This window comes from Lissotriton vulgaris, chromosome 5, assembly GCF_964263255.1.
Source record: "Lissotriton vulgaris chromosome 5, aLisVul1.2, whole genome shotgun sequence".
Classification (NCBI taxonomy): domain Eukaryota; kingdom Metazoa; phylum Chordata; class Amphibia; order Caudata; family Salamandridae; genus Lissotriton; species Lissotriton vulgaris.
Genome location: NC_141693.1, coordinates 1,043,759,815 through 1,043,872,661, shown reverse-complemented (window position 1 = coordinate 1,043,872,661; position 112,847 = coordinate 1,043,759,815). Strand labels below are relative to the sequence as shown.

At 44.0% G+C, this 112,847-nt stretch overlaps 1 protein-coding gene across 1 annotated transcript; it reads right to left on the bottom strand.

The window, feature by feature from the left end:
- Positions 1-51,499: 51,499 nt before the first annotated feature.
- On the bottom strand, positions 51,500-103,284 carry LOC147711964 (proton channel OTOP2-like). Its single transcript, XM_086920268.1, has 6 exons — positions 102,858-103,284; positions 96,945-97,081; positions 76,998-77,056; positions 76,779-76,906; positions 70,336-71,291; positions 51,500-52,258 (listed from the first exon to the last, which is right to left on the bottom strand). The coding sequence occupies exons 1-6, from the start codon at positions 103,282-103,284 to the stop codon at positions 52,085-52,087; spliced, it is 1,881 nt and encodes a 626-aa protein (XP_086776394.1). The 3' UTR covers positions 51,500-52,084.
- Positions 103,285-112,847: the final 9,563 nt, after the last annotated feature.

Here is a 112,847-nt window from a genome sequence, read left to right as displayed (position 1 = left end):
AGAAAGCTAAACAAAAGTGGCTCTTGTTAACAATTGTGGGCATTTTTAAACCTTTAAAGAGGTTTGCAATGTATGGGAGGTTGCATGGATTTTAGCTTGCTGCAGGCAAGGTTTGTTTTAATATAAGGAAATCAACAGTAAAAATCGGTACAACAAACCATAAAACAGTCTCACAAACAGTAAAAAAAAAAAACAGTCAACTCACTGACCTGTTAGACCAGCCCTTCTGGCACTACCCATTGCCATATAGGAAAGTCTGACCATGAATCTGGGATCGGAATTTAAAAGGTGCAATCATTATCGCCTATTACAAGTTGTGGCCATGTATGTATCTGTAGAACCAAACTCTGGGACCAAAAGCTACACTGGCAAAAACGCTAAAACCAGCAAGCTTCCTTAGTTTCCATGTGCAAGCTCTCTCTTTCCAACCATCCATTCTCTCTGTTCTCCTCCTTTCCTCCTTCTCGTCTCCCTCTCTTATCACGTTTTCTCTTCCTTCCCCCTTTTTCTCTCTGGAAGCCTCGCCCTGCCTACTACAAGTAACCTTGGGGAGATGGGAAGAGTGACAGAGGCACCAGGAGCACCCTGGGCATTCAAAACTGGCCCACAAAGGCACGAGCCCACTGGGGAAATGCCCAGAGGAATACAAATCCTGCCTTGACCTTTGTATTGTATTTACCGGACATTTCCCTCAGTTAATTTGAGCAGGTTTCAACTCCTGAAATTCACCTATAGACAATTCCCATGAGGTGTTAATTACTGTAAGACTTGTGATTACAATCTCTGTACAAACATTAGAAAAAAAGTCAATTCACAATGAGAGGAGGGAAGTTTATGATCAGAGGCCAGTTGAATGTAAAGGCAGGGCAGGCCAGTGGAGCAGTGTTTCGTCTATGAGAGGCTGAGTGAATGTCAGAATGACCAGCTTTTGACGTGTACATGTCAGTCTGTTATCTATCTATCTATCTATCTATCTATCTATCTATCTATCTATCTATCTATCTATCTATCTATCTATCTATCTATCTATCTATCTATCTATCTATCTATCTATCTATCTATCTATCTATCTATCTATCTATCTCTCTATCTATCTCTCTATCTATCTATCTAAGAGCACATTCAAAAAACACAAAACTCCCATCCCCAAGAAGGCCTTTTTCCACTAAAGAACAAGGTCCACAAATTGCTCCAGATGTAGGGATTATTCATCTTTTGTGTGAATTAGAGAAAGTCAGTCTCTTCCATTACAGAGATTAGAAGGAACAGCTTTCCCATTTTGGATGCCTTACTTTAGACATGCAAAAGACACCCAGATGATCAGGCCACAAGGCATTTCCCCGGTGGGCCGCCAGGGTCGGGCCGGTTTTGGGCCCCTTGGGGGCTGTTTTTGTTATAGGGCCCTTTTTGCAGCATAGCTGCAATATCGGCTCCTGTAACAAAATCAGCAAAAACAAGCACTGGTAAACAGCTCGTCCACATCCCCAACCCCCCGGGGGGCCGGCCGAGAACATTGCCAAGGCCGGTTTTGGTTGCCAGTTCCTGCAGATGATGGATGGAATGCAGAGCAAATCAAACATTCACCCCCAGTCAATGGATCTGGGTTAAATCCATTGTTCCTTTGCTCGCCATGCCAGCCCAGTTTAGACCCAGCCATATGCAAATCAGTTTTGACCTTGTGCCTCATGGGAACAGTCCAGCCCGAACTGCCAAGAACGATGGACCTAACTCAGATCTATTGACTGGGGGTGAATGTTTGATTTGCTCTGTATTCTGTCCATCACCTTGGTGCCTTTTGCTTTCTCACTCTAAGTGCGCCAGGTATGCCCAGACTTGAGTCCTGGGCTCACTGTGTTACTGGATTCAAGCAAGCCTGGCTGATGAGGGGTGATGCCCCAAAACTGGTCCCAGGATGATTGGCAGTTCAGTCTGGACTGTTCCCATGAGGCACAGGGTCAAGACTGATTTGCATAAGGCTGGGTCTAAACTGGGGGGGGGGGGGCATGGTGAGCAAAAGAACAATGGTTTCAACCCAGATCTATGGACTGGGGGACTTCTGCTTTCTCGCCTTAAGTGCACCAGGTATGCCCAGGCGTTGGTCCTGGGCTCACTGTGCTACTGGATTCAAGCTAGCCTGGCTGATGAGGGGTGATGCCTGAAACCAGTCCCAGGATGCTTGTTTCCAGTCCAGGGTGGACCTGGCTTGGCAGTTCGGTCTGGACTTTTCCAGTGAAGCACAGGGTCAAGTCTCATTTGCTTATGGCAGGTCTAAACTGGGGTGGCATAGTGAGCAAAAAAACGATGGATTTAAACCAGATCAATTGGCTGGGGGTGAATGTTTGATTTTCTCTGCATTCCGTCCATCATCTGTGTGTCTTTTGCTCTCTCACCCTAAGTGCCCCATGTATGCCCAGACGTGGGTCCCGTGCTCACTGTGCCACTGGATTCAAGATAGCCTGGCTGATGAGGGGTGATGCCTCTAAACTGGTCCCAGTAGGCTTGTTTCCAGTCCAGGGCGGACCTGGCTTGCCAGCTCGGACTGGACTTTTCCCATGAGGCACAGGGTCACCACTCATTTGCATATGGCTGGGTCTAAACTGGGGTGGCATGGTGAGCAAAAGAATTATGGATTTAACCCAGATCTATCGACACTGAAGAACCGGGTTTTAGTACCCAGCGGCGCCAGGGAAAACGCCTGAAGTCTTCGAGTTCTCCTGTCTTGGCAAACAGAGACACGGGACACTTCTAGGTGACGTCAAAGACCAAGTTTATTGGCTGCAACCAGGAACAGAGGTCTACGAAGCACAACAAGGGTGGCTCGCTAGAGACTGCACAAATTCATAGAGCGAGACATCGTCTTTTATGCTAAAAATCACATTCCTGGCTAGCATCAATTACTTACAAACTGTCCAATCACACAGTGACATTTCAAAGGTATCGCATAACGACAAGCCCACTTTCAGTTGTCCAGCCCACCAGAAATGACAAGGCAAAATCCAACATTCCTGCTCGGACAGGCCGGACAAACCCATAATAAAAGGACCTCAACCCAAACCATAAATAAGCCATAAAGGAAGGAACAGAAACAGATGAGAAGCAAGATAGAAGGGTGTGTGCGTGTACCATAAACTCAGCAATGTCCTGCTCTTTGATCTCTATTTGACCACCTGCCTAACAAGGAACTGGCTCAACAAGGTTAGCCTCGGGCAAGGGAGTCAATTCGTCCAGGTCACACAAAAGTCAGCTAAAGGTGTACGTGTCCCAAGGACTCGTTCGGCCGCAGTCATCGGCCTATGTGAGGGCAACCACAAAATGGCTGCCGTACACAAAATGGAACCCAAAGGTTCGAACGAAATCCCTGAATACATAGTGTTTCAATAGATCGTTTATGACGAAAACACTCGTACATGCCGCACTCGTCATTTGCGGTCTGCTGATACCAAAATCGTCTCAATACGACAACCTTTATTGACTGGGTTCAGAATCATAGAACCTCAACTGGGGGTGAAATAGCATGGAGAGAATAGTTCATAAATTTTTCAGCCAAAAATAATGGAAAAACAGTGTGGAAAATGTAATGCTTGGAGTGGGGTACTTTCAAGAGACCCTCTTATGCACAGGGAGCCAGTGGAGCTCTCTAACCTTGAATGACACTTTGTTGATTTTTTTCAGGCTGAAAAGGATTCTTGCAAAATCATTTACAAAATATAGCCCAACTTGAGGGGAGAGTAAAATATTAGTCAAATAAAAGCTCAAGATTTTTGTTCACTGTGACACAGGAGGCACATTGTCTCATCAAGAAAGCTACAGACTCAAGGCTCACTGGTTTAGGGGGTTTCTTGTTAGGAAATACTCAAAGTTTGGGGGTTCAGTTATAGCCATCCTACATTAAACCCACAAGGGAATCAACTGACTCATCACTGTCTCCTACGTAGATGACACCCAGCTAGTTTTTTCCCTCTCAGACGACACCATCACCACCAACAAAACTTCAAACAATACATGACGAGCGTGGCCAATTGGATGTAAGAAAGCTGGCTCAAGTTCACACCACTAAAACTGATTTGCTGATCTTTGAGAATAAGAGTTAACCTTGGAATTCCACCTGGTGGCCCGCCAAACTCGGACCCACACTCACCCCAACTAACCACACTAGGAACCTAGGCCTCATCCTGGACACAAAACTCACAATGAAGTCCTACGTCTATGCCGTCAAGTTCTCATGCTTTCACATTCCCTGCATGTTGCATAAAACCCTCAATGGCTACCACTGAACACCTGACGTACCATTACACAGGCCCTAATCAAAAGTAGATTGGATTACAGCAATACACTCTACACCGCCATCCCAACCCATCTTCTTCAAAGACTTCAAACCATCCAAAATGTCCTTGGCCTCCTGCACTAAAGTCACACCACACCAATTATCCAAGAGCTACACGATCTCCCGACCCAGAAGAGCTGCCAATTCAAACTTCTCATGCACACATTCAAGCCACTGCACAACACAGGACCCACATACCTTAATCACTGGCTTCATTTCCACCAGTAAAGTCTTATCTCCCCATGGGAAGTCATCCTGCCACATACATGTACTACACACACCATCATCATAAAATTTTATTCAAATATTTTTCGATTCATAAAAGTACAAACGATTAAAAACTTACTTTCAATATTATATAATACATGATATCACATTTAAAACTTCATGATATTACATTTAAATCTTCATCTGTACACATTATCTTGTTATCCCAATTAATATTTTCACTTGTTCTGGCCAGGGGTGATCCTTTATTCAGTTTCATAAACTAATTGGTCTAGAAGTATAAGGGATTTCCTTCTTTGTATGGCCTGGCTTATAAAACGAGCAACAGCACAACAGGCTAATTAGTTATAAAAGGTACAGATCAATTTCATAGCATCTTTATAAAAAAATAATTTCTGTACAATAAAAATTGGCCGTAAAATGTTTTTCTAATATCTTGGTTAAACTTACAAAACAGCATAAAATGCATCGTGGTATGGTTTGCTTTCCTATCACATGGGTCCCCTATGTGCTATTTTCTGCAATTTCCTAAGTTTTGGGAAAGCCACCAGTTCATGAACTGTGCCCAGGTGCAGTCTTGTCAAATACAATCTATCTTGAGTATTCATAACTTTTACCAGATAATTTGGTGGACCAGTCGACTCGATGCTAGCCATATATCTTGATACGTTTATTTTTTCTTCCTCTCTCCTCGCTCTTCCTTGGCTTAGTTTCTCCTTATACAGTTTTGTAATATAATTTTTGCCAAATTGCAAAATAGCTCTGGGTTTTTTTACTGATAGGTCTTTATCGATATTCTTTAATCGGCTATCCATGTATGCTAACCAGGGGATTTTGTTAGTGTGTTCCAAAGCGAAACACCCCTTAATAATATCCCTGGTAAACTTTCGTCCCTCCTTGCACCAAAAGTTGTGCCATGAGCACAACGCTCTTTTTTTAAATTTTTTTTTTTAACCTCATATTGCGAAAAGGAAGTGGATAATAAGGTATTCGAGGGAATTGACGGTCTGTCCGTATTGTATACCTTCACTGCCCTGGATTCCTGTTGAAAATCCTAGGGGGAGTTTCCCAGCTGTTACTTGGAACCTGTCAGTATTCTCCTCTTTACCTTTATCCAACACAATAATTCCAACGTTCTGGGATGAGCTAGCTCTAGAGCTACTCGGCAGATATCCAATCCTGCCAGGAAATTATTGTCTCCGCTTTAATCATTGGTAAACAAAAAGAAAAAAGAAAAAAAGAAAAAAAAGACAAAAACAAAAGGAAAAGAAGAAAAAGGTCAGACACAAACCTAGTTGTCACTCAGGAGTAAAGAAGTTTACCCATATCTCCCAATACTGCATTCTTTTTATACTATTCCCTTTCCTATCCAACCTACACATTTTAATAACAGAATTTAACCAGTCCTCATATGACGGAGGTACCGGTTTTATCCAATTTATACAGATCTCTCTTCATGCTAATAATATCAGCACAAACATTAAGTTTTCCTGAAGTTTACTTAATCTGATGGTATCTGAATTAATCCCAAAAATAATTAAAGGTGTACTTACAATTATTGGGATTCTCATTAGTGCCGATAGTGTCTTACCAATCTCTTGCCAGAAATGCGCAAGTGCCTGGCAATAATGAAACATATGGATGTCATCTACCTTTTCTTCGCCACATTTACTGCAAGTTTTTATCGATGTGCCTTTAAAGCTTGATAGCCTCTTTGGAGTCCAGTACGCTCTATGTATTGAGAACAGATGATTTCTTTTTAGGGCTGCAGGTTTTACACACGCCCAACATACTTCCGATGATTTTTTCCAGATCGTATTTAAATCAATATCTTCGTTAGTAAGCTCTCTTCTCCATATTTTTTCAGGTAATGATTGGTCTTCTTCTCCAGCTTCAATTAACGCCCAATACCATTTTGATATCTCTTTTATTATTGTAGATTCCTTTGTCATTTCTTCTTCGAAATTTCCTATATCTGTTATTCCTTTTGGTATGGTATTAGCCCAGCTCTTTAATTGATAATATTTGAACTTCGACACTTTCCCTTCCGTAATTGTATGTAGGTGTTCCCATGTTATTAAATCATTTTCACATAGAAGTTGTCCCCACTTTTCAAAACCTAATTGTCTAAGTACACTAGATAATGCATCTTTGAGGCATTCTGGTGTTCCAGGTGAATCCCAAATTGGGGACATATTACTATAATATGGGATCTTCAAGATGCTTCTAATCTGGGCCCATAGTTTGACCGCATTATTTAGCAGCTTCAATTTTACTTTCTTAAAAAATTTGGGGTGGCCAAATTTGAAAAGGAAATAGTCTTCTTCATTTGTAAGATGCTGCAGAAAATGTGGGAATTTACCATGCTTCATTAGCAGCGTTCTAAAATTTTTGAACTGAAAAGCTCTACAATATTCAATAATATCAGGGCTTGCAATGCCCCCTTGTTCCTTCCTTCTCCTGAGTTTATTCCACGCAATTCTTGTGCTTTTCCCCGACCAAATAAAGCTGGATATCTCTCCTTGTATCTTCTTAAGGGCTGCTTTATTAAACTCCAACGAAATCGTATTAAAAAGATACGTGAATTTGGGGATGATGGTCATTTTGACTGCGTTTGATTTGCCCAAAAAGTTTAGTGGTAGACCGGACCATGTTTTAAGAAGTCTTCTCATTTCTTTTACTACTATATTTAAGTTTAGTTGTGGAATTTTATTCAGATCTTCAGTTAGGGTGATCCCTAAGTATCTTATTTTTTCCTTGGAGAAAGCTGGTTTGGTGATACTATTCCAACTCAATGCCTCTGTCTTGCTGACATTAATTAAATAGCCTGAAACCTTACCAAAGTTATTCATTGTTTCTTTAATTGCTAATTCTGAGTTATTGTAATTGTCCGTGAACACCATAAGGTCATCTGCATATAATGCCACTTTCTTTGCCCAATTTTGATATTTGAAAGGTGTTATTTGGGTATGATTTCTGATCAAGCAAGCCAAAGGTTCAATATATAAATTGAAAAGCAATGGAGACAAGGGGCAACCTTGCCTCGTGCCCCTCTGAATAGTGATATTGCTTGTCAAGCTCCCATTCACTATTATTTTTGCTCTAGGGTTTGTGTAAATTTCCTTCACCATATGACCGAAATTACTTCCCAGGTTATTTTTCTCTATGATGTTATTTAAAAACGGCCAATTCACGCGGTCAAAGGCTTTCGCCGCGTCATAGGTGATAATCGTGAGGGGTAACTGTTCTGATATGGCGACATCGATTATCGCTATTAATTCATGCGTTATTTCTTGAATTTGTCTGCCCTTTATGAATTCCTTGTGATCCTGATCAATCAAATTCGGCATTAACTTTGATAATCTTTTTGCTATTATGTTCATAAACAATTTGTAGTCGCAATTAAGTAATGATATTGGTCTGTAGGACTCACAAGACTTTGGATTTTTCCCCGGTTTTAATATAAGACTTATTGTGGCGTCGTTCCACGAGTCAGGGATCTTTTCATGCTCCACATAAATCTTGTTCATGACCTTTGTCAAATGACCGATTAATGTCTCTTTTAAGGCTATGAAGAATTCATTGGGCAGGGCGTCAGGACCTGCCGCTTTCCCCTTCTTTAAGCTACCTATGGCAGCTCTAACTTCCTCAAATGTTATATCGCTATTTAGGAAAACAACTTCCTCTTCCGTTAATTTTGGCATTGTTATTCCCTCTAGATATTCCATTATGTTCTCATTGGTTGGGTTTGTATCTTCTTTATATATTGCTGAGAAGAAGTCTGCAAATTCTTGTCTTATTGAAGCGTCATCTTCGCATAAGGCTGATTGATCTTTGGTATATACAGATAGTATAGTATTCCTTGTCTGGTCTGTTTTCAACTTCCAAGCTAGCATTTTCCCACAGCCTTCCCCATATTCGTGTTTAGCCAATTTACTGTTCTCCCATTTCTCTTGAACTATATTCTCCAAGTAATCTGTTAAAGCCTCTTTTAACTTACAAACCCTCTCAGTTAGTCTTTCTTTAGAAACCGATGATGGGCTGGCTCCCAGTTATGTTTCTGCTTCCTTAATTTCTGCTTCCAGTTTTTTTATATCAGTTTTCCTTCGATTATTTTTATGTGCTCCCAAACTGAGTAAATGTCCTCTTATAACTGCTTTATATGTGTCCCATATAATTCTTTCGGAGGATTCCTCACTATTTTCTGCAAAATAAACAGTTGTGGTTTTTAGCAGTTGGTTCACACTTTCTGCCGTTGTTAGGATTGATCGATCCAATGTCCATCTAGGCGGTGTTAAGCATTGTGTTAATGACAGTTTTAGTTGGACTGCCGAGTGGTCCGATAGGTGAGCTGGTTGATGTTCAATACTTTTAACCTTATCTCGAAGTGAATTGCTTATTATTATTATGGAATGTAAACGGATGTTTTTTCACCTTTTTGCGTCCACATATCAACTAAGTTCAGATCTTTTTTGTATATCCCCAGCCATTCCCTCATCTTTGGTGAATTCCTTTGTTTAGAAGGAGGTTGCCTGTCTACGGTCGGGTCTAATATAATATTATAATCTCCTCCTACAATTATTGGAGCTGTGGATGTTAGTAATTCTGAATATAATTTCTTGAGACCATAATATCCTGCTATCATAAATGTGGAACCCTCGATCCTAATTTTAGCCATTGCCCATCTTCCCTTTCTGTCTACCTCTTCCGATTCCAATTTAGCATTCAGAGATTTTTTTATGATAATTGCCACCCCTTTTATATTACACTCTTGTGATGTATGAATGCTTGAGCCAATCTAATGTAAGTTTTTCACAATTTGAGACCACTCTGATTTTATCAAATGAGTTTCCTGAAGAATAATTATCTCGCTTTCTACCTCTTTCAGATACTCCAGGATTCTTCTTCTTCTCTTGGGAGTTCTAAGTCCATTAACATTCCATGAGAGTATTTTTATCATCTTTCCTCTCGCCATTCCGTTTTAAAAGGAAAGTGTTGATTGAAAATAAAATTGAGAAGGACCATCTCGTCCCCATCAAAAACCTTTGTTTACCAAATTTGAGGTTATTTTTTTATTTTTTTCCCTATTTTGCTCCCCACCCACTTGCAATTATATCTTACATGATTACTGTACAATGCAGGCCTAACGTCCCACCCTGAGGAAGCCTCCCTTCTTCTTTTTTCAAGTGGTATTTTCACCCTTTTCGTGCTCCGTATCACCAGCTATTTCGTTACACATTAAATATTTGTTATGCCTGTACTTTCCCCTTTCATTTATATTTTTTAGGCTTTTTAGTTTATTTTCAGGTTAAAATTCTTCTTTCTTCTTTTTTGCAACCAAAGAGTTATTCAGTGACCTACTCTAATTTCTCCTACTTTCTCATTAACCTTTATTAATCTTGTCAATTTCGATTTGATCTTTTATTTGCTGGATGAGGTTCTCTACCTCTTTCGGCTCCCTTAGATTGTGCATTTTATTTCTCCACATTATTCGTAAGGCCGCGGGGAATTTCAATTGGACATTTGCACCCAGACTTTTTAATTCTTGCATGTATTGCCCCAATTCCCACTGTCTATCTTGAGTAGGGTCACATATATCCGACCTGACGCGAAATGACAAACTGTCTTTGTTGAAAGATCCACTTTTTAGTCCTTCATTAAGAAATCTTTCCTTCAGGGAGTAGGTCCTGAAATTTATTAGTATCTTCCTCGGGGATTTTCGATCTTTACTTTTTCTGAAAGGATCCCTGTGGACTCGCTGAATATCTGTTGATAACTCACTATCCTTCGACCAGGGGAAGAACTCCTCTAACAAGGATATGACATACGATTTTATATCTGGCCCTTCCATATTTTCAGGGATATTCAATAATCTAAGATTATTGCGTCTTCCCTGATTCTCCAGGGATTCAAGTTTTTCCTTGAATGCCTTCTCACTGTCTTTTATCTGCCGTATCTCCCTTTGGTTTACATCGACTTTTTTAATTAAAGAGCCAAGTTCATTTTCCACAGCCGTTACTCTTACTCCTAACTCATTTAATTTCTGGTCAAGGTTTTCGACTACTTCTTGGATTTTATATTGATTCCCTTCCGATATTGAGAATTTCTCTCTCATTTCCCCCAAAATCTTGTCCATCATTTTATCCAAGCACGTCCCCATTATTTCTTCCATTTTGCTTACACCCGTCTGATCCGTGTCCTGCTCCCCTGGCAACAAGTCATGTAGGTCTACGTCCTTTTCCTTTTCAACTTGCTGCCCCGCCGCTCCCCCTTGTTGCTCTTGTGGGGTTATATCTACTTCAGCTTCAGCTTCAGCCTCTTTCTCTGTGAGTTGTGTCATCGAGTTACTGATTATTGTTTTTAGCAAGTATCTCTTCTTCGTCCTCACCAGTAGGTTCTTCACCCTCGCCTCCACCTTCACCTGGGGTTGAGGTAAATGTAGATGTAGATGTTGAAGTACTCTCAGTTGAAGCATCCGCCGCGGGCTGTCCTCCCCGTATCTGCAATACTTGTTGCACTTTAAAATATGATCTTAGGGATGGTGTTATTTTAACTTTTTGCCCCCTAATTTTTGTTTTTGAAACTCTGCCCTTGATACTCTCTGATAATATGTCCAGTTGCGGTAGATTTCTTTTCTTTGTACTTCTTGGGGTCACACACTTTTTCTTCTGGTTTGACAGTATGTTTTGCTTGGGTAAATTCCGGCTTCTTCAGCAATGGACTGATCTACCAGTTTCCTCCTCTTTTTTGTCTAGTATATCTGAAGGTACTGCTTTCTCTGCCAATATTTTTTTTGACCTAGTAGTATAGGTGAACACAGGGGTGTACTCTTCTCTAGTGTTTTTAGCCTCCAGCCCTTGTGTAGTAACAGCACCGTACTCTCCAGCTGGGGTAAGTTCTTTGGAGTTTAGGTAATGCTCTTTTTTTTCTCCTCTCGTAAAGCAGTGTATGGTAGTTTAATTTGAGTTAATTTTTTGTCTTCAGGAACAACCACATTGCTTCTTTTATTCATCCAGTACCAGTCATTTAAAGTTTGAGAGTCTTTATAACACTCCTGGTTTTTATTTATTTTCACACTTAAGATGTCTGTATAATTAGCTTTATTATATTTATTTTTATTTGTTGTGCCACTTTGTAAACTCCGGGTATTCTTGTCATTGCCTGTTTCTTTGCAGCTGCTGCTCACCTCTTTGCAGTCTCTGAGATTGATGCCGCTGTCTCTGCTCCCTCTCCCCCGGAAGAGGAAAGTGATTCCACCAAGCGCCCTTCTACAGCAGCGGGTGGCGTCTCTTGCTCTCGCCCAGAGCTCCACCACCACCGTTGCATGGACGCCGCGCTCTCTCTGCTCCGGCATGCGATTTCGTGCTGGTCGTGACTGTTACACTCCTTGGCTGCCGCCGAGATCCCGACAGGCGTGGCTCCGGTAATACCGCAACAATGCCGCTGGCCCGCTGCATCCACCGCGTCTCCGACTCTCGTCTCGGTGAGTGTCTCTCCTTAGGCTCCTTATGGCAGCGACCTTCCGAGAGCCTTTTTTTTTTTTTTTTTTTAGTTAAGCGCTACGGGGGTATTGCTTCTGGTGGGTATTTCGGGTTGATTAATTACATATTTACATGGTTTATCGGATATCGCAGCAGCCCTACCTTGACCAGCTCATTAGTAACTGGAAACACGGCTGGGATCGCCCATTAGCTTCCTCCGGGGAAGCACTGGCATCGGCTTGCTTGCTGGCGTTTCAGGAGCTCACGACCGAGAGTCTTAGCCGGCCGCCATCTTCCTCCTCCGATTTAGTATCAACAACGCTCTTACTTGAATTAGGTCGGTGACATATGATACATCTAACTCTTTATGCAAGAGAAATGTTGATGTAGATCTTGGTATGGCCAGCATACGACAAAGAAAATAGTTTTCACAGAATTACAATGCATTAAGATTGGCATTGCCCCACACTACAGAGCCATAGGTTGCTACGGATAGGCATTTGCTGCCATACATTTTAAGCATATCACAGATAGGATTACTACCTATCTTGTTACAAAATCTAAAAATCGCCTTTATGGTTTTGATGGATTTAAGACTAGACTGGTCTAGATGAGAAGCCCAATTACTGTTAAAAGAAAAAAAGATACCTAGGTAGGAAAAGTTCTTGACGTCTTTTAGCTTGTAATCCCTTACATAATTGTACTTTTTCTTAACCCTACCTTGGCCACAGATCATCACAAACGTTTTGGAAAGGTTTAACTTTAGGTCTCTCTGCTCAATGTATGAGACTAAGGCTTCAATCAGTTCTTGTAGTACGTTTGCAGTTCTCGAAATTATAACTGCATCATTGCATACAGGAGCAGCGGGGTTGGTCTTGCACCTATTTTCGGGGCATCTGTGTTTAGATTCTGAAGAGTTTTATCAATCCTGTTTATATATAATGAAAATACCAGTGGTACGATGACGCAACCCTGTCTTATTCCCCTGGACACCTTGAAGTTTGGGGTGCACTCACCTCTCCTTCCGTACCCTACTCTAGATGTCAGTCTTGAGTATAATTGTTATAGGAATTAAATAATATCATCATTGGTGCCCACATCCATCATGGCTTCCCACAATTTGGCATGGTTTACACTGTCAAAAGCAGAGCTTAGATCTGCAAAGCAAAGATGGATGTGTTCTTCCTTAGCCATCGTATATTTATCGATAATTAAATGTAGGTTTAAACACTGGTCTACCGTACCCATCTCTCACCTAAAGCCATATTGGGTTTCAGTCAAGATATTGTTATTGTTGACCCAGTTCTCCAGTCTTTCAAGAACGATTCACCTCATGATCTTGACAGATGTCTAGGAGGGATATGGGGTGGTAGCATCTCGCGTCTCCCTGACTCCCCTTTCTAAAAATTGGGACGATAATACTATCTGTACAAGTCTTGAGGACGCAACCTTTAGCAGCTGCATTGCAGACCTGGGTTAAAATGGGTGTCGATACCTGTGTATATTTTTTATATGCATTAGCTGGGACCCTGTTGGGTCCTGCAGCCTTGCCCTGTTTCATCTTATTTATTGCTATGGTTACCTCCTTCAGCCTAATTTGTTGGAGAGGGTTCATAGCTATAGAAGGGGGCTGTTCTATGTTAATAATAATTGCATTAAAAATTCCACTAAAATGGGTAAGCCAATCATTTGGGGCAATAACTGTTTCATGATGGGGTCTTGATCATCTTACCACATTGGTGAATTTCTCACTTTCCAGAAAAGGATGGAATCCCTAGTTTCTGCGGCTTGATTCAGTTTTGACCAGGCCTCCTCGTTTACCTTCCTCTTCCTATTTTTTTAAAGCCCGCTTATATAGTAATCTAAGTTGCTTGGTTTCTGTCCTATCTCTAAGTATTGTATGTAGGGCCTTATTTAAGTTCTGTTTTGTCCGCATGCAATCGTGATTAAACCAGCCGTTAACCTGTCTCTTTTTCGTTGTACTTTCTTTTCTTAAATTGCTAGATATTGCCGCGGTGATTCTCTCATAAGCGGTCGTAATCATTTCAGGGGAGAAATTATTATCAGTACATATGGAGAAACTTTCCTTATTGTCATTAACAACCTTATGCAGCATAGTGTCTTCATAAACATATGTCCATTTTACGCTAACAGTACTCTTTCCGGACGCCACTATTTTAAGCAACATTTATTTGTCCTCAGGCCCATTTGATATAATATCTATGGGCAGAGTCATCGAAGCGTGGTCGCTAAATCTAGTGAATTCACTGTCTGGTAAGCCACACTATGCACGGCCAGTAGTGGACACTATGATGTGGTTGATGCATGTTGGATTTCCACTGCCTTGCAAGGTTAGATATGTATTTTCTCCATCTTCTCCTTTTGATACTAATATTTCTGGGCTATGCTTACATCGGAGTTCATTTAGCGCTTCTCCATTGGTATCCTGTGAAAAATATTGTAAGTTAGTCCCTGTTATATCTGAGAATCCACAGACATTCATTCCTGAGAAGCTACATTTACTGGTATTAAAATCCCCCACCCAGATACATATGTATGAGGGGTCCACTCCCTTTATAAAGGTAGCCAGTAATCTCTCCAACTCGTTCACAACCTTATAACGGCTAGCAATAAATATATTGTTATAAAAGGTTTGTTTTTCCACATTATTAGTAGGACTAATTGAAGATAAGGGGAGCCATTTTACATCTTTCTGAGTTCTATTGGCGATGTGGTAGAAATAAAAATTGCCAGAACTCCCTTTGCCCGCCCAGAGCCTGATGGTATAGCTGGGGTTGAGACAGTGACAAAGCCATCAATATATGGCTCTTGGGTATGCCAAGTCTCCTGGAGGCATAGTAATTGGAGTGGTTTAATGCTATCTAGCCATTCTTTGTCTTTTAGATTAGTTTTAATCCGGGCTATATTCCATGACCTAATCTTAATTTGTGTTGTTATTTCGATGACTATTATTGGATGTTCATCGTTAGTATGCTTCTGTGGGGTTATGCCCCTAGGGTTTGTTACTGTCTCCCCTTGGTCATTTTGTCAATCCTGTTCAGCTAAACTGGAAAGGAGAACATAGCGGTTAAAGCAGGATACTGTAGGTCTCATACTGAATGTGTGTACCGGGTTTGGGCTTTTATAAATAAATGGATTATCAGTAAGCATGGGCGAATTTTGCGAATCTGGCGTCGCAAATTTTGTGAATTTGCAAACTCGCAATCCGCAAAATCCGCGAATTCTCGCGAATTTGCGGATATTTTTTTGTGTGTTTGCAAGGGTTTCTGCCAGTTCGCGAGGGTTTGGTACTAGTTCGCAATCGCAACCTTACTTGTCGGCTCGCAACGGTCGCGACTATGTTGTTTCTACGTCTGGTTCATCATCACAGGTTCCCAGCACCCTCGGTTTCACCACTGCCACCCTCTGTTTCACCCATGCCACCCTCTGTTACATCAATGCCACCCTCTGGTTCATCATCCCTGTAGATTATGGGGGGGAAAAGCAAGCATACCGGCCCTGCTTCAACTGACATGAATTAATTTGGGGTTAGTTTATTAATGTGTCACTGTTTTAAAATTCCAGGTCTGGCACCTGCTTCCTTATCAGTAATTTGCTTTCTGTTGCAGTGCAAATTTTTTTTCCAGGACCTTTGTGGCCTACTTGTAGCTATTCTATGAGCCTGCTGTGAGTGTCAGAGCAGGGTCATACAATTGTTGCAACTAGCAACTGAACTCTGGACGGGCCCCAGTCAGGAAGCACTAGAGGGAATGGTTACTAATGATGAGTTTGAACTCTTGCACCTGCCGAGTGCTTTCAGTTTTGCAAAACTCGTTTTTCTGCAATTTCGCGGGGCGCGAACACGCGCGAGATCGGATTCGGAAGCCGTAAATTCGTGCGAATATGCGATTTCTTTTTTTGCAGCGTGTTAGTTCGCAAGGTTTCGTGCATTTTCGCGAGCCGCTTGTAGCGCCTGGCGCGAAGTTACCCTCGCGGTCGTTCAAGGGCGCGGCCATCTTGTTTGCATGACGTATTTCCGTTTCCGGGCGCGAAGTGTAATCTCGCAAAGTGTGCGGCTCGCCAGTACAATTTCGCGAGTGAATGAATGAATGAATAACTTTATTGTGTGGTTACTTAAAACCATTACATTAAGACCAGAATATAAAATTACAAAAGTTAAAACCAAAAATGTTTCTGCGGGCAAGCATTTATAAAAAGTTCTCAGAGTTCAAAATGGCACACGCAGTCAGGGACCTGTAAGTGCCACCCAGTGTCCCGCAACAATGTTTCTATTCCTGTGCGCCCTTGGCTGCCATCAGCACGGACCGGGTCTGTTGTATAAACTTTCCGAACGCGGCCATCTGTTTTACTATGCTCAAGGAGTATAAATGTTGGATTGCCTCCTTGGCTGTGCGTGTCCCCGCGTCCCTAAGGATGGGCCTGAGGTAGAGGGTGCGGGGTGCACGTAGGGCAGGGCAGCAGAATAGTAAGTGGGCCAATGACTCACGTTTGTAGTTACAGAGTCTGCATTCCTGAGCTCCCGTGCCCGCATTTCCCGGATGGTATAGTTCTTTGAGCGGGAGGGGGTGCAGTCTGTAGGCTAGGATCTTTTGAAGAGCTGGGAGACCCACGGCCTGCATGAGATGGTTTCGGGGGTTGTACGCAGTGTGTGGCAAGCATAGAGACTCATGGAAGGCTCTTTTTGCGAGAGACTCAAGGTCCAAGGCCCGGGAGCAGGCACGCACTTGCTTTTTTATCGCGTGTTTGATGGTCGTGTAGTTGACAAGGTCTGGATTCCATGACTCGATCGCCAGGTTAAGTTGGGTTTTTGCCATTTCAATGGTAGCTGACCAGGGGTTCCCGGGTGCCATGAAGATATGTTTCAAGACGGCCTTCAGTGTGTTGTCACGTGCCGCTGTTGTTAAATAGTAATATTTGCTTAAAGCTGCCATCTCTTCCAGATTTTGTTGTTTGAGTGAAAATTCCAGGCGAATTAGAGTGTTTCTTGTACATTTTGGTAAATGATACAATCTCTTGTATGCCCCGCAGTGAATTTTTTCCAGCTCCTTGTTCAGTTTTCCTGGATACGCCTGTTGTGCGTAATTAAGGGCCGGCATTAACTTGGCCATGAGGACTCTTTGGATGGCAGTTGATGATGGGCTGTGTAAGGAGGTTTCTAATTTGCATAGGGCGAAGGTGATGGTCTTCCCTTTGCCCTGAATTTGCTTTAGGTGGGTGCCACACAACCCCGATTCGTGAAAGGAGACCCCCAGGTATGTATACTTCTGAGTGCTGTCCAAGGTCAGGTGGCCAAGGCTCCATTTTGCTCTTGTTTTTTTGGAGTAGTGTCCGAAGATAACTATTTTTGACTTGGTCGGGTTTGCTACCAACCTGTTTTTGTTATTGTATGTTGCCAGGGCGGTGAGTGCCTTTTGAAGCCCTATTTTTGTGTGATCCAGGATTACGAGGTCATCCGCGTATTGCATAAAGTGAATTTTGGTTGCACCTATCTTTGGTGTTGCTAAGGCGGCCCCCGACAGGGCTGTCTCCATGTCTGCTGTATATAGATTAAACAGCAGGGGTGCCAACACGCACCCTTGTTTTAAGCCCCGGTTCGTTTCAATCTGGTCTGTTGCAGAGTCACTTGAAAGTTTGATTCTTACCCAGGTGTTTTGATATAAGGATTGTATCGCTCTTAACAGAGAAGGGTCGATGTTCCAGTGGACCAGCTTTCTCCATAGGATGATGCGATCTACTCCATCAAACGCAGCTGAGTAATCGATGAAGCAGGCGAATAATGGTAGACTTTTACGCGCCCGCGCTTGATTGGCTAGGTAGGAGAGTGCAATGATATTATCTACGGTCGAGGACCCTGGTCTAAAGCCGGTTTGACAGAATGGCAGGAGATTTTCTTCGCTTGCCCAGTCTGTAAGGTCCTTCAGGATGGCACTGGCGTAGGCTTTGCCCTCGATGTCCAGGAGAGCAATCATACGATAGTTGGTTGGATCCGATTTAGTCCCTTTCTTATGGATTGGGTGCAAGAGCGAGCCTCGCCATGAGTCCGGCACATCCCCCATTAGCCAGCAGTCAGTGTATAGATGGGTCAGATTTTCGGACCAGAATTCAATGTTTGATTTGAACAAGTGGCCTGGGAGGCCATTGGGGCCCGGTGCGCCGTTTGGTCTGATTTTTTTTAGTATTTTGGACACTAGAGATTTTCCGGGAGGGGGCGATGTTTCGATGATTAGAGCCGGGTTCACTCTTAGTGGGGGCATGTCGAGTGGCTGATTGGTTGATCGTTCTTCGTTGTAGAGCGCTTTTACATGGGAGACCCAGGCTGCTGCCGAAACTGAGTTTTCTTTGTGATTTGTGCCTCGACCAAGATGGCTTATGTAACTCCAGAACTCCTGTGATTTCCCGGGGCTCAACAAATCGAAGATTTTCAGCCACTGAGCCTCGCAATGGTTACGCTTTGCAGCCCACACTTTTTTGGAGTGGCTCTTTGCCGCCTCCTGCAGTTGTATTTTGTTTGTGATTGAGCGGTTTTTACTGAGGGCTTTTCTTTTTTTATTTAAATCCTTTGCACTTGTTTTGATTTCTGCATTAAATCCAAAGGCCGTCGGGGGATGCCAGTAGATTGTCGTTTGTTTGTCCCCGCGTCCCCGAAGTATTGCCGCTAAGGTGGCGGTGATTCCATCCCATATTGCTATTGCATCATGGCTGTGTTTGCGCAGTGGCCAACCTGCCCACGAGTTTGCCCAGTTGTTAAAAGATGCGGTGGCTACTTGTCCCCATTTGATTCTTCTGGGCAGCTTTATTCATTCTTGGCCGTCCGTTTCTCCAATGCATACGGGCCTATGTCGTGGATTCACTAATAAATTCATGGTGATTGTTAGAGCTGCATGGTCGCTGTCGTTGCGTTGGTGTACAATGAAGTTTGTCATTTGAGTTTGCAGTTTGTCGCTTAGAATGATGTAGTCGATCGTCGTTTGTTTGTTGTACGTAGGACCGACCAAGGCTCCCGGGGTGTTCTTTAAGAGCACTGTGTGCGCCGTCGCCAGATTGTAGGATTTTAAAATATTCATTGAGTGCTTTGGCGGCCCCGCGCTGTTGTTTATGCTCAGATGAGACCCCAATGTTATGGATATTAAAGTCACCGAGGATAATACAGTCTAATGATGAGTGGTGTAGCAGTAAGGATTCTAATTGTTTTGCAAGTGTGAGCGAATTAGCTGTATTCTCCTGCGTGTTATGATAGATGTTGATTAATAATATTGGAGCAGTGCCGTTGTAGGGGTGCGGGAATTTCAAAATGCCCGCCTGAAGGGTGTCTGGTTGGTTATGGAGTTCCATGAATTCTATGTTCAACGAGTGTTTAATATAGACGCAGGTCCCCCCCGAGGGTCTTCCAAATATGTTATTCATTTTTGCCGCTTTGCCATATTCTGCATATCCTCTTAGCAACAACAGTTGGGTCAGCCAAGTTTCCTGTATGCATATGATGTCTACTTCCTCCAAGAATTTCACCGCGGCTTGATTCAGTAGCAGTTTTTTGAGGCCTGATACGTTCCACGTTAGAATTTTTAAGCTCTCGATAATTCTCTTTTTGTCTAAAGTTTTTACTCGCTCAATGGGAGTGTGTTGGTAGGATCGGGCTAAATTTACCGTGCAAAGTGTGTTAGGAGCTGGAATTTAGTGCTGATGACAACCAGGACCAATCATTGCTTGCGTGGCCCCTGGTTATGCACAGTCGATTTCCTTGGCTGGGATTAGTTGTAATCTTGATTGGGGTTCCATTAATTGCACTAGTGTTTATGCTGCTTTTACATCCCTGGAGGACGGACACAACTTTTGGCCTGTAGTTCGAGGAAGCATTTGCACGTGTGAGTCCTGCCACTCCCTGTTCCTGGTTGTCCAGCTTAGAGTGTGTCATCAAGGTTTTTAAAATTGAGGGATATTTTTGTGCCGGTTTTGCATTTATCTTTATGCCCCAGCTTTCCAGTAGAGAATATTGTCCTCAGTGCCTCCGCCAGGGCTGGGCTGATGAAAGTTAGTTCCGTTGTTTCGTTTTTTTCCTCCGCATCCGGGGGCAGGAAAGAGATGGTTTCGATATCTGTGGTTTTTATGTCTTCGAGTCCCGGGATGTTTGCGCAGAGTGTTAAAAGGTTGCTGCGGTTGAGGATGTCCCATTTTCCTTGCGAGGTGTATTCTGGGTGTAGCAGTATTTTCCGTTCATTCGCGCTTTCTTGACTTGCAAAGCTTACGCTAGCTTCGTTGGGCCGAGTTTTACCCTGATTGCCAGTTGGGAGTAGCGGGGTCGGGCCGGGCTGGTGAGAGTTTATCTGATGTTTTAACCCTGTTGTAAGTTTTGGCGCCTCAGTGGGCATTGAGCAGGGTGGGCTGTTATTCCATAGCCTGTTCACGGCGTGCTCCAATTTAAGGCATGTTGACCCGGGGGGGGCCCTCTGAGGATCTCCAATGGTGACATTGGGGGTTTTTGTGTTGTCAAGTTCTAGTGCTCTATTCGGTATGCACTGATGTTGCCCAGAGTGCTCATAACTTGTATGGTGGGACTCCCGCTCATGTGGCGTGGGTTTGTTTGCTTCATCAAGGTTGTGTGCCTGTGATTCGTGCGCATATTTTCCTCTTGTCGGAACTGTAGCGTGTTGGGGAGCCACTAGGAGGGCTGGCGAGCTTAGTTCCGGTGCTGAAGTAACTATGTGTGGATTTCCCGTGGTTGGTTCGATTACTTCTGCAATGTGCGTACTGGCTCCCTGATTGGGTGATTCAACTGTTATGGTATCACCGGGAGGCTGTTTATTGGGTCGTAACCAATTGTGAATAACGCTGGTGGCATATGCGTTATTTTTCTTCTCCTTGTTGAGTTTTCTTAGTTTTTTCTTATTTTTCCTTGATAGGTTTTGCGACTCTGGGCTGATCGGTTTAAGGGTTTGTTGAAGGACTGGGTTTTTAGCCTTGCTCGGGGGAATTCTTGTTCCATGAGCGGTGGACGTTGTGAGCGAGGCCATGGGAGCAGTCTTTTTCGGAGTGCTTGGGCAGAGGGTTGCTGGGCCATTGTCCATGGAGTGTGCCTGTGTAGAATCCTTTGTGATTAAAGGCAAGCTCGTCTGGCAGTTTTTTTTGTTTGCTTCGCCCTTAAGATCCTCTATTAATGTGGTCATGATGTTTGGGAGTTTTTCTAGTCTGTGCAGGATCGGACTGCAACTACATGACTCTGGCTTGAATTGCGCACTGTCCTGCGCTCTGCGTATCAGAGCGTTCAAGTTGTCCAGTTTTGAGTCTATCCCAGAGATCAGGTTAGCCACTATTTGTAGGATATTGATCTGGACATCAAGCTTGTCCGCGTGCATTATCGCTGCACCTGTCATTGAGAGGAGGGCTTCGCTGATCAGTGATAGATGATTTGTGTTTACGGAGCCGCTATCAGGGAGCGGGGGCGGGACCGTTTTATCATGTTCCGGGGAGCCCGGTCCTGGCGACTTCAGTGGCTGATTTAGGGTCCTGGCGAGGGGTTGTCTGGTTGCTCCTCCCTTTGTAGAGGGTGTTCCGTGGGCCGGTCCTGCGTGCATCGCTATGATAGGGGGAATTGTTCCTTTCTTGTCATCATAGGTGCTGTCTGAGGTGTCAAACTTATTAGCATTGATTAAGGGAGGGATGCTCTGCTGACAATCCTCTGGTGTTGGGAGGATCATGTCCGTTGTGTTTGATCGGGTGGGCCCGAGCACCACCCTATCTGGTGTCGTAGTTTTAGGAGGTATTCCGCTCTTGAGGGTAAGTACTGTTGGTGAGAGGGGAATCCTGGCGGCCCGAGGACTCGCGAGTGTTGGGCTCGGCCCTTCCTCCCTTACTTGCGTGGTAGGTGATCTGTTCAAGGTCCTAGAGCTAGTGGGAGGGGAGGTTGCTTTGGGGCTCAAAAAGCTTCTTATATCTCTGTTTCCCACGGCGCAGTTTGAGCGTTCTTTAGTGCTGAGCTTAGCCTTGTGCGCATTTAACTTCTGGGGGCTATAAGGCTTCCCCGTGCAGTCAGTCGGGGGTTGAGATATGGGGAAGTGAGCCGGCGATTCCACGATGAGGTCGATGTGGGGTCCCGGGAAGGTTGGAGTTGCTCCAGTCGCGCCCGTTGATCCTGAGTGTTCCCCATCCCAGGGCCCTGGGCCTTGGTAAAACCCCCCTAGTTCTAATACTGGGGGATAAAATAGCTTCGCTTTCCGTCTCTTGGCCAAGCTGTGTGGCCGGGTCCTCTCCTGGGATTGGATTAGGGTGGAGTTTCTGGTCCTCATTTTGCAGTTGGTTTTGGGTAGCTTGCCGGGGCCCAACAGCTGCTGCTTGGTTGGTGGAATCCACGTGGTAAAAACGGATCTGTGGGGGCTTCCTGGGGTCTCCTGGAGGCTCCTGCTGGGTTGGAAGGCGCCCTAGCCTCTCCTACTGCTGCAAATCCAGTGCTTGTGCTTATGCTGGTAGGCAAGCGCTTGTTGCCCGGGAGGAGGACCAAGCTGTATGCCAAAGCTGTGGTGGCTCCCTAGCCACGGGGAGAGCGTAGTTCAACTTCGGCTGGGTGATATTCTGCGGCTCTGTGCTCTGGTTATAGTACTGCAGTGGGTCAGCTGGTGCTTTTGCGGGGAGTTGAAGTTGGAGGCTCTGGCCCTGACCTACTGGCCGATGACGGCTGTCCTGCTGCTGGGTACTGTGCCCCCATCGCGCCCGTGACCCCCGTTGATGCGGACAGCGCTAGGCTTGGCCCCCCCTGGCCCCCTGGCCTCCGGACCCTGTGGAGGGTTGTAGGGAATTTTTGACGGTGGCGCCGGTGAAACCCGTTCTGCACGACAACCCTGCCCCCCCCAGGTGCTCTTCCCCTATGCGCAGACCTGTAGTTAAGTCTGCTGGTCCGGCAGCTCCCTTTGGGGGGGGGGGGGGGCAGGGGGAATACAGGCAATGAGGGGGGAAGTGGTAAGTGCCTGTGGGCCAGGGGCGATGATGCCGCTTGCTTAGCGGTTTGTATTCTCCTTTTCTGTGTCTCGTGCCTTGTGCAGTCTTGTGCCGTCCGCCGCCTCACTTGTGTTCTTTTTTTTTTTTTTAGGCTACCGCTCCTTATGGAGCTCACCGCAATTTCCGCCACTGAAACACCCGCTGTAATGCTGTAACGCTGTAACGCCAGCCGCCACTGTGGCGGGTGGGGCCGCGGGTGAAGCCGCGGCTGGTGGATGAAGCCGCGGCTGTAAATGGCAGAGGGCGGAGGTGGCGGCGGCGGGAATGCCTGGAGGCCGGAGCTCGCCTAACGCCTACTGCTTACCGCTTGCCGCTTTCCCGTCGGCTGTGATGGACTGTGGCGGCTGTGGCGGCGGCGGCGGCTCTGGCTCGCAGTTCGGTGATCCAGGCGGTGATCCAGGCGTCCTGCTGCACACTACTGCTGCTACTCTCTGGCTTCTCTCTGGCTCTTTGGCGCTCTCTGGCGGCTCCAGAGTGTTCGCGAGGAAAATCTCGCGCGAACTTACCCGCGCGGTCGTGAACGGGCGCGGCCATCTTGTTTCTCATTCATTGCTATGGTTCTGGGCATGCTTTTTGTATCCTCTCTAAATCTCTGCCATCCTTTGCTTGTTTGAAGTTTGTTTTAATCTATTTTACTTATTATCTATCCCTCTATTTTTCTAGCCCTATATTTTTGTGTTTACTGCTACTTTTGGTTAATTTTAAACTACTTTTTTAAACTCTTTTCTTCTCTTCCCTATTCTATTTTCTTTATTCCTTTCCGCCCAGACCATGGTGAAGGGAGCCGGGAAGCATTCCGAGAATGGGAAGGGTCCCACACCCCGTGCCCGGCTCCCGGGCGGGCGTTTAAGGGGGGAGCAGGTCGTACCCAGGGAGATCTTTAGCCCGGAGGAGGTGGCCGCACTCATTTTTTATGTTCAGCGCCGCCTCCCCAGGACCATCATGGCAGGCGGCAGGATCGGTGTCGGGTACGGGATCCGGGAGCGCCGGAAGCGGTGGGAGAAGGTATGCCGGGCCATGTACCACCACTCTCGGGTCCGGCGCACCTACAACCAGGCCACCCACCGCTGGACGGATGTCCTGACCCGTGAACGAGATCTGCTCGACCTGCTTGGCCTTGAGATCCCTGGGCTTGGTGAGTAGTAGTAGCTATTTCTTTACTACTCTGTTTTCTCCTGCTGTGTTATTATATTGCAAATGTTTGTTTTTTACCAAGAGCAATAATGCTGCTCATTACATTGTAGGTAAATTATATTTCAAAATCTTCTGTGCATTTCAGGTGCACTGCTCTCCTTCTCAGTAGTGTTGCTACTATGCTTATTTGTTTTCATTTCATTGGCCTGTGAAATTATGTATGAGTGTAGTTTAAAGAACTGCGTAATGCTACACACTAAGGTTCAGATTTTTAATTACCGGCGCATCCCTGCAAAGTAGCAGGGATGCGCCAGTAATTGTGCGCCACGCCACCATCACCCATGGTGCGCGGTATTTACAATGCGGCGCACCATGGGCCCAAAACGTCACCAAAGCGTTACGCATCTGTGCTGTAAAGGCGGCGCATTGCTGGAGTTGCGTCGCAACGAGGGCGCAGCTCCATCAATGCTCTGGGGTGCCCTATCTCCCCAATGCTGCGTCAAGCCGTACGTCTGCTTCAAGCAGGCGCAGGGTTTGAGTCACGCATCATTGTCGTTAAAGTGAGTGATTGAAATCTTGTTGCCACTTTTAGGATGCGTTCCTGCGCAGGAACGCCCTCCCTTGCGCCGGAACGCCCCCTGATGGCGCAGGGCTTTACAACGTGATGCATCTCCCATATGCGTCACGTTGTTAATATACGCCGCACCATTGCGCCTCTTTTGTGCTGCCGCTGCGTCACAAAAGTCACGCAACAATGGAGCAAAAGGGCCGCAAGGGGCTTCTAAATCAGCCCCTACAGACTCAAGTCCAGTCCTTCCTTTGTACACATGGCGATAAGAAGAAATAGTGGTGGTGGATTGATAGTTTGAGTATTTTAATGACTGGTTAATGTAGTAGGAAACTTTAGTGTTGTCGCTGATCTGCAATCACGATGGACTTTGGCTGTCACTTCGCGTGCTGCGGACTGCTGCCTGCCAATCCTAGGCAAACCTTTTTAGTACTTTGTTTAGTGAGTTACATAAGAAGTTTCCAATTCGACGGTCCGCAAATCAAGCAATACTAATAACGTAGTAGACCACATGAGATTGGCCAATAATATATCCCGTGGAATAGTTGTCTATTTGCTATTTCGCCAAAGTATTTTGTTAGTTCTTTTGAAATGTTTGATTTGGTTGACAAATATCATCCATGTTTTCTGTTTTTCTTTCTTTCATGTTGTACATCAGCTTCCCCCAGGGGCAAGAGGAGGACACAGGAGGAGGAGGAGGAGGAGGGTGCTGTTCAGGATGCAGGCCAGGATCGGGCAGGCGAGGGCTCCTTTGCTGGCCCCAGTAAGTTTTAATTTTAATATAGAGTACTTATTTTTTCCTAGTGTTCCTCATTCGATTTTTTCTAAATCGTCTTTGATCTTCTTGTAGACTGGATCTAAATTCTTATCCTGCCTCGACTATGACTCCATGTGGTATTACTAGATTATTCTTATTAGTCTGTCTGTGCAGCTAACTAAGATTGCACATTTGGCAATTCCATTGGACTCCCATTCTAGTCAGCAATAGCTCTATGCACTGAGTGCAGTCCTCTGGGATTGTCCATAATGTCTTTTCAAGTCTTCTAAATGTTTATGCTTTGACAATTGCCAACAATAAAAAGGTGAATGACCACCAAGAAAGAATAAGATACTACTTTACTTTTGGTTTGGATAGGAGGACAATCCATTCTACTTCTGTTGCAGGGACAAATCTGCACAAACAGAACTATGGACACTAAATAATGCATTGCTTAGCTTATCAATTATAATAGGTGCTGTTAGACTTTCCACATACCTCAGTGATAACAGACTTTGTAGTTGAACCCCCAATCTCCTTACTGACTAGATAGTGTGGCAGAGTCATTTAGCTCCCAAAGTCACAGATGATTGATCCCCAATGATGTCAGAGGCACGGACTCATGCTTGCAAAAATTGCAAAACCTTTAGCTCATCCACTCTAGTCTGGAGGACCAAAAACCACAGAGTCTATTTAAGTTTAAAAGCTTTATTAAAAGTAAACACATTTATTAAAATCAAGTTTGTCATAAAAGTAAACGTTTAACTGAAAATGGAAAAGTGCTTAGTGCTGACGATTAATTGGACACATTTCTTGTGGTCGAGCCGAGCTCTCACCTGGTTTGAACTTGATCCTGCTCGTGTTCTTAGAAGTCAAGCTTCTGTCTGTTAGGAGAAAAAGTGGTGCGTGTTAAAAATAAAAAGCAAGCATTCATCAGTTGTGCCAAAAAGTGCAGCAAGACAACAGCCTTCCCTGGAAAAAGGGACATTTTTACTTTAGAGTAGACAGTCACAAATTATTAAATTGTATACTGTTTTTTTCACATTTCTTTCTTCCTCCTAGACCAAATATTATATAGTAGTGAGTGGTGTATTCTAACATTATTAAATGTACTTTGTAGGTGGAACATCTGGAGGCGGGGCCAGCGCGGAGGTTGTGGCGACGTTGGACGAGGACAACTCTGGGGAGGAGGCGGTGGAAGTGCCGGACAATTCTGATCCCAATCAGATCTGAGATGAACTTGATGGATGGGATGAACGAAAAGCGAAAGAAGGGTGTAAGTAAGTGTGGAAGGACGAGAAATGTAATGATGACTGGCAAAGAAGAATGATATGTGTTTGCTTGGTCCCCGAGGTGGCTGGGAAGGAAAGAATATGGTATGGTGCATGGCTGGGTGAATGATGAAGCAAGGATGGGTGGAAGGAGAACAGCCTGGGTGGGTGAAACAGAAACTCTATGTGTGCATATACTTTGAATGGATGGATGCCTGGATCATTCATGGTACTATCTGACTCTTAGATAGCATATGTGTATCTAGAGAGAGTAGACGGTCACTGGATGAACTAAGTGTTACTTTGAAGAGCATGTAACACCGCACCCGCACGTCCGTTCCAGTGTAGGAAAGGCAAGGAAAAGAAGTTGTAATTTTGTCCAAATACTACCATGAATAGTATCAGTAGTTTGTATTGCAACTGCAAGCACAGCATATATCCGGTTATTACGGTGGACACTCCCTACCTCTCTTAATAACTTTAGTTTAGTAGTAGTACGTCATTCATGTGTGGGTGTATCACTGTTCACTCAATAATAAGCAAAGCACCGAAAGTCATCCCATATGTCATCAAATACATCCCATGTAAAGTGATAGATAATCAGATTATTTAGCTTCTTCATTTTCCTTTTCTAATACTCATTTGCACTATAGGGTGAAAGCTAAATTAATTAAGCAGTAGCCCTTTTAACAGAGTATTCTCAGTGCCACCCGTAATAGAAAAGTAAGAGCTTCACCACCTGCATGTACTGGACCGGTACAGTAACGCAAGTCTGTCTCACTCACCATGGTGTGCGTCTGTTTTTCTCGGGTGCAAGTTCACTGCGCTGGCATTATGCCGGCTTGCATAAGATAACGTACCAATTTTCCTAAACAAGAGAGAAGAAGAAGAATAAGACTGGTGTACTGTCATAGTCGACTGTAATGGAAGTCCATAGTGCTCGTAGAATTTGTTCCTTAAACTCCCCCTAATGTTAGAGCAAGGATGAAGAAGTCGGAGGTTACATAGATACTGTCCTCAATAGTTATGTACTGTGCTTTCAATTTGCTACTTGTACTGTGACACAACTTTCTGCTCAATCATTTTGTGTTAATCTTAAGGAGCATTGGTTACAGACTATGTCTTTCTTTCTTCATATAGTTGCTCCTTCCAAATCCAAGAGACCATCAAGGAGGAGGGAGGTGGCTCGAATGGCCCGGCAATGGAGGCTGGATGCCACTGTCGCTGAATATTGGTGGCTGGTGGCCCTGGAGGAGGAGGAGACGCAGTCTGGTACTACAACAACATCCACTGGGACAGCTGCATCCTCCTCCGTGCGGGCTGCCAGCCAGCGCAGTGCTCCAGGGCTACGGAGCCGGGCTACCAAAGCCAAACGCCAACGCCGAGCAGCAAAGACAGCAGCTGCCCCCCACAGGATTTGCAAGGCACGCCGGCGCCGCTTATGCCTCAAACTGTCCTACCTGGAGCAGGAGGTCCTAAGCTATAAGAACTTGGTGGAGGGCCTCCGCTTCGAACATGCCACCCTCCGCAAGTAGCATGATGCCCTGGCTGCTAAAGTCAACAGCACCCTGCCGTAGTGTCCCTTGCCCCTTATTTTAGAGACTTTTGGGGGGTGGGAATTGGGAGTTGGGTTTTTTGGGGACTTTTGAAGGACAATCATTGAGGTTAGGGAGTGTCTTGCGGGAGATTATTTTGTTAGGGCTATAAAAATATACTTTTTGAAACTTTATCTGACCATACCTGTTTTTTACTGCTTTTGAGTCTGGTGGGTAGGGGTTTAACAGTAAGTTTGTTTTCCTGAATAGTCCTAGGACTTTAGTAGTACTACCATCAATCTCTCGTCTCTCCTAATACTCCATTATACTACCTCCAACCAAACGCTTATCTTACCTGTAATTTCTGTTTGAAAGTAAGGCTAGGCCCAGGGCTGGCTCCACGGGAAATGGCAATTAAGGTTCCAATCCAGGGCGGATGAAATTTCCTCCTCATTGAGGTGGTACAAGTGGTGTGACACAGTGGCAGTTGCATGGCTATGGAAAAAAAGAAAATGAAACCTGGTTTGTCCTTACTGTAGCATTACACCGGTACGATAGAGAATATAGCAGGTGACAGTACACTAGACTACAACAGTGCCACAATGTAGCCTAACAAATGGTAAAGTATTGATAGTATAACTTGTACTTGTGTAGGATTTCTTTGACATTGGCTACTACTACAAGAAATAGTACTGAAGCTGAGTAAGTCTAGAATATATCCTCGGATTCTTTCACCAGCCTGTTGCTATGACCTTATCCTCCCCAGAAAGTGTGTGGAATTATTGATGTCATTTAGTCACACATCAAGCAAAACCACACAGCCCGGGGGAAGAGGGTTAGGGTTTGTAAAATGGATGGGAATGGGGGTTTCTTTTTTAGGTAGGTTTTGTTGAGAGAAAAAAAAAAGCACAGCATGGACAAACAATAATTGAACATAAAGAAATTTTTGGGTACAAAGCTAACCATAAATCTTTTACATGACATAAAGGAAGTGCATGCACTACTGAATGCATTGTTACTGAAAAGTAAGTAGTACTTTCGACAACAGTGAATGACAGAATGCGACAGTACAGGGCTACATTAAATTAGGTTTAAAAAATAGCCGAAGTAAAACCTATAGAATGGCTGTAGGGATCAATTTAGAAGCAGAGAGAGATCCAAGAAATGCAGTCACACACACTCATAGAAGAAAAGAATGGATACTGTATCTGTATTGTTGTAGTTGTTCTGTTGAATTTGGTAAGTAAGTTGCATGCAGCAAACAATTCCTCTTATTAGCGGCACTCCTCCATTCCAGCTGACGCTTCGTCCATCAATGTTGGTGACCAGAAGACACCCTGTCCACTGCCTGCCTGGCGGATGCTGAATTGCGGCTCGCTAATGTGAAGCCTGACTCCATCCTTTTTTCCCCATTGCACAGACTGAAACCCGGCCTGTAATTATTGAACGAAAAACAGCACTGATAAATAAATATAAGGTATGTACGCTGTGTAGTGCAAAAAGTCACACTTTGATTTTCCTAATAGACAGTACAACATTTTTGAAAGTGAGTACTCTGTCTGAGTCACCTTTTGAAGAATAAATAGGTATGGGCAAATTAATTTAGCGGATCTTTCCCCTCAAGCTAGGTGTACTGTAAACTGTGTTTTAGAACAAAATTAGACCTTCCCAGCAGTGCTCCCACCCAGACCCTTACTAAAGCCAGTTGCAAAAATCTAGAACACCCCGAAACACATGCAATCCTGCTGCTAGGGCTAACCCTAACGAACCCTAAGTTACAAAAAGTGCCAAAAGGCTTTTCCTTATGGATTTTGTCCCAACCACTTCTATCCAGTATTAGACCTTCCCAGGAATGCCCCAAGACCCGCCAACCCACCCGCCAAAAAGCACAACACCCCCAAACAGCCTAAAAGGAAAATCTCATACTTACAATATTTCTCGGCCTTCGGTCCAAACGCGCTGTGCGGCTAGGCCATAACTCCAGTTTTCCACCACGGATTTCCTGAAAAGCAAATGCAATCAAGATTAGAGTGTCCCAGCAGTGCTCCCAGACCCCAAAACTCACCCACAAACACCCGGAACCCCCCCAAAGAGCTCCTCAAAGGTAAGCAAGTCAGCAAAAACACAAAAGAAATTCCACCCTCCGATTTGATCCAAACCACTTTTATCCGGTATTAGAGCTTCCCAGCAATGGCCCCAGAGCCGTCAACCCAGGAGAAAACGAGTAGAAGACCCCCAAACAGCCAAAAAGCAAAAGTACAAAAATGGGGACTTAGTCATTTTTTTGCCAATTTCCCAAATCACTCCGCGCGCGCTCTGCAGCTAGGCCCTAACTCCCCTCTGCCACCATGGATTTGCTTCAAACCTCTTGCAAACTAAAGTATCCATAGCCAGCAGTGCTCCCAGACCCCGAAACCCACCCACAAACACCAGGAAGCCCCCCAAACAGGCCCCCGAAAACGCTACATTGAGCAAAATGTCAGAAATAGCACCCAAAAAAAATCAGCGTGGATTTTGTCCCAACCACTTCTATCCGGTATTAGACCTTCCCAGGAATGCCCCAAGACCCGCCAACCCACCCGCCAAAAAGCACAACACCCCCAAACAGCCCAAAAGGAAAATCTCATACTTACAATATTTCTCGGCCTTCGGTCCAAACGCGCTGTGCAGCTAAGCCATAACTCCAGTTTTCCACCACGGATTTCCTGAAAAGCAAATGCAATCAAGATTAGAGTGTCCCAGCAATGCTCCCAGACCCCAAAACCCACCCACAAACACCCGGAACCCCCCCAAAGAGCTCCTCAAAGGCAAGCAAGTCAGCAAAAACACAAAAGAAATTCCACCCTCGATTTGATCCAAACCACTTTTATCCGGTATTAGAGCTTCCCAGCAATGGCCCCAGAGCCGTCAACCCAGGAGAAAACGAGTAGAAGACCCCCAAACAGCCAAAAAGCAAAAGTACAAAAATGGGGACTAGTCATTTTTTTGCCAATTTCCCAAATCACTCCGCGCGCGCTCTGCAGCTAGGCCCTAAGTCCCCTCTGCCACCATGGATTTGCTTCAAACCTCTTGCAAACGAAAGTATCCATAGCCAGCAGTGCTCCCAGACCCCGAAACCCACCCACAAACACCAGGAAGCCCCCCAAACAGGCCCCCGAAAACGCTACATTGAGCAAAATGTCAGAAATAGCACAAAAAAAAATCAGCGTGGATTTTGTCCCAACCACTTCTATCCGGTATTAGACCTTCCCAGGAATGCCCCAAGACCCGCCAATCCACCCGCCCAAAAGCACAACACCCCCAAACAGCCCATAAGGAAAATCTCATACTTACAATATTTCTCGGCCTTCGGTCCAAACGCGCTGTGCAGGTAGGCCATAACTCCAGTTTCCCACCACGGATTTCCTGAAAAGCAAATGCAATCAAGATTAGAGTGTCCCAGCAGTGCTCCCAGACCCCAAAACTCACCCACAAACACCCAGAACCCCCCAAAGAGCTCCTCAAAGGTAAGCAAGTCAGCAAAAACACAAAAGAAATTCCACCCTCCGATTTGATCCAAACCACTTTTGTACGGTATTAGAGCTTCCCAGCAATGGCCCCAGAGCCGTCAACCCCGGAGAAAACGAGTAGAAGACCCCCAAACAGCCAAAAAGCAAAAGTACAAAAATGGGGACGTAGTCATTTTTTTGCCAATTTCCCAAATCACTCCGCGCGCGCTCTGCAGCTAGGCCCTAACTCCCCTCTGCCACCATGGATTTGCTTCAAACCTCTTGCAAACTAAAGTATCCATAGCCAGCAGTGCTCCCAGACCCCGAAACCCACCCACAAACACCAGGAAGCCCCCCAAACAGGCCCCCGAAAACGCTACATTGAGCAAAATGTCAGAAGTAGCACAAAAAAAAATCAGCGTGGATTTTGTCCCAACCACTTCTATCCGGTATTAGACCTTCCCAGGAATGCCCCAAGACCCGCCAACCCACCCGCCAAAAAGCACAACACCCCCAAACAGCCCAAAAGGAAAATCTCATACTTACAATATTTCTCGGCCTTCGGTCCAAACGCGCTGTGCAGCTAGGCCATAACTCCAGTTTTCCACCACGGATTATCTGAAAAGCAAATGCAATCAAGATTAGAGTGTCCCAGCAGTGCTCCCAGACCCCAAAACTCACCCACAAACACCCGGAACCCCCCCAAAGAGCTCCTCAAAGGCAAGCAAGTCAGCAAAAACACAAAAGAAATTCCACCCTCCGATTTGATCAAAACCACTTTTATCCGGTATTAGAGCTTCCCAGCAATGGCCCCAGAGCCGTCAACCCAGGAGAAAACGAGTAGAAGACCCCAAAACAGCCTAAAAGCAAAAGTACAAAAATGGGGACTTAGTCATTTTTTTGCCAATTTCCCAAATCACTCCGCGCGCGCTCTGCAGCTAGGCCCTAACTCCCCTCTGCCACCATGGATTTGCTTCAAACCTCTTGCAAACTAAAGTATCCGTAGCCAGCAGTGCTCCCAGACCCCGAAACCCACCCACAAACACCAGGAAGCCCCCCAAACAGGCCCCCGAAAACGCTACATTGAGCAAAATGTCAGAAATAGCACCAAAAAAAATCAGCGTGGATTTTGTCCCAACCACTTCTATCCGGTATTAGACCTTCCCAGGAATGCCCCAAGACCCGCCAACCCACCCGCCAAAAAGCACAACACCCCCAAACAGCCCAAAAGGAAAATCTCATACTTACAATATTTCTCGGCCTTCGGTCCAAACGCGCTGTGCAGCTAAGCCATAACTCCAGTTTTCCACCACGGATTTCCTGAAAAGCAAATGCAATCAAGATTAGAGTGTCCCAGCAATGCTCCCAAACCCCAAAACTCACCCACAAACACCCGGAACCCCCCCAAAGAGCTCCTCAAAGGCAAGCAAGTCAGCAAAAACACAAAAGAAATTCCACCCTCGATTTGATCCAAACCACTTTTATCCGGTATTAGAGCTTCCCAGCAATGGCCCCAGAGCCGTCAACCCAGGAGAAAACGAGTAGAAGACCCCCAAACAGCCAAAAAGCAAAAGTACAAAAATGGGGACTAGTCATTTTTTTGCCAATTTCCCAAATCACTCCGCGCGCGCTCTGCAGCTAGGCCCTAACTCCCCTCTGCCACCATGGATTTGCTTCAAACCTCTTGCAAACGAAAGTATCCATAGCCAGCAGTGCTCCCAGACCCCGAAACCCACCCACAAACACCAGGAAGCCCCCCAAACAGGCCCCCGAAAACGCTACATTGAGCAAAATGTCAGAAATAGCACAAAAAAAAATCAGCGTGGATTTTGTCCCAACCACTTCTATCCGGTATTAGACCTTCCCAGGAATGCCCCAAGACCCGCCAATCCACCCGCCCAAAAGCACAACACCCCCAAACAGCCCATAAGGAAAATCTCATACTTACAATATTTCTCGGCCTTCGGTCCAAACGCGCTGTGCAGGTAGGCCATAACTCCAGTTTCCCACCACGGATTTCCTGAAAAGCAAATGCAATCAAGATTAGAGTGTCCCAGCAGTGCTCCCAGACCCCAAAACTCACCCACAAACAACACCCAGAACCCCCCCAAAGAGCTCCTCAAAGGTAAGCAAGTCAGCAAAAACACAAAAGAAATTCCACCCTCCGATTTGATCCAAACCACTTTTGTACGGTATTAGAGCTTCCCAGCAATGGCCCCAGAGCCGTCAACCCTGGAGAAAACGAGTAGAAGACCCCCAAACAGCCAAAAAGCAAAAGTACAAAAATGGGGACGTAGTCATTTTTTTGCCAATTTCCCAAATCACTCCGCGCGCGCTCTGCAGCTAGGCCCTAACTCCCCTCTGCCACCATGGATTTGCTTCAAACCTCTTGCAAACTAAAGTATCCATAGCCAGCAGTGCTCCCAGACCCCGAAACCCACCCACAAACACCAGGAAGCCCCCCAAACAGGCCCCCGAAAACGCTACATTGAGCAAAATGTCAGAAGTAGCACAAAAAAAAATCAGCGTGGATTTTGTCCCAACCACTTCTATCCGGTATTAGACCTTCCCAGGAATGCCCCAAGACCCGCCAACCCACCCGCCAAAAAGCACAACACCCCCAAACAGCCCAAAAGGAAAATCTCATACTTACAATATTTCTCGGCCTTCGGTCCAAACGCGCTGTGCAGCTAGGCCATAACTCCAGTTTTCCACCACGGATTATCTGAAAAGCAAATGCAATCAAGATTAGAGTGTCCCAGCAGTGCTCCCAGACCCCAAAACTCACCCACAAACACCCGGAACCCCCCCAAAGAGCTCCTCAAAGGCAAGCAAGTCAGCAAAAACACAAAAGAAATTCCACCCTCCGATTTGATCAAAACCATTTTTATCCGGTATTAGAGCTTCCCAGCAATGGCCCCAGAGCCGTCAACCCAGGAGAAAACGAGTAGAAGACCCCAAAACAGCCTAAAAGCAAAAGTACAAAAATGGGGACTTAGTCATTTTTTTGCCAATTTCCCAAATCACTCCGCGCGCGCTCTGCAGCTAGGCCCTAACTCCCCTCTGCCACCATGGATTTGCTTCAAACCTCTTGCAAACTAAAGTATCCATAGCCAGCAGTGCTCCCAGACCCCGAATCCCACCCACAAACACCAGGAAGCCCCCCAAACAGGCCCCCGAAAACGCTACATTGAGCAAAATGTCAGAAATAGCACAAAAAAATCAGTGTGGATTTTATCCCAACCACTTCTATCCGGTATTAGAACCTTCCCAGGAATGCCCCAAGACCTGCCAACCCACCCGCCAAAAAGCACAACACCCCCAAAAAGCCCAAAAGGAAAATCTCATACTTACAATATTTCTCGGCCTTCTGTCCAAACGCGCTGTGCAGCTAGGCCATAACTCCAGTTTTCCACCACGGATTTCCTGAAAAGCAAATGCAATCAAGATTAGAGTGTCCCAACAGTGCTCCCAGACCCCAAAACTCACCCACAAACACCCGGAACCCCCCAAAGAGCTCCTCAAAGGCAAGCAAGTCAGCAAAAACACAAAAAGAAATCCGCCTCTGATTTGGTCCAAACCACTTTTATCCGGTATTAGAGCTTCCCAGCAATGGCCCCAGAGCCGTCAACCCAGGAGAAAACGAGTAGAAGACCCCAAACAGCCAAAAAGCAAAAGTACAAAAATGGGGACTCAGTCATTTTTTTGCCAATTTCCCAAATCACTCCGCGCGCGCTCTGCAGCTAGGCCCTAACTCCCCTCTGACACCATGGATTTGCTTCAAACCTCTTGCAAACTAAAGTATCCATAGCCAGCAGTGCTCCCAGAGCCCGAAACCCACCCACAAACACCAGGAAGCCCCCCAAATATGCCCCCGAAAACGCTACATTGAGCAAAATGTCAGACATAGCACAAAAAAATCTGTGTGGATTTTGTCCCAACCACTTCTATCCGGTATTAGACCTTCCCAGGAATGCCCCAATACCCACCAACCCACCAGCCAAAAAGCACAACACCCCCAAACAGCCCAAAAGGAAAATCTCATACTTACAACATTTCTTGGCCTTCGGTCCAAACGCGCTGTGCAGCTAGGCCATAACTCCAGTTTTCCACCACGGATTTCCTGAAAAGCAAATGCAATCAAGATTAGAGTGTCCCAGCAGTGCTCCCAGACCCCAAAACTCACCCACAAACACCCGGAACCCCACCAAAGAGCTCCTCAAAGGCAAGCAAGTTAGCAAAAACACAAAAAAAATTCCGCCACCGATTTGGTCCAAACCACTTTTATCCGGTATTAGAGCTTCCCAGCAATGGCCCCAGAGCCGGCAACCCAGGAGAAAACGAGTAGAAGACCCCCAAACAGCCAAAAAGCAAAAGTACAAAAATGGGGACTTAGTCATTTTTTTGCCAATTTCCCAAATCACTCCGCGCGCACTCTGCAGCTAGGCCCTAATTCCCCTCTGCCACAATGGATTTGCTTCAAACCACTTGCAAACTAAAGTATCCATAGCCAGCAGTGCTCCCAGACCCCGAAACCCACCCACAAACACCAGGAAGCCCCCCAAACAGGGCCCCGAAAACGCTACATTGAGCAAAATGTCAGAAATAGCAAAAAAAAATCAGCGTGGATTTTGTCCCAACCACTTCTATCCGGTATTAGACCTTCCCAGGAATGCCCCAAGACCCGCCAACCCACCCGCCAAAAAGCACAACACCCCCAAACAGCCCAAAAGGAAAATCTCATACTTACAATATTTCTCGGCCTTCGGTCCAAACGCGCTGTGCAGCTAGGCCATAACTCCAGTTTTCCACCACGGATTTCCTGAAAAGCAAATGCAATCAAGATTAGAGTGTCCCAGCAGTGCTCCCAGACCCCAAAACTCACCTACAAACACCAGGAACCCCCCCAAAGAGCTCCTCAAAGGCAAGCAAGTCAGCAAAAACACAAAAAAAATTCCGCCTCCGATTTGGTCCAAACCACTTTTATCCGGTATTAAAGCTTCCCAGCAATGGCCCCAGAGCCGTCAACTCACCCGCAAAGAAGTAGAACACCCCCACAAGTGCTGAGTCTTTCTTCATTGGGTGTAATCCAGCCCTCTGCTTTGATGGAAATAGGAGTCTGGAGGAGGAGGATAGAGGAGCATGTTCTTCTGAACTTGTGAACCTGAGGAATGCAGACTGCGGCACCTTCAAATCAATAAGCAAACAAGTGAAGACAGTTCTGCTGATGGGCTTGATTTTGTGATTAGGTGATTAAAGTTTGAATTATATTAACTGTGCACAACAAAGAAAGACAGACACACAGGAATAAAAGTGAATAAGGACGAAAAAGAAAGTTATTGATTCATTGTCTCATTTTCAGGGCTCGGTGTCAGGGTTCAGGAATAAGAATAAGGCTTCGTCATCATACTCTGCGAATTCAGGCAGGGTGAGCTCAGTGTCACCTGACAGAGAAGAAATTCCCTAATCTACGTTGCTGTCCACCTCGTCTTCATCCGGCGTGCTTTCTCGTACTCTGTAATCTGGTGGTATGAGGTGCTGATTCATCTTGATCATTGTTAACCTCTCCACATTTTTTGGCGAGAGGCGGCTCCGTTTGGGAGTTACAATGCCACCAGCAGCACTGAAAACACGTTCAGAAGACACGCTTGCGAGTGGGCAAGACAAGTAGTTTAAAGCCAGGTTGGAGAGCTGTGGCCACAATTCTTTTTTCCCATGCCAATACGCCAATGGGTCAGCATTAACATAGACCTCTGTTGAGTCATTCAGATAGTCCTTCACCATCGACTCAAGGTCCTCCTCCAAGGATCCTCCACTTTGCTTAGCTGATGCTGTGACCTTTTGAGAACCAAACCCATGCCGAGCTAGCCAATCCTCTTCAGCCTCCAATGTTACTGTTGTGTCTGGTGCAGATGATCCGGTTGCCGGTGTCTTTAACGGCTGAGAGGTCACTTGTGCCACAGCCACAGGTGCAGAAGTGGATTGTTTTGACTGGGGATGGCCTGCTGATGCTGCCTTTTCCTTCAATTTTCTGCCGTTCTCTTTCAAACCTCTTGGCTGACAAGGCTAGCCAACGTTTGTACTTTGTAACAACTTCATCAGCAAAAGGAAAGAATGCTCGACCTGCCAGCGCCTTTTTGTAGCGTGGATCCAGAATAGTAGCACAAATGTAATGCTGGTTTGAGTGGATCATTTTAAGACGTTCAACACCTTGTAGGCGCTCTAATAATTTCTCTGCCAAAACAAAAGGGTCTTGGTTTTTTTCATCTTTTTGAAACACAGAACACACCTCCTTCAGTTGGTGCTCCAGCATGTACAACAATGGGATAGCTTTTCCCAAATTACAGTCCTCCTTGCTGACTGCACGCTTGAAGACCTCAAAAGGATGAAACATGCGTGTCAGGCTTTTAACTATGTCCCATTGCGCCGCACCCATCCTCAGGTCCTTCTGAGCTGTACCATGTTTTAAGAAATAGTGATCGAGTACCGTATACTGCTCATACTGACGCTCAAGCATGTAGAAGGTTGAGTTCCAACGTGTTGCCACCTCCTGGATGAGTGCTTTCACTGGCATTCGACGTTCATGTAGCAGGCTCCTCAGATGCTTCCGGGCCTTAAAAGAATGGCTGAAATGGTTGCACATTTTTTTCGGCAGATCTCCACTACCTCGTACGCTGGACTGTCTTTATCACTCAAGAATTTTTTGACAACCAGGTTTATACAGTGCGCCAAACACGGCACTCTGAAATACTGACCCAGCTCCATGGCCTTAACTACATTGGCACCATTATCCGTGGAAACATAACCAAGTCTGGCGTTTTTTTGGGGACAGCCAGTCAAGGACCTTTGTGTTAAACTCATCCAAAATGTTTTGTGCTGTGTGACGTTTCTCCAAACCAAACATGGCTAGTGTTGCATGTTTCCGAGCAGCTTTAAAAACTTGGTCCGGGTCAACACCTGCGTTTAGCTTTGCTTTAACCCCTGAAAAAGAGACCCAGTGTGCAGTGATGCACATGTAATCAGCGCCTGCGCCACTGGTCCACATGTCGGTTGTCAGATGTATAGTGTGAACAGCACTCTTCTGCAAAGCTGCCCCAATCACCTCCAGCACATCTTCATGTAGTGCTGGAACCGCAACTCTGGCAAAATAGAACCGGCTAGGAACCTTCCATTCAGGGCAGAGCGCTGCCACTAATTCTAGAAAACCAACACCTTCTACAAAAGAAAAAGGGAGAAGGTCCAGAGCTAGCATTTTAGCCAGCTTAGTGTTATACAGACGCGTCAGTGGGTGGTTGCGTTCATATTGCGCTTCTGTAAACAACATCTTTTTAATGTTGCCCTGGACCGAGCATTTACGGGATGATGATGATGAGGATATCTTCACCCAGTTACGCTCGCTGATGAACTTTTTCGCATTGGTGTCTCACTCTCTCCCACACTCTTAGTGTGGCTCACATGGGGTGTGCTGCTGACAGGGGTACTGGGTGTAAGTGAAGTGTTTGACACGTCTTCTTCCTCCTCGTAATCATCAGATGAAAAATCAACGTTTTCATTACGTGCAATTAGGGCTTCCTTGATCGCCTGTAGGTGCGCAAACCATTGGACAGTGTGCTGTCTCTTAAGATGACCTCTCTGGCCTCCGGTACCATAGTTGGTACCAAACTTACCACGACTAACTGCAACCTTACAAATGTTACAAATGGCGAAGTTTTCCCTTTTTGGGCAAACACTAAAGAAGTCCCAAGGTGGGGACTTGAATTGTCTGTGGGGGCCGGAGGAGGCGGCGATACTGGTGGCGGTGGTCTTGCTGCTAATGCCAGATGAAGTGGAGGATGTGGATTGCCGAACTTTAGTACGTTGTGCACTTTCACCACCACTAATTGAGGTCGAGGTGGATGGAGTTCCCTTCTGGCGAGGAAGAAACATGGAAGCGGTACGTGTTGGTGTACTAGTTAACTCCAATGATTGTTGTGTTTCCATTGCCTCCTCGTCGACATCATAATCACGCTCAGCAGCTTCTCGGGCTAAGGTCAAAATGTCTCTTTGCTGCATGTCCGCTGGGGCTGCAGTGACCTTTATGATGACTGGCTCATCGTCGTGAGAGGCTTTATCAGCAGCAGTATCCGCCACTTCTTGTTGAGCCTCATCACACTCCATAACTATGAGTTTTTCGACGACCTTCCTTTTACGCTTAAGTACCTTTGTCAGATCATGGTGTGCCTCACTCTCAGACGGCCGTGGTGGTTCCCAATTTTCATCCAGATCATCAGAAGGAGGTGGGCTTGAAGAAGATGTAGACACCACCCTTGATCTTTTCCTTGCTAGGGATGTGGAAGACAATGAATGATCATCAGGAGGAGTGGCTTCCTCAAATGATACCTCGGCTTGATTGTCGATTTCCTGATGTGCCCCTACTTCGAGAGGAACAACTATTGTGGGCACTTGTGACCCTCCATGCACCTCTGCTTGCGCATCTCCTTGCGCTGCATCTCCTTCCACATGTACTTGGGCTTGTACTTGCACATGTGGTTGTTGTTGCGGCTCTGGTTGTTCCACACTTGTCAGATGAGTTACAACAACCTGTGTTGATTCAGGGACATTGCTGCTACTTTCTTGCGATGAGCCAACATCACTGGTCGATGGTGATTGAAGAAGTACACTGACTACCTCTGCAGCACTCAAGGGCTTGGACTTAAGTTGGCGTGGTGGTGGCGGCACTGAGCCCAATGGAGCGGGGGTGCTGCTCCCAGCTTGGTCCCCAGCAGATCCCGCTGCTGCTGCAGGCGTACTTGTTTTTTTACTCCCAAAAAACGTGGCGGCCGGCACACCAGCCTCCTAGGTAACTTGCTTCTTCTGCTCCTTAGTGGCAAGTTTCTTGCTAGAGGAGCTACGGGGACCTCTTTTTGGAGCCATCTTCTTCAGAGCAGGTCAGAACAGCAGGCCGCAGTTGTACGAGTCGCAGAGTTGTCTGTGGCCAGACGTGACGTCGCGTGACGTTATGCTGCACACACACACCGCTGCAGGACTTCTTCCTGGCACTGGTGGTTCTCTTGAGTCTTGTGCACCTAAAAGCAATGGAAGACAGAGGAACATCAGTTCAGTTATACACCCCAAAAAAATCGAAAAAACACAGAAAAATCAGCACAATCCCATGCCCTCCATGATGTTTAAATTCAAGACACCCCACAGAAAGACTAGACCCATGCAACACTCACTACCCCTGGTGAAAAGGCCACAACAACAGGCCAAAAAAACGAAAATCACAGAAACATCAGCACAATCCCAAACCATCCAGGCCCTCCATGATGTTTAAATACAAGACACCCCACAGAAAGACTAGGCCCATGCAACACTCACTACCCCTGGTGAAAAGGCCACAACAACAGGCCAAAAAAACGAAAATCACAGAAACATCAGCACAATCCCAAGCCATCCAGCCCCTCCATGATGTTTAAATTCAAGACAACCCACAGAAAGACTAGGCCCATGCAACACTCACTACCCCTGGTAAAAAGGCCACAACAACAGGCCAAAAAAACGAAAATCAAAGAAAAATCAGCACAATCCCAAACCATCCAGGCCCTCCATGATGTTTAAATTCAAGGCACCCCACAGAAAGACTAGGCCCATGCAACACTCAGTACCCCTGGGCATAAAGGTTGAAAACTAGGCAAAATGGTTGCAGGCCTAGCAACACTGCCTGCATTCAAAATGGCCACTTGCCTCCCAGCACATGGCCTGCCTGTACCAGCACTCAAAATGGCCCCCACCCACATGGCCTGTCCCCATGAACACCCCAAAAAATCGAAACACACAGAAAAATCAGCACAATCCCAAACCATCCAGGCCCTCCATGATGTTTAAATTCAAGACACCCCACAGAAAGACTAGGCCCATGCTACACTCACTACCCCTGGTGAAAAGGCCACAACAACAGGCCACAAAAACGAAAATCACAGAAAAATCAGCACAATCCCAAACCATCCAGGCCCTCCATGATGTTTAAATTCAGGACACCCCACAGAAAGACTAGGCCCATGCAACACTCACTACCCCTGGTGAAAAGGACACAACAACAGGCCAAAAAACGAAAATCAAAGAATAATCAGCACAATCCCAAACCATCCAGGCCCTCCATGATGTTTAAATTCAAGACACCCCACAGAAAGACTAGGCCCATGCAACACTCACTACCCCTGGTGAAAAGGACACAACAACAGGCCAAAAAACGAAAATCAAAGAATAATCAGCACAATCCCAAACCATCCAGGCCCTCCATGATGTTTAAATTCAAGACACCCCACAGAAAGACTAGGCCCATGCAACACTCACTACCCCTGGGCATAAAGGTTGAAAACTAGGCAAAATGGTTGCAGGCCTAGCAACACTGCCTGCATTCAAAATGGCCACTTGCCTCCCAGCACATGGCCTGCCTGTACCAGCACTCAGAATGGCCCCCACCCACATGGCCTGTCCCCATGAACACCCCAGAAAATCGAAAAACACAGAAAAATCAGCACAATCCCAAACCATCCAGGCCCTCCATGATGTTTAAATTCAAGACACCCCACAGAAAGACTAGGCCCATGCAACACTCACTACCCCTGGTGAAAAGGCCACAACAACAGGCCAAAAAAACGAAAATCACAGAAAAATCAGCACAATCCCAAGCCATCCAGCCCCTCCATGATGTTTAAATTCAAAACACCCCACAGAAAGACTCAGTCCACCCACCACTGAGTACCCCTGGGCAAAAGGCCCCAAAACAGCCCAAAAATCGAAAATTCCAAAATTGTAGTTGCAGCAACTGTAATGGCCCAAACAAACTTACTTGTGAAATTTTTATTCCAAAAGTGATCCAAAGAAAGTCAAAAAGGCCTCAAATCCAAATATCCAGCAGCATCCACAAAAAGTAATCCTTCCAGCTCCAGATCCAAATGAAAAGTGACCAGGAGATGGACAAAGCACTGGGAGGAGCCTGCTGGACAGGAACAGGAAGTTGAAGACTGTGGGGCACTTCCTTCCTCCCACCCCCCCTCCCCAAAATGGACTCCTTGCAAAAAAAGTGCAGGCAAATGTCAACCTGAGGAGTTATTCAGATAAAAATCATCATTTCCAGAAGGTTTATGCAGCTTGCTGGTGGATTTCTTGTGCAGAATTGCAAATTTTGTATTTTCGCGAGTGCGAGATTGTTGCTGCTCGCCGCATCTACAAGGTCGCAATTGCGAAGTCCCGCGATACGTGATCACGGCGTACTCGCGTTGACAAACTCTCGCTGTGCAAGTTGGCAAGCCGCGATGACGTAATCGCGCTCGCCAAATTCCCGCGGGATCCCGCAGCAAGATCCAAAATGGCGCAGCACTCGCAAAATATCGAGAAAAACAACTCGGCAAACGCTGAATGACGGTAAGTAAACGCCGCGCGCCGCAAAATTGTATCACCAAGAAAAAATTTGGGATTGCGAATTTACCGAAAATCCGCAAAATCCACGAGCGTAACGGATTTTCCGCCCATGCTTAATTGTCAGATAGGGGGGCTCATAGAAAATACCTAATGGGACGGCAGTCATTAGTTCATCCTAATTGGTCATGTGCTGTTGTCTAGACTGAAACTTGTTAAGTGTAAAACTTACGACCTCTGGGTGTCGAAAGTTAATGACTATGCAATCCACAGTGCCCGTTTTTCTGGAGATCCCACCCAGTTCACACGTCGCACCATTATGATTTCCTCACAGAGGAGATTGATGTTTAGATTAAAGCTAGCCATCCAGTGTACCACTTTATTTCTTAGTTCTGTCGAGGATTCTTTAGCTTGAGGGGCTAATTTGGGTGCTCCTTTTAAGATAATAATATACAGAGTTGCTTCAGGAAGATGATGTTTATATCTGGGGTATGACTCCATGCTCTAGCTGGTTTGGGGTTTTGGTGCCAAATTGTGGCTGTCTTTTTTTGTGTGGGCTCTATGCTATATGCTAGAGGTGCAAGGGGGTGATTTGATCTAGGGTGTGACATTTCCTCGGTGCGCTGCTTGTCCGAGGGTTGTCTATCAGATGCCATTTCCCCCTTAGCTTTTTTCTCTATTGGTGCCCTCCCTGTGTTTGTAGGGGCACTTTCTAGTGCCATTAATCTGCCCTTAATTTCAGCGAGCTCACCTATAACTCTGTGCTCGACAGTCTCCAGTTTGGCAAACAATTTGTTTAAGAAACCCTATAGGATACCAAAGTTATTTGTTTCTTTTACTCTGGCCACTTTTTTCTTTTTGGATGTTGTTCTTCACCCACAGGTACTAGGACCTATTTTATAATTTAAGGGGAACACCATGCTCGTGTCCTCTGGTTGTTTACTTTTCTTAGTCGGTGGTAGGCTTATATCTTGTGAGGAGGTTAGTTCATCTAGCTCTAACGATTTATTAGAAACACAAGGTTGTTCCGCACGTTGAGGGCATGTCTTCTTTGGTTTCCCTTTTCCAAGAGCATCAGAACAGGCTGCCTCATCAACATGTATAGCTCCTTTGTAAGAAGCTCTACTTACGATCTGTTTGGTGGCCGCCAGCCTTTGCTACACATTACATATTTCATTTTGAATTAATCCCACTGAATTTGTTGAATAATTAGTAATAGCATTTGATTTTTTAGGCTGTGGTTTCCCATGAGGAACTTCCATTTGTTTTCTTTTGCCCATTTCTAATGGGAAGAGCTCTACCCAACTGCTAGTTTCACAAAAGAGTGCAGGCAATGCTTACTGTTATCCTTTGGACATAAAACTATAAAAACAAAAAGTCACTTATATCTCTTATATCAGGTTCCGAGAGTAAAAATGGAGCCAAAAAGCGGTTTGCGATATTCATAAAGGCTATAAATAGCCTTACGCATCTCCTGTACCTAGATATTAGCCCTTTATGCACCAAAACAGCTAATTCTGATTCCCAAAATTACAAACACACATCACCAGACACCCTTCAGGCTAATATCATATACACAGTTTTACCAGCAAATCCAGTACCACAACAATATAATGAAACACAAAGCTTTAAGGGAGAATTCGTGAACACTGTTCACTGTTTCAATTGCAAGTCACGACAATGGATGTATCAATTTTGTAATGGATGTTACAATGATCATATCACCTACATAAAATTAAAAAAACAATAATACAGAAAAAGTGTAAATATTACAGTAAAAACTCCAGAATTCAGCGTAACAATAATACACTATCAAAATTAACTAAACAGAGAGAAATAGAAAAGACAACAAGCAATTGTCTATTTCAATAGTACTGATCCATTCTATCATTATACATAATACATGATGTAGCATAGAAATCACAATCAACTGTATCAAAAAATTATACAGATTCAGTTAATTAATTACTTCAACGCATTTTGGTGGATTTCACAAACTTTTGCCACCTTTTTCAGGGGAAACATATATATTTTCCCACACACAAAAGATAAAATTCATTAAGAACTGCAAACATTTTTTCAAACATTATAGTATTCATATAGCAATTATTTAAATACAAAACTCACAAAGACTTTTTCTTATGTTAAGACAACATAGAAAGCCCCAGTGCATCCCAAACTGTGGTGGTACTGTCTCCAAACAACTATTCTCAAATGCTATGCAACATTATTCATGTTATGCTTGCATATTGATCAGATTTAAGGCCCATTAGTGTTATCAAACTTATTCAACACTTTGTTTAAAGTGATTTACTTGCTGTCAGCTTTTCTTCTCTAATACTGTTTTCACTGAGTTCCTCATACATCAGTCAACTGATTAATTACCAAAAAGAAACACACTCACCAATAGATAGAAATTGAAGTTCCTTCATGCAACTAATATATAAATATTAGTGTCCTAGAAGGGCTTCTTATGCTAGAGGCTCAAAGCAGTTGGAGGTCAAACCATAGTCCAAAAGAGCATTCTAGAAAAGTACAGAGCAAAAATATATATCTCAATGACACTCCATTGCTCACTGTTGCTTAGACAGTATCTCTTCAATCTATGACCAGTTGATGAAGAATATTTCATAGGGGACATTGATTCTCCTTACGGTGTTAGAAGTCGCTACTCAATTTAAATGTAAAGTGTTGAAAATTGGCTGAACTCCTACAATAAATCATAATGAAAATATTTTTTCATCTACACTATTATAAATATCAACTTATGCCCCTATGGTAGATGGCATGTTTAACATCTTTAGGGGGCCCTTCTTTCTCATGATGTAGCATATACTAAAGTGACATCTCATATTGACAACCTTTCTGTTCCATGAATGGTGTTCATATATTCTTTAGTTTAAACTTCGGTGTACAGAAACCCATGTGTCTCTATCTTATTTCATCATATACCTGATGTCTAAATGGAGCTTGTTAATCGAACTGTGTTGGCTTAAAAATCTTTACTCATTAGTGATTAAGGGCCTGATTTAGAGTTCGGCGGCCAGATTTCTCCGTCACAAACGTGACGGATATCCCGCACGCCATATTACAAGGGCATTATATTAAATGGAACTTGGAATACGGCCGACGGGAAATCAGTCACATTTGTTATAGAGTAACCTGTCCACTGAACTATAAATCAGGGATTAAGATCTCAATCCTTTTGCAAATTCCAATGGACACTGTCTCGAAATATTAAGGGAAATTATACCTATTAGGCTCCTCCACATATCTACACTTTTACCTGCATTTTGGGAAACAGTGTTACTGCGCCCCATCTTTATAAGTTATGTCTGTAGCGTTCTTAGTAGTAAAGCACATAACTGTTGCCCAGACCAAACCTTATGATTGCTGCATGCTCACTAGGTCACACCCTTATTATCACTGTGATGCGCCTCCTTTGAAAATGTGCCCATATCATCTAAAGACTTTTACTAGTGAGCCACTCTCCTCCTGCCAATTTTTTTTTCTGGTGGTGCCCTCAGGGATTTTATCAGTTCAAACAATTACTACCATGAGCCATTTCTAAGGACTTTTCCAAGACGGCTCTTTTATGTGTCTCCTTTCTTTTTTACAAGTGGGGAAACAACAATACCACCACCTGTGTGTGTCCGTGGCAATATGTTAAAATGCTGCTCAATTGTTATGAGAAATCCCCTGTTGCCAAGCTAAAGCATATATCATTGACCAACATGTTCATAGTGTCTGAAGATAACTTAGCAACTCTATTCAAGCACAGAATAGGAGTTTCACGCTCACTGGGACGCACAGCTTGTGGGTCTTTACTACTGCACTGTTCCTATGTTGCGGTCCATGTGGTCGGTTACGGGCCGCTCTGTTGCATCGCAAATCGAAGTTCCATAGTTCCTAACCATTGATCAATCCACTTGATTTCCTGGGGATGAACCCCTTCTACTTCCCAGAACTGGTGCAGCCTAATTGCAAACACAGAATAGAGGAGCATAAACACATAAACTTTTTGTTGTAAGTTCACAATGTAATTTGTTCACTAAAAATATCAATACACGGCTTCCATAATTTTTTCAATATTCCACTTTTTGATAGAGTTGAGTGGATGCTGGGTCCTGAGGAAAGGATTCCTGCCATTTAAACGGTGTTGGGACATATTAATGGTTTGTCCAATGATATAAAAACGTTTTTGGCTGCAATAAGAAGGAGTGGGCATCTCTTATAGTGCCGAATGCAGGGAATGTCCCCCTCAAAGTTTTGGGGAATATTGAAAGAATAATGGAAGCCGGGTAATGATAGGTTACAGAGAAAAAAGAAAATCTGCCCTGAAGAAGTCCATATGTATAAGGACGAAATCTGTTGGCTGTGTCTTTGGCTGTGTCCTTGGCTGTGTTCATGTTCATATCTTTATGTGCAAAAAAAGAAGGAATAAAAGATGAATTTTCTATAAAATAATATAGATCTTTTGATGCCTATTATTGTTATAGTGTTTTTCCAGTCTCCTTCTTCTTCCCCTTTTTAGTGAATAAATTACATTGTGGATTTATTACAAAAAAGTTTATCTGTTTATGCTCCTCCTTTCTGTGTTTGCAATTGGTCTTTTTTTGGGGGCTTTATAAACGAATGGCCCTAGGGGTGAGCATTTTTCTGTTTAATGGAACAACATTGAGTGTGGCGAAACTTTGCCATAATGGTTCAATTATATTTTTGGTGCTGCTTAATACTTATTTCGCTAGCCTTGTGACTTAAGTTATATTATTGGACGCAAATCTGAATATGCTTACCATAATTTTCATGCTGCCTGGACGTCATTATGTGTTCTTTTTTGGAAATTACTCTCACCATCGCACGTACCCTCTAAGTACCTCGCCATTGGTTACTGCAATCATGTAATGGAGACCACGTGATACAACATCTAGACCAGCTTCCAGATCCTATTTGAAATAAACAGGGACCATCTTGGACTCAAAAAGTTATACACACAGTTAGAGCATCATGTGGAAGATCACCGCATCTAGTGTGCACCCGTTTTTACAGTTTAGTAATTACTATTTATAAAATATCTAAGAATTACTCTCCTGTACATGAAATGCATTGAAAGTGCTAAACGAGTTTAAGATCGCATGTATTTTATTATCATCTAATCAGCCTGGCTGTTTACTGAAAAATATATAGTGCTGTCTGCAGGTGTTCAGCCAATTACTGAGAGTGGTTGGTCGCCCCAAAAGTAAGGAGCAATCCGACCACCAACCTCAGGTTGAACTTAGGGTGTTTAGTCCCTACTTAAATTCATTGTCCTATACCCCCAAATGAAGTTTTATAGGAGTGCATTAAAGAAGTACTCTCCTCAGGGGTCACTTATGTAGTAAACCGATGTCACTCCTCCTCATTGTTGACATCTCATTGTTTTAAATTTGAACATGAACCACTGTTCCCTGAACTTCCTTCTCTCATCTGTATTTCCTTCTCTCTTTTTGTCCCTTGTTTTCTCAAGAACAAACCGCCTTATATCGCTGCTCACATGGAACCTTTTCTAAAAAGTGTTTTACTCATGGGGCATTAGTCTTTTACATTCTTATAGCTGACTTGTGTATGTAAATTCTCAGTCTGATTTCTCTACTTGTCTTGCCCAAGTATCCCAAACCACATGGACAATTCAAAACACATACTATATTACTGCTACGGCATTTAATCAGAGTTGGTAGTAAATGTAGTGCCTTGGTATTCAAAAGTCTTAGTAATAACAGATTGGTCACAGACGCTACAGTTGCCACACCTTTAGTTACCTATGACTTTCATCTTCCCCAGGGCCCACCTGTAATTGGGACCTTTATTCTCGATATGTTTGTACTATAGAATTCCTCAAATTTTGATTTCACCTGAAATGCAAATAGTGGTTTTGCTAATCTCACTTCCACATTGCCATTGAGAATGTTCAAATTTTTGTTAATGACATTCTTGATGCGATTACTCATGTCTAAAAAGTGGCTAACAATCCTCTCTGTATTTTTGTTTCTCTTGGGTTTGTTAAAAATGCTGTCCCTGTCAGAGAACTGAGCCCTTTTGAATGAGTGGTTAGTCAGTTTTTTGGGGTAACCTCTATCTTTAAACTTTTTTGTGGTTTTCAGAATGTTTGTAGAAATCATCAATAGATGAGCAATTTCTTTTAGCCGGAGAAATTGCCCAAAAGGGATGTTATCTGTTTGTGCTTTCTGATGATAACTAGTGTAATGAAGTAAAGTGTTCTTGACGGTGGGCCTAATGAACAGCTCCACCTTCACATTACTAACATTGGCTGTAATTTTGAGATTTTCATCACCCAAGTAAAGCCATATCAAAATTGATGGATTTGTTCTCTATGTGCTTCCTATTCAAAGAAAACGTCATCGGTAAATCTACGTCGGCATTTAATTTTGTGATAAAAATGGCAAATATGTAATTAATGTGTCTATTTTCAAATTCGCCTACATAGAGGCAGGCTAAGCTCGATGTACAGGTGGATCCTATGCTGGTACCTTTGAGTTGGAGAAACAAATCAATTTTAAAAAGGAAGATATTATTTTTGAGAACCATCGACACACATTTCACTATAAATTCCTTGTTTACACCTGCTATGTGAGCGTTGTGTAAAACCTCTCGGATTACCTCTATCATGTTGTTTTGAGGGATATTTGTATATAACCCCTCATTATCAAGTGTAACTTTCACCAACCCACCAGACAAATTCGCTCAGCATCACTCTCACTCGCACACACCTCACATCCACAGAAGCAGGACCACAAGCAGTTTTCTATTCAATATGCCACATGTTTCCCAGAATGACAGATGTGCTATTTCAAGGCCCATATATCAGCAGTGTTATTTATCATTCCATTAAGGGACTTCAATATTCAATGGCTCTTGTTAATAGAATAAGGGTGCTACTCAGTGTGTCCAGGGTCTAGTTCCCTGGTTAATGGTGCTGCTCTGCATTCAAGGGTGTGACTTACTTGGCCAGGCTACCCATAATGGCGAGTGATTCCTAATATGCTGTGGGTAATGATGAAAGTTTCAGGGGTGTCAATCAAAGGGAATGAAGCGCTTCCCAAATATTTAATTGGCTGCTTATAAAATCAAGTGCAGCTCAGAATTCCAGAAAGCAGGCACTAGTTCATGGGTGATGCTTAATATGTCACCATTTTTTCGGTGGAGCTTCTGAATATGGAAAGCTGCTAGTCAATATGATCAGGAGCTTTTCAAGGTGTGATGGGTACTAATTAATGTTAAATTGTGTTGCTGATTGTGTCATGGGGATGCTAATCAATAGCCCAGGTATAGTGCTTAACGAGCCATCGTTACCCCTCGTTGTGTCAGGGTGCAGCTAAATGTTCATTAAATGCTCCTTAATAAAATGTAAAGCAAATTCTGTCAATGCCCATGTTCACCGTGGGGGGAGGGGGGATGGGGGGGGAGGGTGGTGTGACATGCATCCCATTTTTCTGTCCAGGCAGTTGGACCATAGGTTAGGTGGACAAGGTACTCTGTCACTTTTGCGACAGAATACCCTCTCTGCATCAGACTCTTAGATTGTAAATGTACTTTCAAAGTTAGGAGCAATTTGTGTTTAGTCCCAGGAGTTTTCTGAACTCAAATGCATATGTGCTTTAGCTGAGGGAATATGGAGGTAGAAATAGGTTGGAGATGCCAATTAGGTGCTGTTTTATCATTTGTTAAAAAATGAAAACGTGCATTATCTTCCATTCCAGCCGATGTCAGAAGGTGAAACCACCCGGCTTAGCATCATGACAAAGAAGCGGTGGTATTTCCTCCACGCAGTTTGATCCAGATTATCCCAAAGATTCTGAATGCTATTGTTGTATACACCTACAAACTCATACATGTATCCACTCTTTGCACAGAGGCTACATGTAGTTAGCAAATCTGCTTCAGAGAGAAGCAGAAATAACAGCCTTTCCACAGGATATCTCTATGTTCAAGGATTGTGTAGTGAAAAGGTGGTTATCCCCACAGGGAAATTTGTTTCCTCACAAAGGAAAAGGATAAGTTAAATGTGCAAATGCACTCTTGTGTGATATTTGTGCATTCGAAATATTGTGCATGTGATTAAGCAACAACTGTAGATTTCCAACAGTACCTCAGGGATTGTTTACCAGTCCCAAGAAAGTTACCCATTTACGCTAAAGGTAAGACTGTCCAGAAGGGAGAACATTTCTTACCCTCAGAACAATTGCTTTGTTAACTGGGCCCCTAATTTAAGGCTCAAGTGCTTGGATGTGCATAATAAGTAACGTGTGCTTGTAAACAGCCTTTATTTTATTATATTGCAGTTGGATAGAAAACACAGACAGAATACAATTTGATAGAATACCACTTCATCTGGTTGGCAAACATCTATATGAAGTGTAACGCTATCATTAATAGGTAAAAATAAATTGTCCCGAATTTTCCAGAAGGACCTCTTGATATCCATCTTTCATAGTGCTCCTCAAGATCGGAGCCAGAAGTAGTCTTTGACGCCATTATCCGAAATAATGTCCGCTCCATACCAGGAGTGTTCATCTCTGAGAATATGATGTTATTTCAAAAAATAGTCAATAAAGTTGAAGAGATGCGTTGCTTGACTTTCTTGATGTTCAGAAGCTTTTTTGCAGTTTTGCACCCATCAATCAACTATTTAATTGAGTACACTACTTGAATAGAAACACATATGGTGGATTCATTAAAGCTGTCAGTAGTGAGTAAATTTCAAATTGAGCCACGTTCCGTAGGGCTCAGTACTAGTTTTTTTCCGATCTATGATCTTTAGATTCCTATGGTAGCTGAAGCTCTATTCCACACAAATGTACATGCAACTTTTATACTATAGAAAAAACCCTGTTTTAGCAGGTTTTGCAGTAAACTTCAAACAGGCTCGCCACAGAATGCATACGATAGAATATCCCCAATGGAAGGGATATCTTTACAATGATAACCCACAGTGTAAATCCATAAAAGGACTGCTCGATTTGGCTCACCAAGTGCGGCCGAGTTCCATAAGCATAGAGAATCCATACCTGTTAGAAGGGAGTAGAAAGGAGGGCATGAATATATTTACAGAAGTCTTGATAAATAGTTATTTAACAATTTAGGCTGAACCAATGGATAATATTCAATTTGAGCATTAATACTTTTCTGGTGAAAAATAGTTCACACATATATAGCTAAAATGTTCTATGCATTGCAACATCAGCATTTAATAATAACCAACAATCTATTCATGAGATCTCAAATGTGCTGAACAAATAAATTCAATTATTATTAACTAAATTGTTTATCGTCCAGTTTCAACATATAAAAATTAATACACCTGGGAAGGGTTTTTAGTTCAGCGGCTGGTTTGGCGCTCAGCAATTAGACACTATTGAGTATGATGTAAGAAGAATGTAGATACAACATGGTGCTAACTAGCAAGGGGTTAAGCCCTATAACCCCTTAAGTGGGCGTGGAACAAACCACACCAAGCAAACAACACCAAAATGCCTAAGCACACATAGGAGAAAGTAAAGTTCATGTGAACAACTAGTTGAAGAACACAAAAAGACTCATTTGGATGGAAGGAAAAAAGTCTTGCGGAGATTCAAATCCAAAGTTAACGGTTGCCGTGGAAATCAAGAGTGCAATACTGTGAACACATTTTGTACACTACGAGGTGCAAACTGCTGTATGTATGGTTCCATCTGGATGCTTTTTTCACAAAACATATTAAAAGTGGTTGGGATATTTAATGATGTGCAAATATCGAAAATGTGCGCTACTGAAGCGGTTCAAGTTCCCTCGCATTCGGGCTCAATATGTCCTATATGACCTCAGGATTAAACAAAATCTGCTAATGGGAAGTTGAAAGTGTATTTATATATGTATATCTGATTCCACTTAATTTTCACATTTGATAACACCTAATATTTTAAATATAAACATACTAGCAATACTAGCAGTATTGCAGCATATGTTACTACACAAAAAGTGATATTCATTTCCAGAAAAAGATGCACATTGGTATTGATTGGCAGCAGCATTTTAGGATAGATACATATCACTACTTTGCATTTCTTGCTGAGGCATCGGCCTTTGGAGCCCTATGCTACTCTATGCTGTACTGTCGACCATTGTGCAGATTGCTGTCTGCTAACGTTGGCAGGTAAACGGGCTAGGAATGAAATTATTTGTTAAAAATACCTTTATCCCACACCACATACACAATCTATTTATAACTTGTCTCTATCATATTATGTTTCCTACTGCACTTCTGCCGTTTGTAAGTGCCGCAGGAACATGCCATTCTTAGCCAAGTTGTGGGGCTCAATTTAGTGACCTTGAAAGGATGGAAGGCTGAGTCGGCCTTGCTGACAGCCGAACATGTGACATTCAAACCACAGCATTTTTCAGCATTGAGCATTCAAGTCACTGAGTCGTCCTGAACGTGTTATCTCAACAAGCACTTCCATGGTCTAACAAAACACCTAAATGTTTGTCAGGTATATATTTTGATGAAGATTCTTGGATACTATGCGACTATGAGAAATAAAGCCAGTCCCACTATGTGACTGAGCCTGATTGTGTGCTGTATTTTTAATAGGGATCGTTTTATGAATGTACATTACTGTCTGTACATGTTTTCCCCAAGATGGGTATACTGTAAATTTCGAGAAGAGCAGGCCAGGAAGGCATAGCCGGACCATAAGAGGACCGTAGCTAACATGCTCAAAGGGTGCCAGGAACTCACTGCCCGGTGCACATCCGTCGCCCAGTCGGGCGACTCGTGACATTGAGCAGAGTGGATTGAACTGACCAATGTGAAGAGAGGGCGTGTCCCCTGCAAGTCCAAAAGTGGAGGCCAGCGGGGACAACGGTCATCTGCTGACCGCGAAACACCTACTGGAAGCGGGTGTCGCAGCCTCAACACTTGGGAATTTGGGCATGTAGCGAAGACAGTAGTAACTGGCAACAATAACACAGTAGGGCGGCCGGTAGGCCATTGGATGGGAAGAAGTGCCAGAGCTGTGTCCTTGGGATGCCTCTCGGCAGGGACACCGTGGGGCAATGGAAGAGCCAAGAAGATGGATAGCCACAGAGCAGACACGGCAATTGCAGCCCGGGCATGACCAGAGAGGGCCGCAAATGCCACACATCGGTAGAAAGGGAAGTCTAGAAGCCACAACGCGTAACCCCAGTGGGCCTTCACTTTCGCGAGACGAACTGCAACTGAGACGGAGAGTGCAGTCAAAGATGAGTATGGTGATGACCAGTGGTCGAAGTGAGCGGGATCAGAAGGGCACGGCGGGCCCCTGCTTTTTAAATGTAACTAAGTCTGTTCCCCTACTTCTTCATTTCAAAAATGTGTCCCAGGATGGCAGGAATGCTCCGAACATAAACAATATTACAAGATCCTCTAGCCCCTTGTGGTGTACATCGAGGAAGGCCTTTGCAGTTGCCAGGACTTCCACCCCTTCCCCTCAGTATCTGTGGGCAGGGCCCTGCCCAGCAACACTGTAGGAGAAATCATAGTGCCCACACCGCCATCGCTCGCTCCACCATGCGCCCCATACCTTACAAACCAAGAAGACTCATGAGACATAATTGTGGGAAAAACAGTGGTGCAGGTTTATTTGCATACAAGTAGCAGATAGGTGGGTCATCTTACAGGCGATCCAAAGCGGCAGCCCCTCGCTGACCCGCATGCCCAATGAGCCATTTTGCACGGTAAGTCGATGCTCTTGACGGTGCAATACTTTGATAGTTATCTCGTTTACTCCCGCCCCCCCTGTCAGGGCGGAGCGATGAGGCACACCCCCGGTCGGTTCAGGCCCCCCGACTGCCCGAAGGACTAACGGGGCGCCGACGTTGTTTCCTGGAACCCCCTCGGCTCCAGGTTCTTGGCTCAGGCACCCCTACTGTGCCAGGCAGAGGTATTGCTGTCTCCTTCTGCCGCAGAGGTACCCTTACTGTCCATCTGCTTCCAGATCGCCCTGTGACTCCGCCTGCAACACAAAACAGACCATTAATTGCTCACACCACCTGCTGCTCTGCTGCTGGGTCAGGGCCAGGGTGGGAACAGCGCAGAGCAGTCAGGCGAAACGCGGCGGAAAGAGGGCGGACAAAGCCACGCTGACCTAGATAAAGGCCCTGGGTCCGCCTCCCCCCTTACACGCTCACCTTGCATTGGCCACCTCCAAAAGGGGGCGGCACCCTGTCCGGCCCGCTGATGACGTTCTGCTCGCGAGGCATGTGTCACTAGGACGCTGTCTCGCGTTATCTCCCCTTCGCGTCGCGCGGCCAGCGGCATAGTGCCCACACCGCCATCGCTCGCTCCACCATGCGCCCCATACCTTACAAACCAAGAAGACTCATGAGACATAATTGTGGGAAAAACGGTGGTGCAGGTTTATTTGCATACAAGTAGCAGATAGGTGGGTCATCTTACAGGCGATCCAAAGCGGCAGCCCCTCGCTGACCCGCATGCCCAATGAGCCATTTTGCACGGTAAGTCGATGCTCTTGACGGTGCAATACTTTGATAGTTATCTCGTTTACTCCCGCCCCCCCTGTCAGGGCGGAGCGATGAGGCACACCCCCGGTCGGTTCAGGCCCCCCGACCGCCCGAAGGACTAACGGGGCGCCGATGTTGTTTCCTGGAACCCCCTCGGCTCCAGGTTCTTGGCTCAGGCACCCCTACTGTGCCAGGCAGAGGTATTGCTGTCTCCTTCTGCCGCAGAGGTACCCTTACTGTCCATCTGCTTCCAGATCACCCTGTACTCCGCCACAGCTCTGGATGAGGCCCCCAACAATGACAGAGCCCCCCACCACCTAGCCACCTTTATCCTATATGCCTAGCACCCTCCTATCAATTGCACCCTGCTGCTGCTAACGCCTCCTGTAAGTCAAGGAGAAAAACATCCATACCAATCCCAGACAAGTGAACCCCATCCTTTTCATAGTAGCCCACCGTCCTGTCCTGTATTAGTGCATGCCTAATAAACCCCAGACCCCTCTTCTCCATGAATTTTTGCATGGCCCTGTTCACCCTTCTCCTGCCTTGCTCGATGGCAAGGGGTGACCGTGCTCCCCTCCATGTCCTGCGTGGGACAATCTCAGACCATACCAATTTAGTGGTCCCCAGCTCGTTCGTTATCGCCGTGAACTCCCGCTGCATGGCATCCACTAAGGCTCGCCTCCCCATTGTTACCAGGTCATTGCCACCCAGGTGTATCACTAGGATGTTGGGGGGCCCCCCTAAGGCTGCCACACCTTGCTCCAGTCTGCGCCTTAGCTGACCCCATCTCATTCCCGGCGAGCCCATCCACACTATTCGTGTCTTTGCAAAGGCCAACTCCCATTTCCTGTATGACGCCCATTGTTCGAGTCTGGAGACGTACGAATGCCCCATCACCCACACGCGGCAGTCAACTGCAAGAAAAGACACCGTTGGCATTATACTTTTATTCAAAACTCACTGCACAGCAAACGAAAGTCAAATGATAAGCACTCCAGAATTGTTTGCAAAACGCAAGGTTTCCAAGTGGAAACGGATCAGAATTGGCATTGCATCAAACAAGCAAATGTTTTCACCCCTCTATTCAGCCACCCTTCCCCTCAAAGATAATATTCAAGTCATTGCCCTGCCCGTGTTGCATAGAAAAAAGCCAAAATCCACACTCTTGTGCCCTCTGTATTCACGGGCGTACGTATCTTTGGTAACATGCTGACGACCATCTCCCCACTCTTTTGACCCCTTCTTCCCCCAGACCCGCCCTGTACGCTGCTGTAGCTGCCCCTATCCTGAAAGAATGGCTGGAAAATTTCTTGCCATCCTCAGCAGCTGACAATCCAGCCCTTGCCAATACCTTCTCCATCACCCGTTCAAATTGAAACTTAGTTAGTGGCAAGCCATCCGCGTGGATCAGGAAAGGTCCCGCCAGCAGGGGTCTAATTTTCAAATACTCCCGCACCAATGTCACCGGGCAATATCTGGGGTCCTCGAAAGCATGTAATGTTATGGCCACTCCTTTCCCGGCCTGATCAGTTTTGGATTTGCGCAACCATAAGACCAGAGAATCCCTAGCGCTCAACGCGGCGGAAAGAGGGCAGACAAAGCCACGCTGACCTAGATAAAGGCCCTGGGTCCGCCTCCCCCCTTACACGCTCACCTTGCATTGGCCACCTCCAAAAGGGGGCGGCACCCTGTCCGGCGCGCTGATGACGTTCTGCTCGCGAGGCATGTGTCACTAGGACGCTGTCTCGCGTTATCTCCCCTTCGCGTCGCGCGGCCAGCGGCAATCAGCACGAAAAAATGGCTACTTCTGATGGCCCGGCGGCTGCAGTGTTTTACGCCTCATTTAGTGAGGAGGACACATACCTGCCGAACTGTGACCAATACAATGGTCACATCAGGACACATTGGCAGCCCCGCCCTTGACCCCATCTGGCCATTATTTTCGGGCTCACCCAGACAGACGCTGCCACAAGGAAAGGAAGAGGATTTCATGTGTAATTTGTGGCAGACTGTGCCCAAACCTTGGTACTTTTTTTTAAAATAACTGTGGAAAATGTTAAATGTCTTATCAGTTGTTTTCCTTATTATATTTCATAAAACGTGTACTGCTCATCTGTCTATGTTCAGGGATGTGGTATTTCTAAAAATACTGTTAACCTTTTCTAAGGATATAACATAAAAGCAGCCCGAGGTGTCCTGTTATGTGACACCAGAACCCCTTGTGGACCCCATAAAGGGTCTGACTGTGAAAACAAATAAGCCCAGGCACCAAGGCCGGGCTGGTGTACTGTGCATCAGACGGAGGCTAGAGGGGTGGGAGGCTGGTTTTGTTAGTGGAGGCTGCAAAACCGACCCCCAGTAACATAACCTGCAGGGCTGTCCAGCACAATGACTCACTACTCACTCTCAAAAACTCAAAATTCACTGCAGAATTCCTTGTAAGCCCAGCAGATTTCAGGCAACAATAAACGAGTCCAGACGTATATCTCTGGTGGTTAATCTTCCTGTTGGAGAGATATTGGAGTATTGTCTATTATCAGTTTTGACTCATCCATTGTAGCAGGTTAAGATGCCTGCTGCAAAGAACCTGTACCATACAGATCACAGAACTAAATTTAATGGGAATAGCTCAGTGGGTTACTACTTTTAATACAGAGATTCTTTAGTTACTTGCCGTGCATAACTTACAATCATAATAAATCAAGCACCTTGAGCTTTGACCTCCATCAAAGACCTGCATGCAAACTGCATGGTGCAGGTTTGTAAGTTATGTTTTTTCTCCAGTCATTCATTATCCTAATACTGCTAAAATTGGTTTGTTTGGGTTAAAACACATTCTTATTAGAAAATCCAACCACTGTTTTACCTTTTGAATCCTCAGGTTGTGCTTCTCTAGATCTTAAAAAATGCCAACCAGAATTGATGGCATGTGAATTCTAACACTTAGTAGCCCCTTTTGTCTTGTAAACATTTTCTAAACATTGATTTACACACGTATGATTCATTGTCTCTGTATTTGTGCATGATGTAAAGTGCTCCAAGTCCCTCACTGGTATGAGAGGCACTATAAAACAATTTTAATACATGTGAGAGAGGGTTTATGGAGAGAGAGGGGCAGTGTTGGAGGGTGATAGTGAGGGAATCCTTGAAGGGCCCCAAGAAGATTGTCGTATCCTGGTGCACCGTAAGGTCATCATTTACTGCGCTCTAAAAGCTAATACAACGGAATATATAATACAATGTGTTGTATAATGCACCATTTATATAATTTTCCCCAAAATTTTCTTGGGAAGAGAACACACTCTCCCCGTATCCCCTTTGCAGTGTCAGGCTAGCTTGCTGCGTTCGCTACATCACACCGTGCAGGGGATGGACACAAATTTGCCAGGGCTGCTTTGGGTTCCCAGTTTGGCTCTGTCTGGCACCAAATTAAAAGTGCCCCATTTAACAAATTAGATATCTAAACAAGCATTGGCGAAGTCAATACGACTTGCCGTTGGGACCTCTTAGGTTTGTGATTTCTTTTAGTGATGCTTTACAGCTTAACTAATGTACTATTGTGTCACCACAAAAATTAAGTTGGATGTACCCTTCACTTCCCAAATGAAAATATAATTTTGTCTATATCTCTCAAGAGCTCTTTCAAGTTTTTTGTGGGTAGGAGAGTTAGCAAGCCAGACAGTTCAAAAGGTATCGTTAGCAGGACACTTAAATACATAATGTTGATGTTTGAGCAGCTAGCTGCCTGACATGATTGAGGAGGAGCCCTTGTGAGGTTCTGTGAGTCAGATCAGATTTTCTTGAAGAATTCCTTAATCTTCTGAGCCCTGCTTATCCCCTTCCTTGCGGTCCATGAGTACACCAAAGGCACACCTGTGTCCACGAGGAGCACTGTTTTCATGTCCTCAACGTTTGAGGCAAAAAACACTCATGGATTTCCAAACAAGGAGTGTAAAAGCTGAGGTAACCATGTTGTTCCTTCTTATATTTTGCATGCTTTACATAATCTTGCATTGCCCATGAGTATTTGCTTTTTCCTGGATGAGGTTACTTTTTTTCAAGCAGTGCATAATTTGAATTGAGACACATTAAGGTGTTTATAAAGGGGCACAATCGGGTTGCACCCGAAGGCAGTGCAAGTGTCTCTCAGTGGGGTAGAAAGGTGCTCAGGGGGGAGAGGATGTGCCACTATGGTCAGAGCTACCAAATCTGGAACTGGGGAATCAGGCTTCATGAACAGTCCACCAGACAACTCTCCTGAGGGAGAACATTCCCCCGCTAGTCCACAGCAGCCCTGGTCTCTTAGCACCAGCAGGTGGACCCTAGCGGTGGCAAGTGTGGGTTAACCTTGAAGGTCTGTCCACCACAATCCATACTGAAGTTCACCTCCAGTCTTGCGGTCAGGCTACAAAGCAGCACCACTTAGATCAGCAGAGACTATGTCACTGAGGTCACAGGACCCTTGAGGCCAGTCTGCCTCACCCATCAGTGCCTCATTGGCCTTGTTCCAGCAGTAGTAGTGCAACTCACCAGGGATCGGCAATGAGGGATTTGTACACACCAAACTGAGGGGCATATTTAGGAGGGCCTTGCATCATGCTTGCACCAGGAAAAGTGGTAAATGCACAACACAAATCTGCGAGTCATATTTATGAAGCCACGCAAAGCACGGCTTTGAATTATGGAGTAATGCAACACAGCACAAATTGCTGCTTTGCCTTACTCTGCAAAAGGGAGGCATTGCAGTGGGGGTTCCCACTCAACTCTCCCATTTTTTTTTACGCAATGAATGGTAAACCTGGGACTGCATCAAAATCTTACGCCTCCCCAAGGGAGGCATAACAAGGAGAAATATCTTTATACTGTTCACCCTGTTTTTCCTGTATCTATATGTGCAGCACACATAGAAAGAGGAAACAGCCTCTTTGGATTGTTTTTGTGCAGGAAGGTGCCCCTTCCTGTACAAAAAACAATCATGCATACACCGGAGACACCCTTGCACCACGGTGCAAGGTTGTTTGCGTTGGCACTACGCTGACAAAATGGCACCAGTGCACTTGGATAAACGTGTATCTGTTGGTTGCATTGAATAACGTTATAAGCTGTAACTCATCAGTGAAATGCCAAACATAGTAAAAATTGGGATGTTTTGCTCTTTCTAGCCACACCTCTGACTCCGCCCACTGACCCAATCCTCATATTATTCCTGCCCCCTGATGCTCCCCCCACAGTTCCCCTAACTTTTTTTTCCCCACTTCGACCACTGGTGATGACCCACCAGCTTAAGACTGGGATCAATGATTTGTAGATGGATGAATTGAATATGGCCGATGCCCTTTCATAAATGTGAGCATATGATTGAGTATTGTTGTGATGAGTATGATCGATCATGTGGATTTATGATGAAATGTTAATAAACTGCGGCCACTTTCACACCAGCGCATAGTAGGGAAGTGTTATAGATGATGGGTGGAGGAGCGGTGGCCAAAAGCACCGGGGTGGACCCTGTTGCCCATCTGGGGCAGGTTCAAAGTTTCCCCACATCCCACAACCCCACTGGTCTCTAATGGCATTGTCGTCAGCAGTTGTTGGGACTGAGAGGTTAGCTGATCTGTCACAGACGAAGATCCTGGGTGAGCAGCGTTTTCCTATTGGTTAGAAACACACAGTGTAATCATTCCTAGAGTTTAGCTTCATTTACATACATGAGGGCAGATTTATGTTAACTGGCACATCCCCAGGGATGCGCCAGTTAATGTGTGCCACAGTGCGCCACAGCTACGCCACCCATGGTGCGCCTCATTTACAATGCGGCGCACCATGGTGCAAAAACGGCACAGATGCGCGACGCAGCTCCAGCAAGGCTCGGGGTGCCCCATCTTCACAATGCTGCGTCAAGACATACGCCTGCTTGAAGCAGGCGCAGGGTTTTGACGCAGCATTGGCCTGAAAGTGACTGAGTGAAATCTCATAGATTTCACTCAGCCACTTTCAGGAGGCGTTCCTGCGCAGGAACGCCTCCTTATGGCGCAGGGCTTTACAACGTGACGCATCTCCTAGATGTGTCACGTTGTAAATAGGGCGCATTGTTTGCGCTGCCGTTGCGTCAAATAAAGTGACGCAATTGCGGCGCAAAGAGGCACAAGGGCATCATAAATCTGCCCCTAGGTCCTTAACGTAGCCTGATCCCCAATGACCTCGTTGGCAGGTCATAGCCCGGTTTGAACAATCCTTGTTCACCGCTGATGGCGCCATTGTGTTTGGGCTGTTGTGGCTTTAAGTATAAAATGTTAATTCTGCAGAGATTTCGGAACAAACAGTTCCCCTCTCCCCGTAACCTTTAAAGGCCAGTGTACGTTATTTCGTAAAAACAAGCTGCCATGAAAGTTTCTGATAATAGGATTTATGATCATGCTTTTCATGGCCTCCTGGCTGGCAGTTCCCATGTTATGCTCACTTTTTGTTTAGATTACACAGGTATTCAAAAACCTCCGAAACAGCTAGGTTGCAATCACCCTACCAATTGTTGAACTGAGCACCGTGCCCCTAATATAGGCAGACGGTTCTGGAGCACGATTTAATCCAGGTCTTTGGAAAATCACCCTGGTATGTTCTGAAATCCTTCGAATCTACTTGGATCCACATTTTTCAGGATGGATTTTGCAGCTTATAACACCATAGTATGCATTTCTCTGTAATTACAAGACATTTTTCCAGAACAAGGACTCTTAAACTATACTGCCTACCAGTATGGCTATCATGTGACCACCTACACCTTGTAGGCCTGTGCCTTATGTAACATTTCCTATACACTGATTTAAACACCTCTGATTGTCTCCTTGTAATGTATGTGTGATGTAAAGTGTTCTGACACCTTAACCTGGCATGAGTTGCGCTATAAAACTAAAAGCATCTAAAAAACAGTGGTTATGGAGACGTGGGGGCATTGTCAAATGGTGGTAGTGAGGGAATCCGTGGCGGGCTGGTCATTGGAGGGGGGGCAACAAACATTGTCGCACAGGGCGCCACCAGTACTAAAGCCGTCCCTGATGCCCTGGCTCTCTAAACCAGGGACTATATACTATGCGTAACACTGATAACAGCAATTCATCACAAGTGAGTCTGCAATTTTGTGTCAACATCTGGAGTGAACGACTTGCACACAATTCCAAATGCAGCAACTTTTTTACACTGGTTGATCTGCAAATACTGGTGCAAAATTACCCGATCACAAGTGCAACATTAACTTGGTACAAGAACCGTGCTCATAACATGGCCCCAAGTGCACTGGATACTGACGTGGGAAGGTGACGTCTAAAACCAATAAGGCCCCTATTACCACTCCCAGCTAAATCTCACTTAGGCTAATGATATTAAAGGGGTGTGTGAAATACCCTCTGAGTTTAGCCCACCTCTCGGCCAGGCCTTAAATGTCTAGCCCGGAGGTTCTTCACAGCACTTCAGTGCTGTGAGCTTCTGATGTTGGAGAATGACACTGACAAGATTTGCTTTCATTTATGTGTTATTGCTCACATCTTTGGGAATGAACTGCTGCTAGTTTGCTTCCAAGTAATTATGGGCGTAAACTGTAGGCGAGGGCCCCTAGCAGGAGAAGGGTGAATACAACCCCGTATTGCCCTGCAGGTAAGGGCGACACAAGGCTATTAGACTCACTCCCTGCCCCAAAGAATTCACCTCACCATGAGGAGAGAGAGACCACTGTTTCTATGGACAGCACCTCTACCTTCGGAACCCTCTCGTTCTCTACCACCACTCCCTTGTCAAAGGGGAACTGTAATCCCAAATGTTCCAGAACTGTAGAAAAATAAGCAAACATGTTATTTTGTTCATTTTATTAAGGTGCTTCTGGACTTGTGCTTACATTTTTCTTTTGACAAGTAAAGGAAGGGGCAATCACATAGTAGATTCAGAAGAGAGAGCTGCTACTGAGGTAGTCCAAAGAGTCTACTGAGAGGATCCGTTAAAACGAGGTGAGTCTTGCAGTTAGGTACAAAGCAAGCATTGGAGAAGGAATCTGGTAGCCACAGAATACTATTTCGGTGGGCCTATAACATTAGCCGGCAAAGGGAGCATTCTGATTGGCTGGCTAGCTTTGTAAGTTCCACTCAGGGTACTTAATGTTTTTAATCAAGGCCAGCGAGTTGTGTCACTGCTAAGGTATCTGTTGTTTTCCAATTGTAGAAGGTATGTTTAACCCAGCAATGAACTCAGGCTGAGGAAGGTCAGCGAATCGAGGTAGACGCCAATCACATGCAGATGGTGGGTGGGCAGAATGCACAATAACCCTTTACTTTTTGGGGAGATAGGGCGTCACCCTGAATAACGGAGGCAGAGAAGGGGATGGGACATTGATCTATTTTTTCCCTTGAAGCTGTGTGAGCTGTATGAAGGACACCTTGTCATATCCTAATGCCAAATGGACTATTGCACAGTCTCTGTATTCTGGAAAAAAAAAACTTATAAAGAGCGTAAAACTTGTGATTTGCATTGATTATGTCTTCTAGCGAGACACATTTATTTGTAGCTGAGATTGGCAGCCATCTCCTTGCGCATATATATGAATTAACGCAGCACCAATAACTCTTAAAATAAATGTAATTAGTGACGCGCAGTCACTATTTTTCAGGCTGCTTAACACCTATTAATTTGCACATTATATACACATCATATGCATATTTTCAGAGTGCAATTTTCACATTACATTTGCCCATGGTTAAAGTGTGTTCACATTCAGTTAGACATAGTTTACGTAGGCCTCAGTTCAAATAACGTATGCTAACATTTCAATGCACTTATGGCTGCTGTGATTCTGTCTCCCTTTTCTCTCTCATTCCAGGAGCCAAGCTCTAAGCTACATTAGTTAGAATTTCTCAAATGTTGCAAATGTTCCAGCCTTTGTGAGAACATATTATCAGTATACCTTTCATAGAGAGTGAACGGTAAGTCTCCGCACCTGAGCCCCGGACAAACTGACCCGGATGTATCATCCTGTTACAAGATATCTGTTGAAGGCCATGCAGCTAAAAACTTTCATTGTGCAATGCTTGGGATGAAGGCTGCTAATGTTTTACTGTCAATGTGTAATTCTGATTGGCTACCTTTCTCCAAGAACTGTGGGGAGTATTGCAACTGATGAAGTCGTATCGGCAAAAGTACTCTGTTTAGTTAGCCCCTTCCATGCGGCCGCAATTCTGCGCCTTTGCGGCAGAATCGCTAGTGTGCGGGTTTATGACGGACCCCAGCCATCATCAGCACACGAGCACCGTAGTGCATGACGGCTGGGGGCGGTCATCAGCAGATTCAAAGCTGCCTTTTCTATTTGCTTGAGAGCGGATGCCCCTTTCCTCTTGTGCCCAGCTCATCTGCTTTGCTTGCTCGCATGCTAATGCAAACTCTCCCCCAACTTTTACGCCCCACCAATTCCACAAATTATGAGCAAACACTGCTCACTTAAGCCCTCTTAAATCCACTCACTTGCTGCAGCCACCCTCCCAACTGTGTGCCTTATCTATACTACTATTATAAAGAGAGAACACAAACCTTTTGGCAAGGTAAACTCGGGAACCACAGCGCCAATCCACACACCCAATACATTGTTGTAATCCTCAGGGTGTGCAGATGGACATAGGCTATAGAAAATAAAAAAAACGTACATTTAAAAATATAACAAAAAAAAAAGTAGTGCCCTGAAAGTAGCGCCGGCCGCGACGCTGACGGCCACGACGTAGTGCTGGCTGCAACGCACGTGATGACGAGGAGGAGCGGCGGTGAAGTGAGGAGCTCGGGAAGGAGCGGCGGCTCAGGTAAGGCTCTGGGACATGGGACGGGAGGGAGCCGGTGCGGGTGGTTGGCCTGGAACAACTGCGCCACGGACCCCTCCCGCCACGACATTGTCCGGGACACAGACAATGTTGTGGCGGGTGGGGGCCGGGGCGGGAGTGCACGCAAGCCTGAAATGCTGCCCCTAGCCCCCTTCTGCCCCAGGCAGCGCTGGGGCGGGCTGCTAGTGTAAATATAAAATTCACAAAAAATCTAGAAATTGTGCAAAGATGCTCACTAGAACGAGGGGGAGAGGTTTCTCAATACATGAGGGGATCACAGGATACCATCTCCCAAATTGCAAACTGTTACCTACAAGTATTGTGTATCTTTGTTTCTAGATTGAAATCCAGGTGTACTCAGAAACCTCAAATGCAGTGCTCAATTACATTATTCTTGTGACCCTCACACACTTTATTGATGTTCTGCTTCATCATAGGGTATCATCCTGAGTCCTATAAACCAGTATGAGCTAAACTGTATTCCAGGGAGCACATTTGATATTTTGTCTGATTGGGCTCTGATAGTTAAGATATAAAAATACCTAGTGGGCACCTCAGTGACCCTTTAATGTTGGGTGCCCATGCTATGGTTAGAAATTGTGTAATGTGGGTGTTCTGAAAAGGATATAAGATCCTTGCACCCTGTTCTATGTCAACATGTTTCTGCCCACAGTCACCGGCCTCATAGGGTCCAGGGATTTTATCAGGATTAATAATGGTACCCCTGTGTCCATTTGTCTCTATGTCTGTTACCCTGATCCTGTCAGCCAAGTGTCTCCTAAGACAGTACAAGACAAACAACATAAATCAAAACCCAGTTGTGCAGTCTTAATTGTCTGCTGTTGAAGCACATATTAATGACTGTTGTGCAAGAGGTAATGAGATCAATCAATAATTGGTACATAAAACACAAAAAACAAGCGTTGGTATACAATAGTGCAGGCGCTGGACAAAACCAATACACAGCATACTAACATGCAACCTGATGGAAAGGTGTTGTTTTGCAACAATCGAAACACACATGGTGAGCAAAATGGGTGATTCACTGTAAATCTGTAACAATACTACAGTCGTGTAAAGTGCCATGCAGCACTCTTTGAAAACTGAATTGTTGAAGCGAGTGTTCCATTGAGGATGTCTACTGAAGCACTGTTCCATTGAGAATGGGCATAGTGGGACTGAAAAATTCAAGATGTGGGAAAACCTTTGCGTCCTGGCCGGACTCTACTGACATACAGTCTGATAAGGCAGCAATGAATAAATACTAGGAAGTGAACCAACCTAGATTTCTTACCGAACTCAAATACCCTTTAGCTTTAGAGTTTTACATAGCGCGAAGCAGACCCGAGACATCCGGTATCAGAGCGCTTTACATGAGCACCAGTTTCGTTTCACCTTCATTTGCTTTGTTAGGCATGTGGAGATTAAGTGATTTGATCAGAATCACAAGATGTTGAGAGTCGTTGCAGAGACTCGAACACGGTTCCCCAGGTCCGAGGTCGACCGCTCTAGCCATAAGGCTGTGCCTCCTATAGCTTACTAATTGTATTCTCACTGCCCCTGCCACCAGAAGCCCCACAAAAGGATAATTCTACTGGGACCATCTGCACCTAACTCGTGTAATGTTGGTGGCAATAGGTATAATCAAATAATAATAACAAGCATTTACAATGCAATGGTTTCGCCTTTGGAAAAGTTAGAGCTATTGGCATTGTAAATGACAAAATGTGTATTTATGTGTTGGTTTTGAAAACAGATAAATAAATGGCATTGTCATTTACATTGCTATTAGCTTAATCTCTCGCAAATGTGAGACCTATTGTACCCTACGGACGAGCTCAGCAGACAGCAATTACTACCACACACACACCCAGAACCACACACACACACCCAGAGCCTGCCACACACACACCCAGAGCCAGCCACACACACCCAGAGCCAGCCACACACACACCCAGAGCCACACACACACACACACACCCCCAGAGCCACAGACGGCTTTTTTAGCATCGGCACAACTGAAATCACAAGGGTGCACTGTATTCTTGTGAATATGATGTGTCCCTGCTTTTTTTTAAATGATGCATCACAGCGCTGCTAAATTGCTTGCAGCACCTAGCTGCGTCATTTCTTTGTGAATATGCCCCTATATTTTACATCACAAAAAAGCAGCACAAAAAACACAACAGCACACATTATCACAAGACGCCACACAACAAATATGCACAAACACTGTAAAACACAACACCTTCAGAATCCTATTTTCATAATATGGTGGTGAAAGATGTTTGGAACAAGCAATGTTTTAACTTATCAACAAGGACACGAAACAGCGCCAGTCAACAATATTTTGGGATCATCTGACCCCTCGTCCTCCTAACCGTGCCATAGGAGGCCACTAACCCTAAAGTGCTCTTGTCACGACATGTGGCATTCTAACAAAATCCAAAATAAAATTTTAAAAAACACACGAGTCCCAGAGAGAATTGCGAAAGGGAAGAGAAGTGAGTACTTACCGCTATTCGGACATCCCGTAGAATGGAGCCGAGGCTTTCAGAGGGTGCCAAAGGTTTTTACCGAACAGGAGGATGATGCGTGAATTCCCCTGCGATTGCGATGGGCAGCTCCATTCCAGCTCCCTAATGCATCCTCAAAAGGCACGCGCTCCGACAGGACAATCAGTGACCTAGTAACACTGCACCTGTTCCGCTGCGCCCACCTTTCTTCAGAAAAGATATTTTCGTCTCTTTGTTCCTCCTGTAAGGAGTGGGTGTGGGTAGGGTCGAATAAATAACTGACGTTTTGACCTGAGCAGCAAACTGATGCCCAGGGGAACCGCTGTGCCCAGGGAGGGCAGCCTTGATGAATGAGGTAAAGGGTCGAGGCTCCGATGTCGCAACTGTCCGGCTCCAGGACCCTGAAAGCACTGCACGGGACTTTGAGAATATTGGTTCGCTTTAGAATTTGTAAAAACTTTATTTCCGTTAGGTACCATTTTTACTGCGTACTAACACATAAAAAAACACATTCTAATTCATTTTTGATATTAATGTTTCATCTCAGAAGAAATGCGACAAAAAAACAATTTCCTAGCTTTGCTTTTTTCCAGTTTTATATAGCGCGTACTCGACCCGAAGGTATCAGAGCACTTTACTTGAGCACACGTTGCATTGCAGACGGACATATTCATTTCTAGGTGCTGGAAGATTAAATGATTTGGCCAGATCAAAGAATATTTGAGCGTCCCTGCCTCGGCTCGACCCCGGTGCCCAAGATGCAAGGTCGGCCGCTCTAGCCGTTATGCCACATCCTCTTACAGACAGCCCCTTTCAACTCACCTCCCATTTGGCAGGTGTCCAGTGTTGGTCTGGCCATTCGACCAGTCTATCACTGCCTGATGGGCCATTTTGAAAGAGCCAGTGTGTGAGCTGTGCACCACAGCTGAATAGGGAAATGGGAATCTCCTGCGGCTGGAGTGGTTTCATACTCACCCTCCAAGCAGGGCTCTAGTTTCCCATAACAATGCGTCATTCACCAAGTCCTCGGGTTGTACTTTGCATTCTGGGACCTGTAGTCCTGATTTTCTATTGAGATTAAACAAGTCTACATGTACCGAAGGTAAAGCAAAATCCTGGTGTGACATATTTACAGGTGGGAATAGGAAATGTGTGAGCTTGCTTTCAGGGGGCACCCAGATTAATTAATTCAGCAGATGTATCTGTGGCAACTTTGAGGGGCGGTAGGGACTTTCCCTGAATTGTGCAAAACCAGTCCCAACCCTAGCGCCCCAGCCGAGGAGCTGGGCATGTGGAGGCCGTGGAGAACCGGCTCGGGCTGTCAGACAGACAGACAGATACCTTCAGTGTGCTACCGTCGATGGGGGAGGGAAGGAACGGCACGAGACAGGGACACGAAGCCATGGAGGGAGGAGAGAGTGTGGGAGGAGGAGTCAAGGAGGGGGAGGGCTGTGGGAGACTGTCATGAATGGTTGGAGAGAGGGAGGGTCTGAGAGACCGGCTCAGGGACAAAGAGGAGAGGTAAAGACAGCTGCCGCCGGGTGCACACGAGGCGGAGAGACATACAGGGGTGAACCACGGAGAGCTATCAGCAGCAGAGATATACGAAGGCTGTGCAGGAGGGACGGCAAAAGACAACCCATGCAAAAATTCAAGAGTACAACACTGTCTGTGGGAAATCCCCAGACACTACAATAGACAGCCAAAAGAAGATACTCTCCGAAAAGGCAAGAGACACAGGGAACTCACCAGGGCACACAGCCCCAGCAAGATCCAACCAGCAGGAAAACAAGACGGCACTGCAGAGCTTCTTAAGTAAGCTACTGCCCGGCCGCCATCTTCGGGGAAATGACCAAAACAAACATACATTTTTTTTTTAAAACACCGCCCACCGCCGCAATGACAATCGCCAGGGGGCGGAGAGGGAAAAAATTTACGGAACGCCCATGAATCGCCTCGGACAATGATGGATGCCTCTCTCTTCCAATGGCTAGCCTCCATTTACGGAGCTAGCCAATGGAAGAGAGAGGCGGAACAAAGCCACATACGCTGTTCTCAAAAGATTTCGCCTGCGCGAACGCTGCTACGCAGCGGATCGCCAGGCGAAACCTAAAAACTCAACATTATCTAATGAAAGCACAGTGAATGAGTTAAAAATGACGACATCACTTTATGAAGCACCAGAGCTATAGCTAGACATTGAAAAATAATGATAAAAAAAGAATGTAAAAATGTTCAACTTACCGATATATTGTAAAAAATTAACAGAATAGATATGTTCTGCAATATCTTTTTTCTGGTGCTGAGCATTTTATGTTTCCTGCCAGATCTGATAGCTTGCTTTTGGGACACATCAGAGAAACTGCTGCAGGAGATCATATTCTGATGTCCATCTTTCTCCACATCCACGATATATTTTGTGGGTGGATGGGATTCAGTGCCGGAGTGGGATGTGCACCTGCTGCCATAGTCAGAGGACACGCTATGTATTGGGTTTTGGATCACTTCATCGTTGGAACCTACAGAGATTGAGAATACCCAGTCTGTAGGCAAAGTATGGGGCTTTCGGGCAGGTCCTGAATGCAGCGCTTCAGTTATGAAGAGGTTTTGCCCAAGGATCTGTACACATTTACAGAGGGAGAAGCAGAGGTCCAGCAGGTGGAGGTTGTCATCATCGTGAACGAAGAAGATCGCCACCAAAGAGAAAATGGACACCATCAAAGGGCCGCAAGATGTTCCCAGGAGAAGGGTTATGTCCAGACTTCTTACCACACTCTTGGATCTGTCGAGATACAGCTGGCTGAGTTTCACCTTGTAGGTCGCGATACCAATGAGGCATGCAATGAACATAGCAGAGAGAAGCACAGAGTTAAATATGTAGTAGGTGCGCAATGCCTCGGGAACAGTTGTGGGTGACTTTGCAAGCACGCCGAAGGAGATCATAACACCAAAGGTTGCCGAAATCGCAAGGGCGCCTAAAATCAGGCCACCGAAGGCCCCTACGATGTGGAAATGTTCTTTCTTTTGGCTGCTAGGCTCTGGTAGGTTCGAAATGTGTCCAGTGTTTTTCCAAATGACGTACAGCATGGTGGAGGAGAAGAGACTAAACTCAATATTGAAAGGGTGCAAATAGTCAGCACCTTCATGGAATATGTTGCAAAGGTTGGTAACACAAACACAACTGTTGAAGTGTTGTGAATCTGCAAGAAAGCAATCAGCATGGTTAATGTTCTGTGGGATATCAAATGCAAAACTCTTTGGTAGCCAGGGTTAAATAATCACACATCCAAAGCGGACAGTTTTTGGGTCAAGTAGCAAGTTACGATTAGTCGATAACAACAAAAACAGAAGTGCTCACATGATGTCCTACACCCTGCTACCAGGAGTATGTAAGCTGATCATAAACAAAAGAATTCACAATCCAACAAAACAAAACAAGAGTTACCAAAGCACACATAATATATTGTAATCAATTAGTTTTACATGAAGAGTCGTTAACCAGTCGTGAGCTCACCAGTCCTCGAGCGGACACAAATAATCCAAAAAAGGCTAATCACAGCATATATTATATTTATTTTTGGCCACATTGGACATTTTGTAGGTTTTTCAATTAAACGGATCGCTCCCAACCATATAATTGTGTTTCTTTGAAGGTTACTGGGGCAAAGACACATTCTTCTCTACTTTACAGTTCCTTCTTCAAATATACCTTGGACGGGTCATTGTTCAATCTGTACTCTACGAATATGCTTTATCCAATTCTACTTTTATGTGGAATATGTTTAACTACATGATAACTTGTACTGAACCTTGATATAGTCACGCTGAAACACCACATGTTGGATGCCAGTTGTTGTGCACAAATTCACAATCAAAATCCAGACAACTGTTTGGAATAATCAAACAAATAAACCCTTGGATGTATGGACTTAATTTGGAGTGACTCCTCATGTAAAACGAATTGATTACATGTTATGTGTACTTCGGTATCACTTGATTTGTGTTCAGTGGTATGGGAAGAGCTTGTTTTATTTCTACATTTTTATGAACTTTTAAGACAGCTGCAAGTGATACACGAGGACTATACACAATAAACAATACAGTACCTCATTTTTTTTTTAACTGATCACTATTTAACTAAAAAATGCAAGTCATCAATGGATTGCAATTCATTGGCAGTAGAAACGCACATATATGAAGAACCGGTAGAGTCAGGCACCTTATTTACATCACAAAGAGAAACTTGTTTTCGAATACTCTTAATAACTGATAGACAACATTAATGCACACTACTTATTCTGAATGGTTGCAATATTTTGTCCCACTACAACAGGACTCAATCAAAACAGGAAGGGGGGGAAAGTTAAAGGGGCTCCACACCTAACTCAGTTACCATCAACGCTAATAATTCATAAACCAGACACCGAAAGAGTAAAGGGCATGTGTCTGTGATCGTAGATCTTCTCAAAGGTGTAATTTACCTCATTAATGTACACTTATCACCGTTCATTGTTTATAATATATGATGTGTGGTCTTTCTGTGCCTACGTAACTCTCGATTCTACAAGGAAAGAATAGTCTAAAAACTTATTAAGGTACCCCACAAGCCTACATGTGGAAGTAAGGCCTTACACTCTAGTCCTATACCACACATTGTCATAATAGGAACCACCCAAATGGACTACCAGACAACATACATTATGGCCCTACAACTACCCCCTGCATCCACTCTACTTCAGTGAAGGTGGTGCTGGTGCTGCTGCCTTATACTCAGACCCCTCAATAATGTTTTAGTAATTTATATGAACTAGCTTTATTCTGTGGTATTCTTATAGACTTCTAATTATTACAAAACAAATGTAAATAGTTTGAGTAGCCTTATGTATTTTTTCAGGAGCTATACCACAAATTAAAAATGCTGTGTAAGAGAGTTTTATTAATTTAATTAAATATTTATTTAGCTGCTTTTCAAGTGACGATAACAAGGCCTAAATCAACATTACGAGGCCTCAGCTCACAAACACTGACATCTATTTTACAGCTGCTGAGGAAAGTGTTGCTTTCATTTTTCATGAATGAGTTTTCATATCTCTAGCTGACCTTCTTTTCCATTTAAAAACATAAAGCAAATAGAGTTCCTGGTGGGCCGTTGGGGTGGGGGCCGGTTTTGTGCCCGTGGGGGCTGCTTTTGTCTTTAATGACTCTTAATTTGAATAAACCTTCATGGTATAGACTTTGAATTTTGTCCTGTGAATGTTTTCTTTAATGGAATAGGGTCACTGTCCGGTGGGACTCACATGGCCCAATACTGCGAATCAGCCCTTTTAACGTTTTAGCTGAAGTATTAACAGCTACATTTCCTTACAATGAAGGAAGTCAACATGGTTCATCATCACCTTACCAAATACACCCAATGCGTTCATCAGGATGTCATATCTATACTAACAGCGACCATCTGTATATTAGGGTTATTCCTTCAAAAAAGCATTATATTATGCAACCAGGTACCTCAATTATAATATTTTCCCTTGCATAACAACCTTCCATGGAGCTCATATCTGATTATAAGGACAGGATTTTCCAACACACCACCTGCCATACAGATATTTTTGGGAACTTTTCAGTAATTTGTATCCATATATACTTCATTGTCAGGGACCTGGCACCACTAGTAATTGGCATCAGGTGAGTGAGAGAGACTAACAGCTGAGAGCTCAGGCAGTACAGCAGAGATGTACAGATTGTATAGCAATTCGGTAATAATGTGGCAAAATATTGACACCTTGGACGATGAGAAAGCAGACAAGTTACTCTAACCTCACAGATTAGGGTTTCACATTGCCGTACTAATTAACACCCAAATATCACCTTTAAACATACATTTGAAAATAGAACGGGGGTTGGGAGCACTCTGCCTCACAGTCCCAGCACAGTTCGCCCCTTTGCATCCTGGTAAATGCAGTACACAGGTCACACTTACTTCAAAATTAGCTGGAGTTTTTCACCAAAGTTGGTGCAGACATTGCTGTATATCTCTAGACACGTGTTTCTGGATTGAGCCCGTCATCAGTAGAGAGAAGCAAAATTAGAGAGCAAAGAAAATTCATCTGGGGTTGCTGGAAATGCTGCCAAGTTCCTCTCATGTCACAGTACCACTCACAGGCACACAGGTGCATCTCCAAAGCTCGTCAGCTTGCTGGCTCAATGGAGCCTTTTAAACAGAAAGTGTTTGGGAGCTAACTGCCTCACACATTTGAAAATACAACAACTTTGTTTTTAATCATTAGCTTCAATGTTTATAAAAATGCATACATTTTTGGCATTAAATACACACTTTCCTTCATTTTGAATAATTAATACTCATTCACCCAAGCAAAAGATTATCGTGTCCAATGCAAAAAACAAATTCGGTCCTAAAATACCACGTTTCCATTTGTAATAAATACATGTTGGATACCCAAATGCCAATTTATCATTTTCGTCACATGTTCAAATGTCCATCTGACACACGTGGATAGATTTTGTCTTGCAAGCCCATGTCTCATCAACTCATGACATTGATGGCCACAATTTGCCACACATTACCACCATTTTGCTAGGATGAGCAGTATGCTAAGAGTGGGCAGCATCAGTGTATCAAGATGATATCAGAGGAGTACACCATGATTTTACTGAGGCAGATAATATGTAAAAACTACTACCAATATGCCACGGTCAATGGTTTGCCCAAGGGTGGGCAACATCATGCAATGGATGGCCCCAGGAGGACATGAATGTCCATCAATATATAAGGGCCGATTGCTTGACATGAGTAGGAACCACCTTCCCATAGATGGCCACAATAGGCCACTAAATAGAACTAATATATTTTGCCCAGTGGTTTATTGTTGACCCTTGTATGCAATTTTTCAGTATTTTACCAAAGGTTGGGTACCACAAACCACGGATGCCCCTAATATTACAGGAAGGGCTTCAGATATATAGATGACAGATATCATCATGTCATGGATGCTCACGAGAGGCAAGAAACGACCACCATTCTGACAGGATCATGTTGATATAGCTACCATAATTACAAGGATGCCCATGATATGCCAAGAATGACCACCAATATGCTAAGACTCATTTTTTGACAAGGGTGAGTACCATAATGGAATGGATTGCCCCAATATGCCAAACCCAGTGTTTTACCAAAGACTGGGTTCAGCAATGCCAAGATGTACCACCCATATGCCAGGCTCGGTGTTTTGCCTAGGGTTATGGCCAGTGCCTAATTTGTAAAAGAATATGTGCAGGGCCCCAAAGATTTGCTCAGAAGCTCACAGTCAGCTCTATTGAAGATCGGTTCACTGAATACCATAATAGCAGTTCATGCCTCTTAAATCCACCACCTGTCACTCCCTGCCTCTTTATCTCACTCTTGTTTTTCATCCCTGTTTTCTGCCTATTCACTGTTTTTTTCGTATTTTCCTTCCTCCTTCTTTCCCTCTTTTGGAATGTTATCTCTTTTGCTCTGGATCAAGGTCTGTTGAGGAAACCTAAATACTGGTCCCCAAAACTGAGGGCCGGTGGGCCCCACTTGCAACCACCGGCTCAAATTTAAGCACTGATAATGGCACCAAACGGCCAAAGATGCTTCTTGTATGCTAAAACGTATGAGGAATATGCCTGGCCCAGGTGCTAGCAACTCAGCTGTACGCACATACATACCTATGCCCTCACATGCACACACACTAACAAACACAGTTACTCTCAGACAGGCACACAGGCAAACACACACTTCAGTCCAAACAATAGTGTTTTCTTATCTTCCCTGGCAAACGGAACTAGTCCAGTTCTGTCTGCTTCTCCTTTACCTGTACCGTGACACTCTTTCACAGATTTGGAAACCAGTAACTTTGGCAAGAATGCCATGAGTGGCCCTCGGTCCCCTATGACTCACAGTATGTTAATGGCCTCGGGCTGAATGAGGGCCTTTAGAAAAGTTGGAGCCCCGTAAAAAGGTGCCCCTGGCCTGGGTTGTTGCAGCTATTTTGTCCCGTGCCCCTCCCTCTGCTCCTCAGCCTCTAGGAAGTGCGATGGGCCAGAGGGAAGCACATAAAAAGACATCGCAAGACAGATAGAATGAGGCGTCTTTGTGTGCTTTCTTTCTTTCTTTCAGTTTTTTTTTTTTTTGCTGGCTGGCAATTTTTTGGGTGTGTGGTTGGATCATTGTCCTCAGGACTACTTTCAGAGGAAAGGGGTCTCTCAGTCCACCCTTCTATCAAGTAGACCGGAAAGAGATGAGGGTATGTCCCAATAAAAAGCAAGCAAAGCAGATGTTAGCCACAGGCAGAAGTATAGGACTGCATATGAAGCCTTCATTTGCTCCAGTTCCCAGTGTGAGTTCTTGTCAACCCATTTTCTTTCACTGGAGAGTGGCTTCTTAACTGTACTCTATAGGCCATTTTGTCTATGTAAAATGATGTTAGTACATATAGGCATATGCCCTTTAGTATCAGGTAAGAGGGAAGTGGGGGATTCCCTGACTAGTGGAATGGTAGAGTTCCTTTGTAGCGAAACATGCAAGACATGCACTTACCGTGTAAATTCCTGCCTTCAGAGATAAAATGGTCCACAAAAAAACACCCCAGCCACACATCTATCTTAACTCAGTCAGTCAAAACGTGTGGGGGAAAAACAATTACCATGTAAAGGTGCCACACTGTCTTTCTCTTGGGCGTGGTATATTTCCTCCAGCTGCTTCATGGACTCGTCCAGTACCACGCTCATCCACATCAGGATATTGGTAGCCAGAGTGTGCATGAGGCCAAACCTGGAAAAAAGATTGAACACAAAACCAATGGAGTCAGTGTGCCTTGCAGGTCCACTTTAGTGCACATACAAAAATATTCTGAAGGTCGTACCTATTGAGCTGCTGCCTGTCTTGAATACACACTTTAGCATAAAACGAGAGGATGGAAACCTTTGGGAGAAAAACACAAAAAATAACACATTTTAGGTATTTAGAAAATACACATTAAAAATATAGTAAGTAAAAATCTTCTTAGGGCGACTAATGTGGGGTCTGATCTGGTCTATCAGTCCTCTGTTCGTATATGACTTAGATGTCTGGTAGTAACACGTTAACCCAGGAACACTGATTAGCGGACTGAGTACACTGTACTTATCCAGAGCTGGGCAAACCCCCATCCCTCGCCTTTGATTGAAGCATATGAAATTAATTAATGGATTGGTTAACTTTGCACTGCACAATGAGATGAATTATATATCAGACATCATGTTAATTTATGTTATGTTATTTATTGTACACAAAGCACACTAATGCCACAGCATCGTGGAACTAACTAAGCAAAGCAGATAAAGGGCTGGTCGCCACAACAAATTAAATAACACAGAAACTGATTTTGATTTTGGCGGGCAGAGGACATTGCTCCTGCCATCTTAATGGACCGCCATCTGCCAAATCTGGAGTTGTCCTCATACCCCGCAGACAACCCCAAACATTGAAAGAAACCACTGTCGCATTGGTTCCTGTCTGTGCTGTAAATGTTTGCTGGACAGCTCATTCAAACATGATGACCCTCTCTCAAACTTTTACAAAGTTTTACATCTTCAGAAACAAACTTCAAAAGCAGGAGTTTGAAGTAATGGTCCCCCACACCAAGGTAGTTTTTAGGTGGAGCCTGGGCAGCACATGTGCTGCTCTGTGAGGCATGCTGTAATCAGGTATGGACTTAAAAGCTCCTCCCATTTTCTGCACATATTTTCAATTGGCTCCTGTTACTGTCCTTTCTAAATCAATACAACCATAAGTGACCATAAGTGGTGTCCGGTGGCAAGCCCTTAACTTCGCTTTTGTGCAGGGGCCTAGTGCCCCCTGCACCTCGCTCTGACATCTCCTCTTTTGTAGACATGAAAAGAAGCAAAGAAGCAAAGAAGAAAAGAAAGAAAGAAAGAAAGAGAAATACAAAGGCAGGACATGAGAGAAAGAAAACAGTAATTACTGGCGTACTCTCATCTTTCTTGTTTGCTTTGTCGCTAGTGGTGGTGGCTTGCTGCCCCAATTTCTATAGTTACTAAATGAGTCTCTTTGGCGTTCTGCTTACTCTCTTTGGGCAGGCCATTTCTTTTCCCACGTTCGGTATCGCTTCAACACGGTCTTGTCTCTGCTGCGGGATGTCCCTTCTATGCCGTATACATCTTCCTCTTTGATGGATGTTGCATTGCCCTTAGGCGCTGCCTCTCCGCCTTCCTCATCTGATGTCCTGAGTCTCTTCAAGTGTGAGCTGTTTCTGGTGATATGGTAGGGGCCTGCTGCCTCCGTTATCATGGGTCCCTTGACGGTTTTTATGGTTAGCGGTTCACTTGAGGAGGGGCTATCAGACTTCCTTGCTTGCCATTGACGCACCAGCACTAAATCTCCTTGCTTTGGCTTAGATGCTGTGGCATGTCACCATGAAGTTGTGGTGGCTGCACCTAAAGTGCACATGACGCTTTGGCCGGTCCGAGAGGCCAAAGCGTCATGCGTTGCCAAAGCGTCATGCGCACTTTGTGTGTTCTCCACCCAGGCTACATTACAGCATGGGTGGAGAACATGCAGAGCCTGCTAGTCCCTGTCTGAGCGCTGAACCACGACACTCAGACCAATCACAATGCTGCTAAGGCAACGTTGTGATGAGTTAGGGGATTCTGGCAGGCTGTGTGCTTCCTGCCTAGTGGACAGGAGGACAGAGAATGAAGATGCGGCGGCCGTGGTCAGCGGAGAAAAGGTAAGTGCATTTTTTTAAATTATATATTTTCCCTCCCTCCAGCTCCTGCCCCAACACCCCTCGTCAGTAGCAGCTGCTACTGGTTGTAACTATCTTAGGACGTCTAAGTCAAAAAGTCTAAGGGCCTTATTACAACTTTGGTGGTGTTCGGCTGGACCACCACTGCAGCTGTCCCATGAAGACCACTAAGGCCGCGTTGATCCCGCCCGCCGGGTTCTGAATGTAGTCCTTGCTGAGTATAAACTATGTTGTGCATGCCACACAGTGCACACACAATCATGCACTTGTGGGGGGGGGTACATAATGTGCCAACTGCACCACCCCCATGGGCAAATTTGCCCGGGGGCCCCATCCTTGCCTAGAATTTTGATGGCAGGATCAGCGCTATGCAAACACAAGGAGATAATTGACAGAGCGCTGAAACTTTTCAGACACGCACCCCCAGTCACAGATCTGAGTTGAAGCTATCATCGTTCTTTAGCTCTCTTCGCCACCCCAGTTCAGACACAGCTATATGCAAATCAGTTTGACCCTGTGCCTCATGGGAACAGTCCAGCCCGAACTGCCAAGCCATGTCTTCCCTGGACCGGAAACAAGCATCCTGGGACCGGTTTCGGACTAACATCCCTCATCAGCCAGGCTAGCTTGAATCCAGTGGCAAAGTGAGCAAGGGACCCACATCTGGGCATACCCTGCCAACTGAGGGCGAACAAAGCAAACACAAGGAGATGATGAGGGAGCACTGCTATGAAAAGGCTTGTGGAAGATCAAGTCGTAATATGGAGAGCAGTGCTGGGATGGGCGCCGCCTCCATTCCTCCTCATTTCTAACACCACCAGCACCACAGGATCCAGGATACTGGCAGTGTTGGTGGCGTTGTAGCGGGCTGCCGACGGTCTGCCCGCTGCATTCTTAATACGTTGGGCGGATTGCGGTGGTTGGACTATCACTGTGAGGAAGGCGGTCCCAGGAATGCCAAACTCATAAGGCTCTAAGTAACAATTGTGCAAAGGAAACATGTGTGGCAAAAGGATATAACCAAATAGTATGGGTAAGAATAACATTGAATTAATGATAATGCCAATGGAAGGGAGGATAATTCCTTGTTTTAAAAAAAAAATGGTAACCTACAAATTTATGAGAGAAATAAGCAGAGGGTTTTGGGAAAGTCTAGTAAAGAATAAGAGCTCAGCTTAATCACTTGATAGGAATCGCACAAGATTAAATCTCATAGTAATTAATGACACAGGAAAAAGAGGGAGTTGTCTGCTCTTCCGTGTTGTATTCTGTTCAGGGAGCAGGCTTTGACTTCAGCCTAGGGACTCAGGGAAGGGGAGGTAGGGAAATGAGGGGGCAGGGGTGGGAGGGTGAGTCCTGAGGGAGGGCCTGGGCCTGACTGGATTAGCGTATAATGCTTCCACCATGTTTCCAGAGCTCACGGTGAGGTTGGGCTGTCATCCTGCCCCCAGCCACTGCAATATCCCTGCAGCAATTTTACTAGGTGTGCATCCACACCCAGGGATACCGGTTCTGGTGTTTCTGAGGCTGAAATTAATGGGCTCACAGGCTATGGACCAAATAATTCTAGACCCAGAGACACCTTGCCACCCATAATGGCGAGTGGCAGAATTCCACACAGAGTTGCAATTATGGGAGAAATATTGCAACTGTAATGAGGGACTAAGTGGTTTGAGGACACCTAGGCAGCTTCATCCATTTAATATATACACATCGTAATTCCTTCAACTGTTGTTTTAAATATATATGTATATAGTTCCCAAACCGTATTGTTAGACTGCTGTTGACTATAAATGTACAACTGCTGCTGACTTCCAATATTTGTATTTTTTATGTGCCGTATTAAAGTACAACTACTGACTACTTAAATAATACTGTAGGTAGGTGTTAATAATGGGGTAATTTTACACTGACAGGTTTCAGTTGCAGCCGGCATGGCTCAAGGGTCGGGGTGGCGGCAGGGGCTTGGTCTGGGAGGGGTTCCTTGGGGAGGGAGTGAGCAAAAAAAATAAAGAATATAATAAAAATCACTTACCTTGCCACCGCCCGGTCTCGCGTGCCTGCTCCTGCTCTCCTGCTTCCGACTTCAGGAACAGGAAGAGGCAGCCAGGCTCCCTCTCCTAAGCCAATCACAACGCTGCATTGCTGCGTTGTGATTGGTCTGAGCACCATGACATGGCACCCAGCCAGGGGCTGGAGGAGTAGGCATTTCGTGGGACTGGTTTGTGAGGCCCGAGAGGGCCGAACAAACAGTCATTGCGCACTTAGGAGTGGGCAAACCACTCCTCCCCAGCCCTGCTCAGAGAGCAGAGCATCCCACCCAAAAGGAAACAGAAAATCATAATAACTGAAAGTTATAATCATTTTATGTTTTTGCTTCTAGCACTGCTTGAAAGCAGTAGGGCGACGCTCCTCCGCCATAGCGGAGGAGCCGCCAATGACAGGTTTCAAGTGACATCAGGACTCAAGAGTGAAGCTTGAGTAGTATCTGATGTTACTTGTGTACTCTAAGATGAGTAACCATGGGTTAATAACAGCTGCACATCTACAATTTCATGTTATATACACCCTGCCATCCTCATCAGCCAGGCTAGCTTGAATCCAGTGGCAAAGTGAGCAAGGGACCCAAGCATGAACCACTGCTGCTTCTGCTACTGGGGGCCGACATAGCAGCACCACTGCAAAATTGGCTCTCAGTAGCAAAAAACAGGCCCCCCACTGCGGCAAAACTGCCCCCACCCTTCCAGCCTCCCGGTAAAACGCTTGATGCCCAGTACGGCCTAGTGCCCCCTGCACCTCGCTCTGACATCTCCTCTTTTGTAGACATGAAAAGAAGCAAAGAAGCAAAGAAGAAAAGAAAGAAAGAAAGAAAGAGAAATACAAAGGCAGGACATGAGAGAAAGAAAACAGTAATTACTGGCGTACTCTCATCATTCTTGTTTGCTTTGTCGCTAGTGGTGGTGGCTTGCTGCCCCAATTTCTATGGTTCCTAAATGAGTCTCTTTGGCGTTCTGCTTACTCTCTTTGGGCAGGCCATTTCTTTTCCCACGTTCGGTATCGCTTCAACGCGGTCTCGTCTCTGCTGCGGGATGTCCCTTCTATGCCGTATACATCTTCCTCTTTGATGGATGTTGCATTGCCCTTAGGCGCTGCCTCTCCGCCTTCCTCATCTGATGTCCTGAGCGTCTTCAAGTGTGAGCTGTTTCTGGTGATATGGTAGGGGCCTGCTGCCTCCGTTATCATGGGTCCCTTGACGGTTTTTTATGGTTAGCGGTTCACTTGAGGAGGGGCTATCAGACTTCCTTGCTTGCCATTGACGCACCAGCACTAAATCTCCTTGCTTTGGCTTAGATGCTGTGGTATGTCACCATGTGTCTGCATACTAAATTATTTTCCCCTTTGCCTCTTGATCTCTTTCAGCAATGCTGCTGTGTTCAGGTGGTGCTTTTGCCTCCAGATGGGACAATCTCATCCTGCTTGTTCTCCCCAACACCAGTTCTGCTGGGCATCATACTGTGGAACTGTGTGGGGTGTTTCGGTAGTCTCGCACCACTGAGATATGTAAATGTAAATGTACATGTATTTATATAGCGCAAATCACCGACCCGGTATCTAAGCGCTTGCTTAGGGAACCCGTCCTGGTATTCCCTTGTGAGATAACCCCGGCAGGGTATCCACAAGGTGAAAGCCAGGCATCCCGCCGCGAGGGGCCGTAGTGGAGATTAGGCAAGCTATTGCCCAGAGTCGCAGAGTGTGAACCCGTGAGTCGAGTAGGCACCGGAGCGAGAATTATCGAGTCTGTGGAATTTTTTAGCCCAAGACCCGCAGAGGCGGGGAATTGAACCCTGGTCCAGGACCGATCTCAGCTTCCGGGTCTGCCGCCTCTAACCCCTGAAAAAATAGTGGAAACGAAAAGCGATGTTGACCCTCAGGATAATTTTATCTCACTACTTATGAGAATACAAACAAGGGAAAACCTATTGTTCGTATGGGTTATTTTATTTAGACCCTTTTGTCAATTTTTAAATCATTTTGAAAAACATTTTAAGGTTGAGAAAAAACACTAATTACAAACATTTACACTATTTACAACTATCATACATACAAATCTATACATCAAACGATAAACATATATACAGATGAATCCACAGTTATGAACAAGCTTCTTTTACAAAAGAAAAAGACAGTTTTTTCACACAAAAAAATCAATCTTTGTGAAACTTCAACTCATTAGAAGGCCCAACCAGGGTCAAAACAACAGGAAAAGGCAACAAGAAAATTAATTAGAACTCATCGATCAGTTAGAGTTGACAAATAACTGTTAGCTTTGCTAAATTAAAGGTGCCTATTCGCCGTTATGCCGACGCGTTTCAAATCTGGAAATTAATCTCAGATTCTCTTCAGGGCTCTGTCAGTGTGGCATTCTACAAAAAAAAAGGAAGCTTGTTTTAGCCACTATTTACAAGGGATGAGTGCCCCCCACAAAAACAAAGGCAAGAAGTTGCAGGGTTTTACCTTATCATAAGGATAACGCGATCCCGCGGTCCAATTACTCAAATGGGAAAGGGCTTTAAGGTTATGCAGAAGCTCTGTTAAAAGAGATCATGTGAAAGGGAATTAGTTACCAGGCCATTCAGAGACGCACAGGTACAGGGGTTCCACGACTTCAAAGCACACGAATCATACCTCAGGTTGTGAAAAACGGGAGCGCCACTATTTCCTTTCGCAAAAATGAATTCTCCGCTGTGAGCTCAATCACGCTGCCGCCTGGAATGCAACAGACATGGACTATCTTACTGAAAACTATACGGCTGTACAGAATGGTTGTAGGGTTGCAATTGACTGCATAGTGACATACCTTGGGGTTTGTTTTAGTGAAGGGCAGTGGATGGTTTACTGTTGAATCGGTCCCAGCGGACCCTTGCTGTCGGGCGGGGGTTGCCTCCGCGGTGTGGCACAGGGGGTGCTGCATTCGCGCTACTATCTGAAATAATTATGTTTAAGATGTAAAAGCGAAAAAACGCCGTTTTTCTATCTATAATTCAGGAGACACGCTTGCACCCACCTCACTCTCCAACCATGGACCAGGAAATGCGAACTCATCGGTGGAAAACCACCATGTGAGGTTCCTACATCATAGCTAATCCGCCGCTCGGCATTGTGGGCATTGTAGTTTATCAGGTAAGTACATAGAACTTATAAGCGAGAAATCTCTGATAAGGAGTTGAGCCCCGTTTGGGTGCTGTTAAACTTTAGTATCAGGTATGCTTCTTTTTTTAAAAGCATTTGGTCAATATTTGTACTCGAGTTGGTTTGATTCAAATTAAACAGCACAGTCCACTTGAACTCGTTTTCCCCATGATTGTGATCAATGAAGTGTTGGACAAGGGGCGCTGTGAGCACTTTGTTTTTGATGCGTGACCTATGTTGCGTCATGCGTGTATTTGCTTGTTGGTTTGTCTTGCCTATGTAAATTTTAGGACAAGGACAAATGATGGCATAAACCACATTTTTGGTTCTGCAGTTTGTGAAATTCGAATGGGTCCATGTTGTGGTAGTGTGGCTGAAAATTTTCCCTTCAATGGTTGTATCACATGCGATACAATTCCCACATCTGTGGTGACCCTCAGTTGGTTTAAGTCCCCATTTGGACAATAGGTCGCTTTTTGGTTTTGATGTTCTAACATCTGCGCGAACTAATTGCTGGCCAATATTCTGGTTTATCTTGAAGGCAAATATTGGACGGGGGAACGGCATTCCCAGCTCTTCTAGCAAGTGCCAGTGTTTCAGAACCATCTGTCTAATTTTGTGGGTTTCTGCACAAAATGTGGTGACGCAGACTAAACTTTCAAGTTCACGTTTCTTTTTTGTCTCAAAGAGACATTCTCTCGGTGTGTAACGCGCCCTCTTGAACGAATGTTTAAGTAATTTTTTGGGGTAACCCCGTTCCACCAATTCATCACAAAAATGTTGTCCGTGTTGCTCAAACTGTTCGATTTCTGAACAATTTCTCCGAATTCGGAGGAGTTGTCCGTAAGGCAAGTTCGTCCTCAAGTTTCTCGGATGCGAACTGCCATAATGAAGGATGGTGTTTTTATCCGTTTTCTTCCTAAATAATGATGATTTCAAGATACCTCCCACATTACTTATTTCAACATCAAGAAAGGTCATTTTGACATTACTTGACTCGAGTGAAAATTGTATGTCATGATGTCTCGAGTTTATCCAATGGTGAAAGTTACTCAAGTCGGTGGGGCTCCCCTGCCACAGGAGCCACACGTCGTCGATGTAACAATACCAATGCATTATATTTTGTGAATAGGGGTTGTTTGTCTCCATGAATCTTTTTTCATATTCGGCCATATAAAGTACGGCCATCTCAGGAGCATAAGGGCACCCCATCGCGGTGCCCTTAACCTGCATGTAGAAGTCGTCATTGAAGCGAAAATAATTCTTTTTCAGAGTGATCTCGGCCAGTCGCAGTATGAAGGATGTGGGGACTTTATGGGGTCTCTCCCTGGAGTCCAGGTAAAGTTCGATCACCTCTAACGCTTCCCCTTGGGGGATTTGAGTGTAGAGGGACGTCACATCCATTGTCACCATTAGTTGTAATGTGTCATCAAACAAAGTGCCCTCTACTTTAGCCAAAAAATCCGTAGTGTCCCGTAAATAAGCCTTGACTTCAGTCACAAACGGCTTCAAAAAGAAGTCCACAAATTTGGACAAAGGCTCGAGGCACGAATCGCTCCCCGAAACGATTGGTCGTCCAGGGGGATCCGACAAGTTTTTATGAATTTTGGGCAGAAAATATGCCACCGGGGTTCTGGGGAATTTTTTGATTAAAAAGTCCGCTTCCTTTGGGCCTAAAAAGCCACTGTCTTTGCCGTTTTGTACGACATCAGCAATCAGAGATTGAATTTGCTGTAAAGGGTCTTCCGTCAATTTCCGGTACCATTCCTGATTGTTTACATGCGAACAACCTTCGGCTAAATATTTGTCTCTTGGCCAGATGACAACGGCACCGCCCTTGTCAGCCTGCTTTATTACCAGTGAGGGATCTTCCTTGAGATTTTTTAATGCTGTTCGTTGTCCCTTAGTAATATTGGGTTTCACAAATTTCTGCTGATGTTCTAATTTGTTTATTGATGACAAAAGGATTTGTTCAAATGCAAGTACTTGCTTGGGTATATTCTGGGTGGGTACAAAGGTGGATTTATTCCTGAGACCCGTGGTCTCCATGTCGCTACTTGGAGGTTGATTGGCAAAGAAAGCTTTAAGACGGATCTTACGACAGAATTCTAATGTTTCAAGTTTTATTTTAGTAAAGTCTGTCCGTCTGGTGGGAACAAATTTTAGCCCCAAGTTCAATACTGACTCTTCGTCTTTTGACAATGCCCGAGTTGATAGATTAACTACGGAGGACGGATTTTCTACGACTTGTAGTAATTCCTCCGGGTTCGCATTTCCCATTGTGGTTTGAATCTTACCTTTGACTGCTGGCCTTTGTCTAAAAAAGGAGTTTGTTTCTTACTATTCCCTCCTCTTGAGTCCGAACCAGATGACTCAGAGGACGAGGTTTCTGAAAAAGTCTTATACCTGTTTCTAGATCTACCTTGAAAATTGGAAAGTGCTCCACGAGATTCTGGTTGGGAGTAGAAATCGTCTTTAAGAAAGGGATAAGCCCTTTCTAGTGTAAAGGATTTGGAGTCCCTTTCGTACTGTGCTGTCTTGTTGTTAATTGCGTTGTCTTTGAAAGATTGTATCTCTTTATCGATTTTCTCTAAGAGAGCTTTCGAGTCTGAAACCACCTGGTTGTCTCTGATGGCTGTGGTAAGTTCCTCGATTTCTTGTAATTCCTTAGCGCATAGTCTCTGGGCAGTTTCTATGGTGTGGACCATCAGGTCCCTGCTGCACTTGGTGTTTATGCAGCTAAAGCCCTTTTTGTAATCTGCATCATCGGTAAAAATGACCGGGACATTTTTCACCTGGAGACCCCAAGGGATGGTCCCACCCCTTAGGTGTTTCAGGAGAAAATGGCCGTGGAGTTCCGTACGAATCTGTTTCTTACGGAGTCTAGTTAGTTTCTCGGTTTCGTTCTGCTGCTGAGCTGAAGAGCTCAGAGTGACTTCTGCAAAGGGGGATGTGGCTAACAAATTCTTAATGTGGTTTTCAGAAAAAGACAAAGTGTCCTTCTCGCCCATTACAGATGTGGGAATTGTATCGCATGTGATACAACCATTGAAGGGAACATTTTCAGCCACACTACCACAACGTGGACCCATTCGAATTTCACAAACTGCAGAACCAAAAATGTGGTTTATGCCATCATTTGTCCTTGTCCTAAAATTTACATAGGCAAGACAAACCAACAAGCAAATACACGCATGACGCAACATAGGTCACGCATCAAAAACAAAGTGCTCACAGCGCCCCTTGTCCAACACTTCATTGATCACAATCATGGGGAAAACGAGTTCAAGTGGACTGTGCTGTTTAATTTGAATCAAACCAACTCGAGTACAAATATTGACCAAATGCTTTTAAAAAAAGAAGCATACCTGATACTAAAGTTTAACAGCACCCAAACGGGGCTCAACTCCTTATCAGAGATTTCTCGCTTATAAGTTCTATGTACTTACCTGATAAACTACAATGCCCACAATGCCGAGCGGCGGATTAGCTATGATGTAGGAACCTCACATGGTGGTTTTCCACCGATGAGTTCGCATTTCCTGGTCCATGGTTGGAGAGTGAGGTGGGTGCAAGCGTGTCTCCTGAATTATAGATAGAAAAACTGCGTTTTTTCGCTTTTACATCTTAAACATAATTATTTCAGATAGTAGCGCGACTGCAGCACCCCCTGTGACACACCGCGGAGGCAACCCCCGCCCGACAGCAAGGGTCCGCTGGGACCGATTCAACAGTAAACCATCCACTGCCCTTCACTAAAACAAACCCCAAGGTATGTCACTATGCAGTCAATTGCAACCCTACAACCATTCTGTACAGCCGTATAGTTTTCAGTAAGTTTAGTCCATGTCTGTTGCATTCCAGGCGGCAGCGTGATTGAGCTCACAGCGGAGAATTCATTTTTGCGAAAGGAAATAGTGGCGCTCCCGTTTTTCACAACCTGAGGTATGATTCGTGTGCTTTGAAGTCGTGGAACCCCTGTACCTGTGCGTCTCTGAATGGCCTGGTAACTAATTCCCTTTCACATGATCTCTTTTAACAGAGCTTCTGCATAACCTTAAAGCCCTTTCCCATTTGAGTAATTGGACCGCGGGATCGCGTTATCCTTATGATAAGGTAAAACCCTGCAACTTCTTGCCTTTGTTTTTGTGGGGGGGCACTCATCCCTTGTAAATAGTGGCTAAAACAAGCTTCCTTTCTTTTTGTAGAATGCCACACTGACAGAGCCCTGAAGAGAATCTGAGATTAATTTCCAGATTTGAAACGCGTCGGCATAACGGCGAATAGGCACCTTTAATTTAGCAAAGCTAACAGTTATTTGTCAACTCTAACTGATCGACGAGTTCTAATTAATTTTCTTGTTGCCTTTTCCTGTTGTTTTGACCCTGGTTGGGCCTTCTAATGAGTTGAAGTTTCACAAAGATTGATTTTTTTGTGTGAAAAAACTGTCTTTTTCTTTTGTAAAAGAAGCTTGTTCATAACTGTGGATTCATCTGTATATATGTTTATCGTTTGATGTATAGATTTGTATGTATGATAGTTGTAAATAGTGTAAATGTTTGTAATTAGTGTTTTTTCTCAACCTTAAAATGTTTTTCAAAATGATTTAAAAATTGACAAAAGGGTCTAAATAAAATAACCCATACGAACAATAGGTTTTCCCTTGTTTGTATTCTCATAAGTAGTGAGATAAAATTATCCTGAGGGTCAACATCGCTTTTCGTTTCCACTATATTACGGTCCAGTTAACCCTCTGTCCCAGGACCAAACTCCGTTTTTTTGCAAAAGCCTCTAACCCCTGAGCCACACTTCTCCACCACCAGTCTGGCATACTGGACAGCCTTCTTGTTTCCCATGAATCTTGCCACCATGCCATTTGTTTGCGGCCACAGAGGTATTACTTTTCTGTGATGTTTTACCAGGTATCTGCAAAGCTCTTCTCCCGAAAATGGTGGCCCATTGTCTGTCTTCATTGTTTCTGGGGAGCCCTTAGGTGCTAATATGTAATCTAGTATCAGCAAAGTTGCTGTGGCTGACATTGATGACACTTGTCATACTATGGGGAACCTGGAGTATTCATCAATGACTACTAGCAAGTAGTTTCCAGGTTCCAGTGGCCCATAGAAGTCAGCTGACAATGTCGTCCACACCGCCCCAGGGAGGTTGGATATGTGTAGTTGTTCTGGCTTTGCTGTCCTTCCCGTTATTTGGCATAGGTGACAATTCATTATTGTGTCTTCCACCAGTTGATCCAGACCCGGGAATCATACTTTTTCCCTTAGCATCTTTTTACTTGCCACTATGCCCCCGTGGGATTTGTGCTAGATTCATCGTCTGCCGTTTTTGGTATTATTATCCTTGTTCCGTGAAGTAGAGCCCCTCTGTCTGTTTCTGACAGCTCCTCTTGTATTTGTTTGAACACTAGCATTTCCTCCCTTTTAACTCCTTCGCCCATTGGGATGCTGTTGTTTACACGTCTCCACCTCTGTTGTTGTGTTGCTGTTTTAACTGCTTGTAGTGTGGCGTCACCTGTTGTCTCTTGCTCCAGTTCCTCAATTGTTATTGGGGCGGGGGTGTTTTGTCCTCACATGAATTTCGGTACTCCCTGCCATGGACATGATATCTGGTGCCAGTGGTAGGAATGCCGTGACATGTAGTCAGAGGCGTTGTGCTCCTTTCTTGGTTTATGCCCTATCTTGAACTCATAGTCCATCAGGCATATCCCCCACCTCTCAATGTGTGGCGGAAGTTTTGCGTTGGGGTTTCCGTATATTGTAACTAGTGCCTGATGGTCAGTCACAATGGTAAATGGTTTCCCATACATGAACATGTGGTAGTGCTCCCATGCCCATACTACTGCTAAACTTTCCTTCTCTGGTTGAGAGTATGCCTTTTCTATGTCTGAATGACTTTTGCTTGCAAAGGCGACAGTTTGTCTAGGCGAATCTCTTCCTTGAGTGTGTTGTGCAAGAATGGCTCCTAGCCCCACCGGGCTGGCATCCACAGTGAGCTTGGTTCATAGGGAAGGGATGAAGTAGGCTAGGTGGTCTACTGCCGTGACTACATGTCGGATGGCTTCAAATGCCCTGTCACATTTGCTGGTCCAGAGAAACTGCTTGTCCTGCTTTGTTAGTTCCCAAGTAGGGTGCTCACAGTTGCAAAGTCCTTGATGTAGCGCACACAGCAGCTCGCCAGCCCAAGAAATGACCTAATTTCTCCTATGTCTCCTGGAGGTCTTGCTTTTTGCAGCATTTCCACTTTGCTATGATCTGGCCTCATTCCTTTCTTTGAAAATGTGTCCAAAGAACACTAGTTCTCCCTTTCCCAGCTCACATTTTTCCACATTCAGGGTCAGGCCGGCGTGTTCCAGCTGGCTACAGACTTCTCGTAAGGCCTTGTCATGCTCCTCATCTGAGCGTCCGAATACCAGGATATCATCGCTGTAGTTTAGGCTGTTTTTTTACGGGCCTTATCACCTCACTCACTGGCTCTTAAAAGAGTTCTGCTGTGGATGATATTCCAAAGCTCAGTCGGATGTAGGGAAATAGACCTATGTGAGTGGAGAATATTGTAATGTATTGTGATTGCAGATCAATCTCCAGTTGATGGTACCTTTTGCATAGGTCTAGCTTTGCGAATCTACATGCTCCAGTGAGACTGCTGATCATATTTTTTAAATGAGTTCCTGGGTGTCTTTCCCTCTCAATTGCCGTGCTTGGGATGCACATGTTGACGCAGATGCAAAATATTTATGTGTTCTTTTTAGGTTCTGCTACCATCTGAGATACCTATGGAGTTGGTCCGTCTGCCAGCTCTATGATATCTTGCACCAGTAGTCTCTTCTTCCACTTGTGTTTGCAGGTGCACAGGCACTATTCTGTGATGCTGAGCCACTGGCTTGACTGCTTCTTTGATGTGAAGTGTTATTTTCATGTCTTTCATTTTCCCTAGTCCTTGTAGTATTGCCGGGTGTTCTCTCAGAATGTTGTGTTGCTCTGACATGTGATGTGTCATGGCTAGGAGACCTATCACCTGTGCGGTGACATTGCTTAGTAGACATGGTGCTGGCATGTCTCCATGTAGGACATGCACTTCTTCTTTTATCTACCTTTCTTTGTATGTTAGTGTCCCTTCGAACTTCCCTATGTTTACCACCGGTTTCCTTGAGCCCCATGTGGAGACATCAACAGTGGATGGTGATAGCGGCGGCTTATGCCTCACCTTTTCATATTCTGACATGCACATGATGTTTCACATGGGACCACTATCTAGTACGAAGCTTGTGGCGTGGTTGCCTACATCAATGTCCACCGCCACTGTTTTCTTTATCTGTTGTTTGTCCATTAGTTGGATGTGCTCGGGCGTGCAACCTTGTGTCGTTCACTGGCCTCATGTGCATTTGCTCCAGCAGACTCAGCTGACGGACTGCGGTTTTGTGTGTCCATGTACCATGCGTATCTGCTTGTCTTCTGTTCGTTGTTTTGCTGGTCTCCCTCGTTCAGCTTTCAATTGCCCACTCATGCAGGTACTCGCAAAGTGATTTTCCCTGTTGCATTTCCAGCACTTGTGACTCATGCCAGGGCAGGCACCATTATGTGGGAATTCAAGTCCACAACAATAGCATGTTCTGTCTTGTTTCTGCTTCCAGGACGGCAGTGTTTTGTCCCTTCTGGCATTCCCAGCCATGCGATTAACTTGTTCCCCCGTATGCGCTCTCCCATTTTACATTTGTCTGGCATGTGCTGTTGCTCTGGCCTCTGCATGGGCCAGTGTCAGTTTTTTCTCCAGTGTATAAGGTTCTTTTAGTTTTCGGGTGTGAAAGTCAACTGACTGCTAGCCTTCGATGATGCGCAGTTACATTGCTTGATCATTGTCGAATTTATCGAATTTGCAGTATACGATCAGTTTGCACTGTCTGGTTGCGAAGTCATCAAGGGACTCCTCTGCCAGTTGGTATGTTGTGTTGGGATCACTGACATAATATCGACTACAAACATATAGGCATTTAAAATATCAACTCCAAAATATTGACTACAAAAATATCGAAGTCCTATCTACAAACAGGTAAGTACAAAAATATTGAAAAAAAAAATTTGGTTAAAAAATATGTACTTTATTAAAATATCGAATTTATTAAAATTATTGTAAAATTAAAAAAACATTAAAAATAAATAACTAAAATATACTTAAAAATACTTAAATAACCTTACAATTATTAAATAATTAATTTAAGTTATAAAAAAAATGCAATTTGATTTGTTAAAACATATATATTTATATTAACATATTATTATTAAAAAATATACAATATTATTACCGTAGCATAGCAAGAGTGTTAAAATTACTATTCCCACTCCAATGAGTGCAACAGTAGGGAAAACGTTGGATAGCGTAGTGGTAAAAATAATATTCCCACTCCAAAGAGTGCAACAGTAGGGAAAGCGTTGGATAGCGTAGTGGTAAAAATGACTATTCCCACTCCAGTGAGTGCAACAGTAGGGAAAGCGTTGGATAGCGTAGGGGTAAAAATTACTATTCCCACTCCAGTGAGTGCATCAGTAGGGAAAGCGTTGGATAGAGGGGGGGGTCAAAATTACTATTCCCACTCCAGTGAGTGCAACAGTAGGGAAAGCCTTGGATAGCGGGAGGGTCAAAATTACTATTCCCACTCCAGTGAGTGCAACAGTAGGGAAAGCGTTGGATAGCGTAGGGGTAAAAATTAGTATTCCCACTCCAGTGGGTGCAACAGTAGGGAAAGCGTTGGATAGCGTAGGGGTAAAAATTACTATTCCCACTCCAGTGAGTGCATCAGTAGGGAAAGCGATGGATAGCGGGAGGGTCAAAATTACTATTCCCACTCCAGTGAGTGGAACAGTAGGGAAAGCGTTGGATAGCGTAGGGGTAAAAATTGCTATTCCCACTCCAGTGGGTGCAACAGTAGGGAGAGCGTTGGATAGCGTAGGGGTAAAAATTACTATTCCCACTCCAAAGAGTGCAACAGTAGGGAAAGCGTTGGATAGCGTAGGGGTAAAAATTACTATTCGCACTCCAAAGAGTGCAACAGTAGGGAAAGCGTTGGATAGCCTAGGGGTAAAAATTACTATTCCCTCTCCAGTGGGTGCAACAGTAGGGAAAGCGTTGGATAGCGTAGGGGTAAAAATTACTATTCCCACTCTAGTGAGTGCAACAGTAGGGAAAGCGTTGGATAGCATAGAGGTAAAAATTACTATTCCCACGCCAGTGGGTGCAACAGTAGGGAAAGCGTTGGATAGCGTAGGGGTAAAAATTACTATTCCCACTCCAGTGAGTGCAACAGTAGGGAAAGCGTTGGATAGCGTAGGGTTAAAAATTACTATTCCCACTCCAAAGAGTGCAACAGTAGGGAAAGCGTTGGATAGCATAGGGGTTAAAATTACTATTCCCACTCCAAAGAGTGCAACAGTAGGGAAAGCGTTGGATAGCGTAGGGGTAAAAATTACTATTCCCACTCCAGAGAGTGCAACAGCAGGTAAAGTAAATACTTCATATATTATTTTGTTTTTAAATAATCTATATATATAAAAAATTAATTAAAAGTAATTACCAATTTAATATAATATAGTAATTAATCAATTAAAATTACAAATTACATTTAATTATTACAATTAGTTACCTATCAATACAAATTAATTACAAATTAACAATTAATTAATTAACAATTAAAAATCAATTAACAATTAATTCAAATTAAATACAATTAAATAAATTGAATTATTTAATTAACTATAAATAAATTACTTCCCACCCTATTCCCCTATAAACCCACAACCCACTACAGAAAATAAATTAGTAAAATTAACATAATTAGCAATTAATCAATGAAATAATATTATTTGGCAATTAAAATGTAATTAATTACCCCAAAAAAATTAATTAACAATTAATTCTAAATAAATACCAATAAATAATTTTACATATTTAATTATAAATAAATTACTTCCCAACCAATTCCCCTATAAACCCACAACCCGCTACAGAATTAAAAAAATTAAAAAACAAAATTCATTAATTAAAATAAATTATAACATAAATACACACTTTTTACACATATAATAACATAAAAAACACTATAAAAAATTTGATTCGATATTATTAAAAATTCGATAATTTTAATAACCTATATTATATACTTCGATATTTTACCTATCTACCTATCTATATTTTTAACATTCGATATTACATTACTTACCTCAAAAACGATATTTTTGATGTCTATATTCTGTCCATTTGATATTTTGTCCATTCTATATTTTAAACTTGATATTATGTCCATTCAATATTTTTACTCGATATTTTGACCGTTGTGTTGAATACATATCTCTGGAAGTCTAAGTTTCTCTGAGGGTCAAATTTGTCAGGCCTTTATATGTTGATATTTGTTCTGGAGGGAATGTTACAAGCAGGTCTTCAACCTCTTCTACCCACAAAGTTTAGAAACAGGTCTATGTTTTGTTGGTCCATGTTGTCTTTGCATGTGGCACGCATGTAGTGTTCAAATTGTCTAATCCATCTCTCCCAGCGAATGCCTTTCGTCTGGGAATCCGAGAGGCTAAAAGGCAGTGTTCTGTAAAAAATTGCATTTGCGGTGGTGCTTTAATTTCCCTCCTCCATCATGGTGGTGGTTGTGCAGGTCTGCTCCTCATTAGAATGCTTGCCTTTATTTATTTGTTCAATTTGTTCATTTATCTCTATCTCTCTTCTTTTTCTTTTATAATGTCTCTTTTTTTTGGTGCTTTCCACTATTGCCTGGCTACAAAATGTATGCCAGGGCCTTCCTATGTGCTTATTAGTGCCTCTACCTGACTTCAAGATGGCTGCCAAGATCTAGCGCAATTCACTTTTTCCTATGTTGCCTGACTCTAAGATGGCTGCTGGTGCTTCTACCCTTGCTATTGGTTGGCACACCTGACTCCAAGATGGCCGCCGGGGTCGCACAAGATTTCAGCTTGAAATCTTTGGGAGGCTCGGGGCTCTCTGATTAGTCGTTGGGCGGCTGTGGTCACAACGTTGTGCACCGCTTGTTGGTGGGCGGTCGTGTGGGGGTTTCTTACTACTTCTTCATGTGGGCTCCCGGTGTCGTGTCCTTTCTGTTTCTTGGGAGGAGGACCAGGGTGGGCTCCTGGCTGTGTAATTCTTCCTGCAACCGGAATGGGCTCGCGTCGTTGCATTTTTTTCTCGGCAGGTGGACCAGAGTTGGCTCCTGGCTCCGTTTCTTTCTTCTGTCGTGGGGGACATGTGGCCTGGTGGCTATCTGCTAATCCCACCTTTGTGTACCCAGATGTTGTGTCCTGCATCTGCCCAGGACCCCAAGGAGTACACCAGGACACAGGTATAGATCTCAGTATTCTTTATTTACTTTATTCTCTGCTCCTCCGCTTCTCTTGTTGTGCTGCCCGCCCCCCATCCCTGACTGGAAGTGGTGTCCGGTGGCTGGCCCTCCCTTCGCCCTTGCGCATGGTCCTAGTGCCCTATGCACCTTGCTCTGACATAATGCAGATTTACACCACCTACATTAGTTGCTCAAGTATTTCAGTCCTCTCAATCAACCCTTGTTGTAAAGCTCTCTTCATAATTTGTGGTTTAGAGATGCTATATTAAAAAAAAATCTAAGAAAATTATCCCCATGAAGAGCTGATCTGCCCTTGAAAAGTTGGATTTTATAGAAACCATCCTCCATGGCTAAATAATACCTTATTCACACATATAACCCCTCATCACCATACAGTTTCTAAAACGCATTACAGCATCTTGCAGGCTAATTGAAAATTGACATTGTTGCATGTCTGAAGTTCACAAAGGCTCGCCAGTTAGAAAATTACCCTAAGCCAAGGCCGGGAAACATTATGTATTATAGCCTTATAGCCCGCCGTAGAGGGCTATACCGGCTATTAAAGCCCCTCTCCAGCGTTAAAGCCCCCGAGCCGAAGGCGAGGGCCTTTAACAAGGGAGAAGGACTTTAATAGCGGTATAGCCCATCTACGAAGGGCTATAAGGCTATTAGAACATTCTGTCACTAGAGGACAGAATGTTCAAACAAATAAAACAAAGCCTTTTGGAAGCGTGAGGGCATTGGAATCCCCTCAGGTTCCCAGAAGCCTTTGTTCACAGCCAGAGCTGTGAACAAAGAAGCATTGGAATGTTGGAGCTCCAGGCTTATACCAGCCATTATAAGCCCAGAGCACTCCATTGTTTCAATGGAGCTCCCAACATTCCAATTTTCTAATCATTCATAATGTGTTTGTGGGTTTTTTCAAAGCAATGTAGAAATTATTCATAACAGTCAAAATGTATCTCTATGCCTTTGTGCATATTAGACATAAAGATTTTGTCTGGCCGTCCCTTCTTATTTAAGATCCTTACGCACCAAATGTTTCATTTTAAATTCAACTTTTGGCATGTGTTAAATTGGTAAACTACTAATTAAATTAAGATGTTTCTAAAGGCCCTTGGAAGCACGCTGATCCATTTGCGAAAACTCTTCAGCTGAATTGTTTGATGGACCAATCTTCCAAAGACACACGAGAAAAAGATTTCTTGGGCAATCGGGCAACAACGTTGTCATCTGCTGAATTGCAGAGGACATGAGGTTCTATATTAACAATGGCATTGAGGGTAAACAGAAAAAACTGAGCAGCCGAATCCGGATGATGTCTCTACAAGGAATGAGAACACTCAAGGGCAAGTGGACAAAGGATATGACGGTCACCTTCCTCTCTGTACCCGGTACTCCAGCATGAGCAGGTGGAGTGAGGTGGGCTTGAAGCACATAATACAAAAAAAGAGAGCGTTACTGGTCTTTAGTTCTCACAATATAATTCACGGAAGGGTGCTCACCTGTATGACTGTGAAGACTGCTTGGACAATAGGAAATGCAGTGATGAGGACTGACATGCAGTGCTGAAGTTCATGGTAGAATCCAAGGGTCAAGCAATCCAACACCAATGTGGCAAGTGCAAAAAGTGCCAAGCCCCCTGTGGAAAGTAAGAACGTGCAGTTATTGGGGGGTTTGAAATAAAGTAAGGAGATTGAGGTAGCTCACCATGTGCAATAAGGGAAATCCAGGACAAACAAGCGATTTGAAGTGATTTATAGGTTTAAAATAGTGTGTTAACTTCAATTCCATTCAAAGTAACTTTATCTGGCTTAAGCTATAAAAGTGAACAATAATTGAATACAGTTCATGCATAGACACAATAAAGTTATCAAGATAATCACAGTAAACAACGTATCCACGTCCTTATTTACAGAATCAATATTTCATGACACAAATATTTCCTAAAACAAAATTCACACAATAAAAGTACGATTAAGAATCAATATATAAGTGTACCCCAATTAATAAACATTAAAATCACTTAGCAGCAATAATGACCCTCCTTGTTGCCCACATCAAGAACAAGAATTTTGCAACTGCATAAACATACAAAGGAGATGGGTCTGTATGTAGTATCCTTAATGCAATCAAATGACTTGGGGTGACCAGCAGCCTGCATACTGGTGTAATCCAGAAAGAACAAAACCTAGTATACGCAGAGCACACAAATAACACATGCGGAATGGTCTCTTTTTGGCCTACACAAAATGGACAATCCTCACTTGATACACCTTTCCATTTCGCAGTGAACGCCTTAACAGGGAGTGTGCCCACTCTAAACTGATGGTAAAGCTTTCTATCAGATGGAACAGGGACCAAATTCCATTACTGCTCTAGTGCATATGTGAACTTAAAAATTAAGAATTCGCCAGACAGCATTGCATCCCCAGCCGTACGCTCATCGTGCTGTAGGGATTAGGCCCAATAATGTTTTTTCAGCACACCCTTTGAAGTGCTGCCTTACTTAGATCAGCCATGGGACTTTTTTGGGTTTATCCAGATTGATTAGATCATCTAAGGCCCCTGTATAATCTACCAATTCTTGGGTGACCCAGATCCCACGCCAGTAAAGGATAGGTCGCAAACGGGATTTGAGAGGTATATTTTTCATGGCCAAATCCAGAAATAGAGAATGCAGAGGGATGCTAATTGGAGCAAAACCAGTTCTCTTACAAATTTGTTCTCTGATTTTGCTAGGCCTGTAATGTCGCCATACCCCCAGAGCTTGGTGCCTTACAAAGTAGCTCCTAGAGCTTTTGCTTCATAGATTTTCAAAGCAGGTGCAACAGGCCTAGTATGAGAGTCACGCTGTTGTTTTAAGATTACAACAATGTTCTGTCTATGCTTTATGGTTGCAACATCAATATGTTGACCCCGAGATAAGTTTGGTGAACGTTTAATGCCCTGATATGTAAATGAGTCCAACTGTTCCAGTAGATCGCTCCTGAGAGATAGCTTACCCTTAAAATTCTTACAATAGTTGAATGCTACAATTTTGTTTTCTCAACATTTATCTCTAAATCACGCTGCAACCAAAAATCACTAACGCTGGCTAGATGTTTTAGAAATGAACGTGTTGTCTGCAAACAAGAGCGGTATCTTGCCCTTTGCAATGAATGGGGCATCAGCCTCAGTTTTCAAGATGTAGAACCAGACTATTTACATATAAAGAAAATAAAGTAGGAGCCAGTACCCCTGGCGGATGCCCTTTAACACAGGAATTGTTTCAGTTACTTGTACCTGCGAGCCCCACTAAACCTGGGCAAAGTTGTTATTGTGTAGTCTAAGCAGCAAGGATAATATGTCAGGAGGCATCCTCATTTCTTTCAAAACTGACCATAGCCTTGAACGTAGTGCCAAATCAAAAGCAGATTTAAGATCGACAAAGGCGACATACAGGTCACCTTTGCCGATCAAGACCGTCTTCCAGTATATTATGGCAAATCTGAAGACTGATCTATTGTTGATATCTTGGGTCAAAAAACCTGCTTGCAATGGGATTATAAAGTGATTACTTTCTACCCAATGTTGGATCTTTACTAGTACCATTCGGCAAAAGATTTTCTGTAGGCAGTCAATGAAACAAATAGGCCTATAATTGGCTGGCAAGCTCCTATTCCCTTTTTTATACACTGGAACCACCTCCGCTCCCCGCCAAGATACCGGAATAGGAGCTCTCATAACTAGCTTGTTTACAATAACTAATATGTAATTTGTCCATACATCTATATCACGGAGGTAGACATTTACTGGAATGCTGTCTGAGCGAGCAGATCTCCCTCTAGAAAAGGTGGCCAGTGAATTAAGAACATCCTCACTGGAAAAGGGTGGCAAGTTAAAATGAATCAATGAGGTATTGAAGGAAATTTCACCCAGGTTTGTGGCTTCATTGTAATATAAGACTGAACAATGACTGAACCAATCCACAGAAGGGACATGATTTTGAGGCTCAAACTCTGTTTTATGCTCTCCTCTGATCACTAGCCTCCAAAACTAAAAATCATCCTTGGAAGCTCATATCTCCACCAAGTCTCGCCATCTCTTGTTGTCGCAATGTTTTTTGGCCCTAGCCAGAGACAACTTATACAATTTCCTAGTGGATGCTATCAAAGGAAAGTTTTTTACTTTTATGGTCTCAGCTAATATCCGCCTTAGCTTTCTACACTCACTATTGGACCAGCTACACCATCCAGTATGGGCCAACTTTTCACTTACGCATGGAGCTACAAACTGAGTGGCAATATCCTCAAATAACTCTGTGTGCATCTCGATAACCTGTGTTTATCCTTCGTTACATCTCTACAATACATTAATGTAGGTAGAAAATCTAGAGCAGCATCTTTATGGTAGCTAAAAGCGTAGGTTTCTCGCTAATTTGCTGCCATTTAAGGCGGCATTTATCTGCTGTCTGTTCGATGTTCCTAGTTCTAGTAAGAGTTGAGCAATCAACCTAAAACTTATTACATCAATCCTCCATTGTGAGGCATACAGGGTTATGATCACTCTATTCCCTTTCTAGTACAGTCATGTCATTAACTAGGTGCCACAGTTTCATCTCAGCCATTACATGGTCATTTTGACTTTTAGATCTATAGTTGTCAAATGTATATACCCCCTTATGGTCAGATTTGGTCTTCCCATTTTGCTCGTATGCAAAATTCGATAGTGAGCACCTTCAGCTGGAGGGCAATCCATGTCCATCTCTTAACTGGGGCAAACTCCAATTGGGGGATCACCCATCTTTCTTCCTCCTCTGCTGTGATTTCAACATCATCCATATCAAGGGGCTCAAATGTGGATTTGAAATCACAAGCAAGAATCAGATTAACCCCGGACTGTTGTCTATTCAAGAAGGCTTCTAGAGATTGAATTGTTGGTGAGGCAGCCCCACCCATTTCACCTCTCGCATAGATATTAAAAAGTGACACGATAAACCTTCTGCCAAAACTAGTCCTAACTATCGCTTTTCAATTGTCTAATTTTGCACTTCAGGGAAGACTTAACCCATGTGGCCAATCCACCTGCAGGCCTAACCCTTTTCTTGGTTTTACCGGGTTGAAATACATAAGAGAACCTGGTCTATATATAGGGTCTGTACACCAAGTTTCTTGAAAGAAACATATATCGACGTTATCGATAAAATGGCACCAATAAGGAAGTATCAGCTTATCCTTCAGTCCTACAACATTCCAAGGGATTAATGAGGTTATTGATGGGAAGTCATTAACCTGGGCACTGTTAAAGGGATAAATCGAGGGACAGTTAGTACCCTCAGTAGAGTCTCTAGAGTCCTCGAAGAGATGGATCATGTCTGGGTGTTAGCAGGAGGTATTAATTCCCCCGCATCATGGGCCATTCCTAGACAAATGGGGTTAATGTTTTTCAGGGATGTCTGCATGTCTGTGGTTCTTATTGTATTAGAGTCCTCTATGGGTTCTTCTACTCCCTACCCCCTACGGTAACATGTTCTTTACACTTTCTATTCCTGATACCACATATTCTCTTTCCATTTTACAAAAAGAAAGAAAAATCTGCAGAAGCATTTCCTGCCTCTTACATCACCTCATGTACATAGAACGTAAAGCAAACGGATGTGTGGAATTGTGAAGAATTAAAAGATAAATGAAATATTATTTGAAGAATATTGAGACAGCTATGTGGTATGCCCTAGAACCATTCTTTCGATTTTGCCATTAAGACTTGCCAGGCTATTGTGTTTCCCAAACAAAATCTCACATAATATACTTACAAAGAGGACCTTTAGGTCAGCAGCCTCCAGTTATTGGCCTGTTTCATTGTCATTCAAATTTTTCTTCCGTCCATGACAGCATAAAGCACAGGGCAGTGGGTCATCCCATTTTACCCATTGGCTCTCTTCACTTTGAATGAATGCACGAAGCTTGTGCACATTGTACACATTCGCTTAAAAAATAGTTGCTTCTCTTTAGTGACAAAACCGGTTTAAAAAGTGCTTTTTTAATTTTAATAACTTTTTTATATTACCTTTAAAGAACAAATAGTAATGTTGCCTATAATTTGCATGCACAGTTAGAGGATGATTTATTTCCTGTCTTTGTTTCACAGTTTGTGTTAAAAGGAGTGTAAATGAATTATGTGCACGATTGGGTGGTTATTTCAGATATTAATTGATTGGCGATGTAAGAGTGACTTTTTTAATATAAAACATGTCTTTCAGTAGTGCTATGCATTTTAATATTATTTTATTTAGGCAACAACAAGAAATCACCAATCAACCATGAATATGTATGGAATGGCGGATCCCTTACGCTATTGTCCCATGGACAGGGCCCATAAGGGCCTGCTTGTATTGCAGTTCACCAGCTGGAGGATTACAACTACCTGTACTGTCTGGAAATGTTCACTCACTCATATACTCCAGCACATACCAAGACAGCCAATGAGAGCACAAAAGCCTGTATGAATCACAAGGGAATCACTTATGTTGCCCCCACTTGCATCATCCCCCGATTCCGAAACATACAACTTCGCTTCCTCCAGAACTTCCAAGCATGTAGTTGAAGCTGTACCCTGCTGGATATTGATCCTACTATAGTTACCGCTCCTTGAATACACACTCTCATACTGACCCTAGGGAAGATTTCTATACAGAACAATACTCCTTGTAAAGTAGTATGGAAGATTAGTGGTAGATAGTACGACCATAGGCTGTGCACTATTGCTTTGCTAAGTCACATTTATTGCAAATCTCTAAAGCCAGCCAACAAATTGCTTGAAAATACAATTCCTTGTAAATACATTTGCCTGTCATCTAGTCATCCTTCAGAATATGCTCCAGTCTAGCTTACTACATGCCCGATATACCTAGCCTGAGAGCTAAGCCGTCTTACATAATAAATGCTCTATCCCTACCGGCAACATAGGCCACTTAACGCATCTGCCAAGATAAGAGGACACAGGACCATAGGTTTTCTGACTTCAAATACATTTGTAACATTTCTTATGGGACCTAAGCTGTTCTGTCCAGTTCCCCTGTGACTACTGACATTGAACAAACCATATTAATGACTGCAACTGAAATACTGAATAGGTTACTGATCTGCTTCGGATTTTCCTGCAAAAGATTAGACTAAAAGTACCAACCTCTGATGAAAAGGACCTGGCTGACATATTTAAGGCTTTGGTATCCGGCACTCTTTTGCAAGTGCTGTGGGATAAATGAATTGTGACCTTTCCATGAGCCTTTTATGCAATGCCTGCTCACACTTTACTTGGTTTCAGTTTCTCTGTCAGTGTTATTTTCTAAATAAATTGTATCGATCTAGGTCCAGCTCACTCTTAACAAACTCGAAAAGAAATGCAATGCAAACTCTGAAGTGTGGAAGCACCCATACCTTTCAACCAGCTGGCTCCTGCATGAGGGTCCTGGTTCATTTTACGCTTCTTGTTCTTGGCGGAGCGCCAGCCGAACCAGAGCATCCAGCCGGAGGAGGTGAGCATGAGCAGGATGAGGAAGCCATGGATGTTCCGGCTTTGGAGGCTGTGATGGTGGATCTCTGACAGCAGGATGGCACTTCCTGAGAAGGTGAGCAGGATAAGGTAGAACAGAGACAAGAGCGATGATATCTTGGGATCCGGGGAGTTCTGCCAGGCTTCATTCGCACCCTCCATGCTCCTGCTGTTCCTGCTGCTTCCACTATGGAAACTTGACATCAAGGAATTTTGGGAAAAATTGGCCTCATTGGATTTGTCCTCAGGAATTTGGCAGGAGTTCACGGAGGTAGAGCTGACAAGCATTGCACTCCTCTGAGTGGTGATCATTGATCTGGGAAGAGGAAGATAAGTCACATAAAGCTAGAGAAAAGAGACATGTAAATTGATAGAGGGAGTAGAGAAAGAGAGAGAGAAGTAATACGAAAGGGACAGAGAGAGTAAGAGAGAGACCGAGAGAAAGAGAGAAGCAGAGCTAGAAGGGAATAGGTAAAAAAAGAGCTAGAGAAAGACAGCAAGAATGAGAGAAGACCAAGTGAGGAAGAAAGAGACAAAGAGACAGCAAGAGATAGAAAAAAATGTGGAAGAGGGACATCTAGAGAGTGAAAAAAAGAGGTGGAAGGAGAGAGACCAAAAAAAGGGATGACGAAAACAGAGTACAAGAGAGTTAGGGAAAGAGACAGAAAGAGGAAGAGGGGAAGACATAGAACGCAAGAGAGGAGATAGGGCTGAAAGATATGATGAGACAATGAGGAAAGATGGCAGAAGAGTCAGAGCACAAAAGAGTGATATCGTTATAAGAAAGAGAGAGAGACAGAAAAGAGAATGAGTGAGAGAATAAGACAGGTAAGTGAAAGAGAGAAAGATGGAGAGAGGGAGACAGAAAGAATGATAGGGAATGAGCCGGTAAAAGTAAAACAGAGGGGATGTGGACAAGGCAGAAGAGACAGGAGAGCAGGACAGAGAAATGTGGGCGAAGGAGAGAAAAGAATTAGAATGCAATGGAGGAACAAGCAAGTGAATAGTATGTTTGTATAAATGGTGGCAAGGAAAGATGAGTCATTATCCAGATAAAACCAAATTAATGTATTGTGAGAAAGAGAAATATAAAACTGAAAAAATATAGATTAAAAGGATTATTAGGGGTGTGGGAGTGGAGAAAAAAGAGAGAGGAGCAAGAAAACCCTGGTCATCGAAGGTCAAAGGCAGAAAGGAAGATAGGAAAAGAAGTAGTTTGAGATACAAATATATAGAATGGAAAGGAAACAAAATCATCCTTAGAATCAAGTTTTATACATTTATCATGTTATTTTTGTTCTAGTTATAAAAAGTTTGGTGCTCGGCCTTCCAGTAAGGAAGAGTAAGAACAACGTAACAGGTGGAAGGGTCACAGAGGATTTGACCACAATGATGCTCTATTGTACTTAATTTAAACAACTATTACTGAACCTTCAGGTCAAATACATATTTATGAAAATGTGTTGCTATCAGGCACAATAAGGTGGTACTCGTACTTAATTAAGATATCTATAGCTAATGTTATTGAAAGCACAGGAGTTACAAAGCAGTCAATATGGATTACAAATGCAACATACCTTTAATAGTCATGGCTCGAGTCGGTTATAAAACCAGACAATACCAGGCCTAAGCTGCAACGAACGGCTGCCCTACGGCAAATGGGGCCACACTGCTAGCAGAGAGCAGCACAAATTCTCTTTCACTAGAGAGGGCCATACCCTTGCTCTGATTCTGTATGGCCTCGTGCTGCACCAGTATTCACCGACACCTTTGAGCAAGCTTTTACAAGATTGTAGATATCTTTACGGAGCCCTCCAAGACCAATGACAGATTATGTTTTTGGGTGTGAAGTGAAAGCAATTGTCTTTACTTTGCCACCATAGAACTGAGATAAGGTGGCAGCAATACCCACAGCACTGGCATCAATGGTGAAAATGGTTTTGTTGTTTGTGGCAAATGGAACAAAAATCTCAGCATCCACTATACTGTTCCTAACAGTTTTAAATTTGTTTTGTTATTGATAATTTCAAGAAATTGTCTACACCTTTCTCAACATCTTTCTCAACTCTTGACCGATATCGGCAAATCGCCATAAAAAATCGTAGTAGTATTCAACTAAGCCCATGAATGACCTCAGTGGAGTTTTAATCATGGGGCTGATGCATTTTTATAGCCTCATCCAGATCCCTCTTAAGCCTTACACTAGCACCCGGTATGCTGTAACCAAGATATTCAACTTCCTCAACTAGGATTTGACTTCTGTCTTTTCTTAAAGTCATGCCTGCTTTCCTTAAAATATCTAACACTTTCTTTAACACAACATTGTGCTCTTCAACGGTGCTACATAAGACTAACACATCCTCTTGAACATAAACCACTTTGTTCACATCTCCTAAAACTTCAGACATTATTCTTTGAAACAAACAGGTAACAGATATTAGCCAAACCGGCAATCTTAAAAACTGATTCACATCTTCTGGAGTTATGAAAGCTGCTAGTGCTTGGGATGCATTTTGCATTGGAGGTAAGCACTTCCCAAGTCTAGCTTTGAGAAGTACTTACCCCCAATTAATAACAACAGCATCTCATTAATGTTTGGTAACAGATGGCTATCCACTGCTATGCTCATATTAGAATATCTAAGGTCTACACAGAACTTCAATTTGCTATCCATATTCGTTGTGATCACCACAGGGAATAACCACTCTGTGGCCTCCATTGGTTTGATAATATAATCTCTTTTCAGGGAATAACCACTCTGTGGCCTCCAATGGTTTGATAATATCATATCTTTCCATTTCCTTTAACATTTTCTTTATTTCTTCCCTAACAATAACTGATATCTATCATGTTTTGGGCCTTGATGGTTCTGCCCCCTCTCTTTCGATTTTATAATAATGTGTGAATCATATTGGTACCCCCTCCCCCCAAAAACAGTGATAGAATTTATAGAAATGGTGCATTCTCAGGTTTCTTTTGTTTTTCCTTTTTTTAAATGTCTTAGAACATGACCTATTGCTCCGTCATCAATTTTGTCCAAGATCATTTCCAAGATGGCAGCTGACTTATGAATGAATGAATGAATGATTACGCATTTGTATAGCGCATGGTTACCCTGAGGCATCCCAGCCCTTAAGTGGTCCATTCATCTCAGATGTATTAGCAGAACAGAAAGGTTTTCAATAGTTTTCTGAACCTGAGGTGGTTCTCCTCCAGACGAATAGCATCAGGAAGATTGTTCCAAAGTGTTGCGGCCTGTAAAGCAAAGCGCCTACCACCCATACGTATTCTCCTAATCCTAGGGATTACCAGTAGGTTCTTATTACTGGATCTTAGGGTCCTACATGTTTGATAGGGGCGGAACAAAGGTAGAAGAAGATCCGGTCCAGAATTAGACAGGGCTTTATGTACAATAGTCATCGCCTTGAATTCAATCCTTTGTTGTACAGGTAACCAGTGAAGTTGTCTCAGCGCTGCTTTGGCAGAGGTTCTTCGTGGTATGTCCAGTAACATTCGGGCTGCGCAATTTTGGATGGTCTGTAAGATCTTAAGTGTCCCCTTAGGGGCCCCAAGATAGACTGCGTTGGAGTAATACAGGCGAGATAAAATCAGTGCCTGTACTAAGATCCTCCTGGCCTCAAACGGGAGTAGCCCTATAATTTTTCTAAGTGATCTAATCAGGGCATATCCAGTCCCTGCTACCTTCCGAGCTTGAACCTGAAAATTAAGAGCTGGGTCCAGCCAAACTCCCAAACTCTTAATTTGCTCTTTGGGGAGCGGGGGCTGTCCCAAAGAATGCGGCCACCACTCATCCACAGAGGTAGGTGGTTTATGTTCCAGCATCATGATCTCTGTTTTAGCTCCATTTAGCTTCAAGAAGGACTCATTCATCCACTCATGGACCCTGCTGAGGCAGGAGGATAAGTTGTTCTGAGACGACTCCTGCCCGGACACGGTGATGATAAGCTGAGTATCATCAGCATATGTCACCAATTGTACTCCCCAGGGTAACACCACCTCAGCCAATGGTCTCATATAGATATTAAATAAAGTAGGGCTGAGGGATGAACCCTGGGGCACACCGCATTGTAGATGTATTGGTGGAGATACAGCATCAGCCTCAAACACTGAAAAGGTCCGGTTGGACAGGAAGGATTGGAGCCATCTCAGTGCGGTCCCAGTGATACCTGCATTACTCAGTCTCTGAGTAAGAATCGTATGGTTAACAGTATCAAAAGCCGCACTGAAGTCTAATAGTAGTATGGCCGCACATTTCCCTTCATCTAAGATCTTCCTTGTTTCCTCCACTACTGCAATAAGGGCAGTTTCAGTGCCCTGTTTGCACCTAAACCCAGTCTGGGTGGGATGTAGTAGATTGTTAGTTTCGATGAAGGTGGATAAAATGGAGTTAACATGTTTTTCGGCAATCTTACTAATAGTGGGCAACAAGGAGATAGGGCGATAGTTAGTCCAATCATCAGGGTTGAGGTTGGGTTTTTTTAAATAACGCCCTTACTCTTGCCTGTTTCCACGCAGGTGGAACTACTCCAGCTGCCAAAGAGGCATTGATCACATCCTGTATCACCGGAGCCACTGTGTCCGAGACCAGATTAAGAACGGTTGGTGGAGCTACATCAGTTGGTGAGCCTGATTTCAAGTTCCTCAGAAGCACCTGGACCTTTGCGCAGTCTAGCAGAGAAAATTCCTTGAGCAAGAGCAGGTATTGGGCAGGGGGAGGGAAAAGGCCTACAGGAGTCACCTGGTAAGATGCGTAGGTAGTTGCTACCTTTGCAGCAAAAAAGTTTGCAAACTCCCTGCAGCGCGGGTAAGCCAGTTCTGGATCATTGAAAGGGGCAGGAGGAGTGACTAAAGACTTAAACATTTTAAAAATTTCCCTGGAGGAGCTAGCAGCAGAAGAGATTTTCTCCTGATAATAGTTGGACTGGGTGACTTTAATAGCCCGTTTATAATTGCGTAAAGCTGACCTATAGATGTTTTTGCTATCTTCACAGTAGTCTTTCCTCCACCTTCTCTCCTTATGCTTACATATCTGTTTAAGGGCTCTCAGCTCTGGGGTGTACCAAGCTTTTTTATTTGACCCCTTACGATGAGAAAGTTCAATTTTAGGTAGGGCCATCTCTAATGATACCTCCAGCCACTGATTGAAGCGGGCATTCGCTTCTATGGGGTCATTGCTGGGCTCGGGCTTAGTTTTCCTCAGGTCAGCTATCCATTTGTCCATAGGCAGTTTAGACCAGACTCTACTCATTTTTTTAGAAAAGTTGGCCTGGACTGGCTACTCGTAATGATTAAGGGAGAGGGACAGGAGGGCATGATCTGACCAAGGAATCATCGTAGAGTTTTCAAACTTCAACGTACTCATGTTGGTGTAACAATGATCCAAAGTGTGTCCAGCTTTGTGTGTGGGGCCTTGAATAATTTGTTTAAATTGGATCAACTCTAGTGCTGTCATCAAACTTTGGCATGCAGGGGTATCAGCTTCATCTAGATGTGTGTTAAAGTCTCCAAGTATAGTAAAGTTGGAGGCGTTGGAGGAGAGATTAATAGCCCAGCTAGTGAGCTCTTCACAAAATTGCCCAAGTGCCCCAGGGGGCCTATAGACGAGGAGCCCGGTGAATGTACACGTTGGGGACAGTGTAATTGAGAATGACATGCTTTCCGATCCTTCTATGGTAACCTTCTCGCACCTACAACCCACTGATTTTTTATAGACTATGGCACTCCCTCCCCCCGTCGGTCTATGCGATCCTGTCTCGCAATAGCGTAATTTGGAGGCAGGGCTCGTACTATATCCGGATCCGAGCTATCATTAGTCCATGTCTCAGTAAGGAAGAGAATCTCTAGGTCTCGATCCTCCAAGAGCATGGAAATTTCCAACGTGTGCTTATGTAGCGATCTACAATTAAGTAGTGCCAGTGAGTAAAAGCCTGCGTCAGAGGCTCAGCTATCAGGGATGAAATCAAAGTCGCACCTGGTGCATGGCTTATGGTCATTTTGGTGAGTAGGTAGCAAATTACAGGTGGGACTTTGCTCTTCTCTTACTTGTAGGAGTTGATCCCTATCATACCTAATTATAGGTCTCTCCGGTCCCATAGATGTTAGGGGACTAGCCCCTAGGCCCGTTCTGGCCCGGACGGGCTTACCTTTGGCGCACCTTTGGTGCGCCGCCGGCTCGCCCGCTGCGCCCGCCCGCTGCGTGGTCGGGGAACAACCTCCATTTATAGGCTGGAGTGGAACAGGAGGTAGCCCAACAACTAGTCCGCTCACCTCAATTCCCCCCCAAAATGTCTGCCGGCCCTGTCTCAGACCGCGTCAGAGCCTTAGTCGCTCTGCGGAGGGGAGCAGGGTTCAATTCCAACAAGGGGCAGCTAAGTTACTTATTAAAATTTCTACAAACACAAATATTAATGAGGCGCAACAGAAGTATAATAATTTAAAAAATTTACAGGCAGCCTAACCCCCGGCTTCCGCCTCAGGGGAGATAAACACGACACACTAGTCTGTGTCGGCGTGTCACAACGCGCCTTAAGTACTGAGGGCAGGAGGTAGCCCAACAACAAGTCTGCTCACCTCAATTCCCCCCCAAAATGTCTGCCGGCCTTGTCTCAGACCGCGTCAGAGCCTTAGTCGCTCTGCGCGGGGAGCAGGGTTCAATTCCAACAAGGAGCAGCTAGTTTACTTATTAAAATTTCTACAAACACAAATATTAATGAGGCGCAACAGAAGTATAATAATTTTTAAAATTTACAGGCAGCCTAACCCCCGGCTTCCGCCTCAGGGGAGATAAACACGACACACAGTTACCGGGAGTTACTTTCTACTTTAGTTTTTATTTATTGGGCTGCAGAGCATTTTCCTTCAAAAGAGATACATTTTCTGGCAAACTCAGAACAGAAATCTAGTTGGGCAAGATAAGTCTGCCTTATACCTGTTATGTGTAATGGTATATTAAAGTCATGCATGGTTGCACCTCACTCATGTAAATATGAGACCCTTTGCAGTAGAGAAAATGAAACCTTAAAGGAAAACAGGATCAGCAGTAACAGAACCTCATCTTGTAATGCTGGTCTCTGATCCATATGTAAATGAGCTGCCAAATAAACCACTTAGAGGCTAAGGCTATTATGTACACACGCAAGCCCAGCAAACCAGACAGTGGTATAGTTTCAAAATAATAATAAATCAAACAGTGAAATAAAAAACATTATCAAACATTTGTATAATTCAAACCTCTCTGACAAACAAGAAAGTATTTAAGTTCAGAAAATGAAAATAATCAATAGAGATACTTAAAGTAATGATGATTAGTGCTCTAGTGCTAGGAGGGGTAAAGGAATGGCAGATCGGGAGAAAAACTTACTTAAAGGAGTATGTAGACTTCCCTCTCTGTATTTCCCGCGCTTTTTTTCCAATGACTACTCTTCTGTTGTTTCTTTAGGCTGTGTGCTTGGACTCTCTCGAATTCAGCTAGTCCTGAAATGACAAATAGGGTTGTTAACAAATAATTGTGATGTCACGTATGAGCAATTCATTTAGAATGAGAGACTTAAGTGTTTTTTGCCAATATATTCCCTTTCGTTTTTATGCACACCTAACTTCACTACACTTATCACTGAATAATCGTTGCTTTAAGTCTCTGTATTGAATTCTATTGTTTTTTTTAATATAAATAATTTCTCGGATGTCCTAGTTTTTGATTTACTCGTATGTGTGGAAATCTTTTTACTCTCACTGTTTGAGTTGTTATTATTTTGAAGTTATACCGCTGTTGGCTTTGTTGTGCATGCATGCACGAGTTGTTAAGAGATAATAGCAGAGACTTAAAAAAAGGAATTAGCTTAGTGGAGGGATGGAAAATTACATGGACACTAAAAGGAGAGCACAGAATCGGTATAAAATATGCCTTAGTATTTTTAAGAACATCAGTAGTTTTCTCACAGTAGCAAGTGCAAAAATATGCAGTTTCTGGTAAGATTACAGACCACAACGAGGCTTGTTCACAGCAGTCATAGAAAGGTGTCACCCGCTTGCAATGGGTTGATCTCAAGGCTTAACCTTCTGGATTTTCAGTATTTGAAGGGTTCTGAAATGTAAGGGTCGTTAAAATATCATCTATATAGAAGAGACTAGATGGTCTACTGTCTTGTCTAAGTGATGAAGAGAAATAAATGGGTATTAACAGAGTAATATTAATTTCAGTCTTTATGTTGGAGAACTTTGACTCCAGGAGTTGCAAGATCGAGAGTTCTAAATCTATTTTGAAGCCTACGAATTGCATCTGTCTTGAAGAAGACACGTCTGATCTTTCTCCATTGATTATGATTCTTAGATTGTATAAAAGGGACATTGCTCACTGAGTATGATCTTGCAGAACTAACCCATCATGAGCCATAATCATCCGGGTATAATATCAGTGGAATTCCCTGAAAGTGAAGCACAAATATACTTACTTTTAAAGCATTTCTATATAACCACGGGGCTAAAGGTATAGCAGCATTCTTGACAAAGAAATTTGTCTACAGCATATCAGTTTCATGACTTCAGTGTTTTGAAGGTCAAGACATGCTATAGAGCTACCTGATAGAAAATAATCCATAGACAGTACTAATGTTTTCCTTTTAAAAGGTCAATAACAACAAAGGTATGTGTTCTTTTTCTGAACTAGTAATGCGAGGAACACAGAATTGAGATATGTTTGCTTAAATGCAATCGGCTATAATACACTTGAGTCACTCATCATTTTCTGTTGATAGGAACTGAATGGGACATGAATGGCAGTTTTGGGATGAAATGGAGAAGACGTCTATTTGGAAGCCTTTTACCAGTTTGGGAACCTAATGGCCCTATGAAACTCAAGCTCATTTCGATTAACACATTTTCAATCTGCTTCGTAGGCAGAGTCTTGAAAGACAATTTTACCTATGGAATTGTCATCTGCTTTGACCTCCATATGCATAGCATCTAAAGGCATCTTTAGAGGAAGAGGTTGGGTCTAACATCTTTAGAATAGGTGTGAGAACCACAAATGGTTTTTTTCTGTGCATTCAGTTGAGGGGTTCCTGCCTCTACAAGCCCTTACAAAAACCATGAAAGCCAAAAGCTCTTTTTCACATTGTTTTTTGTGTGGTGAAGGGACACATGCAGAGGCCGTGTTCCAGTTTCTTAAATAAAGATTCTCCAAATAAGATCGTTGGTTGAAGAACCTGCCTCCACATGTTGGGAGGTTACCTAACTTTTGAATGAATCTTAATAGATTGTTTTTGCCTGTCTTGAGAAATTACAGAATGATGGCCCCAGGTACCATATGCTGCTTAACCTAATTTGACAGATCCGCCAGGGTGGATTTTCAGGGACTCAAAAGTACTGAGGAATGTAACTTGCTACAAAGTCCAGGCACTGTAAATTCAATCGTTAGGGTCCCTATTGAACTTTGAGAAAAAGGGGACCTTCTTGAGGGGGTCCATAGTGAAAGTGAAGACAGCAATGTCTAGAGGAAACCTGAATGTACTGTAGATATATTTTCCTACATACTTCACAAGGAGTCACAGCATGGTATTAGGATATTGCCTCAGAACTGGGTTAAATATAGTCTCTATTTTAAAATTTAAGAGAGACCCCTTAGCACACCAGGGGAGTAGGGTACTTTAAACTGTAGAAAAGGATGTTCCCTTGGCGGACAAGACTAAATTTCAGGCCCTATATATTGACGTAGGTCATCCAAACATTAACCCTATAATACACCCACACGAAAGTACTGTAGCTCAGTATTTATTTTTAAATTAAAAAGAACAACTTTTTCATAGATATTACACTTTTTCTTATAAAAACCAGTAACACATTACGCACCTGCATAA

Coding starts and splice junctions, on each gene's coding strand:
- LOC147711964 (XM_086920268.1), bottom strand. CDS start 103,284: ATGATCACCACTCAGAGGAGTGCAATGCTTGTCAGCTCTACCTCCGTG. Junction 71,292..76,778: donor CAGTGTGGCACCTTTACATG/GTAATTGTTTTT, acceptor GCTTTCTTGCAG/ATTCACAACACTTCAACAGT. Junction 52,259..70,335: donor TAATTTTTTACAATATATCG/GTAAGTTGAACA, acceptor CCCTTCTAACAG/GTATGGATTCTCTATGCTTA.